Here is a 110000-nt window from a genome sequence, read left to right on the forward strand (position 1 = left end):
AATACTATATTATAATAATACTGCATAATTAAATGACAATATATTTGTAAGATTATATGATAATACAATAATGAAATATTTTGATAATAATACAATACGATGTGACATCATGATGCAATAAAAATATAGTAATAATAGTACCTCTAAGTCAATGTTTCTTAATTAATTAACATTTGGGTACCTATACCCCCATGGGGAACGAAACCACCTGGGGGTACGAGACATGATAGCCAGTGCAATGGTTCTGTATATTTACCATGAGAAAAAATAGAAATATTTGTATCACTAATCTTTTTCGTATGCTCGCATTGTGTTTATATTGGATGGGGGTACGAGAAAATGTTCTGAGATATCAAGGGACACAGACACTGAAAAAGGTAAGAAACACTGTTTAATAGGATAACCGGTAACTCTACCAACAAACTAGTTGACACCGTAATTTTAAACTCTCTCAACACAGTTGAAAATAGTCTCCACCTGTAGAGACTACGGGAGTATCATATATGTATCCTTGCGGAATTTTCAAAACTCATAAACTTAGGAATGCTTTCCGCCCGTCTATATTGCAAATGCCCACTGCAACCCACACACTCTTCGCCTCTCCCATGTGAGAAGTCCCAGTGTGCGCACGTGTTGTATTGTGTATAACAATTCCTTGTCTGCCTTCACTTGATTTTTTCTTTTACTAATTAGTTTTATTTTCTTATATTCAGACGATGTTGTCAAGCACTGTTATTACTACATTTTTTTTATTCAATCCTATTTTTTTCGTTGCTTTTCACATCATCTTTCGAACTAGAATTAGGCTTGGGAAGGCTTATGGCACTATCCACGCCGTCGCTAACGCGAACATAGTTGTACTTAAAATTAAGTAATATGTGAGTTAATGGAATTATGTTTAGCTATACTATTTTATGCTCACAAATGATGTTTCTTTATTTTAGCTTTATACTGCATCAAAAGGATGATTATATTTCACGTGCTGTTTTTGTATTGTACCAAACGTCCCTTTTTCAAATGGAAGTCGTCTGAGTTTTGGCGGGAAGGAGAGTTTGATTGACCTTTCCATCGACTACCCATACACACAGTGATAAGTAGATTTAGAAATAATAACAATCAGGGTGCACGCCTTTCCAGGTGTCGTAGACGATTTGAACATTTTCTTTTTCAAACAAAGCGCTCGTGTGTTGTGATTGCAATTATTTGCTCAGTCGACCCTGGTTAACTTTTTTCTTACACCGTAAGTGATGACAGTTGAGAAAACCAAATTAATTTGATCTAAGAGCTGCAGTCTTTCACGGGTCACAAGATAAAATATCACACGATAACTTAGCCAGACATATAGTTGGAGTTAAAGAAATCACACAACTGCATTGACAAATAAAAATATTATCTCACTTTATAGAAAATATATCAAGAACACATTTTTATACTATTCTATGCCTTTGAAACGAACTTTATGTCCTCGACATTTTTCATCTTGTACTCACTGAACACTTCCCTCCGTGCCTTGCACAGTCGAATTTTCTTTTGTTACGGCAAGGAACTCATCTCAAAACATCACTGTCATCTCGTGGACTATTCATAAACAGGCTCGGGGTTGCTCAGGGGACACTAAAATGGTGTGTTAACTTCTGTTTTCTACTAACCAGTGTTCAAACTTAGTTTTCTGTGTGTAACGGTCTATTTTCTAGGCTGGTATGAACGCAACTACACTGTCTATTGATTGCGTTTGCGCACTGTTCATTTTCAGGAGCGCGACTTCGGCTTCGTAAAACGAACAAAACCATTTGGTAAGCAATAATCTCCTCTTAAATGATGGTGAACAAATTAAAATATTATTTCATTTAAGATTTTACTCATACATGACATGTAGCTTAGTCGCAGGAGTGAGTAAGAATTATTTAGAAAACTTGTACGACGGCCTGTCCTCCATCTCTTCACTTGATTCGGACACAACCCGTTACCATAACATTACCAGAACAACAGTAGGCTATACTTTGGTGCAGTTACTGTTCAGTGTGACTGCGATTCAGGCTGAGCTTTCAGTAAATAAGTAATCCGTATAGATTCAATAATTCTTTAGGTGAATGAAAACAGGGCAAACTTCTCAGAGTGAGAACTCTGCTGAGGTTTTGATTCGGTCATGAGGTCGATACGAATTAAAACTGATCGAGTTTGTGTCGGTTAGTCGGAATCGAGCAGAACGCGAGTAGGAAAAGGCTGCATAATAAATTATCATTACCTGTCTCATTTCTTATGATTTCTGTTATGCAAATTGTATTGACGTAACCCTTCTACATTGCATTTATTTTTGATATGCTATTAATACGATTTTCCGTTATGAGATCACGCAAGTGCTTCTGTGTATGACAGCTCTGATAAAATAACTATCGAAGAAATCCAAACATTTAGAATAAAATCGCATAGGGTTTAGCTATCGTAAAACAAGTTACGTCAACACTGTGAGGGGTAATCAAGATGAATTTAACCTCTTCTCTAACAGAGCTATAGAGCAGCTAAAAAAAGTTATAAACGATGTTAGATAAACAGGTTAATGTCTTTCGTCACGGAAGAAAATCAAGATAAGATTGATTTATGATTTTCAGGAAGTGTAAATATGTACAATGATTAATTTTCCTGGTACGCATGCGTGTATTAAATTTTCATTTAAGTTTTTAGTATAAAGATTTTCTGTGAAGTTTATCTTTATCGAAGACGAATAATAACGGAATTCTATAGTTGTAAAATAAGGGTATTCACCATTCCTCGATCACTTAATTTCCCCGACTTACCTCTGGGTGTATGTTTACTTAACTGACTTTGCCTAATTCATTTACCTAATTGGAATATACTGTACGGGAAAGGAGCTACGCTTGTCATTTTTTTCAATCATCAAAACCAGTTTTTAATTCGATTGATATTTGACATTGGGCTAAAAGGATTGTTTGGATAGGTGGGAGACAGGGAAACACATCCCACTTCTTGGGGGACTGGGGTATAGAGAATATACGCTCCTCCCCTCACACTGCTTTTCTGTGTGACATCTATCATCGTCGTCAAGATAGTAACAATTAATTATCTAGTTTTTAAATATACTGCCCCAGGTAGCTATCAGAATATTGGATGAGTTTATCACGTGATCATTTTAAATGATGTACAAGGAAATTTTGGGGCAACATGTTGGTATCCTTTTAATTTGTTTTTCTCATTTGATTAAACTAGTTTGGGTCGAAGACCGGAGTGGCGAACAGACCCCCCTCCAAGTTACACATGTATACATTAATGTCATACATATTTTGTCCTCTCGAGTTCTATTTATTAATTTGTCTATTTTGTTTATTTTATCTATTTAGACCATCTTCTCTTTGTCCCAATTGCCTTGTGACGACCACCTCCAAAACAACAACAAGAACAAAAATTTTTACTCATGACGTGAATACGATTATCAAGCCGCCTATTTCTCTTGTTTCTTTCAATGATGGCCGTTTTATTTGTAAATAAATTGGCTGGGAATAAAAAGTTGGGAACCAATTTGGTCTATGTTCTCTGCGCTCTCTCGATATTCTTTCCATCTTTTATTTTGTGTGGGGATCATAAAACCACTGCATGTACTAATTCAAAGCTGATTATAGGAACGACCTAACAATATTCTACTCAAATATAAACAATAATATTCCAAAGTACTCCGCAATAATTCCATACAAAATCACATACACACTCAGATCACAAAACAAATATTTCACAATGGACTGCCAAATTTTATACTTCACCAAGCTTCCTCAGAAATCAGCCCAATTGGAAAATCGCCAATGGAATAAATAAATAAATAAATAAATAAATAAATAAATAAATAAATAAATAAATAAATAAATAAATAAATAAATAAATAAATAAATAAATAAATAAATAAATAAATAAATAAATAAATAAATAAATAAATAAATAAATAAATAATTAAATAAATAAATAAATAAAATGTAGGCTATATGTTTGAGTCGCCATCCAGCACTAAACAAGTATCAACACGTACAGGCTTGGAGTGACAATGGACTACAATTTTCCAAGATTCAATCGTGCCACGGAATACACAAACCCCCCTCATACTTCAGACCTAAATTCATCCTTTCACAAAATATCTTTATGGGATGATTTATGTGTACAAACGGTGGCCGTAGCCGGTTTCCTGGGGGTCCCGGGTACCTGACAAGAGAAAACCAGGACAACGGAATGATTGACTACATGTTATAGAAGATAAAAGTGTTGGATTTTTTTTTTAAGAAAAAGACAATATGGTAAGATAACTCCCGAATTAGAATATCTTCATTTGTTTTTGAAGTGCGAAAATCAAATACAAAATATTTCTTATCATTTAGATTATAATATTGGTTAACTTATATATTTGAAAGACAGACTGCATTAATTAGAAATATTAATCAGCATTCAATTTGATAAAATCGGTCATGTCGGTTTAAAACCGGCCCTGCCTCCATCCTCGTGGAACTGTGTGATGGAAGCAGTCAGGATCGTCTCCCCCAGACACAGTTCATTGGCCCCGCTCTGACCAATGATTGTGGTCGACTACCCTTCTATATTTCATACTAAACTTTTAATGAAGCCTAATACAGAAATTCATTTACTCTACTTTATACTACATTCTACTCAAAATCGATGTAATTTATTTGGGTTGATTTAGGGGATGGGGACCTGGTACCTCTCAGACATAAGAGAGCTCATCTTAAGAATGAGAATGACAGTTTACATCTCATCCACGCTATTATGCTGATTTTTTTTTGGTTCTTGTTTCTTTTCTGCCAGACAAACGTAGAAATCCTTTGCCCTTGGACCCATTCCACCTGAGTGAATGAGCACTGATCCACATTCTGTATACCCTCCTCGTACTTTCTGATTTTCTCATTCTCATTTCAGGAGTGGGGCGCCTCAACAGTTAGGTTATTCTGATAGGCGAATCGCTAAATACAGTAGGTATGGTAATACAAACCATAATCGTTTACATGCAGTAACAGAAGAGATATTCTATTGTTGGTAAATGGCTCTTTTATCCTTGGGGACAATATCACTCGCAAGAGGTAGTCATAAAAGTACAAACGGAGAAGTTAGGGAGAGTAGAAATTATGGATACTACGTAGACACAAAAGTGGCGTCTTTTGAGTGGATATTTGTCTCCACCCATAGAGGAATAGTGCGTGATTTTGGTCTATAGGGATGTCACTAAGATTCTTAGAATGTTGCCTATATAAAACTTACAGTCAATTCCCCCATACGCCTTTGTTCAGGTTGTAAACAAACGAGGGACCATTAACATTATAGGACAAACCTAGTCCCTCGTTTCACATCTACATACATACATATACCAAAGGTTTTTTCTCCCTTACACGGGGTGTAGCCAAAAAGACAAAAAGCATAGAAACCACTCACACCCATTCCATCTCCTACATATTCCACTCCCCTCCACCCTCCTCCCTCCCTCTCATATTAGCACCTCCTGAATGACAGGTCATCTCTGTATCCTGTCCACTGCCCTGGGTCAGAAAAGGTGTCGCAAGGCACAGCACATCCACAGCAAGGCAGCTTCATTAATTCGGCGACCCCCCCCCCCTCTCGCCGTCCCCTCATGCAGAGAAGAAGACAGGGAGAAATCCCCTGGGGCTGCGTCAAATTTCTCATACATACTTCCTCATCCCCCATCCCCCACCCACTCCCCCTCATGCATCATAGCATCATCTATACACAACCCTTCTCCATTCACCCCTATCTTCTGTCCTCTCCCGTCCTTCCTCAACAGACATTCCTCTCTTTTGTAATGCCCCTTTTACCCCATCTATCCATCTCAACCTAGGATACCCCCTCATATTCACTCCTTCCACCTCTGCCTTCCACACCTCTTTTACTAATCTTTCTTCACTCATTCTTTCCATGTGTCCAAACCATCCTAATACTCTTTCATTAACCCTATCTCCCAACTCCCTTTCCACCCCTGTTCTCCTCCTCACCTCCTCAATTCTAAAATCTATCCAGCCTAGTAACCCCTATCGTACTTCTCAGACATTTCATCTCAAACGCATTCAAACTCCTTCTCTCTTCCTCTCTTATGTACAGTGCTGCCGGCACAACCACTCCTTCATATAATATCCTCTTAGCATCCATTCCCAGATGTCTATTTCTCATTACACTTTTTAATCCACCAAGGCATTTATTCGCTTCTCTCAATCTACATTCTATCTCCACCCCCACTCCTCCCTTTCATGCCAAATTCGCACCCAAGTATCTAAAACTATCCACTTCCTCCAGTCTCTCTCCCTGGATGCTCACTTCCAGCCTGCTGTCACTCTCTCCCCTTGTATATTTCTCATCGCCTTACTTTTACCCACATTTATCTTCAGCTTCCTTCTTTCACACACCTTCTCAAACTCTGTCACTAACTTCCTCAATCCCTCCTCTGATCCTGCTACAAGCGCAGTGTCGTCAGCAAACAACAACTGGCTTATTTCCCACTTTTCTTCATTTTCTTTAACCATCTCCAACCCCTTACCCACTACCCTTGCATTCACCTCTCGCACCACCCCATCCATGTATAAATTAAATAGCCAAGGTGACATAACACATCCTTGACGAGGTCCCACCTTTACCTCAAACCATTCCTTCTCTCCACTTCTAATCCTGACACAAGCTCTATTACTCTCGTAAAAACTCCAGACTGCTCTTAACAGCTTTCCTCCTATCCCATATATCTGCAATACCTCCCACAGTGCCTTCCTGTCTACCCTGCCATAAGCCTTTTCCAAATCCATAAAGGCCCAAAAAATATCCTTACCTTTTCCTAAAGCTTTCTCACATATCTGTCTTACCACAAAAATCTGATCTACACAACCCCTACCTGTCCTAAACCCACACTGTTCCTCACCAATTACTCCCTCTGTTTCTCTCCTAATCCTCTCAATCAAGACCCTCCCATAAGCCTTCCCAACTACACTCAACAAGCTGATCCCTCTATAGCTACTACACTCAAACTTGTCTCCCTTTCCCTTATAAAGCGGAACGATATAGGCACACCTCCAGTCCTCCGGCACTCTACCCTCTCTTAAACAAACATTAAATAACCTCACCAGCCAGTCCACCATAACTGTACCTCTTTTCTTCAGGTATTCTGCATGGCATCCACCCAACCCAGGTGCCCTACCTGCTCTCATCATCTTAACAGCTGCTTTCACTTCATCTTTCCCTATTTCTCCTCCATTTTTCTCACTCATCACGGTCATTTTCTTAGCACTTCCCACTGCAGCTACCTTTCCCTCCCTATCCTCCTTCACATTTAGCAACTCCCTAAAATACTCTGCCCACCTTCCTCTCACTGCCTTCTCTTCCATTATCATATCTTTATCCGCACCTTTTACTTTTTTTCTCTACTTGATTCGCCTCCTCTTCCTCTCTTAATTTCTTTCCAAAACATCTTTTTATTACTGACAAAATTTTCTGTCATACTCTTACCCCATTTCACACCTGCTCTCCTCTTTGCTTCCTTTATCTTATGCTTAACTTCTTTTCTCTTTACTTTGTACCTCTCATACGATTCTCTCGTCCTAAATTGTAGCCAATCTATGAAAGCGTGCTTCTTCTCTTCTACACCCTTCTTTGCTTCCTCATCCTACCACTCACTACCCTTCCTTTTATTTCCTCCCGTCCTCCTTGTTCCACACACCATCCTTGCACACCGTATGACTCCCTCCTTGAATCATCCCCATTCCTCTTCCACTCCTAGTTCTACTCTATCCTTCACTCCCTCTCACTCCTCTCTCAGCTTCTTATACTCATTCTCCTTTTCTTTCTTATTTAAGCAGTTCACTCTAAGTACCTCCCTACCTTCTGCCTTTTTCCTCTTTTTCCACCTATTTTCCACTCTCAATTTACCTTCCACCAGAAAATGATCTGATATTCCCCCACTTTCTCCCCTTAGAACATGTACATCCTTAACTCTTCCTACCATACTCCTGGTCACCACTATATAGTCCATTAACGCTCTATCTACCGCCCTTCCACCCACCACCCTCTCCCATGTGTATTTATGCTTGACTTTCTTCCTAAACACTGTATTTGCTATTATCAACTCTCTTTCAAGACACATCTCCACCATCAATTCTCCACTACGATTTTTACCTGGAACTCCATACTTCCCAATCACTCCATCTATTGGTTCGTTTCCTACCCTAGCATTAAGGTCTCCCAATACAACTACATTGACATTTCTCCCTAATCCCTCTATGCACTCGTTTAAATCTACCCAAAAAGCCTCCCTTTCCTCTACGCTCTTCTCACTACCAGGCCCATACGCACTTACAAAAACCCACATCTCCCTTCCCAGTTTCACCTTCATCCACATCAACCTTGAGGAAACCTCCTTCCACTCCACTACACGCTTACCTATCTCTTCACTTACAAGTATAACCATCCCTTCTCTCCCTCGTCCCCTCTTCACTCCTGAGTACGTCCCAACTACACTTCCAAACTCACACTCGCCCCTCCCTTTCATTTTAGTTTCACTCATAGCCAGCACATCCATCTTTCTTCTCACAAACATACTGCCTATCTCTTCCCTTTTACTCTCATCTGTACCACATCCACGCACATTAAAAGACCCAGATCTTAGGGTACTGGTTGGAAAACTTCCAGACCCTCTTATGCCTTTACCTTTTTTGGGATGTCCCCTTTAGGGGCTACAAGTTGTAGGACTCCTAATCCCATCCCCCGTCCCGTTTTTTGTCGCCTTTTACGACTCAAGTGGAAAGACTTGGTGGTAGCATTCTTTTCCCCCACCACAGGGTAGGCGAAAAAAAGGGAATGAATATTCAGAGAAATTGTACAGGACAGTAACAAGGGGTAGGGGGCAGCATAACGGAGGGACAGTCGTAGTATAAAAGTGTCATCATTTCTCTATGAACAGAGTTTTCCTCTATCACAGACAAAATGATCTGTGGCTCTGGTCTGTAGGGGCGCCCCATATAGACCCTAAAGTATCAATTACATGCTACTTTGCCACAATAACATGCAGCCAATACCCCAGACGGTTTCACATCTACTTTTCAACTTTAATTTCTGTCTGTAGCCACTATCAACACAGCTATCTATTACATCTGTAGTCGATGCATAGGTGGTTCACTCACAAAACCTTATATTGTTCTATCACGTTGTAATAACAAGGCTGTTGATGTGCTGAAACTTGTGAGTGATTTGAAGGATAGTTATGACAAATTACAAGAAAGAGTGGATCAGATGGAGGACAAATTAGATCATGAGAATATGAGGAGTGTAACTTTTAGAAATGAAACTAGAAAAATGGTGGGGGCTGAGGTACATGAGGCTAGAGAAAAGGAAACTAAGGAATGTAATGTTATCATTAAGGGGATAGAGGAAATTGAAAAGGTTGATGTGAGAAATGATCCCCTGGAAATTGGTCACATGAAAAATTATGAACGGGTAGTGAATCACCTTTTCAAGAATATTCTAGATGTGAAAGAGGTGGATGTTGTGGAGATAATAAGGATTCCATCAAGCTAAGGCAGTGAATATAATAGCCCTAGACCAGGGATGTTGATTGTGAAGACTGGGAGCTGTCAGAAAATGAAAGTGTTGAAAAATACCAAGAGGCTTTAGAATAAGAGAACTTGGAGTAAAATATCTATTAACAGGGATGTGACCAAGTTAGAAAGTAAACAGGACTTCGGAGCTTAAGCACAGAAAAGACCAAGGAAAAAAAAACTTGGTGATAAGGCGAGGAAAGATTGTAGACTGAGAAACAGTGCCGACAGAGCAATTAAGTTCAGAGATCAGGAACGTCAGAACACCAGTTAAGCATGGCTATGGGGAATTCCCAGACCCAGACCTGACTGGTTTAGAACAGACACAGAATGAAAATTGTGTAAATAGTTCGAGGCCATGGCATATGACTAATAGTAGGCTACTATACAGTCTTATAGAAAACACAAAGGGGTGCTAACTTGTAAACTTTTGAATGCTAGAAATGTTGTGAACTAAATGTTGGAGTTAGAAGAAATGGTATACGAAGAGGATCCCGATGTAATATTGATAATAGTCATGGGCAAATAGTGGTATATTTCGTGCAGAAATATACGGGAATATGATATGATAAGGAAGGACATAATGAAGAGGAAAGGAGGTGGATATGTGTCATATTTCAAAAATGAAACGAGAGTAAGTGCTTTAGCGGATTTAATGAGTGATGATACGGAATCATTGTGGTGTAAAATTAAAGCAGAAAATTGGGATATCGTGTTGGGTGCATGCTATCATAGTACGTCAACCATAGAAGATGAGAGAAATCGACATAGTAAGATAGAAGAGGCTTGTGGGAGATTTGGCCAATTAATTGTATGCCAGGACTTTAATCATAGTCTCATCAAATGGAACTTGTTACAGGCAGAAGGAGAAGGCGAAGCCTTCCTAAATCTAGTGATGGACAAATTTCTTACTCAGGATGTGAAGCAACCAACAAGGGGAGGGAATATTCTAGATTTGATGATGAATTCATACCCAACACTGATAAATTGTGTACAAGTAACGGCGCCCCTGTGGTCAAATGATTATAATGTAGTGAGTTTCGATATTTCCACTGACGGGGGAGAAGTAATTTGGAAAGAACAACATTTTGAATATAGGAATGCCAAGTACAAGGGCATGAGAAAAGTATTTGCAAAATACAATGGAAAGAGAAGTTTAAAGACAGAGAAGTTTCAGAAATGTAGAATTTATTTGTCGAAGAATATGACAGAGTAGTAAAGCTATATGTAGGCTATATACAAAGAGATGTGAGAATAAGAAAAGGAAACCCCTATGGTGTAATAGATATGTATTGAAGGCTAGAAAAAATAAATTTCGCTATGAGGACTACTTGAGGTACAAAAAGTTCATGGATAGAGCAATAGAGTTCATTAGATAAACCGAAAGGAGTACTTAAGATTCTACGTAAATTAAATCCAGATAAATCATCGGGTGATGATAATGTATATCCCGCAGTGTTAAAGAAATTGGAAGGACTGGCAGCACAACCACTAGGTTATTTTCTAAGAGAGGTTTGGAGATTGGAAAAGTACCAAATGGTTGGAAGATGGCAAATGTGGCACCTATCTTTAAAAAGGGATCAAAGATACTTGCAACTACAGACCAATAAGCTTGACATCTCAAGTGAGCAAGATTATGGAAACATTGATTAGAGATGCAATAATAAAGCATCTTGAGGAACGTAAACTGATCAAAGGAACTCAGCACGGTTTTTTATCAGGAAGATCTTGTCTGACAAACCTACTGACATTCCTTGAGAGAGTAATATCTTACATAAATTCAGGCTACCCTGTGGACGTCATCTACTTGGACTTCTCTAAGGCTTTCGATAAGGTTCCACACCAGAGGCTGTTAAGGAAGATTATGATACATGGGATTGGAGAGAGCATACAGGAATGTATTATTAACTGGCTAAAGGAAAGGAAACAGAGGGTTGTCATAAGGGGACACAAATAGGAATGGAGGAAGGTTAAGAGCGGTGTATCCCAGGGATTAGTATTGGGGCCTCTGTTGTTCACTGTATTTATAAATGACACTGATAATAATATTGTTTCTCACATCCTCAAGTTTGTTGATGATACGAACATTTTTGATAAAGTAGTAACACAAGGAGATGCCAAATGCCTACAAGATGACTTAAATAGAATGTATAATTGGCCAGGGGCCTGACAGATGTTAATGAATGTGGAAAAGTGAATTTGTCTCCATATTGGCCATGGAAACATCAGTCAAACATACAAACTAGGGGAGCAAGAAATTATGAAAGTAGAACAGGAAAAAGATTTGGGGATGAAAGTAAGTGCATCGCTCAGTCCAAGTGGTTTCAAAGGCCAACCAGGTAATGGGAAACATCAAAAGAACAATGGAGTATAAGAATAAAGACAACATAATAAATTTGTATAAATCCCTTGTAAGACCCCATTTAGAGTACTGTCATCGAGCATGGAGACATTTTATGCACAAAGATATTGACAATGTTGAAAAGGTGCAAAGAAGGATGGCAAGAATGGTGCACAGTATTAAGGATGATCCCTACGAAGAGAGACTGACGGAAACTGGGCTTATGACACTAGAAATGAGGAGAGTTACAGGTGACCTTATTGAAGTATCTAAAATAATGAAGGGACTGGAGGGTTTGAGGATCGAGGACTTCTTCATCATAGATCAGGTAGCAAATAGAGGACATACACTGAAAAAATCTTTAAACAACGACTACGACTTGACATAAAGAAGTACTTTTTTTCAAATAGAATTGTTAATGACTGGAACAATCTGCCAAGAAATGCAGTTGCGGCAAACACAGTGAATGGATTTAAGGCCAAAATTGATCCGTTAATAAGGCCAATGGGACCTTTCGCAGTGAGCGATTTGATACCAGACACCGCCAGATTTTGTAATTCTTGCCGGAAAATAAAGACTTTTTTGGGCAAGTTTTATAAGCTTACAGAGGTGTATCATTGTACATTATTGTGTCTGAAATTTAAGTCAATTAATTTCATGATTGCAAATGGCATATAGCATAGTTTGAGCCTCTATTTATAATTACAGATGATATTCGTAAAACAGCCTATATTTGTATCAAGCCAAGCAATTTGTCATTTTCTATCGACTTCAATGGACGTATACTGATATATACTTTCAATTGAATGCACCAAGCAATAGGCAAATCCATAGAATGTATCGAAAATATAATTTTGCATCGAAGACTTAATTTTTTCGGTACGATTAACATTTGTCTTTCTCTTACTTTTTCTTGAATCTGACGTGCAGTCTGTCACGGCACACGTAAAATTAGTCATATTTGTTTTAAAATAGCTCCCAGCAGATCTAAGAGGCTATTCTTTACACAAACGTCGTTCACTTCGTACGTCCGCCACCACTGTTGTTATTTTTTATCTCACTGATTATCTTCATATACAGGACGTGACAGTGATATCCATTATTTTTCAACACTCAGATAAAATGCACAAACCGAAATCAATATCCTCTTATTTTTACTGCTCATACTTACTTCAGTAAAAATAATTACCTATTTTTAGTTTTACCTTATAATTAAATTAACAAAGCCTTATCACACCAGTAAGTAAAAATTATAACATTAAGAGTCATGTTTTTAATTTTAAATACATTTATGCAGCAATTTATGTCGTATCTTTTTTTAAATATTGGTTTCCAAATTAGCTAAGTCACCCCTTTGCCTCGTGAAATCTGAGACAATTGAAAATTCTAGCGCTAATAGGAATCTACGCGCCTGACTGCGAAAGTTTGGGGGGAGGTGCACAACATGAGCCAGCGAAGCCTTACTGTCCTGATCCTAGGCAGACCACCTAAATAGCAATAGCACTAAGGTATCGCTAGTAAGAAACTATGCTGGTAAGATACTGAGGTATCCCCACCCCCCTGCATAAAATCTCAAAATACATAGATTACACGCACACTCGCCAGCTATCCTCGTCCGCTCACCACATGCGATAGCAGGAAATAAAATCGAAGATCGGAATAGCAGGTTGGATGTATCTAGGCAATTATTTTTCTGTAAAGTTCTCGAAATAAATGATACTGGACACTATTATGTTCAGTGTCGGTACTCGATACGTCAATATTAGAGTGGAAAATACTCGGTATGAAACATCAAACATCGTATCGCAAAAAATCAGTGGTATCGCACACGTCTACCGAACATGCTGAGTAATGCAGACAAATAATTGCGTTGCCACTGTATCTATTTCTAAAAGCGAAAACAAGACATGATGCAAGGAGATATGCAATAATTTCCACTATCACAAAATATCTTTAGTGAACAATTACATCAACCTGTATGTCTCACTGATGCATACTTTTCCGTTTGTGCTGGCTACAGCGAGCCTCAGGTATTTTTATTGATTGGCGACTGTACATTTGTGAATTTTATATTTGCACATTCCGGCAACACAGTCATTGGTCACATTTGTCTTCCATAGATTAGTAGGACCGAAATAAGAATTTATCCAAACGAAATTGTGGAGATAAATTCAGCGAACATCTATGACCAACTATTCTCTTCTCGAAATATATTTCAGTATTTATTTAGATAATGATTAGTTTAGATTTCGTTATCTAATGCGTAGATATATAATTATTTTTGAAATATTTGAAAAATAAGTAATTTTTATTCAACAGATGGCAGCCTCATCGTTTTGTTATTTACAAATGTCAGCTGATGTTTCAGTAAACTGTCAATTGCATAACAGTGGCGGAGCGATAGTGTGAGATCTTTTCATTGTGATTATAGTACTCTACTTGAAATTTCCGGCAATAAATTCAAAATTAATTTGCAATATGGAGGACATTTTTTACGTGGTATGCTTTTATGAGATGAGTTGAATTTGGTGCCAATATTGAGAAGAATAAAATCATAAAAATGTACTCGAAGACCCCATATCCATATTATCATATCATATAGCATATTTGATACAAGTTTGCATGGTTTTGTAGTGGTAAAATGATCAACAATATAGTATCATTAACCTCACGATAGTAAAATTGCAATTTTCAAGTGGACATCTAATTCCTTGACGAGTGTTGTACGTGGAAAGTTTTGACAATAGGGATGAGGTGAAGCGGTCTTCTTTGGCTATCGGGTATGAACGCCCAATATAAAGGATAGGTGCAAAGGTAGAGTACTTTGAGTATTTTTTCGTGGGGAATTACCAGCGCCTCCATCCTTAGGGATAATACTGTGCTGAAAAGGTGTGGTCATAGTTGGTATACTATTACTATAGGAAATAATAGAGATCTGAGGAGGTCAATAGAAAGGCAGTACAGTATGATTATCATGTATTAGTTGAACTTAAAAGTGTTTTTCTTTTTATGGAGATTAGTCTCCAATCACAAGTGCCATGTGATGAGTGTGCTATGTGGAAAGGTAGATAAGAGGGATGGGGTGGAGGCGATTGAGTTAGGTTAACTGGCATGAACACTCATTGTGAGTAGGCAGAAAGATAAAGTGGATTGATTTTTTGTTTTATTTCAAAAGACTAACTTGCCAATTATTCTTATAGATTATTACTCTGCTCTTATTTGATATATGCTGTTTCTGAATGACCCCAGATTTGTTAGAAAGGATATGATAAGAAAGCAATTTGAAATATAGAAACAACAAATTATGACAACCTTCACTTGGTAAATCAAAAGAAGTGCACACCTAAATGATGGTGCAATAGAAAATTGAATATTAATTTTGTAAACTATAGTACATCAATGTAATATAAATTTTTATTGGCAGAAATCAATAAAAGAAAAAATTGTTAAAAGCAATAGAATAATGACAACTCTGATGTTGGCGAGCTCCGAGATGCCATGTTTGTTTATGAATGGTGTAGAAGATGAATTAAGGGAAGTCTAATAAATTGGTCTTTACTAACCTAACCTAAACTAAACTATCCTAACCTAACCTCCTATTGCTATGGGGGTGTGCATTTAGCATCCCTGGAGGTCATCAGGGATGTTGTAGCCAGGGAATTATATGATTGTATAGGACTGGACAGATGACACAAACAAAGCATCTTGAAGTTCGCATTGTAGCTCTGTTTGGTAGTGTGTTGCTTTTAGCATTTTTTTTCTTTTGTTATTGATATTGGCAAGAAAAACATTATGCTGATGTACTTTGATTTATTGAATAGATGATTTGAGGTCATTACTGATAATTATGCCTAGATCTTTTTCACTATTCAACCTTTTGTTAACAAATTTCCTATTAATTTGTAATTGTATTTACTGTTATTTTTACCTATGTGCATAACCTTGCATTTACTTGTGTCAAATTTCATTAGCCACTTTTCAGACTATTGCTGTAGTTTATCTAAATCTTCTTGAATATATAATTAGTTTAAGTGATCATTTGCCATTCCTCACAGTTTTGTATCAACAGCAAATTTGGAGACAATAGATTTCAGTCCGTGGTCTATATCAATTATATATACTATGAATAGAAGTGGCCCAAGAATCCCTGAGGAAGTCCACCCATAACATTTTTCCATCTAGGAATTTTGCTATTTAGAACAGCTCTCTGTTTTCGATCGTTCAACCAATTACTAGTCCAACTTTATAGGCTACCACTTATTCCATGTGAAGCTAATTTAGTAAGTAGTCTTTTGCGGGGAATGGTATTAAAAGCTTTTGCAAAGTCTAGATATATTAAATCTATATTGTTCCTTTTGTCAAATTTCAAGATGATTGTGTTGTAGAATTTGAGTAAGTCATGCAAGAACGTTTCCGTCTAAATCCATGCTGGCTATCATTTATCAAACAGTTACTTTCAAAATGATGTTTGATAGCGTCTGATGATAGTTTCCACCATTTTTCCCTAGTAATACCCTACACTTTTGTATTGTAAAAGATTATCATACTGCACTATAGAATAAGAATAATTCCGTCAATTAATCATATATCAAGACTAAGCCTTGACTGTAAATTGAGAAATGGATAAATGAATGGGCATACTAAAGGGCAGCAGTTTCCCAAATAGGACTAAAAGTAATGAGAATGACATCCTAATGAAACTTCTATTCACTTGATATATACAAAAATTGAAAACAAAATAAGATAGAAAGATCCAATCCATAGAAATTGAGTAGTTGTTAGGACCTTTTCATGTACTGTACCTGTATAATTTTAAAGATATTCTTGTGAGTTCCAAACCATAAAAAAACATATTTTTAGGCTTATGGGAAGTTTTGATTCAGACATAGTGCTTGATGTGTTAAATGATAAATCTTTTGATAATATATAGTAATAGTTTGTATGAAAGAACAGAACTACACATAAAAAGATAGATTTAGTAATGATCATCAACCATTATTATTGCTTTGAATTTTTAACAGTGAACAATGATTCGAAAAAGAATTGGTAGATGGTAGAAAATACCAGGTGAAGTCCATACACCATGACATCGCCAACGGGGCTCATGGAGTTTGGGCCATTGACTCCAGATGAAAAGCCTCAAGGTTACAGCTTTTCCTTTTCCAAGCTGTTTAGGAGAGCTGTCAAAGGTAAGTTCATATTTATTGTTTTATGACAGTGAAGTTAGGTTAGTTTGTGTGTAAAGTAGTAAAATTGAATATATAACTGTAGTCTTTGTTCTTCAAGGAGTCATTCAGGGTGTGGCAAACATGGTTTCAAGCATCCTTTAATTCCCCTCTCCCTATACATAAGATAATATGTACTGTGCATAAACATGGCAAAGGAAACATGGACTGGAAGTGAAGCGTTTATTCCTGACGTTTCGTCTATTGACTTTCAATAGACGAAACATCAGGAATTAACGCTTCATTTCCAGTCCATGTTTCCTTTGCCGTGTTTATGCAACTTGTTCACATGGATTTTCAATATGTACTGTGTCCTATACCAAGTGGAACTAACAATTTGGTACTGGACTAAGTTGGATGATTGGAGAAAGTGAATAAAAGAAGGGGGAGTGCAAAGGGGATGAAGCTGACTAGGCTTATATTGTGTTGATATTGCCTTATATCTGGATGGTGTTGTGAGCACAGGCATGCCAGTGTAGTTCTTGCCAGGTGTAGGGGGTTACCGTATATCTGGAGGTTGTTGGAATATTGAGTTTTATGGTGTTTCTTGGAGAGTTTGTTTTGTAAATTGTAATTTCATACATGTAGACATGGCAGATATCAATGAGCTGTAATTACCTGACCAGAACTTCACTTCACATGTGCCGGAGCAGAGGTGTTCAAATGCCCTACCCACTTTACCCACACTTTTTCAACAGCATATATAACATTATGCTGTTGTTGTACTTCTAAATTATGTTGTAACAACCAAAAATGTGTACAATCTTGTGTGTTCCACTTATTTTTTAATTCATTCTTATCTTATACTCTTTATGTAATGTATTATCCTTCACTCCACATTAATCCACCTATGTCCTGCATTTTGTCTCAGTAGTCACCATGTTATCTAATTACTAAGAATAACAAGAGACCTGAGGCAATAGAGTGATTGATTTAACTTAAGAAGAATTAGTTAATGTTGTCATTGTACCTTTAATTTTGGATATGTAACCCTTCCCCCAGGGTCCTCAGGAAGCCAGAATTCATCTGAAGAAAGACAGACGAGTAATGTGAATAATGATTCTACAAGTGCAGGGAGTTCTTCAGGAACTCCAAACCATCCACTTGGTGAAGAGGAGGAAGATGATGTCTTGTTGTCAGAAAAGGTATGGTAATTACCATTAAACTTTTTATATGATTACTATTGTGTTGTCTAGAGAGTTGATGATAGCAAATACAGTGTTTAGGAAGAAAGTCAAGCATAAGTATACATGGGAGAGGGTGGTGGGTGAAAGGGTGGTAGATAGAGCATTAATGGACTATATAGTGGTAACCAGGAAAATAGTAGGAAGAGTTAAGGATGTATGTTCTAAGGGGAGAGAGTTGGAGAATATCTGATCTCTTTTTGGTGGAAGGTAAGTTGAGAGTGGAGGATAGAGAAAGAAGAAAAGGACAGAAGGTAAGGTGCTTAAAGTGAGCTGCTTAAATGAGAAATAAAAGGAGAAGGAGTACAAGAAGAAGCTGAGAGAGGAGTGGGAGGGAGTGAAGGACAGAGTAGAACTAGGAGTGGAGGAGGAATGGGGATGGTTCAAGGAGGGAGTCACAAGGTGTGCAAAGATGGTGTGTGGAACAATGAGGATGGGAGGAAATAGAAGGAAGGGTAGTGAGTGGTGGGATGAGGAAGCAAGAAGGTTGTAGGAGAGAAGCGAGCATTCACAGATGGGTTACAAGATAGGATGAAGGAATCATATGAGAGGTACAAAGAAAATAAAAGAAAAGTAAAGCATAAGATAAAGGAGGCAAAGAGGAGAGCATATGTAAAATGAGGTAAGTGTATGAGAGAAAATTTTGTCAGTAATAAAAAGATGTTTTGGAAAGAAATTAAGAGTGGAAGACGAGGCGAATCAAGTAGTGAAGAAAAGGTAAGAGGTGCAGATGGAGGAATGATAATGGAAGAAAAAGGTAGTAAGAGGAAGATGGGCAGAGTATTTTAGAGAGTTACTAAATGTGAAGGAGGATAGAGAGTGAAAGATAGTTGGAGTGGGAAGTGCTAAGAAAATGGAGTGATGAGTGAGGAAAATGGAGGAGATATAAGGGAAGATGAGGTGAAAGTCGTTATTAAAATAATGAGAGCAGGTAAGGCACCTGGGTTGGATGGATGTCATGCAGAATGTCTGAAAAAAGGAGGTATAGTGATGGTGGACTGGCTGGTGAGGTTATTTAATGTTTGTTTAAGAGAGGATAGAGTGCTGGAGGACTGGAGGAGTGCCTGTATAGTTCCACTTTACAAGGGAAATGGGGACAAATGTGAGTGTAGTATTTTCAGAGGGATCAGCTTGTTAAGTGTAGTTGGGAAGGCTTATGGGAGGATCTTGATTGAGAGGATTAGGAGAGGAACAGAGGGAATAATTGTGAGGAACGGTGTGGATTTAGGACAGGTAGGGGTTGCATAGATCAGATTTTTGTGGTAAGACAGATATGTGAGAAAGCTATAGGAAAAGGTAAAGATGTTTTTTGGGCCTTTATGGATTTGGAAAAGGCTTATAACAGGGTAGACAGGAAGGTAATGTGGGAGGTATTACAGATGTATGGGATAGGAGGAAAGCTTTTAAGAGCAGTCAAGAGTTTTTACAAGAGTAGTAGAGCTTGTTTTAAAAGTAGAAATGGAGAGAAAGTGATTTGAGGTAAAGGTGGGACTTCACCAGGGATGTGTTATGTCACCTTGGCTGTTCAATTTATACATGGATGGGGTGGTGCAAGAGGTAAACATCAGGGTAATGGGTCAGGGATTGGAGATGGTTAAAGAAAATGGAGAAAAGTGGGAGATAAGTGAGTTGTTGTTTGCTGACGACACTGCGTTTGTGGTGGGATCAGAGGAGGGATTGAGGAAGTTAGTAACAGAGTTTGTGAAGGTGTGCAAAAGAAGTTGAAGATAAATATGGGTGAAAGTAAGGTGATGAGAGGTACAAGGAGAGAAAGTGGGAGCAGACTGGAGTTGAGTATCAAGGGAGAAAGACTGGAGAAAGTGGATACTTTTAGATACTTGGGTGCAAATGTGGCAGGAAAGGGAGTAGTGGATGTTGAGGTAGAATGTAGGTTGAGAGAAGCAAGTAAATGCCTTGGGAAATTAAAATGTGTAATGAGAAATAGATATTTGGGAATGGATGCTAAGAGGAGATTGTATGAAGGAGTGATTGTGCCAACAGCACTGAATGGGGAAGAAACATAAACATAAGAGAGGAAGAGAGAAGGAGTCTGAATGTGTTTGAGTTGAAATGCCTGAGAAGTATGATACGGGATACTAGGCTAGATAGAGTGAGAAGTGAGGAGGTGAACAGGGTTGGAAAGGGAGTTGGGAGATAGGGTTGATGAAAGAGTATTAGGATGGTTTGGACACATGGAAAGAGTGAGTAAAGAAAGATTAGTAAAAGAGGTGTGGAAGGAGTGAACATAAGGGGGCAACTAAGGATGAGATGGATGGATGGGCTTTGGGAAAGAGGGGAATGTCTTTTAAGGAAACATGGGAGAGGACAGAAGATAGGGGTGAATGGAGAATGGTTGTGTATGGATGATGCAGTGATGCATGAAGGGTAGTGGGTGGGGGATGGGGGTGAGAGAGTATGTGTGAAAAATAAATTGACGCAGCCAGAAAGAATTTCTCCCCGTCTTCTCCATTTCTGCATGAGGGGACAGAGAGGAGTGGGTTGTTGATTTAATGAAGTGGCCTTGTTGTGGATGTGGTGTGTCTTGCAACACTGCTTCTGACCCAGGGCAGTGGGTGAGATGCAGGAATGACCCATCATCCAGGAGGATCTAAGATGAGAGGGAGGGAGGGGGGTGGATGGGAGTGGAGTATGTGGGGATGGAATGGGTGGGAGTGGATTTTATGACTTTGTTTTTTTTTTACTACCTTCCTTGTAAGGGGGAAGATCACTATTATGTTAGTGGGGCCAATGATGGGTAACCACCAGTTGTTATCTTGCAAGATAGATTGGAGGGAATTATCTCTTAATCTATCTTCAGAACTTGTTAACACTCTGATATTCATATGTAGGTACATCATACTAAATTTCTGGCCTTGTCTCATGATCTCTTTGTATGAACTTCAACAATCCCCACCCCAGTCTTTTTTTTTCCATAAGGAAAGCCAATAACTGGTAGATACTACACTCCCCCCCCATAGAAATGATTGTCTGGGGGAAATGAAAAGTGTTTATAATATAAAGTTGTTGTAGAAATTATGAATATTTTCATTATTGCCATTGTTCATATATTGCATGTACTATATTTTGTTTCAGTGTTATTTTAGCAGGTGTTAGAGAGGTACACAAATATAATTTTATTTTATATTTCTTCTTTATAATCAGGTGAAACAGAGCACTATCAGTGAGTGCTCAGATGTGTCCTCAACCACCTCCTCCGTGACATCACTTCTCACTAAAATTGGCCCATCCTCTGCTCAGGATCGAAACCTTCCCAATGTTATTACAAGATTGAAAAATATAATTGACAACAGAGGATCGGTATGTAGTAGTAGTGATTTTTAAGTTAGTGTCCATACACTTCTTTAAATGTGCATACTTATTCATACTAGTTACACAAAACACGCCAGTTGTAAACAATTGGATTCCTGTGTAAAGTCAGTACAAAGTTAGATACTTGGAAAAAAAAAATCATATTTATTTGGCTGGATATTCATTTGTCCATGATTCATGTCAGTGTATCATGAAATGTACAGTAGAACTTCTAAGAACCAGAGTCTCCTGTACCTCCCATGAAAAAAAAATTGCACAGTTGTCTGTGTTATGTTAGTGTGAGACTGTTTCTATGTTATCAACTTGTAGTAGTAGGATGAGGGGAGCAGTTCATAGTTATCAGCTCACACTATATGCAAATGAGAAATAGACATTTGGAAATGGATGCTGAGAGGAGATTGTATGAAGGAGTGATTGTACTGACAGCACTGTATTGGGTAGAAACATGGAACATAATAGAGGAAGAGTTTAAATGTGTTTGAGATGAAATGCCTGAAAAGTATGGTAGGGGTTGCTAGGCTGAATAGAGTGAGAAGCAAGGATGAGAACAGGGGTGGAAAGGAAATTGGGAGATAGGATTGATTGATGAAAGAGTATTGGGATGGTTTGGACATATGGAAAGAATGAGTGAAGAAAGATTAGTAAAAGGTGTGGAAGGCAGAGGTGGAAGGAGTGAACATGAGGGGGCGACCAAGGATGAGATGGAGGTATAGGGTAAAAGGAGCATCGGGAAAGAGGGGAATGTCTGTTGAGGAAGGAAAGGAAAAGACAAAAGATAGGGATGAGTGGAGAATGGTTGTGATGCATGGGTGGGGGATGGGGGGTGAGGGAGTATGTGTGAATGATATTTTGATGCAGCCCGAAGGGATTTCTCCCTATCTTCTCTTTTTTCCTGCATGAGGGGATGGAGAGGGAAGGTTGCTGATTAAATGAAACAGCCTTGCTGTGGATGTACTGTGTTTTGCTATATTGCTTCTGACCCAGGGCAGTGGGTGAGATGTAGGGATGACACATCATCCAGGAGGAGCCAAGATAAAAGGGAGGGAGGTGGTTGAATGAGAGTGGAGTATGTGGGGATGGAATGGGTGGGAGTGGATTTTATTCCTTTGTTTTTGGCTGTCTCCCTTGTAAGGGGGTAAAGCCATTGGTATATGTATTTTTAATATATCCAAAGGTGGAGGAAGTACAGTTGGAGTTGATAGAGATCTTGGGCCCTCCCCAAATTGAGGTAAGGATGGTGATGGGTTTTGATAATGGATGGATAGGAGATGATTCACTTTTGCATCTGTCTTACAAGACTACCAATTATTAATTCCAGATAGAAGAAAAGGGTTGTAGAAGTAATAAACACTATCATTTAAAGATTAATTATTGTAAAATACATACATATACCAAAGGCTTTTTTCCCCCTTACACAGGGGGTAGCAAAAAAGAAAAAGGCATAGAAACCACGTAAAATGGTATTGGGAATTAACCTTGAAAATATCTTTTGTTTATTGAAACATAAGAATTTAAGTACAACTTGATAATTCCGCTCAGCATGTTCATTTACATATTGTATGCATACACTTGTACTTAGGGATACAAGATGGAAGTATGAGTGTAATATTGTTGTGAAATTTAATTCAGTCAAATTCAACATGATACTTATACTCAAATTCATATCTTGCAGACACCACAACAGTATAAAGATTCAGATTTCAAGCAATATTGGATGCCAGATAGTGTCAGCAGAGAATGTTATGAATGCGAAGAAAAATTTACCACTTTCCGAAGGAGACACCATTGCCGTGTGTGTGGCCAAATATTCTGCTCACGATGTTGCAATCGGATGATTCCTGGGAAAGTCATTGGATACACAGGTAAAGTATTGGTTTTCATCATGATCACTACATACATACACATACATTGAAACATGGACTGGAATGGACATCTAAAGTGAGCTCCAAAACACAGCACTTTTTCAATAAATTTTGAGGAAACACCTAGCTTGTTTATGCGATAGGGAGCTATGTTTATTGAGTGACTGAAATGGTAAAATAGAGTAAATTCACTCAGTGAATCACATACATACATATACCAAAGGCTTTATCCCCCATATAAGGGAGGTAGCCAAAAAACAAAGGCATAAAAACCACTCCCACCCATTCCATCCCCATCACACTCCACTCCCCTCTACCCTCTTCCCTCCCTCTTATTATGGCACCTCCTGGATGATGGGTCATCCCAGCACAAAATGGAAAACAATGAAGAAGAAAGACATAAATATAGTGAACCAACAAACAGAAGACTGGATGTAAACAGAGTGGAATCACCATTAGGGGTCAAACCAAAAAAGACTATATAATTATTGGATAAAAAATAGAAAGGAGAACAGTGGAGGAGTCATTTTTTGACTAAAAAAGGTTTAGAGGTGTTGCAGTATGGCTGAGGTTGCTGAGAGAAAAAACAGGAACCAAGTTTGCTCTTTATTGAGAGCTCAACAGACAAACGTAAACAAGCAAAGATTGATGTCATAGTATAAGTACCTGAACAAAAACAAAAGACATCTACGTAGGATCCAAACATATAAACAATACCAACAGATGCTATAGAGCATCAAAACATATTTCAGAGTATTAAACATATGAGAATCACACGGTATGTAAGGAACCTACAGCACCAGTATACAGTTCTTATACATCAACACAAAGTCTATTGTAAAATAAGAATAATGCAATAATACAATTAATCTGAATTTACCACATCCCTTTTCCCTTATTGAAAAAGGAGTATCAATAGGAACATAACTGAAACGTTAATCTTCATAATGAAGACATTACAACACCAAAATTAGATTCAATCTATCAGGCGGTTTCACAACTCTGCTAGACCTTTTCACAGGTTGTGGACCTGGTACATTAACAGGACTATCAAAATTATCAACATTTACAGAAGAATTTCCATCAGCCATATCAATTACTTCTGAACTAGAAGGACAGTGTCCTTGACCTGAAGAAGACATAGACACAAAGGGGTTACTGCTACATGAGTTATCTTTAGGTACAGTGTCATCACTGGGAACAGTTGGTGTATATCTAGGCATTAGTTGATCAGAATGTCTTTTCCCAACAATGTTACCAAAATCCTTTAACATAACCTTGTAATTCCTCACACCTAGAACTTCAATTACTTTCCCTTCCAACCATGAATGACCTTTGCCATAATTCTTTACAAAAACAGCATCATCGATCTTATATTCAAACTTCTCAAACTTACACTCTTCTTCCAAAACCCTTTCCTTCTTATTTTGTGGTTTAATTTTCTCAATAATACCTCTGAAGTTTCTGTTAAACATTAGCTCAGCTGGAGCTTTACCTGTGGAACAATGGATTGAACGTCTTTAATTATATAAAAATCTACAGACTCGGGTTCGTATATCACCTTCCTTAAATTTAGTTAATCTTTCCTTGAAAGTTTTTACAGTCCTCTCAGCTAAACCATTAGATGATGGGTTATAAGGGGCAGGAGTCATATGTATAATTCCATTCTTTTTAAAGAAAGTCTCAATTTCCTCAGATACAAAAGATGAAGCATTATCTGAAACCACAATGTCAGGTAACCCAAAATTACAAAAAGTTTTTCTCAACATAGAAATTGTTACTGAAGGTGTTGTAGACTTTGTTACATGAACATCCATAGATTTAGAGTGTGAATCTACAATCACTAAAAAATAATTTTCATTGATTGGACCTGCATAGTCCATATGGAGTCTACACCAAGACTTACCCGTCTCAGGCCAAGATAAGGTAACTTCCTGAGAACCTTGAACATTTTTAAAACAAATTGAACAGGCTTTAGTAACTTCTGATATATCTTGGTCTAACTTAGGCCACCATATCCAATTTCTGGCTTCAGCCTTCATAGCGCTGATACCATTATGGCCTACATGAAGCTGTGAAAGTACACTACCTCTTAACTCAGCCGGTATAACAACTCTATTCCTAAATAGCAACACATCTTCATATATACTTAAATCTGCTTTAACTTCTGCATATTCAGAAATAACAGGATCAGATACCCAACCAAATTTAACACACTGAAACACTTTACTCAAAACAGGGTCACTCTTTGTCATAACCTTAACCCTTTCATAGGAAATATTTTGATCTTCCCAATTTTCAACAAGATTCACATACTCAGCAGGTGTATGTGAGTCTAAAACAGAATCTGACACAGGCAAATGGCTCAGGGCATCTGCCACAACATTTTCTTTGCCAGACTTAAAACATAAATTGTAATCATACTGGGATAATAATAATGCCCAACGCTGTACTCTTGCATTTACATTGACAGGAATCTGTTTGTCTTTACCAAATAAACCAAGTAGAGGTTTGTGATCTGTACGGATCACAAACTTATGGCCAAGTAAAAAATACTTAAACTTAGTTACAGCATACACTAACACTAGAGCTTCTTTGTCCAACTGAGAATAATTTAGCTCAGCAGCAGACAGCTTCTTACTTGCAAAGTAAACTGGTCGTGAACAACCATTAATTTCTTGTATTAACACATCCTACTCCAACTGGTGAAGCATTTACCTCAACAATAACATCAAAATTGGCAAGTAAATCAGATTTGGCTAACTCTTCCTTAACAGTAATAAATGCATTTGCTTCAACAGAAGACCACTTAAATTTTGCATCTTCAGTAAATCATACAGTGGAGCTAATACACTCGAAAAATTTCTCACAAACCTACAATAATAAGTTACTAGACCCAAAAATGATTGAACTTCACCTACAGACCTTGGTATAGGTGCTTCTAAAATAGCAGCAAGTTTCCTTGGTGAAGGTTTTATGCCATCACCTGAAATGACATAGCCTAAGTATTCTAAGGAGCTGGTATTCAGAACAGTTTTCTTTTTGTTAATAGCAACATTATGTTTCTGAAAAACCTTCAACACTATCTAATCTCTTATCATGCTCCTCTTTAGTCTCACCACCAACAAATATATCATCCAAGAAGGCAACTACTCCATCTATATCCATCAATAACTTGGATATCAATCTTTGGAAGATGGCAGGAGTTGATGCAAGACCAAAGGGTAATCTTTTATATTTAAAAAGACCTTTATGAGTATTAATAACAATTCTTGACTTTCATCATCTACTGGCACCTGTAAATAAGCATCCTTTAAATCAATTTTTGAAAATATCTTGCTTTTACCAACAACAGCAAGGATTTCATCAACCTTTGGCAAAGGGTACTGGTCACATGAAATACTTTTTAATTCCTTGAAATCTACACAAAAACGCATTGACTTTTTGTCAGCTTTTAACACTGGTACAATTGGAGCTGCCCAAGTACTAGAATTTACTGGTTCAATGATATTGTTATCAACTAACTCATCTAAAGCAACTTCTACTAATTTTCTGTAGTGGTAGGGCACAGGCCTTGCTTTTTTCCAACTAGGCACAGCACCGCCCTTTAGGTGTACCTTTGCTACAACACATGAAATTGGCAATCTAGAATCAGCTGAAAAATTATCTAATTGTACCTTGGAATCCAAAACATTAACTCCTCCCTCTATACCTGTGAGTGCAATACCAATGTTAGGCATGAAATCTCTTCCACATAAGTTTGAGTTATTAGACTCAACTACATACAAACTTTGAAATACATTGTGACCATTATAAAACACATTTGCATAAACCTTACCCAAAACCTGCAAATCATTATTACCATAAGCCTTTAAAATTTTATCACTAGGCTCCACAGTTAAATTCAATTTCTTAACCCAATGCAAGGTTATGGTAGACACACTGGCTCCACAGTCAATCTCATAAGGCACATTATGACATTCAATAATAATATCAACTTTATTTCTCACTGGCAAAACATTACCTACAACACTGTGTACAGGTTCATGTTAAAAATTAACACCAACCACTTCTGGAAGGCTAGGTCTATCCATTAAATGTAACAACTGATTATCATCACTACCAGTATCTCTTCCTGAGAAATTTCCTCGAAAACCATATTAGTTTTCTTTTTATCAAACCTCTTGTTTTTGTTCAATTTTCCAAAAGATCCTTTCTGGGCACTGTGAGGCTTACCTTGGGAACCTATGTATTTAGCAGAAAAAGTCTTATCAAAACAGCACACTCTTTTGAGGTATCCCTTCGTGTTACATACTGAACATTTTAAATGTGAAAAACGACAGTTCTCACTTTTGTGTGGATACCCACAATGCTTACAACCTTCTTTTTTCTGACTATTGAAAAATTCAGAACTAACCCCCACTTTCTTCACTTTAGTAGTTGGGAGCTTTTCCCCAACAAAAGCTTTTTCAAAATTTAAAATCTTCTCTAAAGTGTCCATGGAAGACATGGTTTGCAAATCTAAATTCTCAGCCACCAAGTTTGGGAAAAACACTTCAGCATCCGCAGCCATAAATAACACAATGTAGCACATGTTTTGTTTATTTGTATTTTTTCATGTTTATATATGTATTACGTGTCACTGAATCCAAATATCACATTATTTTTGACGTAACATCGATATTTCTTTATTTATTCTTGATTTTATATTTTATTGTTATATACGCAACCTTTCTCTACAGTAGTTAATTGATTCAATCTACTTTAGCATTCTAAGGATAATTATACAACATCTAGTATTTTTTTCATAATATGAAGTGTATTTATGAGCTTCAATATTAGTAAGAACAAAATAAACAACACAACTTTGCACTGCAAGTGTTTTGATGACTCTTCTCATGATTAGAAGTGCTTTGACGATCGAGATTTTCTAGAATGCATGCTTTCGTCTTTTCTGACTAGTGACCATATGTAATCTCCCATCATAGCAGTATTCCATCGTCCTTGATATCTTCTTTCCATAGTTGCGATATCCTGATGAAATCTCTCGCCATGCTCCTCACTGACAGCCCCCAAGTTTTCTCCTAGTAGATTCCATTCTTTCATCCTTGATGTAAGAAGCTCAGCTCCTGACTTAGTAAGACCTAAGTCTCTGATTAAGTCATCTAGCTCACTCTGACTTGGAAAGTGAGGCTCCGAAGTCATTCTTGGTGCGAAATCTTCGTCTCCCATTTCATGGCTGCTGCTACCTGCTGACCCTTCAGATGAAATTTCCATTGCATCTTCCATCTGGAAAGAAAGAAATAACTAAATATAGCAACTTCAACAAAGACGAATAGCATTAGTATTCCATATATCTTTAGGAAAGTGAATGTATATTAAGTACTTAATATTGAAGTTAATTAAAAGTAAAGAGAGTATGATAAAAATAAACTTGCATTTTCTGGTGGTTGTGGTACTGGTAAGCTATCATCATGTGGGACAGGTGCTCTAGATGATGGTATGTCTGGATACTGCAGAGCTTGTCTTCCTTTCACTTTCCTGTACTTCGTCACATCAATCATACAAAAGTAGCAGTCGTCGTGATGGTTCTTCGGCTCTCTCCATATTCTAGGAATGGCAAAAGGCATTGCCCTTCCTGTACCTCTCAGCCATCTTTCTAGAGTAGATCGGCAGCTTCCACATATCACATGAGGTGCCCATGGCTTGTCCTGGTCACCCATGGGCATTCCGAAATAGAGTCTGTACGCTATCCACACTTTAGCACCTCTCACGATCTTATGTAGTACTTGTTTTTTCCCAATATAATAACCACACACATAGCAAAATGTATCAGGAGAATTTTCACATCCTCTAGTAGCCATCTTAACAGGTAAATAGTTCAGTCATTGATCTGAAAGAGAAAATTAGATAAACATTTAGTAGCAGACCACATAACAATTCCAAAATATACATGGTAACATTGAAATTATATGTATTTCTATAACGGTCGATGATACAGAAAAAATAATTGCATATTTGAAATCAGCAGGAAAAATGGATTAATAAACTCTAAAAAAAAATACAATAAACAAAACTTTTGAAAAAAAATGTTACGTTGTGTAATTGGTCTCTCACTTGTGCATCAAATAAAGTACCAAAACTACAATCCTTGGCTAGATTTTTTAAGTCAGCATACAAGTCTCTTAAACTTTCATCAGATTTTTTCTTTCTCTTCTGAAATCTGATTAAACTCCGATGATAGCTAGGCTTAACCTTATAATGTGATTCTAAAAGGTTCACTAAATCACTATAGTTCTTTACATGAGGTAAATCAGGCGAACTCAGGGAGGCTAAGGTACTATAAGTTTCACTTCCTAACGAAACTAATAAAGAATTTTTCTTCTTGGCATCATCTGTGATTCCATTATGTGCAAAATGAGCGTGCAACATGCTTAGCCAAATCTCCCATCTAATTTTCTTGGGGTCAAAACAGTCAATCTTACCTGAGTTATTGGCCATGGTAAATGAACTGTAGCAAATCCTGTTTAATCCTTGTGAAACAATTAACTAGTACATACATATACCAAGGCTTTTTAATCCTTACAAGGGAGGTAGCTAAAAAGGAAAAGGCATAGAAACCATTCCCACCCATTCCATCCCTGAATACACTCCACACCCCTCCACCGTCCCTCTCATCTTAGCACCTCCTGGATGACGGGTCATCCCTGCACCTTGTCCACTGCCCTGGGTCAGAAGCAGTGTCGCAAGACACAGCACATCCACAGCAAGGCCACTTCATTAAATCGGCAACCCCCCCCCTCTCCGTCCTCCCATGCATAAAAGGAGAAGACGGGGAGAAATCCCTTCGGGCTGCGTCAATTTTGCTCACACATACTACCTCACCCCCCATCCCCTGGCCATTCCACCTCATGCATCACAACATCATCCATATACAACCATTCTCCATTCACCTCTGTCTTCTATCCTCTTCCGTCCTTCCTCAACAGACATTCCCCTCTTCCCCAAAGCCCCCTTCACCCCATCCATCCACCTCATCCTAGGACATCCCCTCATGTTCACTCCTCCACATCTGCCTTCCATACCTCTTTTACTAGTCTTTCTTCACTCATTCTTTCCATGTGTCCAAACCATCCTAATACTCTCTCATCAACCCTATCTCCCAGCTCCCTTTCCACCCCCATTCTTCTCCTCACCTCCTCATTTCTCACTCTATCTAGCCTAGTAACCCCCATCATACTTCTCAGACACCTCATCTCAAACACATTCAAACTCCTTCTCTCTTCCTCTCTTATGTTCCATGTTTCTGCCCCATACAGTGTTGTTGTTGTTGTTGTTGTTGTTGTCGTCATTCCCTAGACTCTCTCCGAGCAGTCCCGTCTCCCCAAGGAATGCCACAGCCGAAACTGGGTTTTCCCACAAATCCTTTATAGATTGTATGTTGTGTTGTTTGCGTGCATGATTGTGTATAATGCAGTCTTCCATTATGTGTTGTATGGTATGGGGTGAAGTGTTACATCCTGGGCAGCTGTTCACAATGCGGTCATCCAGCCTCTTCTGGCAGCTTAGAAGTGCTGGGTGGTGGCCACACCGCAGTCTGGCCAGGTGGACTCTGTCCTTTCGTGGGAGAGAGGATTCAGAAAGGTGGATATCAGGGGGTCTGGCATGCAGCAGTGTGTTGTCTTTCAGTGTGTTAATGGAATGGTGAGTGATATGATTATGAATATGTTTCCGGAGGCTGGTATTTGGTGGTTGTGGAGGAAGAGAAGAGAGTAACTGTGTGTGATACAGGTCTTTGGGTGTTGTTTTAATGTGCTGTTGGCACAATCACTCCTTCATACAGTCTCCTCTTAGCATCCATTCCCAAATGTCTATTCCTCATTACACTCTTCAATCCACCAAGGCATTTACTCACTTCTCTCAATCTATATTCTACCTCCACCTTCACTCCACCTTTTCCTGCCACATTTGCACCCAAGTATCTAAAACTATCCACTTCCTCCAGTCGCTCTCCCTTAATGCTCACTTCCAGTCTACTGCCCCTTTCACCCCTTGTACATCTCATCACCTTACTTTTACCCACATTTATCTTTAGCTTTCTTCTATCACATACTCTCCCAAACTCTGTCACCAACAATTAACTAGTAGCCTACTAAATCAAGGCTATCTGTAAATCGGTAGTAGTGGCATGGGTGCACATGATAGCAGGCATCAGCGAGAAAAAATATCTTCATCCTTGTATATCTCGTCTATCAGTGGGAAAGGCAGCTATTTCCGTCTTTCAAAATAGTAACCGGTCCATCCACAAACAATTCCTCAAATCCTCGTCGCCACTGTTGCAGTATGGCTGAGGTTGCTGAGAGAAAAGACAGGAACCAAGTTTGCTCTTTATTGAGAGCTCAACAGACAAACGTAAACAAGCAAAGATTGACGTCATAGTATAAGTACCTGAACAAAAACAAAAGACGTCTACATAGGATACAAACATATAAACAATACCAACAGATGCTATAGAGCATCAAAACATATTTCAGAGTATTAAACATATGAGAATCACAAGGTATGTAAGGAACCTACAGCACCAGTATACAGTTCTTATACATCAACACAAAGTCTTGTAAAATAAGAATAATGCAATAATACAATTAATCTCAATTTACCACAAGAGGTGACAAAGATAACAGAAGGAGACAATAATGTGGAATTGATTATGATAAAAGTTGAAAACAGGGACATGAAAAATGGAAAATTTGCACTAATGTATGTGCCCCTAAAAACATATTCTTGGACTGAGAGTGACCACTCCAAAATGCTGGAAGACACAAAGCATGCATTAAATGAATTACTAAAAGAAGGAGGGAACATAGTAATCATGGGTGACTTTAACTCCAAAGAAATGTGTTGGGAAGAGATGACAATGAAAGGTGGAGAGGACCTTTGGGGAAATATACTACTGGATATGACCATTGAATATACAATGACTCAGTGTTTGAAGGGGAATACCAGATATAGAAACAATGAGGAACTGTTGAGACTAGACTTAATATATATAACAGAGCCAGATAAAATGGAATACAAGACACCAATTGGGAAGAGTGACCACATATTAATTGAGTTTGAACTAAAAGAGGAAGTTGATTTGGGAGGAAATGAGAAACACATAAAAGGTAGACTAATGAACAACAAAATGGATTTTGAGAAACTTGGAAAATTCTTTCAAAAAGTGAATTGGGAAAACTTCTTTAATGAAGAAACAAAGATGGGAGAAAAATGGAATATATTTAAAGAAATTTCTAAAGAAAGAATAGATAAATACATACCAAAGCAGAAGCAAAAAAGGGTGTACATTAAGTGCTGGTATAACAAAAAATGTAGTGAGGCGAAAGATAGACAAAGCTTGGAAAAAATGGAAAAAGGAAAAAAATGAGTAAGTGGCAAATATATATCAAACTGAGAAATGAATATGTGAAAATACACAGAGAAGAAAAACGAAACTATGAAAATGACATTATAGATTATTATACAGATATGTGAATGGTAAATTGAAAAATAAACAAAAATAGTAAAACTGCATCAAGGAAATGAAGAATATATACTGTAGAAGATGAAGAAATGGTGGAGGTTATAAAGAAACATTTCAAGTCTGTATTCACAATAGAAAATGCATATAACTGGGAAGAATAAAAAGGTAGAAAGATCCCCCCCCAATGAAAGAAATAAATGTAATACAAAAAGAAATAAGGGACCAAATAATAAACCTTGACGTCAGAAAATCACATAATCCAGATGGAATTGCAAATTGGATATTAAAAGAATGTATAAATGAGCTGGAGGATAAGATATATAAAATAATAGATTGCTCACTCAAGGAAGGAAAGTTACCACAAGATTGGAAAAATTATATTGTACCAATATATAAAGAGGGAGATAAGGAAGACCCAACAAACTATAGACTGATCTCCCTTACAAGCACAGTAGCTAAAGTATGTGAAAAAATTATCAAAAGTAGATGGATTAAATATCTGCAAGAAAATAAGATATTGAATCCAAAACAATTTGGCTTTAGACAAGGAAGATCTTTTGCTACCAACTTAATTTGTTTTTATTCAAAGCTAATAAACATAATACAAGAAAGGGATGGGTGGGCAGATTGTGCTTTTCTAGATTTACAAAAGGCATATGACAAAGTACATACCTTTACCAAAGACATTTTTCCCCCTTACACAGGAGGTAGCCAAAAAGCAAAGGCATAGAAACCACTCCCACCCATTCTATCCCTTACATACTCCGCTCTCCTCTACCCTCTTCCCTCTTTCTTATCTTGGCACCTCCTGGATGACAGGTTATCCCTGCTTCTTGCCCACTGCCCTGGGTCAGAAGCAGTGTTGCAAGACACAGCACAAATGCCCAGGATGTAAAACTTCACCCTATAATATTTAACACACCGTGGAAGACTGCTTATACACAATCATGCACACAAACAACACAACATACACCCCATAAAGTATTTGTAGGAAAACCCTATTTTGGCCGTGGCATTCCTTGGGGAGACAGGACTGCTTGGACAGACAGTCTAGGGAACAACAACAACAATAGTCCCTGTCTACCCTGTATAACCCTTTTCCATAAAGACCCAAAAAACATCCTTACCTTTTCCTATAGCTTTCTCGTATATCTGTCTTACCACAAAAATCTGATCTAAACCCCTACCTGTCCTAAACCCATACTGTTCCTCACCAATTACTCCCTCTCTTCCTCTCCTAATCATCTCAATCAAGACCCTCCCATAAGCCTTCCCAACTTCACTTAACAAACTGATCCCTCTGAAACTACTACACTCACACTTGTCCCCCTTTCCCTTGTAAAGCGGAACTATACAGGCACTCCTCCAGTCCTCCAGCACACTACCCTCTCTTAAACAGACATTAAATAACCTCACCAGCCAGTCCACCATCACTGTACCTCCTTTTTTCAGACATTCTGCATGACACCCATCCAACCCAGGTTCCTTTAACTGCTCTCATAATTTTAACAACTGCCTTTACTTCAGCTTTCCTTATTTCTCCTCCATTTTTCTCACTCATCACAGTCATTTTCTTAGCACTTCCCACTGCAACTACCTTTCCCTTCCTATCCTCCTTCACATTTAGCAACTCCCTAAAATACTCTGCCCATCTTCCTCTTACTGCCTTCTCTTCCATTATCATCTCTCCATCTGCACCTCTTACCTTTTCTTCACCACTTGATTCACCTCCTCTTCCTCTCTTAATTTCATTCCAAAACATCTTTTTATTACTTTCAAGATTTTCTGTCATACTCTTATCCCATTTCACATCTGCTCTCCTCTTTGCCTCCTTTATCTTATGCTTTACTTCTCTTTTCTTTGTACCTCTCATATGATTCCCTCATCCTATTTTGTAACCAATCTGTGAAAGCCCGCTTCTTCTCTCTTACAACCTTGTTTCCTCATCCCACCACTCACTACCCTTTCTTCTATTTCCTCCCGTCCTCCTTGTTCCACACACCATCTTTGCACACCTTATGACTCCCTCCTTGAACCATCCCCATTCCTCCTCCACTCCTAGTTCTATTCTATCCTTCACTCCCTCCCACTCCTCTTTCAGCTTCTTCTTGCACTTCTTCTCATTTTCTTTTTCATTTAAGCAGTTCACTCTAAGCACCTCCCTACCTTCTGTCCTCTCCTTTAGTGTGAGGTGATGACCTGAACATAGTTATACCAGTGCAGTTCTTACTTGTATTGGGAGTGTTTTCTTGGTTGCATTTATTTCTGGTGGAGTTAGATGAAGAATAGAATTTGGAGGTCTGTTGAGTGTTTTGTTGTTGGGTGTGTATATGTTTTTGTATTGATGTATTGTAGGATAGTATAGTCATATGTTCATGAAGAAGAATACCAAGACTGAATACATCAGGGTGTAATAAAATGAACATATAAATGATAGTTTACTTCAATTTTGTTTTTAAGGTGAACTTCGAGTTTGCACCTACTGCTGCAAAGTTGTCCTCTCATATATCCAGTCCAACAACCTTGCTGCAGATCTGACAGAAGATTTACGAGCTTTGCAGGAAGACTTGCAGCATCCCACTGGCTGGGGTAGTGCAAATTCAAGTGGAGAGTCAACTGGCAATGGTGGAGGCAACCACACCCCACTTGCCACTCCCAGGGGAACTCTCAGGAGAAGGCCATCCCTTGGTTTTCAGGAAGAACGATATGCCACAAGGAATAGGTAAATAGAACTTTCACATACTTTATTTCAATGAGGATGTTCCTTACAAGTAAATGAGTGGGATTTAGAAAGATTACTTTATTCTTTTCATTATCAGATAGATTTGTCATTTGTTGATGACTGTCTTAAAGTCAAAGGGTCTGTGGTGTGTGTAATTCTCCATAGTCTTGGATCACATATTGGATCTGTGATTGACAGCTAGTTCTGTTTTGGATAAGATCCCAGAGCTCATGTATGGCCCAATCTAAGGGTAATGCTATGGCCTTACATACACACATACACTCATCTCCTTGCCCAGCAGTGATGGAGTACTTGATTGCAGTGTTGTGCTACTCCTCAGTCTTGGGCAGTAACTTTAACTTGGACTAGCTGGAACACTGAGTTAGTTGTTAAGTGTGGTACCACACAATACTCCCATTGTTGCAGCCAAAAATGTATTAACTTTCAGAATTATAGTAGATATTTTCCTTGGAGGTGTAGTCTGGATGTCATCTGGTTTGGTCACTTCAGAGAAGTCTGATAAATCTGATATATTAACCTCTTCAGTATGAGTCAAATTCTTGTGGGCAGCATTGGCTGCCTGATGTGCAGTGATTCAATGATGCATCACAATACTAGCATTATAAAATATAAAGTTACAGCTGTATTACTCATTCTCTTTCACTCTGAATATTAATAACCACAGAAAACATGATTGAGTCAGTTCACAGAATACAGTGGTCGCTCAGCTACAACTACAAAATAAATATAATTAAGCTACTGATGCTGACATCATTGTATACCCACTTGCACCTTATGATGCCTATATAGATGTCATTGAATGGAAGGGGTTAAACACTTTCATTGTGGCATTCTTTTCATCTACATCATAATCTATTTCTGAGTAGATGAGTAGGGAGGGGATCAAAAAGTGAAGATATGGGGATAAGCCAGCTACCCCTTTTAGGCCCTGATGTAGAAGAGTTGTGCCTTGCTGCATTGCTTTTAACCTGAGCAGTGTGGTGGAGGATGGGGATGGGACTCTTCATCCTCAAGGTGCTAAGGTAGAAGGGTGGGGAGAATGGATTTTTACTTGTTTATATGTGTGTGTGCTTTGACTATGACACCCTCATTATAATGGGGAAGGGCCTTTGATATATATATATATATATATATATATATATATATATATATATATATATATATATATATATATATTGGAGTAGGCACATCCAAGGTACTTCATGCTATGTGGTTATTTTGATGTAGCACCATTATGTCACAATATTTAATGACTTCTGATAGTACAGTCTCTTTAAAATCTTGTCATTTTACTAAATATGATTTAATCTTGAAAGTGTCCTTTTCTTAAAAACCTTGTCATTTGTCAAAGTAATCAGTACAATCCAGTCTTATAATTTACTGGTAAATTGTGCATCAGTGACTAGGGTTGATAAGAATTACTCATTCATACTTCTTTGTGTAAAGGTTTCCGAGTGGAGAATATCCAGTGTATAGTAGTCAGCGTGAGGATGAACAGATGACTGCTGAGAGACAGCTCCTCTTGAGAGATTCGCAGCAGTTGCAAACCCTGTGGTCACAACTCATTGCAGATCCATCGGGTATCCATTTAGGGTCCCACAGGCACAGGCTAAAGTCCTTCAATGACTGTTTTGTAGGACGTGATCTTGTACAGTGGCTCATCGTAAATGACAAAGCTTCCAGCAAGTGAGTTGTAATTATAGTTTTGTCTTCAGTTCTGATTTATTAGTCTTTATAGAATATGGTGATTATTGAACAGATTTTAGTTGTATTTAGGACTTTATATTGAATTTCAATATTCCAGGGCATCAGCTGTTGCCATTGGCCAAGCACTTTTAGAAGTTGGGTATATTGTGTGTATATCACAACCAGAACAAGTGTTTGTTGCTGATTATGTTTTATACCGTCCACTTCGACCATCAGATGGGTCAGAAGAAACAATGATTCCTCAAGCTAACAGTCAGCGCTATGAAGGTGGCCAAGAACCTCTCTGGTTTAAGCAGATTACTGTTTGTGGAAATTCTTCAGGTAATAAATATAACCCTTAGTTTTTGTATATTTAATGCTTTTTTTCCAGCTATGGAATATTTCCTCAAAGAGTTGCTAACTACTCATGCTTTCCATATGTAAGAATTGTTATGGAAGGAGAATATGACAAGGCCATATGAAAGATGAGATACAAAGAGCATTGAAAGCTGGCAAAGCACCTGAGTTAGACAGGTGTTACATGGAGTGTCTGACAAACGGAGGTAGTTATAGTGGATTGGCTAGTGAGGCTATTTAATGTGTGCCATAGGACTGTAGGAGTACTTGTATAGTTCCACTTTACAAAGAAAATGGGAACAAATATGAATGTAGTAGCTTTAGAAGGAGCAGTCTGTTGTAGTTGAAAAGGCAGGTATGAGGATGTTAACCACTTCAGTACGGGACTTAAATCTCGCGGGCAGCAACCAATGCCAGCCGTATGACGTAATGTAATAATATTTGCATAATAAAATATAGTCGCCGCTTATATCGATCGTTCTCTCTTTCACCCGCGAATTTTGAAAACCTCAGAGAATGGGATTCAGGGCGCATTTGGGAGAATGTAAAAACACAGGGGCGACTACAATAAATATAATCAAGACGCCGATATGGCAGCGTCGCGAATCCACTTGCTCCTCATGACGCCTACGTGTGCGGCACCGTATGGAAGGGGTTAATTAAGAGGAAGGGAAGAGAGGGAGTAAGTGGGTGTATGAACTGCATGTTATTGTGCAGTATCATTTGCACAGTAGCATGTAGACAGTGCTTTAGGGATTTTGAGTGCCTCTGTGGACTAGACCCACATTATTTTGTCCATGCTAGAGTAAAATCTGTACTCCTAGTCTAGAGCAGTGGCTTTTAATGTTTTTCCTTGTTCACAGCCCCTTCAAATCACAAACCAGTTCTTGCATTCTCTTCTAGAATGGATTAAAAAAACAACACTGATACTGTGTGTACGTACATATACCAAGGGCTTTTTCCCCTTTACAAAGGGGGTAGCCAAAGTCAAAGGCATAAATCCACATCCCTACCCATACTCCATTACCATTTACCACCCCTCCCTCTTTTCTTGGCTCATCCTGGATGATGGGTCATCCCTGCATCTCACCCACTGCCCTAATGCCTTCCTGTCTACCCTGTCATAATTCTTTTCTAAATCCATAAAGGCTCACAAAACATCCTTACCTTTTCCTAAATCTTTCTCACATATCTGTCTTACCACAAAAATCTGAACCATGCAACCCCTACCTGTCCTAAACCCACACTGTTCCTCACCTATTACTCCCTCTGTTTCTCTCCTAATCCTCTCAATCAAAACCCTCTTATAATCCTTCCCAAATACACTCAACAAATTGATCCCTCTGAAACTACTACACTCACACTTATCCACTTTAGCCTCGTAAAGTGAAGTGGAACTATAGAGGCATTTTTCCAGTCCTCTGGCACTCTACCCTCTTTTAGACAAATATTAAACAACCTCACCAGCTAGTCCACCATCACTGTACCTCTGTTTTTTAGATACTCTGCATGACACCCATCCAACTCACATGCCTTATCTGCTCTCATAATTTTAATAACTGCTTTCACCTCATCTTTCCTTATTTCTCCTCCATTTTCCTCATTCATTAGTATAGATACATATATATACACACATATATGCATGTGTATGTGAATATGATAACAATTTTATGTGTATGATATATATATATATATATTTTTTTTCTTTTCTTTTTCAGAAAATTACCAAGATCCTCAAGAAAGTTTGAGTACCAGTTTACGAAAAGAAGAGTCTAGAGCTAGTGTTGATACAATATCCTCTCTTACGTCATCTTCATCTAATTACTGTCTAGACCTCAACCTTCAGGATAATGTTGTGTCTGTCAAGAAACCACAGGAGTCAAGGTATATGAGGTGGTTGTATTTTATAATTTAGGGTTTGCTTGAATTTCTTGAAATTCTTCAATTTTAGATGTGTTGGTTGATAGAAGGAATTAGGTGTGAGTGGAGAGTGGTTGTGATTAGATGAAAATTGACATTCTGAAAATTCTTAATTGGATGAGGGGAAGTTATTATGTAGTGAAGCAGTAGAAGTAAACCAGCTTTGGCTGTCGGCCCCTTCTGTGGTGGAGGTGTTGTGTCTTATTGAATTGCTTCTGACCTGAGTAGTGGCTGGGGACAGGGATGACTCTTCATATATAAGGAGCTAAGATGGAGGTGGACTACAAATAGGTTTTGGTTGAGTGTGGAATGGATGAAGGGTGAGTGTATGCATTGAGTAGGACACTCTCTGTATAAGGGAGAAAAGGCCTTTTGGTATATGAATTTATATTTAATTTCCAAATAATTTGTGCCTCAAAGTTTTACTGATCAGAAACCTCCAGCTCTACAGTAGCTGGCAATGGTCCCCAGCTCTGTCTGTAGATCTCTCCAAGAAAAAAATATTGTAATGTTGTCTTATTATAGTATATATACCTAATTGTATTGACTTATATATACATACATATACCAAAGGCTTTTTCCCCCTTATAAAGGAGGTAGCCAAAAAATAAAGGCATAAAAACCACTCCCATCCATTCCATCCCCATCACACTCCACTCCCCTCCACCCTATTCCCTCCCTCTTATCTTGGCACCTCCTGGATGACAGGTCATCCCTGCATCTTACCCACTGCCCTGGGTCAGAAGCAGTGTCACAAGACACGGCACATCCACAGCAAGGCCACTTCATTAAATTGGCGAACCCCCCTCTCTCCGTACCCTCATGAAGAAAAGGAGAAGACGGGGAGAAATCCCTTCAGGCTGTGCCAAATTATTTCTCATACATACTCCCTCACCCCCCATCCCCCACCCATTCCACCTCATGCATCACATCATCCATATACAACCATTCTTCATTCACTCGTCTTCTGTCCTCTCCTGTCCTTCCTCAACAAACATTCCCCTCGTCCCCAAAGCCCCTTTTACCCCATCCATCCATCTCATCCTAGGTTGCCCCCTCATGTTCACCCCTTCCACCTATGCTATGCATACCTCTTTTACTAATCTTACTTCACTCATTCTTTCCATGTGTCCAAACCATCCCAATACCCTTTCATCCACCCTATCTCCCAACTCCTTTTCCACCCCTGTTCTCCTCACCTCCTCATTTCTCTATCTTTCCAGCCTAGTAGCCCTTATCATACTTCTCAGACATCTCATCTCACACACATACAAACTCCTTCTCTTTTCCTCTCTTATATTCCATGTTTCTGCTCTGTACAGTGCTGTTGGCACAATCACTCCTTCATACAATCTCCTCTTAGCATCCATTCCCAAATGTCTTTCTCATTACATTTTTTAATCCACCAAGGCATTTACTTGTTTCTCTCAATCTACATTCTACCTCCGCCTTTACTCCCCCTTAATACTCACTTCCAGTCTGCTGCCACTTTCTCTCTAGAGAGAAAAAAGCAGAAAAAGAAATATCAAAAACAATTCTAAAAATACAGGATGATAACCAAAAAGTAGAAAAAGAAATAGAAGTATATAGAATGGTATAATATTCTAAAGAAAGAAACTGACCTCTAAAGATAAAACTAAGATCACAAATGGTAACAGAAGACATGCTAGTAAAATCAGGTAAATTAGCAAAGAGTGAACATTACAACAGTATATGGATAAAAAAGAGAAATGAATGTTGAGGAAAGAGAAAGAGAGAAAACACAAGAGATGATCTAAAGAAAAAATGTAAAGAGAATGGAGACCGAAAGCAATGAGTACTATTGGAAAGTCTTAGATATGAGCCAAAAAAAAAAAAGCATAACAACATCCTTTAGAATCACATTCAATTATGCTTCTACAGCATGGTTCTCAACAATAAGGAGAACAACATAGACATCTTACAAACCATACAAAATTAATAATTTAAAGTAATAACTGGGTGCACCAAAACCACTCAAATAGAACACTTACACAAAAACTAAAATTCAGCCCATAGAACATCAAATGAAGATGATAGAAACACACTTCTATGCAAGAACCCTCAACCTTGCCATTTGTTTCCGTCTCCTCTTAGCTCCTTGTGGATGAAAGGTCATCTATATCTCCCACAAACTGCCCATGGGTTGTCAGGATGAGCTGACAACTCCACTAAAGCTCTTGATTTGATCTACCCACGTTTCACTTATATTCATGTTGATATATTGTTACCTGGGACCAACAACAGATACCTATAAGTGTTGTCCTATGAGATGGATGTCAAAGGGAATCATTCCCTTTCTGCTTCATTTTCAAAACCTATCAGTGCCCTCATCCTCATCTAGAGGTGCAGTCTTAAGGGACTGACTCGCAGTTTTTGGACCAGGCCCAAGATCACTTTCTGTCAACTTTGTATTTCCCTAACATTTTAACAAGGAAAACTGACAACCAGTGAGTGTTACATCCCTCTGTTTACTGTAAGCCTGTCAGGGCCCCAACAAGGGGAGGGGCAGGGGGGGGGCAATGCCCCGGGGTGGCACATTTTGGGGTGGCGGCACTTTTGGTGAAAAGAAGGTAAAGCAAATTCCCCCTAATGTACTTTTGATGCATGATTTATTTATCATAAGTTGTGTGTATGAATGATGTGTGTATAAACATTGTTTTGTGGATGAATGTTACATGTGAATCGTGCTAGTGACCATCAGATGTGGAAGGTGGTGGTAGTGGTTGTGTGTAGGGGGCGGCACTTTCGACTAGCCCTGGGGCAGCACTTTTCGACTCACCCTGGGGCGGCACTTACCCATGTCGGGGCCCTGAAGCCTGTGACATAGAAACAGTCCCATTTTGATACAACACATACAACAGTCCAGAGATTTTTCCTAGAGAGGTCTGTGGGAGAACCTGAATGGCTGTTTTCATTCACTGTGGGATTATGGGTTTCTTGTCACTGAAAAATGAGTCAACAGGTTTTTGTTGCTACCCTTTTTTTCTGCTAAGTAGAGTAGATAGCATGTAGATATTAGTATCTCACTTTCATGCATCTTTATCAATAAATTCTCTTAATAGTACTTAGGTTGTTAGTACCACTTTGGGTGTATATACCGTTTGTATAGTAAGTGCATTGTGTACATATATGCAATTTCTATTATGTCTCCCTGTTGTGCTTAGGTTTATTTTTAAGTGGGGTTGCTATATGATGAAGTGGTGGTGGTAGATTAGCTTTAGCTTGTGGGCCCTGCTGTGGAAGAACTGTACCTCACTGCATTGCCAGTGATCCTAGCAGTGTGATGGCAGACAGGGCAACTGTTATTCCTGGAGTTGGGAGAGGTGGTTGAATGTGTTTTATATGTGTAGACTTTGGCTTAGCCACTCCCTTCATATGGGAAAAAGGAATTTAGTGTGTATATATACCTGGAGGTATGTATGTATATGACATTATATATATATATATATATATATACAGGTAAACGTCGACTTACGATGGCCGCGACTTACGATTGTTCGACTTTACGATGACGACGACGACGATATGATAATTTAACCCCTTCCATACGGTGCCGCACACGTAGGCGTCATGAGGAGCAAGTGGATTCGCGACGCTGCCATATCGGCGTCTTGATTATATTTATTGTAGTCGCCCCTGTGTTTTTACATTCTCTCAAATGATTCATTCTCTGTGGTTTTCAAAATTCGCGGGTGAAAGAGAGAACGATCGATATAAGCGGTGACTATATTTTATGATGCGAGTATTATTACGTCACGTCGTACGGCTGGCATTGGCTGCTGCCCGCGAGATTTAAGTCCGTACTGAAAATACATATTATAGTGTTTGAATATGGTAAAAAGGATAAAAATAATTAAATAAACTACTGTACATGTTTAATAGGCTATATTCAGTATCTCTGGTGGTTAATATACAGGTAGGCTAGGTACAGTGACCACGGAACAGAGTGGGGATCGACTTACGATGAGATCGTCTTACGATGGCTCTATCGAAACCTAATGCCATCGTAAGTCGACGTTTACCTGTATATATATATATATATATATATATATATATATATATATATATATATACATATATATATATGTGTATGTATATATATACATATATATATATAAAGTGGTCGCAGAAAATCTGGGCACAAATCGACAAGAGATGAATGTAGACATTTAAAGGCATTTAAACAGCTCCTGACATACCTTATTTGCCATGTGGTTTTCCTTTAAGCTTGATGATCTCCAAAAGTGCTGGGATGCATCTTGTAAATTTTTCTACTTGTTGGGAATAATGTTATCTCAAATATCCTGTATTTCTATTTTTAACTTCAAAATGTCATGATCCTGAAGTTGTTTTTTAATGATATGCCACATGTGCTCTATTTAGGTCTGGTGAATTCCCAGGCCACTTTTTGAAGTAATCTACACCACAGCCCTCTAACCTCTGGACAATAGACTGAACTGTGTGAGCATGAGCTCCATCCTGCATAAACCAGCAAGCATTACACTTTTCAAAACTTTCAGGCAGGTTATCACACAAAAACGAAATAACTGTGCTGATTTACACTCATTTTGTTCAAGAAACACTAAATTCCCAACTCCACTAAACGCAAAGCACCTCCACACCATAACACTTGGTGCATGTTTCACCACTTCAGCTGTTTAGTGTGGGTCATTAGGGTCCAACCCCCTAGGGCGCCTTACACACTTCGACCCACAGCTCAATGACACCACAGATGTTGACTTGTTACTCCACAATACTTGTTCCCAGTCTCCTAGGGTCTAATACTTATATTTCTTGCAAAAAGCTATGCAATCAAATATGTTTTTTGTACTTAAGAGGGGAAGAACTTTAGCACAACCACTACAATATTGTAAATCTTTGGCTAAATGATCAGAAATACATGTTACAGACATGTCCTACAGCAGTGCAGGGTTATTTGCCTTCAGTTTTTGAGCTGTGAGTGTTGGATCTTTATCCAACTGCCTCCTAATAACCTTAGAAGTACAATTTGATATCTTTCTTGGCTGACCAGATCGAGGCTTGGGGTTAGGAATGGCGTCACCTCCTCCGTCTCAAAATTTCTTGGTCCACTTTTGCACTTGCTACACTCCAATTCCCACATGAGGGGTTATAATGGCAACTGTTGTGTCTCTTCCCAGCTCTTTACCAGTGATATTGGGGCACAAAAACAGAGACCACCACAAAAAATTGAAAAGTCCATGTGAGAGATGTTTACAAACTGACACCATGTGGTCCCAGGAATGACTAATCAGAGTTGCCAAGTGGTGCAGATGCTAACATTTAAAAATAGTAAAAAGTTTGACTGGAAATGGGTATTTTTTGTATGTTTTGAGTTTAGCAAAAAAGTTGGGCACCTGTAATTTTGCACCCAAACTTTCTGCTACCACTGTATATATATATATACATGTATGTATATATATATGTATGTATGTATGTATGTATGTATGTATGTATACAAAATTATGCCAGTAGAATAGACAACAAAACAACATTCAAACATGTCACCATTTCCGAGGCTGCAACTGCCCCATCAACTAAAGTAACACCCTTCTTCAGAACATCTTTATCAGTGTCCAATCCCACCATTCTATCCAACCCAGCCTTGTGAAGACCACCAACAGTCTTGAGCAAGGCTTCTATCCCTTGGTTCATTCCCCCAAGTCCCACAACCCTAGGATCACCCAGGTCTGACCTCTCCCAAATCTGTGACCCCTGAGTGTAGCAACCCCTTGAATACTTTTGCTCAGCTTTATTTTCTGCTGAAAATAGTTGCTATCATTTAAGTTATTAAATATTGCATGTACTGTATGTATACAGTGCATGTTCTATTAAAAAAAAGTATTTTCAAATATATGGTGGTTTCTTTTGTACCATTTTGAACAGTCAAATATATTTCTGTATAAATGATACAAAAATAGTCACATCTGCATTTTTGTTTAGCTGAATTTCTGTACATGTTGTATCTCCTCAAGCCCTTTCACCTTTTTAGGGGTATATATATATATATATATATATATATATATATATATATATATATATATATATATATATATATATATATATATATATATATATATATATATATATATATATATATATATATATATATATAATATATATTTGTAGAGCTTAATTTGATTTTGATACAAGTTGTTTTCATCCTTAGATCATGTACTGAAATTGCTTCCTATGGCTGTTTTTGTTTGCTGGTGCTAAATGATTTAGTCTTGCAGTTTTTATAACCAAAATTTTCTCTGCCTGTAAGTTTTTAGTTGATCTGTTCACTGGCATATTTTATTTTATTTTATTCATTATTGATTGATTGATTTGTTATTATTTTTTTTGCTTGACTGGTAAGGATTTGCATCTATTTTTCTTTTTCTTGCATAGTGAAATTGGTGGAGAAGAACCATAGTTTGATATCTGTGTTTGTTTTAATGCCACACAGGTGGAGGATTAATATAATGATGTTCTATTTGCATTTCAACTCTTCTGTCACTCTCTTTATCTTTTCAGTGTCTTGTTCACTCCTTGTTGCTTCCTCCTGGTTGGGGCAAGTTGCCGGTAATGAATTCACAATTTCTTCATTATCTATCATGTCTCTCATGGTGAAAGTACTGTATATCCATGGTGTCCTCCAGTTCGTTTCATAAAAGACTGGATGCTTGATGTACATTATATTTGTGTGTGTGTGTGTGTTTTTTTTTATAGCAATAGCTAGTCTACTGCATTTTCTACTCTTGCATCTCATTGCATGATTTACAGTGGCATGCATTATCATATTTCATGTAGCTTCTCAATTTCTCTATTTTGTTCAGGATCTTTTATGCTAATAATGTAGCTTTACAGGTATTGGTCATTGACCTGCTACCTTTTATTTTTTCATAGTTGAAGTAATTATTCTATGACATTTGATACAGAAGAAAATTGCATATGTCTTTTCTCAGTTTAGTTGTTTTGCCTGACTTTATTGTTATTGTCAATGCAGCACCATGCATGCATACATAGAATGAGTAATGTGTCATACTATGCTTTACCAGATGTTTTTATTAGATTCACAAGAACTGCAAATATGAAAATGAGAAGTAGCCAGAGGAAGTAATCCTTTGTCATAGCATACTCAGAAGTTGCATCAATGAGGCAATTCTATTTTCTTTTATCTTGTTAAACCAAAATGTAAAAATGTTCTTATACAAAGTTAATGAACAAAATTTGATCACATTAATAGAAAATGTTGAAGTTTCACATATATTGCCTTTGCTGTCTTTGATTTTAGACCCAAACAAGGTAATATGATGTCACTCATAACCTGTGTCTTCCTATGTGTGGATAGACTCTATCTACACTTAGATGTTAGTTATCACATCACATAGTGTTTTTGATAAACTATATGATTTCTATTTTTGAGTCTTCAATCTTATAGATGTGAGTTAGAATGTACATTTATCTCAGTTTTTATACTGTGGCTCTATACATACATACAAAGACAGGTTAATACGAGCATAGCTCCCTTCCGTATAATACAACTAGGTAAATACATATAATGAGACTGAAAATAGTAAAAAAAAATTCGAGAGTGTTTGAAAGGCACTGTGGGAGGTTTTGCGGATATATGGGATAGGAGGAAAGCTTTTAGGTGCTGTCAAGAGTTTTTATGAGAGTAGTAGAGCTTGTGTTAGGATTAGAAATGGAGAGAGTGAGTGGTTCGAGGTAAAGGTGGGACTTCATCAAGGATGCATTATATCGCCCTGGCTGTTCAACTTATACATGGATTGGGTAGTGCGAGAGGTAAATGCAAGGGTAGTGGGTCAGGGATTGGAGATGGTTAAAGAAAATGGAGAAAAGTGGGAGGTGAGCCAGCTGTTGTTTGTTGATGACACTGCGCTTGTGGCAGGATCGGAGGAGGGATTGAGGAAGTTGGTGACAGAGTTTGGGAGAGTGTGTGATAGAAGAAAGCTGAAGATAAATGTGGGTAAAAGAAAGGTGATGAGATGTACAAGGGGTGAAAGTGGCAGTAGACTGGAAGTGAGCATTAAGGGAGAATGACTGGAGGAAGTGGATAGTTTTAGATACTTGGGTGCAAATGTGGCAGGAAAAGGTGGAGTGAAGGTAGAGGTAGAATGTAGATTGAGAGAAGCGAGTAAATGCCTTGGTGGATTAAAAAGTGTAATGAGGAATAGACATTTGGGAATGGATGCTAAGAGGAGACTATATGAAGGAGTGATTGTGCCAACAGCACTGTATGGGGTAGAAACATGGAACATAAGAGAGGAAGAGAGAAGGAGTTTGAATGTGTTTGAGATGAGGTGTCTGAGAAGTATGATGGGGGTTACTAGGCTAGATAGAGTGAGAAATGAGGAGGTGAGAAGGAGAACGGGAGTGGAATGGAGTGGGAGATAGGGTGGATGAAAGAGTACTGAGATGATTTGGACACATGGAAAGAATGAGTGAAGAAAGACTAGTAAAAGAGGTGTGGAAGGCAGATGTGGAGAGAGTGAACATGAGGGGGCGACCTAGGATGAGATGGATGGATGAGGTGAAGGGGGCTTTGGGGAAGAGGGTAATGTCTGTTGAGAAAGGACAGGAGAGGACAGAAGACAGGGGTGGATGGAGAATGGTTGTGTATGGATGATGTTGTGATGCATGAGGTGGAATGGGCGGGGGAATGGGGGGTGAGGTAGTATGTGTGAGCAAAATTTGACGCAGCTCAAAGGGATTTCTCCCCGTCTTCTCCTTTTATGCATGGGGGGACGGAGAGGGTGCCGCCGATTTAATGAAGCGTCCTTACTGTGGATGTGCTGTGTCTTATGACACTGCTTCTGACCCAGGGCAGTGGACAAGGTGCAGGGATGACCCGTCATCCAGGAGGTGCTCAGATAAGAGGGAGGGTGGAGGGGTGTGGAGTGTGTTTAGGGATGGAATGGGTGGGAATGATTTTATGCCTTTTCCTTTTTGGCTACCTCCCTTGTAAGGGGGAAAAAAGCCTTGGTATATGTATGTATGTATGCTTGACCTGAGGCTGAGAAAATGGTTTATAAAAATAAAAAAAAAACATAGTAGACAGAAAAGGACAAGAAAGAAAAGGAAAAAATAGCTTATATCAACATAGATGGCATGATTTCAGGACTGAATGAATTAAATGACTATCTGGCATTAGAAAAAACATACATAATAGGAATTGTAGAAACGAAATTAAAAAGTCCTCTACCACCAAACATTGTGGGACAAGGTCTATACAACAATTGAATGAAAAATAGAAAGGAGAAACAGGATGAGTAATATTTTTGACTAAGAAATTCTTAAATATGACCAAGATAACAGAAGGAAAAAACATTGTGAAATTAATTGTGATGAAAGTTGAAAACAGTGACATGAAAAGTAGAAAATATGTAGTAATATATGTACCCCCCAAAACAGTCTTGGACTGATAGTAATCATTACAAACTGTTGGAAGACACAAAGAATGTACTAACTGATTTACCGAAAGAGGGAGGAAATATAGTAATTCTGGGTGACTTTAACTCAAAAGAGATATGTTGGGAAGAAATGACAGTGAAGGGTGGAGAAGACCTCTTGGGAAACATACATCTGGATATGACCATTGAATACACAATGACTCAATGGGTAAAGGAAAATACCAGATATATAAACAATGAAGAATTATTGAGACTAGATTTATTACTTATGTCAGAGCCTGAAATTGTAAACAGAATTGATTACAAAACCCCAATTGGTAAGAGTGACCACTTACTAATAGAATTTGAACTAAAAGAACAAATGGATTTGAGAAGAAATGAGAAACATAGAAAAGAAAGACTAATGTACAATAAAACAGATTTTGTGAAACTCAGAAAATTCTTTCAAAATGCAAATTGGGAAAACCTCTTAAAGAAACAAAGAAGAGAAATGGAACATACTGAAAGAAATTTACAATGAAGGAATAAACAAATATGTACCAAAACAGAAGCAAGAAAGGGTATACATTAAGTGCTGGTACAACAAAAAATGTAGTGAGGCTAAAGATAGAAGAGACAAAGCTTGGAAAAGATGGAAAAAAGATAAAAAGTGGCAAACATATATCAAACTAAGAAATGATTATGTAAAAATACACAGAGATGAAAAGGACATAATAGAAAAATGCAAGGAACAACCTAAACTATTTTACAGGTATGTAAATGGTAAACTAAAAGACAAACAAGAAATAGTAAGACTGCACCAAGGGAATTATGAATATAAAGATGTAGAAATGGCTGAAATTATGAACAAACATTTCAAATCAGTATTCACAATTGAAAGTTCACAAAACTGTGAGGAAATACAGAGAGAAAGATACCCCCCAATGAAAGAAATAACTGTGACACAGAAGGAAATCAGAGACCAAATAAAAAACCTTGATGTCAGAAAATCACATGGTCCAGATGGAATTGCGAAGAAACAAAAAACAAAATGGAGAAGGAGAAAAAAATGAAAAGTGGCTTATACTAACATGGACGGATTGATCTAAGGATTAAGTGAACTAAATTATTACATGTCAGAAGAAAAACCAGACATAATGGGAATTGCAAAGACGAAATTAAAGGGTCCATTACCACCAGATAGTGTTGGACATGGATTATATAATCATTGAATTAAAAATAGAGATGAGAAACAGGGCAGAGGAGTTGTTTCTGGCCAAGAAAAACTCAAATGTGACAAAGGTCACAGAGGATATAAACAAGTGTGAAAATGATCATGATAAAAGTTGAAGATAGTGACATGAAAAGTAGAAAGTTTATAGTGATTTATATGCCCCCAAAAATGGGCTCTTGGAAAGAGGGCAAATATTAAAAAATGTTAAAAGATACAAGGCATTTATTAAACAAGATACTGAAGGATGGAGGTAACCTGATACTTATGGGAGATTTTAACTGCAAAGAAATCTGTTGGGAAGAGATGACAGTGAAAGGTGGAGAGGATCTATGGGGAAATGTATTACTTGACATGACTATAGAACATGCAATGACACAATGGGTAAAAGAAAATACCAGATATAGAAGTAATAAAGAACCATCTAGACTAGACTTATTATTTACTACAGAATGTGAAATTGTGGCTAAAATTGAATACTAGACACCATTTGGGAAGAGTGATTACATATTAATAGAAAGACACAACACATCTACAGCAAGGCTGCTTTATTAATTGGCAACCCCCTGTCCCCTCATGCAGAAAAAGAGAAGACAGGGGGAGAAATCCCTTCAGACTGCATCAAAACATTATTCACACATACTCTCTCACCCTCCCCATCCCTCACCCACTCCCATGCATCACAGCATCATTCATACACAACTATTCTCCACTTACCCTATCTTCTGTCTTCTCCCTTCCTTCCTCAACAAACATTCCCCTCTTTCCCAATGCTCCTTTTACCCTATCCATCCATCTCATTCTTGGTTGCCCTCTCATGTTCACTCCTCTGTCTTCCACACTTCTTTTACTAATCTTTCTTCACTCATTCTTTCCATGTGTCCAAACCATCTCAATACTCATTCATCAAACCTATCTCCCAACTCCCTTTCCACCCCTGCTCTCTTCCTTACCTCCTGATTTCTCACTCTATTCAGCCTAGTAACCCCTACCATACTTCTTAGGCATTTCATCTCAAACACATTTAAAATCTTCCTCTCTTTATGTTCCATGATTCTGTCCCATACAGTGCTGTCGGCACAATCACCCCTTCGTACAATCTCTTCTTAGCATCCATTCTCAAATATCTATTTCTCATTACACTTTTTAATCCCCCAAGGCATTTACTTGCTTCTCTCAATCAACATTCTACCTCCACTCCTCCCTTTCCTACCACATTTGCCCCAAGTATCTAAAGCTATCTACTTTCTCCAGTCTCCCTTGATACTCACTTCTAATTTGTTGCCATATTCTCCCTTTGTACATCTCCTTACCTTTTACCCACATTTATCTTTAACTTTCTTCTTTTGCACACATTCCCAAACTCTGTCACTAACTTCCTTAATCCCTCATCTGATCCTCCCATTTTTCTCCATTTTCTTTAACCATCTCCAATCCCTGACCCAATTCTCTTGCATTTACCTCTCACACCACCCCATCCATGTATAAATTGAACAGCCAAAAGGTCTCCTGTCGACATGCTCCACCTTTGTAATCCTTTGTAATGACATCCCTGGTGAAGTCCCACCTTTACCTCAAACCACTTGCTTTTTCCATTTCTAATTCTAACACAAGCTCTACTACTCCCTTAAGAACTCTTGACTGTTCTTAACCACTTCAGTACGAGTCAAATTCTCATATGCAGCATCAGCTGCCAAATGTACGATACAACACACTACTCACATTATAGAGTATAAAGTCACTGCTGTATTATTCATTCTCTTTTACTCTGAGTGATAATAAACACAAAATGTGATCAAACCAGTTCACAGAGTCTGGGGTAACTCATGTACAACTACAATAAATATATATACTGGTAATGAAGATGCTGATGCCGGCATCCTCGTGTACTTGTGCCACATAACGCTTACGTAGGCGTCATCGTACTGAAGTGGTCCATATTAGGTCCATATTAGTACTGTTATATAAGTATTGAATATGGGGATTGTATACTATCCATAGGACTATACTTTTAAAACAGTAGAAATATGACTCTTTTCATTCTCCCTTTTTCTCATATGTTTTTCTCCTTCAAGAGGTGTGGGAAAGGATAGGTCTAATTGCATAAGGATCAAGTCTTTTTAAGTTAATGTATGAATTTGGTCACAGGACTTCTGTATAATAATAAATGTTGCCTTGAGTTTCACTAGCTACAATCCTTGGGCCAGAAACATAGGATTGTTGTCAATGTTGTATTAGTGTGGGACTGTTTCTGTGTCATTAACTTAGAGTAGTAGGAGAAAGGGAACAGTCATTGGTTGTAAGCTGTCTTTGTGTGAAACAGTGGAAGGAATATAGGTCTTGGACTCAATCCAGAGATCAAGTGTTAGATCCTTGGTGGCCCTCTTGGTGGAGACAAGGATGTTGATGGTTTCTGAAAATGGGCAGCAAAGAGGATTTTCCATAATGTCCATCTTGCAAGACTATACTTGCAAGTACCTGTCAGTGGACCCCATCACAGGGCTTACAGAATTTTTGTGGGAGAAAACAAAGTACATACATACATATACCAAGAGCTTTTTCCCCCTTACAAGGGAGGTAGCCAAAGTCAAAGGCATAAATCCACTCCCACCCATTTCATCCCCACATACTCCACTTCCATTCACCACCCCTCCCTCCCTCTTTTCTTGGCTTCTGGATGATGGGTCATTCCTGTATCTTGCCCACTGCCCTGGGTCAGAAGCAATGCAAAAAGACACAGCACATCCACAGCAAGGCTATTTCATTTAATCAGCAACCCCCCCTCTCCATCCCCTCGTACAGAAAAAGAGACAATGGGGAGAAATTCCTTCAGGCTGTGTCAAAATATCATTCACACATACTCCCTCATCCCCACATATCCCACCCACTCTCTTCTATGCTTCACAGCATCATCCATACACATCCATTCTCCATTCACCCCTATCTTCTTCCTTCTTTCCTCAACAGACATTCCCCTCTTTCCCAATGCCCCCTTTACCCCATCCGTTCATCTCATCTTTGGTTGCCCCCTCATGTTCACTCCCTCCACCTCTGCCTTTCATACCTCTTTTACTAATCTTTCTTCACTCATTCTTTCCATGTGTCCAAACCATCCCAATACTCTTTCATCAACCCTATCTCCCAACTCCCTTTCCACCCCCACGCTCTTCCTCACCTCCTTGTTTCTCACCATCCAGCCTAGTAACCCCTACAATACTTCTCAGCACCTCATCTCAAACACATTTAAATGCTTCCTCTCTTATGTTCCATAATTCTGTCCCATACAATGCTCTTGACAGAACCACTCCTTCAGGTAATCTCCTCTTCACATTCATTCCCAAATATCTATTTCTCATTACACTTTTTAATCCCCCAAGGCATTTACTTGCTTCTCCCAATCTACATTCTACCTCCACCTCCACTCCTCCCTTTCCTGATTTATTTACATCTAAAGCTATCCACTTTCCCCAATCTCTCTCCCTTAACCTCTTCACTCCAGGGCACATCACACGTCTGGCAGCATTAGCTGCCTGACGTGCAATGTTACGTCATAATAATCGCATTATAAAAATAAAGTCAGTGCTCAATCGTTCATTCTCATTCACCCGTGAATTTTGATAACCATAGAAAATATGATGAAGCCAGTTTAGAGAGAATGGAGGTTACTTAGGTATGACTACAATAAATATAATCAAGACGCCGACGTCGGCATCATCGCGTACCCACTTGCTCCTCATGACGCCTACGTAGGCGTCACCGTATGGAAGTGGTTAATACTTCCAATTTGCTGCCATATTCCCCCCTTGTACATCTCATCACCTTTCTTTTACCCACATTTATATTCCGCTTTCTTCTTTTGCACATGTTCCTAAACTCCGTCACTAACTTCTTTAATCCCTCCTCTAATCCTGCTACAAGCACAGTGTTGTCAGCAAATGACTGGCTTATCTTCCATTTTTCTCCATTTTCTTTAACCATCTCCAATCCCTGACCTTGCATTTACCTCTCACACCACTCCACCCATGTATAAATTGAACAGCCAAGATGATGTAACATTAAGAAGTGTAGCATAATGGAGTTTGGAAAAATTAAAAATGGAAAATCAGGACAATATAAAATTGGAACTAAGGAGGTAAAGAAATTGGGATCTGAAAAAGATCTAGGAGTAATCATCTCAGATGACTTGTCCTCTGATAAACAAAAAAAAAAATTCTCAGAGAATCCTATAATTTGCTTAGATCAATAAGAGTGGCATTTACCTATTTTGATGAAGAAATTACCGGTATTAAAAAAATATTAGTCATACTAATAAGGCCTAGACTGGAATATGCAGTGCCATTATGGTCACCCAGTACCAAAAAGAATATAAAGAAAATTGAAAGAATCCAGAGAGCAACCACAAAAATGGCTCCAGCACTTTCAAACTTGTCATATGAAGAGAGACTGGCTAAATTGGAGTAAAGAAGAGATAGAGGTAACCTACTGACCATCTATAGAATCATGAAGGGCATGGAAATACTCGACAGAAAGGACTTGTTAAATTGGGACAAGAGAAACATAAGAGGACATGGAAAGAAACTCAAAAAAGATAGTTATAGAAGAGATCTGAAGAAGAACAGTTTTCCACACAGAGTGGTGGACACTTGGAACAAACTGGTCAAAATAAAAGTGTGTGCAAAAACCATACACAAATTTAAGAGCAAACTAGACAATGTGAGATACAAAGGCGGGACACCACGAGTGTAGCTCCCCTTCCCATAAGATACAACTAGGTAAATACATCCCTGGTGAAGTCCCACCTTTACCTCAAACCACTCACTCTCTCCATTTCTAATTCTAACACAGGCTCTACTACACAAAGTCACTGACATTTATTTACCTATTAATATATAGCTAGGGAGTGGTTACATACTACATACATACACCAAGGGCTTTTTCCCCTTTACAAGGGAGGTTGCCAAAATCAAAGGCATAAATCCATTCCCACCCATGCTGTGATGCATGGAAGGGAGTGGGGGGTGGATGAGGGAGTGTGTGAATGATATTTTGATGCAGCCCAAAGGGATTTACCTCCGTCTTCTCCTTTTCTGCATGAGGGGACAGGGGGGTTGCCGATTAAATGAAGTGGCCTTGCTGTGGATGTGCTGTGTCTTTCTGTATTGCTTCTGACCCAGGGTTACATAGTAATAACACAAAATTCAGTGGTATCCAATTTCTTTTGAATTTCTTAGATCAAAATTATATCAGCCATTGAAGTGTTGAGAACAAGAAACATTTTTTTTATAACTATGTATGTATGAATCCTCTTTTAAAGTGTTAACACCAATGTGGAGATAAAGAAATTTTGGAAATTTAGAGAACACTGCTTCATGACAGTATTACCTCACTACTCTCTGGTCCTTCTTCTCCTTAGTGGTTATTGCTTAGATAAATAACATGAAAACTAGAAGGTTATACTGTTTGTTATTTTACTTTTTTTTTTATCAAATTTTCATTACTTCTCTTAGCTATTTTCTGTTTTAGTGAGTCTGATAAAAGTTGATTCTGTTTAATGCCATGAAACTACCTCCCTTGAAGAGGGCTTGGTTGGTGCCTTCTTACAAAGGCATTTTTGAAGCTTGGAAACTTAATGTAATATGTCCTTGTTATGAATGTTGTACTCATTTTATAGCAACAGTTCTGGTGTTGTTAGCTCAAAGTTAGTTTATTTTTTCTCTGACCCATTGGAAAAAACAAAGTATAATGGCTGGATTACCGTATATTCTTCTTGATTGTTTAATTGTAGAAATATAAAGCATCTGAAATGTAATCTTTTTGTTTTCAGGCCAAAGAATACTGTGGATTCCAAAACCCGAAATACCGATTGGTCCCGAGAAAGTCCTCCTAGTGGTGATAATTTCTCTACTACAGTATCAGCTGCCTTGAGTGCTACAGCTCAGCTTACACAAGGGACTACAGTAGATGGTACTTCATCTGCCTGGACAGGCCCTCTCATGACTGAAGAAGTCTTAAAGGTACATATGTATACCAATGGCAATTTCCCTATTACAAGAACGATACCAAAAAAACAAAGGCATAAAACCCACTTCCACCCATTCCATCCCCACGTACTCCATTTCCATTCACCCCATCCCTCTTATCTTGGCTCCTCCTGGATGACGGGTCATCCCTGTATCTTGCCCACTGCCCTGGGTCAGAAGCAGTGTAACAAGACACAGCACATCCACAGCAAGGCTGATTCATTTAATCAGCAACCCACCCACCCCTCTCCATCCCCTCATGCAGAAAAAGAGATGGGGAGAAATACCTTCAGGTTGCATCAAAATATTTTTCACACATACTCCCTCACCCCATCCCCACCCCACTCTCTTCCATGCATCACAGTATTATCCATATGCAACCATTTTCCATTCGCCCATATCTTCTGTGTTCTCCCTTCCTCAACAGACATTCCCCTCTTTCCCAATGCCCCTTTTACCCCATCCACCCATCTCATCCTTGGCTGCCTCCTCATGTTCACTCCTTCCACCTCTGCCTTCCAAACCTTTTTCACTAATCTTTCTTCACTCATTCTTTCCATGTGTCCAAACCATCCCAATACTCTTTCATCAACCCTATCTCCCAACTCCCTTTCCACCCCTGCTCTCTTCCTTACCTCCTTGTTTCTCACTGTATTCAGCCTAGTAACCCTTATCATACTTCTCAGGTACCTCATCTCGCACACATTCAAACTCTTCCTCTCTCTTCCTCTCTTATGTTCCATATTTCTGCCCCATACAGTACTTTTGGCACAGTCACTTCTTCCTACAATCTCTTCTTAGCATCCATTCTTAAATGTCTATTTCTCATTACACTTTTTTTTTTATCCCCCAAGGCATTTACAGTGAGACCTTTCATGAACGGACATTAATTAGCTGTGTTTGCGGTGTTTTCGCTGTGTTTTCGGTGTTTTGGTGTGGTTCTTGGGTGGCATAGTAATTGCACACACTAAACATCAGCACCAAAAACACAGCAAAAACATTGCAAACACAGCTGATTAATGTCCGTTAATGATAGGTCTCACTGTACTTGCTTCTCTCAATCTACATTCTACCTCCACCTCCACTCCTCCCTTTCCTGCCACATTTGCTCCCAAGTATCTAAAACTGTCCACTTCCTCCAGTCACTCTCCCTTAATACTGACCTCCAGTTTGCTGCCAGATTCTTTCCTTGTATATCTCCTCACCTTACTTTTGCCCACATTTATCTTTAACTTTCTTCTTTTGCACATCTTCCAAAACTCTGTCGCTAACTTCTTTAATCCCTCCTCTTATCCTGCCACAAGCACAGTGTTGTCAGCAAACAACAACTAGCTTATCTCCTACTTTCCTCCATTTTCCTTAACCATCTCCAATCCTCAACCCATTACCCTGGTGTTTACCTCTCACACCATCCCATCCATGTATAAATTGAATAACCAGGGTGACATAACACATCCCTGGTGAAGTTCCACCTTTCCCTCAAACTACTCACTCTTTCCATTTCTTATTCTAACACAGGCTCTTTTACTCTTGTAAAAACTTTTGATTGCTCTTTACAGCTTTCCTCCTGTCTCATATATCTGTAGTACCTCCCACAGTGCCTTCCTGTCTACCCTGTCATAAAAATTTTTACAAATCCATAAAGGCCCCAAAAAATCTTTACCTTTTCCTATAGCTTTCTCACATATCTGCCTTACCACCAAAATCTGATCCATGCAACCCCTACCTGTCCTAAACCCACAATGTTCCTCACCAATTACTCCCTCTCTTCCTCTCCTAATCCTCTCAATTAAAACCCTCCCAATAGCCTTCCCAACTTCACTCAACAAACTGATCCTTCTGAAACTACTACACTCACACTTATCCCCTGTTCCCCTGTAAAGTGGAACCATACAGGCACTCCTCCAGTCCTCTGGTACTCTACCCACTTTTAAACAAACATTGAATAACCTCACCAGCCAGTCCACCATCACTGTACCTCCCTTTTTTTGACACTGCTCTCATCATTTTAACAACACTGCTTTCACCTCATCTTCTTTATTTCACCTCCATTTTTCTCACTCATCATTGTCATTTTCTTAGTGCTTCCCACAGTAAATACCTTTCTCTCCCTATCCTCCTTCACATTTAGTAACTCTCTAAAATACTCTGCCCATCTTCTTACTGCTGTTTCTTCCATTATCATCTCTCCATCTCCACCTTTTACCTTTTTTTCTCTACTTGGTTTGCCTCCTCTTCCACTCTTAATTTCTTTCCAAAACCTGTTTTTATTACTTTCAAAAATTTCTGTCATACTCTTACCCCATTTCACATCTGCTCTCCTCTTTGTCTCCTTTATCTTATGCTTTACTTCTCTTCTTATTTCTTTGTATCTCTCATATGATTCTCTCATCCTATTTTGTAACCAATCTGTGAATGCTCACTTCTTCTCTTCCACAACCTTCTTCATTTTCTCATCCCACTGCTTACTACCCTTCCTTCTATTTCCTCCCATCCTTCTTGTTCCACACACCAACTTTACACACCTTGTGACTCCCTCCTTGAACCATCCCCATTCTTCCTCCACTCCTAGTAGAGCTAGGAGTGGAGGAAGAATGGGGATGGTTTACTCCCTCCCACTCCTCTCTCAGCATCTTCTTGTACTCCTACTTTTTCCTCATTGAAGCAGTTCACTCTAAGCACCTCCCTACCTTCTGTCCTTTCCTCTTTCTCCATCTATCCTCCACTCTCATCTTATTTTCCACCAAAAAATTATCTCATATTCCTCCACTGTCTCCCCTTAGAACATATACATCCAAAACTCTTCCTACTATTCTCCTGGTTACCACTATATAGTCCATTAACACTCTATCTGCCACCCTTCCATCCACCACCCTCTTCCATGTGTACTTATGGTTGACTTTCTTCCTAAACACTCTATTTGCTATCCTCAACTCTCTTTTGAGACACATCTCCAGCATCAACTCTCCACTACAATTTTTTCCTTGAACTCCACACTTCCCTACCATGCCATGTATTGGTTCATCTCCTACCCTAGCATTAAGATCTCCCAATAACACTACATTGACATTTCTCCCAAATCCCTCTGTGCACTCATTTAAATCTATCCAAAAAGCCTCCCTTTCCACTACATTCTTTTCATTACCAGGCCCATATGCACTTACAAGACCCACATCTCCCTTCCCAGTTTCACCTTCATCCACATTAACCTTGAAGAAACCTCCTTCCACTCCACCACTTGTTTACCTATCTCTTCACTTACTAGAATAGCCAACCCTTCTCTCCCTCATCCTCTCTTCACTCCTGACAGCCTCCCAACTACATTCCCAAACTCAAATTTGCCCCTCCCTTTCAACTTAGTTTCACTCAGTGGCAACACATCCATCTTTCTTCTCACAAACATACTGCCTATCTCTTCCCATTTACTCTCATCTATATGACATCCATGTACATTAACCCCTTCCATACGGTGCCGCACACGTAGGCGTCATGGACTTAGATCTCGGTGGCAGCAGCCAATGCCAGCCGTACGACGTGTCGTAATAATACTCGCATCATAAAATATAGTCACCGCTTATATCGATCGTTCTCTCTTCACCCGTGAATTTTGATAACCATAGAAAATGCGATTACAAAAGAATTAGAAAGAATGTCATTATGGAGGGGCGACTACAATAAATATAATCAAGACGCCGATATGGCAGCCTCGCGAATACACTCGCTCCCCATGCCGCCTACGTGTGCGGCACCGTATGGAAGGGGTTAAAAGACCCAAACCTTAGGGTTCTGGTTGGAAAACTCCTTAAACTCTTAAAGGTAATTAAAGCATAAGCCTTTTCCAATTTTGACAAATTTTCTGAGTGGAATATATAAAGAGAAAAAGTTTTATATGAAGATTTTTCCCCTTATAAGGTGGGTAGCCAAGTCAAAACATACATCCATCCTACACCAATTTCACAACCATCCAAATGACATTTGTTGTCTCTCCTATCTTTGCTTCTTGTGGATGAAGGTTTATCCCTGTCTCCCACCACACTGTATGGGTTAAAGGCAGTGCAGCAAGATGCAGCATTTCCACAGTAGGACCCAACAGCTAGAGCTGGTTTATCCCCACTGATTCATTGCATGGTGTCCCCAAAGACCCTCTACCTCTTGTAAAGGGGAGGTTGGCATCATACTTGTTTCATACACAATTTAAAACCATTTATCACCCATTTAAGGAAGATAATGTGATAAAAGTAGAATTTCCTTTCCAAGGCACTTCGAGGCCATGAGGGAAATTTACATGATCCACCATCTTCTGGGTGGCAACAGGAAAGCCAGCTGTCCGCAGATGATCAAGAGGTGTTGATGCGACAAAGGCTCAAGTATGTGTTCTAAGGTTTTTTGCATTACCATAGTACTTGCTTTTGAGGAAGAGCAATTGTCAATTTTTTTTTCTTGAATTTGATCTCAATATCACTCCATTTATTCTAAGTGTCAAAGATTAGTTTTGCAGTCTTCTGTAGTGTATTGTTGTTATAAAACAAAATTAAAGTAATCCTGAAATATTGCTTAAATAAAAAAATATATATATATTCATGATTTTGGTTCTTGACAGTGCTCTGTGGTCCTCCCATGAGGGTACTCTCCTACGACAGCTGTTGGACTCTGCTGGCCTATCCCCTTCTTGGGCTGATGTCATACAGCCTATCATCCATACTGTTACAGAAATTATTCGACCAGATGTACGCAATGATGATGATGACATGGATATAAGGCAGTAAGTTTCTTTGGTTAGAGGTTTCAAGGTTTTGAGGGGATCAGCAATAGTGCTTATTGTAGTGTTGCAAAATGGATATCAGAGAGAATAATTTTCCTACTGCCTGCCTTCAAAATTCATCAATATCCTCACAATGGTGCAGCTGTGAGGGACTGATGCTCTGTCTTGACAGGGCCTGAAGATATTTCACCATCAGTTTTGACTGGATATACTTCACATTTTCACATCTGTAGAGCTGAGAACTGGCAACTGCTCCCCTCCTAAAACTACAATAAGCTAGTATCAAAGAAACAGTTACTGTTGCACACTAATGCAATTTGGCAGTCCAGTGTTTCCTCTCAGAGAAATCTATAGGAGGGCTTAAGGATTGTTGTCAGCTACTGTGGAGCTGTGGGTTTCCAGTCAGTGAAACTTAAGGCAACAATTATGATTAATAAATGTGTTCTTATATTTCAATGAGTTGTTGAAAGTAGAGAATAGGGAGGCTTTGATTGTGGCAATGGGAGATGCCAAGAAAATGATTTTGGTGGGAGAGGAGAATGAAAAGACTATAGGAAGAGGATATACAAAGAGTAATGAAAGAGATGAAAGCTGGTAAAATACTTGAGTTAGATGGTTGTTGTAGAGAATGTGTAATATAGTAGTTACAGTGGAATGGCTGGTGAGATAGTTTAATGTGTGCTGAAGGGAAGGTGGACTGGAGGAGTGCATTTATAGTACCTCTACACAGTGGAAAAGGTGGTAAGTATAAATGCAGTAATTTTAAAGAGATGGTAATGGAGGTTTAGAGCTGAATTTATATGATAAAAGACTGGTGCAGAGCTCTTAAGTGTTTGGGGCTGCATGTGGCTGGGAATGGAGGAATGGATGTGGAGGTGAATTATGAAACTAAAAGAAGCAAGTAGTTGCATGAGAGAATGAAAACTGCTATGAGATATAAGTGTCTGGGTATGAATACTGATGGTTATATGAGTGATTGCCCTAAACACTGTATGTAGAGGAAACATGGAACTAGAAGGAGGCAGAAAGGAAGAGCCTAAACATGTTTGGGATGAAGTGTTTAAGAAAAATGGTAGGTGTAGCAAGGATGGATAGAATAAAGAAATGTGGAGGTGAGGCTGAGAGCGGGGGTGGAAGAGCTAGGAGTGGGTACATGTATTTTGACTTGGCTACCTCCCTTATAAGGGGGAAGAGCTTTTGGTATATATACAGATAGATAGGGAGTGCTGAAATGGTTTGGACATACCGAAAGAATGAGTGAAGAAAAAAAAAGGGGATGAATGAAGTGAAGGGGCAGGGGCTTTGGATGCAAAAGTGTAGTTTATTGAGCAAGGAATAGAGATTTGAAAAAAAAGGGGGGGGGGTGAATGAAGAGTGGTTATGAATGGATGAGGAAATGGTGTAGCCCAAAGGAATAGTATTCTTTCCTGCTTTGTACATTTTTTGAGTGAATGAAATAGGGTTGCCATAAAATGAAACAGTGGGGGTAAACCAGCTTTGAGGAAGTGCTGTGTCTTGTTGCAATGACTCTGATGCAAGCAGTGTGTTGGGGGACAGTGATGACCCTTCATCCACAATGTGCTAAGAGGGGAGGGACAACAAACATCTTTTGGATGGGTGTGGAGTGGGTATACGCTTTGACTTAACTACCTGCTTGTAAGGGAGAAAAACCTTTTGGTTTATGTATATGTATATATAAACATGACAATCCATGTGGAATACAGAAAGTTTATTATTTTAGCAGGTAGTCTATATAAAAATTGTTGGTTCCTTTCATACAGCATTAGTTGGGGTATGGTTTCACAAATAATATTAATTATGTTTGTATTTACAGGTATATACAGGTGAAGAAAGTTCCAGGTGGTAGTCGAACTGAGTCAGAGATTGTAAATGGAGCTGTTTGCACCAAAAATGTAACAGATAAACAAATGGCTGTGCCCCTTACAAATCCTCAGATTCTTTGCATAGCATCAACTATTGACTACCAACGAGGGAATGATACAAAACTCTTGTCATTTGACAACTTATTACTACAGGTACTGTCAATTCATTTATTTTTTTCATATGTGGATGGAGTTGTAACTAATAGTTCATCCAATTTCTTCCGTAATGTTATTTCAATTTACTCATAGATGTGCAAACTCTTCATTGAATTAGGAATTGAGTTGGTATATATTATATATAGAGCCATTCAGACTGAAGGAGGTGATATGTAGTGTAGAATGTGTATTAAAAAAGTGCAATATAAAGAAAATTGGTTAGATTTGACCTGATGAATTTCTATGTATGCCAATGAATGATAAGCAGTTTTACCATTAAAAATGGAAAAAAAATTATATATGAATATATATGTATATATCCCCATCTGGCATGTTATTGTGGCAAAGTAGCTTGCAGTTGATACTTTAGGGTCTATATGGGGCATCCCTATGGACCAGAGCCACACATCATTTTGTCTGTGATAGAGGAAATCTGTTCATAGAGAAATGATGACACTTTTATTATACTGCGATTGTCCTTCTGTTATGCTGTCCCCCCACACCTTGTTACTGTCCTGTACCATTTCTCTGAATATTCATTTCCATTTTTTGCTTAACCCTGTGGTGGGGGAAAAGAATTCTGCCACCAATTCTTCTCACTTGAGTTCTATGAGGCAACAAAAAAACAGGATGGGGATAGGACTAGGAATCCTGCTATCTGTAGCCCCAAATAGGACATTCCTAAAAAAAGTAAAGGCATAAGAGGGTCTAGGAATTTTCCAACCAGTACCCTAAGGTTTGGGTTATTTAATGTGCATGGATGTGATACAGATGAGAGTAAAAGGGAATAGATAGGCAGTATGTTTATGAGAAGAAAGATGGATGTGTTGGCATTGAGTGAAACTAAGTTGAAAGGGAGGGGCAAGTGTGAGTTTGAGAGTGTAGTTGGGAGGTTCTCAGGAGTGAAGAGAGGATGAGTGAGAGAAGGGGTGGCAATACTAGTAAGTGAAAAGATAGGTAAGCATGTAGTGGAGTGGAAGATGTTGATGGCTTAGAATTAAAATGTGTTGTGGTTGATAAAAATGTATATAATCTGTTCACTGGGACCCAATCAGTGTTGTACAAATACTCTCCTGCGTTCATATACTTACCAATTGTACTATCATAGTGGAGATGGGTTGAATGCAAAATTTCGTGTATGTGTATGTAACTCGAGCATACAGATATATAAGAAAAGTTGCACTCAACTTATATTTCTCTTGATGGTGCAATTGGTAAGTCACTACAACATTTGTCATATGCTAGCCCTGGTTCGATTCCTTGGCCATACCACGTTTCAATTTCTGCATGTTGGCCTCCACGGGTCTCCTGATTTTGATGGCTTAGAATTAAAATGTGCTGTGGTTGCTAAATATGTATATCTGTTCACTGGGACCCATTCAGTGTTGTACAAATACTTTCCCACATTAGTATACTTACCAATTGTACTATCATAGTGGGGATGGGTTGAACGCAAAATTTCGTGTATGTGTATGTAACTCGAGCATACAGATATAAGAAAAGCTGTGCTCAACTTATATCACTCTTGATGATGCAGTTGGTAAGTCACTACAAGACTTGACATGTGCTAGCCCTGGTTCGAGTCCTTGGCTGTACCATGTTTCAATTTCTGCATGTTAGCCTCCACAGGTCTCCCGATGTTGATGGCTTAGAATTAAAGTGTGTTGTGGTTGATAAAAATGTATATCTGTTCACTCTGTTCACTGGGATCCATTCAGTGTTGTACATATATATATGTATATATATATATACATACAGTCGTACCTCGGTACTCGACCATAATCCGTTCTGAGGTGGTGGTCGAGCACCGATTTGTTCGAACACCGAAACCAATTTTCCCCTTATCACTGTCTTTCTTTGGACCCATTATTAAGGGCTAGAGCAACACGAAAAAGTTTAAATCTGGGAAGAAATACTCGAACAAACTGCGTACGTCTTACTCCGCTGGCGGTCTGAGTCGAACTGACGCTTACCTGCTGTTCGAGCTAGTCGAGTACCGAAAATCTGTTCGAGGTCCGATGCATTTTCTACTCGAATTTTTTGGTCGAGCACCGATTTGGTCGAGTATAGAGGCGGTCGAGTACCGAGGTACGACTGTATATATATATATATATATATATATATATATATATATATATATATATATATATATATATATATATATATATATATATATATATATAATATATATATTTATATGTACATATATATATATGTATATGTACGTATATATGTATGTGTATATATATATATATATATATATATATATATATATATATATATATATATATATATATATATATATATATATATATATATATTGCATTCTATATTCCTTATAAAAGTGGTACCTGAATGAATACACACTTCACTTCATAAATGTTAATTTCCACTTAATGCCTCTTATATCTCAGCACCTATATGAACGGTCATCTTGTTCTCCAGCATACTGGATGGGTTGAAGGCAATGTAATAAGGCACAGGGCTTCTAGAGCAGTGCCCAGTGCTTCAATATATGGTGAACCCTCACCCCCACCACCACCACCCTACTCCTCATCCACCAAAGAAAACTTGAAGATGAGAACCTTTTATTATTTCTTAATCAGATTTATTGTTATATTTCAGGAAGCAGACTACCTCAAGAATGTTGTAGCTAAAATAGTGTCCTATAATCCAAGTATCATTCTGGTAGAGAAAAGTATAGCATTCTTAGCAAGGGAATTTCTCCAGGTATGAAGAATACTGTATTTTTAATTTTAAATTCTATTTAGTGTGTACCAGTGTGAAATTATCTTTTAGAGAGAGGCAAGGAAGCTAGTCCCATATGGATTTTGAAGCTTGGGTTTTTGACATTCTTTATGGTAAAACTATATCCACCAAAAGGTCTTTTCCCCTTGCAAAATGGAAGAAAAATGGATGATTCTGATGAAAATCTATAAAGAAGGAGTGGATAAATATGTCCCAAAATAAACACACTTCATCTTAAAGAAACACTCTTTCTCTTCCTCTCTGCTATTCCATACAACACCATAGGTACAATCTCTTCCTTGCTTTCATCCCCAAATACCTATTTCTCATAAAAATTTTCATTCCATCCTGACATTTTCTTACTTTACTGAGTAATTCATTTCCATGTCCACTCCATTCATATACCAATGGCCTTTTTTCCCTTGTAAGGCAGGTGGCCTAGTCAGAGCATTCCTTGTTATTTGTAGAGAAAAATACAGAAAAGGTCCCTACACTCTACTTTATTTAGTTGCTTTTTATAACATGTATGAGAATATAGTAACCTAAATTCAGTCACTAACAAGTGTAGAAAAAATGCAATTCTAATTAGTTATAATTTTGATGTATATACATGTGCATGAAATTATATATATTTTTCTTTTCCAGGCTCATAACATTGTGCTGGTCATGAACATGAAACCAGCAGTAATGGAACGAGTGGCCAGATGTACTCAAGCAGAGATTGTTTCCTCAATTGATGCCCAGTTGACAAGACCAGTACTGGGAATGTGTCACAATTTTTACCTCAAGACTTATCAAGTGGAATCAAAGAGCAAAACACTAATGTTTTTTGATGGATGTGCCACACACTTAGGGTGTACAATCATATTGCGTGGAGCCAGCAATGCTGAACTAAAGCGAGTAAAAAGGATAATGTATTTTATGATCTATGCTGTGTACAATTGGAGATTGGAGAGGTCATATATTATGGATGAATTTGCCTTGATTCCTCCTTTGCCATCAGAAAGTTTTGAGTTGGATGACCAAGTATTTGAAGAACGTACCTGTAATGATGGAACTGGTGTTGATACCGAGGAGCAGATTGAAACTGAAAGTGAAGAAATGAAAGAAGTTGACTCTGCTGATTCTTCTGTTCTGAATGCCAAAGAAAACAATGGTGATGTGAATCCTAACCAGAGTGTAAAAATGTACCAGAACATGGAATTTTTGCTTCCTCCAGATGGAAAATATGAGAAAAACAAAATAGTTGAAACAATAAGTGACTTTAGTGATCCTTTGCATTCTTATTTAAATGCAGGAACCTCACCAAGTGACTGTTACCCAATGAATTCTCCTCCAAAAGCTTTGGCAGTTGCTGAGTTACCATTTTCTAATACATTCAGAAAAGCTCTTGATGACAATATTCTCTCTTGCACACCTTATATGAGATTTAATGTACCTTACTTGGAGACAGAAGTAGGGCGTAATTGTCATCTTCGAAGTTATTTTTCAGAGAAGATTTACTTTTCGTCTTGTCTTGAAAAAGAAAAAGCAGTTCGAAGGCCAAGATTTTCAGAGAAAGAAGGCAAAGAAGTAAGAGATGAAAATGAAAATGTGGAAATCAGACCAGTTCATGAATTCATTGTTATGAAGATTACCAAAGATGCTAGAGATAAAGACTTCAGGGCAAAACTAGCCGACTTCAGAGCAAGGGGTGGACAATATAGAAATATTTGCCAGTGTGAAAAGGAAATCTGCTGTGAAGATAGATCTAAGGAAGACATGGAGGTACAACTGGATGGACAAGATGATTGGTCTCAAGGTAATTCTTTTTTATTCAGTTATTCTATAAATTGTTGTCATATATTAATTGAAAAAAATTAGTTTAACAGAGCTTGGTTTCTGAAATCTATACTGATTGGCATTCATCCTCCTTTTATGGACTACATAAAGACATTTATGAGGAGTTTTAAAATTGTGGAAAAATACAGTCTATGATATAGGTATGTACTTTTGTTACTTCTGTGTCCACATGAGTAGATTCTGTGGATAGGAATGAAATAGCCATGTGGCAGCTGGAGTAAAAAGAATAGTGTCATCCAATGTGGAAGGGGTTAATCAGGATAGCCAGCTTTGACGAGTTAAACACCATATGAGGACGGAGCCTTTATTTGTACGATGTTTCGCTTATTACAAACAAAACGTCATACAAATAAAGGCTCCATCCTCATATGGTGTTTAACTTGTCAGTCTTGTCGGCAACTGCTACTTTCGTAAAAAAGTAACCCTTTATTACAAAAGATGTGCCTTTAAGATGAATAAAATTGTTTTTCAGCAACCAGAATGAAAAAAAAGACAAGTGCCTGCCATCTAGGGAAGAGATTCTTGCTTTATATTTTGAAGTTCATAGTTTGATTAATAATTTGAAATTTATGATTTGTCTTGAATAAGCCACCCCCCTTATAAAGGGGAAAGGGCCTTTTTGTATATGTATGTATGTATAATCTCTGCCTACCTAGCTCTCATTACGTGACATGGGTGTTATAGGTTATATAGGTTGTTAGTAGGTTACTGTAAGCAAAGCCATTAGTCTCGCTATTCTATGCATTAGGGTTAGTTTATATATGTGGGTTAGTCCTATAGTTGGTGGATGTTGTTAAGTATATTATATTCATATTAGTTTATGTGTAATATACTAGGGCAGTTATAATAAAAGGACTTTTAATAGGTTAGTCTGGTGCCATTGGGTATCTATATCTTAGTCTTGAAATGTGCTGCGTTAGGTGTATGTTGTGGGAAATGCAAGGTAAGCAAGAGGGGGAGTCTCGCTATGTTGCAAGCATGTGGATCACGTGCGTGGTGGGTGATGGTTAGTAATGGTTACAATAATTTGGTTCCATTGATGGTATATGTCATGCAGAATGTGACTGTACAACCCATTATTAAGACCCAGTGATATGCAAGTTCAAAATTACATAGTACACTCTTATAGTGTATTATAAGTGTACTATATAGTGTACACTATATAGTGTGCTATAAGTTTTCTTGGCTCCAGGAGGAGTCAAGAAAAGAGGGAGGGAGTGGTGGTAAATGGGAGTGGAGTATGCTACTGTGCAAATTATACTGCATGATAACATACAGTCAATACCCCAGACAGTGTAATTACAAGTATTTTAATGCTAATCTATGTAATTATTATTATAATTATTATTTTTTTTGCAGTAGTTCCAAATGACAATCCAAGAAGTGAAAACTTGTATTACATATTTACCATTTAATATATTGTAAAGGGTATGGTCAGAAATCCAATAATGGGAGGCACATCTTAATAAGTATAATTTCCTTGTACAGGAAGTTCCACTGACAACTTGATGAACAACAGTAATACTGCTGGCTTAATCTTGTTGCGGGATGGAAATGTTGATGCCCTGCACCCATTTAACCATCAACACCTCTCCATTCTGTTTTCGAGTTATTCACAGGCTCCCCAGTCACCCCCTCACTTCTGTGTTAATCCTTGGTTAGTGACATTTACTGCTATTTTTTGTTAAAAATTATTTCAAACACTTCCTGGTATGCTACCATATATAAAGGGATGGTAAACTGTAATACAGTAGTTATTTTGTTTGAAGGCAATTACTCAATGAAAATAGACAATGGAAAAGTAGACTGGCAGGAAATCAATTGATCCGTTACAAGGATGCCTGTAAAAAGAAAAAGAAGAAGAAAAAAATATAGTGTTTATGAATGAAATGGAGCAACCTTTTTTGTGATTCATTTACAATACAAAATGCTTTTGTAATTTCTTTGTGCCTTGCATTTGTCTTAAAGAAAATGCCTTTGAAAGTGGAAGTCTATTGTAAAGATGAAGGGTAGAAGTAAAAATTGTATATATGTGTATAGATAAGTTTTTATACATTGAAGGTGGGTTTGAAGTTAGAATCCTAAAATAATTATCCTTTCTTCTTGTGATTATTGCTGTTGTTGTTGTTCTTGACCCCCCCCCCCACTAGCTGTACTGTACTACACTGCCATTAAACAAATATTGGTGTAACTCTTATGCCAACAGGGTGCTGACTATGGACTTCTATGGCAGGAATGATATTCCTCTTGGAGCATTTCTGGAGCGATACTGTTTCAGTCCAACATACACATGCCCATCAAGTGATTGTTCTGTTGCTATGGTGGACCATGTACGGAAATTTGCCCATGAGAGTGGTTGTGTTGAAGTGCTCTTAAGAAAATTGGAAACTGTACTAGATGAGGCCAGTGTTTCAACCATCCTCATGTGGAGCTGGTGCAGAGTGTGCAGAGAAGTGAGTATGCAGATGGCTCTCCACTTGTTACTTTAATCCATCTACTTAGAATTTTAACATTTGTTCTGGCTATTGCAAGGTGATTTTATTTTGCTTACAGAAACCATTGCAATAGCCATAAATGTTTAAGTTTTCATTGGCTGTGAAAAAAGTTAATGTTGTTGATAATTTCATACATTTTGTCATTGGATAGGTATGCCATTTCTGTCTGCATCATAGGGAAGTATAATAAAGTTTCCATCTTCTAAGACCATAGGCATTTGACTTTTATGGTTTGTTACTGAGATATGAAGAAATGAATAACACAAACACTTTGATTATGATTTGATGTAGTGTTACTATTTCCTGTTTATTTTTTAGTTTACCATTTACATATCTATGAAATGATTTAGGTTGATCTTTACATTTGTATTATGTTATTTTATATTTTCTTTTTTCTTCCCTGCATATTTTTACATATTCATTTCTTAGTTTGATATATATTTGCCACTTTCCCATTTTTTTCTATCTTTTCCAAGCTGTCTCTTTTATCTTCTACCTCACTACATTTTTTCTTATACCAGCACTTAATGTTGACCTTTTCCTGTTTTTGTTTTGGTATGTATTTATCCACTCCTTCATTGTAGATTTCTTTTAATATCATCCATTTCTCTTCCACCTGTATTTCTTCATTAAAGAAGTTTTCTCAACTTGGTTTTTGAAAGAAATTTCTGAGTTTACTAAAATCTATTTTGTTGTGCATCAAAACACACACATATGTTTTACAATTAGTGCACGTAAAGAAAAAATGTGTGCACACAAGGTTTTCAAATGATATTAAAATTCGTTCAATAAAGAAGCTCCACCCAAATATCAACTTATAAATTCTCTAAAAATATGGTAACTTGCCAACTGTCAAACCAATAATTGCTTTGTTTTTTTTCCTTTTCCAACTCTAGTGCTTCCATTGCAAATGAAATTGCTTTGCCACCTGGCTGGAGTGTAGAAATCGTTTGAAAACATGTATAAACTTACAAATTGTGCATATTTGCTTAAATGATCAGATGGTGACTTGCCTGGGTGTGCACATACTTTTCAGAGAAGGCAAAATTTGCACACAAGCAAATTCAAAAGCAAACTGGATGTGGAGAGATACAAAAACAGGTCAAAACGAGCATAGCTCTAGTCCCGTAAAACACAACTAGGTAAATGCTTACAGCAAACAATTAGAGGAAACATTGGTCATGCTAAACAACTATGGCAAATTCATGCAATCATGATGTAGCCTCACATCCACCTCATACCATTCACTTCCTCAATTGGAAACCCCCACTTACTCTGCTACTTATGTAAAAACTTTTCAATGTCTTCAAGTGCCTTCCTCCCCTACTCTAGATACTACTAACACACTCCATAAAGCTTCTCTGTCAATCCTATTATATGCCTTCTCCAAGACTATGAAAGGCCAAAAAATACCTTTATCGTGCTAAATTATATTTCACACTCCTGTCTTATCACAAACACTTTATGCATTCTCTTACTCTCAAGTTACTGTATTACATGCCAATTTCTATCCACAGGTGTCTCCTGTCGTACCAATGTCACATGACACGTGGTCATTATCCTTTGCAAAGTACTTAGAGCTACGTTTCCATGGCTTCTCATTGTGCAGACGAGGAGCTCCATCCTGCAACCATTCTCTCCATCATGATCACTTCCAGTATTTTGGATTCAAGAATCTGGTGGCAATATTTAAGTATGTTTATTTGCATGACTACTGCATTTATAGTAACTTTCAGTTCTTTCAAAACATTCCCAGATAACTGTATTAAGTTCATTTGAATTCTATGTGTGATATTCTTTTATTATCTTGTATTGCTAATGATTATTTGATAGTGTTTTTGTAGAATTGAGAAGCATATTTCTGAAAGAGAAGTGCAAATAGTTTACACTATATTTAATCCGTATTGAGTACACCATGTAAGTTAATTGATAACATATGAAGAAATTGAAATGGTTAAGTATATTCTTTATTTAGCAATGTTTCAGTCTTTTAGAAATAGTTGATATTATTGCCTATCATGCATGAAATATCAAGGACCAATTAGGTCACTTAAGATTAAAACTAATTGTATTTACCCAGTTGTAACATATGGAAAGGAAGCTATGCTCCTATATTTACCACTGCTGAACTTTTGAGATATTTGTAATAATATCATATAGATTGAATGTTGATAGATTTATATTTTCTTTGTAAAGGTACAATAGTGTTACATTACGTGAGATTGCCTTACCTCCTCCTGCCATTGTGCTGGAAATGACCCCTATCTCACAGTCTGCTGTAGTAGAAGAAATAAAACAAGTTGCAGTCCAGGTAAGATTTTCACTATTTATAGTCATGTGATTTTCCATAATTGATGTTTGCTATATTTGCAGCCAATGTTGTTTACATTTTTTGCCTCTGCAGGGGTACTCTGTGTTTTCAACAATATTAGAACGTATAGCCTCTCTGTCAGCCGAGTGTGGGAGTCGATGGAAACCCTTCATTACAGAATTATCAGAACATCAAAAAGAACAAAGAGTCAAGTTTAGAGAAATGATTGAAAATATACAGGTAATGTTAATAGCAGTTTGTTGCATTATGAAAATTAATTTCACTATCTGTATACCAAGGTTTTTTTTCCTCTTTACAAGGGAAAAACAAGTCAAAGGCATGCACTCATTCCCACTCATTCCACTCCTGTCCACCACCCTTGTTTCCCTCTCATCTTAGCTCCTTGTAGGTGAAGGGTCATCCCTGCCTCCTGTTCACTGCCTGGGTCATAAGTGATGCAGCAAGACACAGCACATCCACAGCAAAGCTGCTTCAGTTAATGGTGACCCCATCACTCCATGCTCTCATGTGGAAAATATAGAAGATGGGGAGAAATTCTCTTGGGCTGCATCAAAATATCATCCACACACAACCCTCATCCCCCACCCTCTCCCTTCCTTGCTTGACAGACATAGAAATGTGAGATGGTGAGAAATCCCTTCAGGTTGCATCAAAATATCATCTATATGCAGCCATTCCCCACTCACTCCTTGCCTTCTCCCTTCCTTGCTCAACAGACATTCCCTGGTTTTCTAAAATCCCCAAAGTTAAAAAAAATATATAAAAGTTGGTATAATTTAAGTACAATGCTTGACATAGGATTGGATAGAAAAACACACCAACATTGTCAAATAAATATTACATATACCAATGGCTTTTTCTCCCTTTTCCCCCTGTGGTGGGAGGAAAGAATACTGCCACCAAGTCTTCTCACTTGAGTTGTAACAAGCGACAAAAATGAGACTGGGATTAGGATTATACATCCTTCTCCCTGTAGCCCCAAAGGGGACATACCTAAAAAAAGTAAAGGCATAAGAGGGTCTAGGAGTTTTCCAACCAGTACCAGGAGAACAGGGGTGGAAAGGGAACTGGGAGATAGGGTTGATGAAAGGATATTAGGATGGTTTGGACACATGGAAAGAATGAGTGAAGAAAGATTAGTAAAAGAAATATGGAAGGCAGAGGTGGAAGGAGTGAATATGAGGGGGCGTCCTAGGATGAGATGGATGGATGGGGTGAAAGGGGCATTACAAAAGAGAGGAATGTCTGTGGAGGAAGGACGGGAGAGGACAGAAGATAGGGGTGAATGGAGAGGGGTTGTGTATGGATGATGCTATGATGCATGAGGGGGAGTGGGGGGGTGAGGAAGTATGTATGAAAAAAAATTGATGCAGCCCAAAGGGATTTCTCCCCGTCTTCTCCTTTTCTGCATGAGGGGACGGAGAGGGGGGTCGCCGAATTTATGAAGCGGCCTTGCTGTGGATGTGCTGTGTCTTGCGACACTGCTTCTGACCCAGGGCAGTGGACAGGATGCAGGGATGACCCTTCATCCAGGAGGTGCCAAGATAAGAGGGAGGGAGGAGGGTGGAGGGGAGTGGAATATATAGGAAATGGAATGGGTGGGAGTGGTTTCTATGCCTTTTTCTTTGTGGCTACCCCCCATGTAGGGGGAAAAAGCCTTTGGTATATGTATGTATGTATATATAATTGACTCAACTGTTTTGTGAATCAAGAGTATCAATTTCATAGCTGTCATTTATTGACATGTACTATATACATACACTCTCCTCATGGACTTCTTTACTAGATATCTGCACTTTACTGTGGTTATCAGTCTATCACAGAAATCTTATATTTGATCATTTTCAGCTCCAGTTGACTTCTCCCACCCTTGAATCTCGCCGTTTACATCCTCCAACTCCAGGAACTGTCAGTGAGGTGATGACAGCAATGACATCCATTGCTGATCAAGTTATTCTCATCAGGAGACTCATCGTGCAAGTAGTTAACGAGTGGAATGAAAAAGTAAGCATACCTTGAATATGTATTGGTTTCTTGTATTGTCTTATTATCTATTTCTCGATTGTATGAGCTCTTGTGGTGTTGTTAAATTCCATATATATATATATATATATATATATATATATATATGTATATAAATATATATATATATATATATATGTATATTGTATATATATATATATATATATATATATATATAATATATATATATATATATATATATATATAAATATATATATATGTATGTATGTTTAGACAAATTGGGTGATTTGTGTGCAGATCATGCCATTATTTGGTTTGTTAGCAAGTTGAGAGGATGGGATATAGCCTTGGGGCTGATGTGGTGGATGGTATGTAAATATTTGTGATGTTAATTGTTTTCATTACAACATCAGTTTAACATCACAAATCCCCTTTCTTATAGAGAAATATACTTTTTGTGGAAGTAAACTTTTATATATGCATATTCTTTATTTTGTATTTGATATTGTATTTTAGCTTACCCTTATTTTTATTCATCCTTTACATAGGTTCAGAGTTTGCTGCAGCTTAGAAAGAAAGAAGAAAAGCTGGAGAAGGCCAAATTAACTAGTACTCCAAGCAGCAGTAACAGCAACAAGCACAGTTCCTCCTCCTTCCTTACATCCTCTATTGTGTCTGGCACTATATCAGCCATGTCTCCAGCATCATCTACCACATCAGATGCAGTGACTGCAAAGACAACTTTGGACACATTGTCTTCTTCATCATCAATCAGCACCATCAACAAAACCAGTGATGGAGATAGTATTAGTTGTACATCAGTAAACAGCACCAATGATCTTGGAGAACAAATCTCAAAGTAAGTGAATCAGGTAGTCATTCTGAAAATATACAGATCTTTTGCTGATAATCAACTACATCAAGATAAATGAATAGACCATAAGTAGAGATTGCAAATTTTCAATAGTATCTGGTAAGACAAAGAAATTAAACAAGCTGTTATTGTCTTGAGATATTCCTCACCAGAAAACATAATACTCATATGTACACTAAAGTTAGAATATTTTGCCTGATCAAACACTGTAATGTAAGACTTGGAATAATTTTCTGTGTAGTGTTGATTTTTGTCACATGATATGCAATATGTTCAGATCATCCAGATAAATGCATTGTAATATTATTATTATATATTGTCCTTTATTAATTTCTTTGTATTTTAGTTGTCACCATAAAATTCTTTGATATCTGAAGTCTATATTTATCTCTCTATATACCAAGAGCTGATACTTCATCCAGGAGGTGCCAAGATAGGAGGGTGGGAGGAGGGTGGAGGAGAGTGGAATATATAGGAAATTAAATGGGTGGGAGTGATTTCTATGCCTTTTTCTTTTTGGCTACCCCTCGTGTAATGGGGAAAAAGCCTTTGGTATATGTATGTATGCATGTATATACCATGAGCTTTTCCCCCATTATAAGGGAGGTAGCTAAATTACAGGCATGTAACTACTCCCACCCATTCCACTTCCATCCACCACCCTTTCCCCTCTCTCATCTTAGCTCCTCATGGATGACGGGTGGTCATCCCTGTATCCCGCCCACTGCCCTGGGTCAGAAGCAATGTAGCAAGGCACAGTACATCCACAGCAAGGCCGCTTCACAATCTGTCCATCCCCTAATGTAGAAAAAAAGAGTAAACGGGGAGAAATCACTTTGGGCTGCGTCAAAATATCATTCATACATAAACACCTCCTACCCCTCATCTCCCACCCCTCTTTTCCTTGCATAACAGTGTCATTTATACACAATTACTCCCCACTAATTTCTGTTTCCTGCCATCTCCTTCCTTGCTGAACAGACATTCCTTTCTTGGTCAACACTCCCTTCACCCTATCCGTCCATCTCATCCTTGGTTGTCCCCTCAAGTTCATTCCCTCCATCTCTGCCTTCCATACCTCTAATATTTTACTAATCTTTCATCGCTCATTCTTTCCATGTGTCCAAATCATCCCAACAATCTTTCATCAGCCCTGTTTGTCATCTCCTTTTCCACTCCCACTCTCCTCCTCACCTCCTTGTTTCTCACTCAATCCAACCTAGTAACCCTTACCATACTTCCCAGACTTTTCATCTCAAACACATGTAAACTTTTCCTATCTGCCCCTCTTAAATTCCAAGTCTCTGCCCCACACAAGGGCATTGGCACAATCACCCCTTCATATAGTCTCCTCTTTGCATCCATTCCCAGTTACCTATTTCTCATGACACTTTATAATCTCCTAAGGCATTAACTTGCTTCTCTAAATCTACAATTTACCTCCACCACCACTCCTCCCTTTCCTGCCACATGCGGTCCCAAATACCAAAAGCTATATCATTCTTCAGCCTCTCTCCTCCTAGAATTACTTCCAACTCAGTACCATCTTCTACCTTTGTACATCTCATCACCTTGCTTTTTCCCATATTTGCCTTCAACTTTCTCCTGTCACATACCTTCCCAAACTCTGTCACTAACTCCCATAATCCTCCCTCTGACCCTGACACAAGCACAGTGCCATCATCAGAGAACAACTGGCTCACTGTCTACTTTTCTCCATTTTCTTTAAACATCTCAAGTCCCCTGCCCATTACAATGTCTTTACCTCCCACACCACCCCAACTATGTACACATTGAACAGCCATGTACAGAATGAGTGAAGAAAGACTAGTTAAAGAGGTGTGGAAGGCAGATGTGAAAGGAGTGAATATGAGGGGTTAACCTAGAATGAGATGGATGGATGGGGTAAAAGGGGCATTGGGAAAGAGGGGAATGTCTGTTGAGGAAGGAAGGAAGAGGACAGAAGACAGCGGTGAATGGAGAATAGTTGTATATGGATGATGCTGTGATGCATGAGGTGGAATGGGTGGGGAATGGGGGTGAGGGAGTATGTATGAGAAATAATTTGACGCAGCCCGAAGGGATTTCTCCCTGTCTTCTCCTGTTTTGCATAAGGGGACAGAGATTTGGGGTCGCCAATTTAATGAAGCAGCCATGTTGTGGATGTGCTGTGTCTTTTGACAGTGCTTCTGACCCAGGGCAGTGGGAGAGATGCAGGGATGACCCAGCATCCAGGAGGTGCCAAGATAAGAGGGAGGGAAGAGGGTGGAGGGGAGTGGAGTATGATAGGGATTGAATGGGTAGTAGTGGTTTTTATGCCTTTGTTTTTTTGCTACCTCCCTTATTAGGGGGAAGAAAGCCTTTGGTATATGTATATTTTGTATTCTGTATATAGATGTTTTACATTTGCCAGCTCCCTTATTAAGGTGAGAAGGCCATAGGTACATACATATGTGTTTTCATTATGGTATCTTGCCTTTAACAGATTGCAAGCAAATGAATCTGGGAGTGACATTGTTGATGGAACCATAGTCATGGGACAAGACAAAGGTGAGCCTTCTTTGATGGGAGTGAGGGTTATTCTAAGGTTTGGACTTTGATGTCAAAGGAAACTTGGAGATATAGGCCTTTGATTTCCTAATGTTTGGCATAGGAATTAAACAAAATAAATAGAGTTGATCAGAACAGGACTGGGATGAACCTTCATCAACGAAAAGCTGAGATGGGAAGAAAATGGGAATGGTGGATGGGAGTGGGTATATAGCTTTGACTTGGGTACATCCCTCTCAAGGGGGAAAAAGTCTGGTATATAGATAGAAATAGAGCTGGCTTTGGTCCCCAGACTAAACTCAGGATCTGCAGGAAAAATGACTCATTTTTACTGAATTGGTAATTGACTGCAATAATAGATATATAAGTAACAGTACCCTCCCCTAAGCATTTTATTGTTTCAAATTATTATAGATCAATCATTTGCCTCAGTCTTGATTGATTAATTGGTTGATTGAAATTATCATAGATATTGGTACATGTCCATGTACTGTGCATAAAACACCAAGAATAGGTTTTCTTAAAGATCAGACATAATCAGGGGTCAGATTTTAGACAAAACCAGGTCCTAGTCATGCTTACAGCTTAATTGCATCATATATGTTAGTGATTACTGTATTGATTTTTAATTTAGTATTTCATTGTATCAGTTATACTGTATGTATGTTAAATAAATTCATGATTATTGAATGTTTATTCAATATCAATATTCACTTGATGATTGCATGACTCATCAAAGGCAGTTCTTCAGGGGAAAATCATTGTCTGGCAACCATTAAGAATCCTATTATCACAGTTCCCTATAATGTGAAGATTTATTGGCACAAATTACCATGATAACTGGGGGATAGTATTTCAAATGTGGACAGACTACCATGTATAGTTTGTTTATAATGTTAAAAAATCTTGTTTGCTCTCTGAAGAATTTTACTTGTTTAAGTCAAATTATGTAACTTAAACCAAAATGTATCTTATTATATAAGTTGAGCTCATAAAATGAATTTAATCAGGATGTTTTCATAAGCAGGTTGTGATTCAGAGAGCAACAGCCTTAAACAGTCAGACAGCAAAAAGAATGAAAAAGAAGATCAGGGTGAGTATTCTTGACATAATGACTTTTCTTCACTTTTGGAATAAGCATTGGATATTGAATAAGCTAGTCATCCTTTTATTGCCATAGTTTGAAGCACTGTCACATGGGTGCTTTACTGCAAGGGGAGCAAGAGCATGATGGATGCACTAGTTTTCTCCTGTCAAGGGTTTTTATCTGCAGAAAAGTGAACTCTAGATATGTAACTGTTCGACTATTTAATGTAGTTGTATTTTATTATTTTATTATAAAATCTGATTAGTATACCTATTTGTTCATACTTTTATTGTATGTTTTAGTACCTTTTAGAATTAGTTGTGTTAAGAACCTTGTTTTCTGTAGGTTTACAATATTTGGAGTTCACTACATTTTTTGACTGGTCATAGCATTTGCAGAATATGCTTTAGAACTCCAAGCAATCATTTGAATATATGAGTTTATCCTTTCATTTGATTTATCTTTCATTCATTTCAGTTTTTGCTTGTTTAGCTATTATTTAGTGTTGTTAAGCTCTCATTTAATGTTGATCTCTGCTCCTCTTATGTGTTTGTTTTGGCTGAGGTGTGGCTAAGGTGTGTATGTGTGTGTTTGTGCTGTAGACGGTGCAGTGGTTGCTGCCCTCCCTTCCCTCCTCCTGGGGCTACAGGCGGAGAAAGATGGCATACTGACGGCCCTTGGTTCTATTATCACCTCCACCACCACCACCATACCCACACCCTCACCATCTCTTCATCCCTCTCTGGCTGCACATCACACAGGTACACAAGTTCTGCTTCATAGGTATCCTTTAATCAAAGCTTTTGTGCACTATAAGCTTTCCATTTTTTCCAATGGGCTCATGTGAAAATATCTGAGTTATAATTAAAGCTTTGCTTTTGAACATCTTAAAAAAATTACAGCATCTTAACTTTAGTGTAAGGCTGACTTGTATGTATATTGGATATAACAAGATAATGTAAGTTGCTTGTATTTCTCTAAATATTGTTGACTTATTTTTATATATGATTTATATTTTGCTTTATCTGTTTACAAAAGTTCTTAAATTTTATTGATTACACCTTAAGCTCACTTGGTAGTTTATATTATCTCCATTTATTGTGACAGTCAGTTTGTATTTATATATATGTAATATAAGACAAATGTATATGTGTGTTTGTATATATGTATATAAAAATACATATATACAGTATATATATATATATATATATATATATATATATATATATATATATATATATATATATATATATATATATATACATATATATATATATATAAACAGAAATGTAGTGGCACATTTGTAAATAACACACAAGAAACCCACAGTCGGATAAAATAAACTTCGAATGAAAGAAAGATTCTATATTTCGGCTACCAACTGTAGCCCTCTTCAGGAGAGTACATAAGACAGAGGACAAATGGAACTTATAAGCTACAGATACAAAGAAAAGAGAGGGAATGTGGACTGATGGCATTACCCAGACATGGGGTAAGATGGGGTGGTGGGGGAGGGTGAGAGTAAGGTGGAGGGGGTTGTAAGCTTCGAACAAGCCTCCTAACCGCCACTTGGGAAATAATGTCTGGAGTCCACTGCCCTTTAGAAATATTAATTTTGGGGCATTCCTCAATTAATGCTGATTTAACTATTTTTCTCCTGAAACCACAGTGGGACTTGAACACTAATCTGGCCTTACCCAAGTCGAAAGAATGATTCTTATTTTTAGCATGAAAAAATACTGCCGAATTTTCTTGCCCATACCTAATTGATCTTTTATGTTCTGCCAATCTAGTTGTTCAAGTATCCCCTGGTGTGACCCAAATACACCAAATCACAGTCTTGGCAGGGCAAACAATAAACACTGGGGGACTCTACTTCCTTCAGTTTTTGTTGAATGTTCACAATTTGCATAGGATAAGGGAGGCAAAGAGGAGAGCAGATGTCAAATGGGGTAAGAGTATGACAGAAATTTTTGAAAGTAATAAAAAGATGTTTTGGAAAGAAATTAAGAGAGGAAGAGGAGGTGAGTTAAGTAGAGAAGAAAAGGTAAAAGGTGCAGATGGAGAGATGATAATGTAAGAGAAGGCAGTAAGAGGAAGATGGGGAGAGTATTTTAGGGAGTTGCTAAATGTGAAGGAGGATAGGAAGGGAAAGGTAGATGCAGTGGGAAGTGCTAAGAAAATGACCGTGATGAGTGAGGAAAATGGAGGAGAAATAAGGAAAGATGAAGTGAAGGCAGTTGTTAAGATGATGAGAGCAGGTAAGGCACCTGGTCTGGATGGATGTCATGCAGAATGTCTAAAAAAGGGAGGTACAGTGATAGTGGACTGGCTGGTGAGGGTATTTAATGTTTGCTGGAGAGAGGGTAGAGTGGTGGAGGACTGGAGAAGTGCCTGTATAGTTCCACTTTACAAGGGAAAAGGAAATAAATGTGAGTGTAGTAGTTTCAGAGGGATGAGCTTGTTAAGTGTAGTTGGGAAGGCTTATGGGAGGTTGTTGATTGAGAGGATTAGGAGAGGAACAGAGGGAGTAATTGGTGAGGAACAGTGTGGGTTTAGGACAGGTAGGGGTTGCATAGATCAGATTTTTGTGGTAAGACAGATATGTGAGAAAGCTATAGGAAAAGGTAAGGATTTTTTTTTTTTTTTTTTTTTTTTTTTTTTTTTTTTTTTTTTTTTTTTTTTATTTTTTTTTTTTTTTTTTTTTTTTTTTTTTTTTTTTTTTTTTTTATCTGGAAAAGGCTTATGACAGGGTAGACAGGAAGGCACTGTGGGAAGTATTGCAGATATATGGGATAGGAGGAAAACTTCTAGGAGCTGTCAAGAGTTTTTACGAGAGTAGTAGAGCATGTGTCAGGATTAGAAATGGAGAGAGTGAGTGGTTTGAGGTAAAGGTGGGACTTTGTCAGGGATGTGTTATGTCACCCTGGCTGTTCAATTTATACATGGATTGGGTGGTGCAAGAAGTAAATGCAAGGGTGTTGGGTCAGGGATTGGAGATGGTTAAAGAAAATGGAGAAAAGTGGGAGATATGCCAGCTGTTGTTTATGGATGACTCTGCGCTTGTAGCAGGATCAGAGGAGGGATTGAGGAAGTTAGTGACAGATTTGGGAAAGTGTGTGAAAGAAGGAAGTTCAAGATAAATGTGAGTAAAAGTAAGGTGATGGAGATGTACAAGGGATGAAAGGGACAGCAGACTGGAAGTGAGTATTAAGGGAGAGAGACTGAAGGAAGTGGATAGTTTTACATAGTTGGATAGAGTGAGAAATGAGGAGGTGAGGAGGAGAGCGGGGGTGGAAAGGGAATTGGGAGTTGAGATAGAGTTGATGGAAGAGTATTGGGATGGTTTGGACACATGGGAAGAATGAGTGAAGAAAGATTAGTAAAAGAGGTGTGGAAGGCAGAGGTGGAAGGAGTGAACATGAGGGGTCAACCTAGGATGAGGTGGATGGATGGGGTAAAAGGGACATTGGGAACGAGAGGAATGTCTGTTGAGGAAGAAAGGGAGAAGACAGAAAATAGGGGTGAATGGAGAATGTATATGGATGATGGTGTGATGCATGGGAATGGATGGGGGATAGGGGGTGTGAGGGAGTATGTGTGAATAATATTTTGATGCAGCCCAAAGGGATTTCTCCCCATCTTCTCTTTTTCTGCATGAGGGGATGGAGAGGGAGGTTCACTGATTAAATGAAGCAGCCTTGCTGTGGATGTACTGTCTTGCTACATTGCTTCTGACTCATGGCATTGGGTGAGATCCAGGGATGACCTGTCATCCAGTAATAGCCAAGAAAAGAGGGAGGGAGGGATGGTAAATTGGAGTGGATATGTGGGTATGAAATAGATGGGAGTGGATTTATGCCTTTGAATTTGGCTACCTCCCGTGTAAGGGGAAAAAAACCCATTGGTATATGTATATATGTATTGGGTATATGTATGTAACTCATGAGGTGCTCATTAAAATGATACATTTAAATGTCCACACACACATTTAATGAAGGAGAAAGTGGGTGATGGGGAGGAGAGAGAGAGAGAGATATGGTGGGTGAGGAAACACAAGAGGGTTGGGGAAAAATATGGCTGGGGGGAAGACAATGGAAAGGAGAGAGAGATAGAGAGAGAAAGATTAGTAAAAGAGGTGTGGAAGGCAGAGGTGGAAGGAGTGAATATGAGGGGGTGACCAAGGGTTATATGGATGGATAGGGTAAAAGGGGCATTGGAAAAGAGGAGAATGTCTATTTAGGAAGGAAGGGAGAGGACAAAAGGTAAGGGTTAGTGGAGAATGCTTGTGTATGGATGATGCTGTGATGTATGGAAGGGAGTGGGTGGGGGATGGGGGGATGAGGGAATATGAGTGAATGGTATTTCAATGCAGCCTGAAGAGATTTCTCCCTGTCTTCTCTTTTTCTGCATGAGGGGATGGAGGGGGGTCACTGATTAAATTTTGCTATAAGTACATTGCTTCTGACCCAGGACAGTGGGCGAGATGCAGGGATGACCCGTCATCCAAGAGGAGCCAAGAAAAGAGGGAGGGAGGGATGGTGAATGGGTGTGGAGTATGTGGGGATGAAATGGGTGGGAGTGGATTTATGCCTTTGAATTTGGCTACTTCCCTTGTAAGGGGGAAATAGCCATTGGTATATGTACTTTATTTCAACTTGTCTTAGTTTACTTTTGAAGTTTAGAGCTAACAAAGTACTTGTGATCTATGTGAAAGCCAGATTATTGAAGTCCGTTATTTTTTCTTTAGATTTACAAATATCAGAAGCTCAAAATAAAATCATCACAGACATGGGGTACTCACCACCTTCACTCTAACTTCTTAATTATATTAAGTTTCTGAACAACATTTAAATTCACTCATTTTCTCTTTACACCAACATTTTTCATGGATACCATGATTACAGTTATTGTATACTGCAAAATTATGGTACTGTTATAGTAAAATGGTGGAGGGTGGGTGCATGCATTGGCTGGCTACCTCCCTTATAAGGAAGGTAGCTTTTTGGTATATATATTGATAGTATAGCAAAAGATTCACAAAAATTCAAATGAAGGCTGAGACAACATCAATGCAAGTATACAAAATGCACCACCATGCTACCATACACTACCAATCGGTTTTGGAATTGGCACATATTGTCCATTTAAGATAAGAATTTTAAAGATATGGACATACATTTGGACCACATTTTTTTTTTCATCATCATTATTTTTATTGTTATTATTATTATTATTATTATTATTATTATTAGCATTATTATATATATATATATATATATATATATATATATATATATATATATATATATATATATATATATATTATTGTTATTTTTATTTTTGTTTTTATTGATTTATTTTCATTATTTTTTTAATCCAAAATCTATTGAATGGAGGTCCATTTAATGAAGAGTGCAAGGCACTATTAATTTTATCTATTAAATGAAACTGCCATATGTGAGCTAGATTATAATTATTATTATTATTATTATTATTATTTTTTTTTTTTTCTTAGTGAGGGATTTGGTCTTGTATGAACTTATATTTTATTGTTCATTTTATTCTTTTTTACAATTTCTTTAACTCCATTTATTAACAGAGCTTGAATGTACTTTAGACATAATTGCTGTATTAAGAAAACTTGTGTTTGCATCAAATATGTGTTACATCAGAGATGTAGATGTATCTTGTACTATATTTTCTATGTTCTTTTTATACCTTTGCCTAAGTTTGCCCTGTAGAGACCTGTTGATGTTGTATAAATAACAGAACTTGATTATGTGCAAGATTGAAATTAGTTTGTGTACTAAAATTTTTCTCAAAAAAAGTAATGCTTCATATTTTTTCTTTCTGTTTTTCTTAAAAAGATTTGTTGTTTTGCATACTTTTAATACTTTTTGCTATAAGAGATCCTGTAGTACAATTTTTGAACATAAATTAATCAGGATTTCTCATGTACAGATGGGAGTACAGAACCAACCACTCCCAGTAGCGAGTCAAATCGTGACAATGAAAGTGATGTTACAGGTGGCTTACAGGCGGCCTTTGTAAATCAAGCTGCTGAAAGCCACACAATTCTTCACAGACGACAAGGTAAGGTTTTGGAATGAAAACCGAAGTAGAGAATGACCTAATAGTTGTTTCATACATGCTCTTATCGTGAAATAATTGTCTTAGATATTTTATGACAGTTGTAGTATTATGTTTGTTATTTTTGTCAGTTGAAGGATTGATTTGAGATGAAAATTGTGACTCAGTTAAGGCCTTATTTTATCCCAAACCATAGGTTATATAATCATACTGAAGGGTTTAATGTAGACAGTTATATGAACCACTGATTTAGCAAGTGTGCTGTTATACAGTTTTTTGAAAAACTTCTATATGATTTTTTTTTTTTTTCTTTTTCTACCTGTTCAGTCTCAGATTCAGGAGATGCCCTGACTTGTGGAGGCTGCACTGTCTCAGGTTCTCCAGGCAGAGGCCATGAACGCTCACTGTCAGATGGAGGGCAGGTTGGAATGGGCAAAGAGGCAGTTGTCCACACACCAGACAAACGTTATGGAGCAAATACTGTCAAAAACATTATTTCAACGTTTTGGTCATCTTCTGCAAATTTGTTAGTTGAGGTAGGATTCATTTTAAACATATTTTGCATTCTTTTTTTTTAAGTGAGTTTAATTTTCAAAGAGGGTAAACACTTGTATTTTTTTTTCAAATTTTGTTAAAGATTTTATTTCATTTTACAGTCCCCCTTTGGATCCAGTGAACATCATATTTTGTTACCTGAAGTCAGAGTTCCAGTTGTCGTTTATGGTGATGAGCCATCCTCCATTATTGCTCATGCATTGGCATCACAACTGTATGATGAGCACTTGATCAACCTCAAGAAAAATTTGAAGGAGAATCAGAAAGAATCTGTTAATGCTAGGTAGGTTGGTGTATAACATATCACAATTTTGTATTAGAAAGTGAGTTGAATATGAAGGTGCTGACAAAGTTTTGCATGGTAAATATTCACATTGAGATGTGTGGATCATATTTTTATTACATCCATAAAACAATAAAGAGTTGAAATAAATAAATTGCATTTTAGGTGAGAAACATTTGAGTCACATTGTTTGTTGTGAAGTTCTTAAGCATCTGTCACTCTCATATACAATGGTTTTTCTATCCAGTGAAATTTGATTCTTGTGTAATATAAAGAAAAACCCAATTTACTTGACCTTCAGCCCTGTAAACAAACGTGCCCCTAAGAGGGTTGGGGAGAGGGACAAGGAATCATCTATAACAATGCCCATGGAACTTAGTTCGGGCATTGACCTCAAGAAGATGACAGAAAGGCTGTCATTCCTAAGGTTTGCATAGCTTTGAGTCAATGTCTCTGAATGTTGCTTTTGTTCCAAAGCATGATGATAGTTATCATGACATAACATTATCATGACAACTTGAAGTGATTCATTTATGTTCATCCTTTCCCCATTTGAATCATTGTCTATTGATTCCATTCACTGTAATTTGTGTAGAAGTGATTAGTACTCTGGATGTAGGTGCCACTGTGATGTATCTTTGTTTTGTTACAGTATTGTAATTACATGATTACATTGGTTTCATTCATGATTTATTCTCCAGCCTAGTTGATTGATAGCTTATAGTGTGAAAACAGCATATTGATTTTGGTATAGGTTTGAGAACAGTATATTGCACAGTTTTATGAATTTTTGTAGATAAAAACTAAGATTACTGATGAAAACATTGATGGGTACCTGCATGTGGTGGCTATTGTCAGTTACCTGGGAGCTGTGGGTCTCCTACAAGAGAAACCTGGAACAATTGATTGAATTATTAATTGATTTAGAATTATAAAATAGGATGAATAGATTATTACTTGTATGAAAATTATATCCATTTATATGAGGTAAGTAAACAATGTTTTGGGCCCTTTTTTGTATGATCTTCAGTGAAGGCTTCATTACACAAAATATATTTATGTTTCTGAGTAGAATGTTTATTTTCTTGCATGGTAAGGGTAGATAAAGAAGTTTAGATCTATAAATAAAGACTCAGAGAATGACGAGAATGAATTTGCAGCTAGTATTGGCAGTACCTAGTCCTACTTTATTTTTTGAGTGTAAAGTATGTAGCTTTATGAGAAAGCATGGTTAAGTGCATATAGAAATCATATGATACTGTAGTTATCATGTCTGCAATAGAAATGTTACATTTGAATCTTCCAGTTAGATTATCTTTTTTTCTTTTTATTGTAATATCGCCCATTTAGTAGTTGAGAAGTATGGTGTAGAGATGTCGAGTACTTGTTTTCATATATTCAGGTTGGTTTTGGACTTTCGTCATGTAGTGGTTTTTACAGATCAGTGTCTGGTGAAAAGGAAGGGAGTCACCAAGGATACCAGGACACTAGTTTGAGTGACCAAGAAAGTTGGGATGAGCCTGACTTTGCTCTGAATACTAGTGGTGATGCAGAAAAAAGCAAGTCAACTGTGGGTGATCCACACATTGAATTGCAGTGGAGGGATCAACATGCGAAATTTTACTGTAAGGTTGGTCTTTTCCACTGTTTATTTTGTGTAATATTGTTTAAGGGCACCCAGTTCTACACATTAAAGGTGATTTAGGTTAAGAAAAAAAAGTACATGGTCAAGAAATTAATTCATAGGATTATCTTTGTAAAAGTATAAAATGTCTTATTACTTTTGGAATTACTGTTTCAGATATTCTTTGCTGAGCAGTTTCGCAGGTTGAGGAAGATGGTGTTTCCATTAGGAGAAGATCATTTCATCAGATCACTGTCAAGATGTGTCCTTTGGGAAGCAAGAGGAGGAAAATCTGGATCTGTCTTTTGTAAATCTCATGGTAAGATGTACCTTTCTTATTGTAATGATGATGGTGATGATATAGTTTAATGTCACAAATTACCCCCTATTGGGAGGCTAGGAAGGTGCCTCTTACAAAGGACTTTGTAGTGTGGAATTTAATGAACCTCAACCTTCGGCACAAGTAACAACACCCAAATCAGCTCAGCCAGTGAGCTTCCTCTCATTGTAACACCAAGTATTATCTTATTTTCTCTCCTCCTAATGGACTAAAAAAAAAAAAGAACAGTGAAAACAAAAGAGAAACTAAACATAAGAGCAGTAGCAAGCATAGGATTTGGTCAACAAAAGGGGGCACTAATTTGTGTGGACAAACAGCTCATATGAACCACACTTGACTGTGCTTTTGCATTATGATACCCAACAGTCAAGAAAACAAAGACCTCCTGCAAATAACACAAAGTAGAGCAGTAAGAATGATAGCTGGTTGCATTAAAAGAAATCTAATGGATGATCTACACTCAGAAACAAAATTCCTTCCCATAAAGCAACACATGAAAATAGACATTCATTTCTATGCAAGAAACTTCAAATCTTTAAATCCCTCACACAGTATCACATAAGTACAGCCAGCTGAATGCAATGTAGAAGTAGGCCCCAGCAGCATACTTCTCAATAATCTGCCACCTATACCTCAGAATATATACACATTTAGACCACAAAGCAAGCTTTCCTAGACCAACCCCTAAATTCCATACTCCACCAGACCCCATATACCTATTGACCTAGTCAAGAAAGAAACCTCTCCCAAGAAAAGTAAGAATAATACTAGCACAACTTTAAGGACTGTTTTGGAATGCCCCAGTGGACCACAGCCATGCATTATTTCTCATAAAGGAATGATGATACTTTTGTAATGCTGCTGTCTCTCCTTTATGGTGTTCCCATGAACCTGTCCTTTATCACTTCTGTGAGTCTACATCATCCTGATCCCACTGTGATGAGAGGAAAAGAATTCTGGTACCATGTTTCTCATGTGTGTTGTAAAAGGTGGCTAATTAGGACAGAGTGAGGGGATGAAGGATCCTCTATTTTGTATTTTCTTCCCATAAAAAATCAAGGCATAGGAGTGTCCATCTTGCAAGACCACCACAAGCAGGTACCCATTATTGGTCCCATATATGTATGTATGTAGATGCATTTGGGCTATCTTACATAAGTTTCTCATCCCAGCTGTAATGTTTGACTAATATTGTTCTTTCGAATGCTTTGAGAAGGATTGGGTCTGTCATTCTTTGTTGCAAACTTCCGTGGTCTATGTTTATGGTCCATTTTATTAAGCCAATCCTCAGATGAAGAATAGGAAAGGAATCATATGTAGAAATATTTTTTTAGAATAGGATGAATAGACATACTATACCTTTTGTTGTTGCAATATTTTTCTGTTTTGTAGTCTTAATAGTTATATGCAGTAATTACAAATGTTGCATTTTACTTTTTCCAGATGACCGTTTTATACTTAAGGAAATGTCTCGTTTTGAAATGACCTCTTTCCTTGACTTTGGCCCTGCATACATACAGCACATTGTTAACTGTGAACGGGAGCGAAGAGCCACAGTTCTCACCAGAATTGTGGGTAAGTGGAAAATACTCTATTTGTTTGTGAATATATGTATATATCCGGTGTGTATACATGTGCATATATATTTATATATGTATACACATACATATATATATATATATATACCAAAGGGTTTTTCCCCTTTCCAAGGGAGGTAGCCAAAAAATAAAGGCATAAAAACCACTTCCACCCATTCCATCCCTACATACTCCACTCCCATCCACCTCGTTCCTGCCCTCTTATCTTGGCTCCTCCTGGATGACGGGTCATCCCTGCATCTCACCCACTACCTTCGATCAGAACCAGTGTTGTAAGACACAATACATCCACAGCAAGACTGCTTCATTAAATCGGCAACACCCCCCTCTCCATCCCCTCATGCAGAAAAAGAGATGGGGAGAAATCCCTTCAGGTTGCATCAATTTCTTTTTCACATATATTTCCTCAACTCCCATCCCCTACCCTCTACCCTTCATGCATCACAGTATCATCCATGCACAACCATTCTCCATTCACCCCTATCTTCTGTCTTCTACCTTCCTTCCTCAACAGATATTCCCCTCTTTCCCAATGTTCCTTTTACCCCATCCAGCCATCTCATCCATTATTGCCCCCCTCATGTTCATTCCTTCCACCTCTGCCTTCCACACCTCTTTTACTAATCTTTCTTCACTCATTCTTTCCATGTATCCAAACCATCCCAATACTCTTTCATCAACCCTATCTCCCAACTCCCTTTCCATCCCCATTCTCCTACTCGCCTCATTTCTCACTCCAGTAACCCCTATCATACTTCTCAGGCACCTCATCTCAAACACATTCAAACTCCTCTTCTCTTCCTGTCTTATGTTCCATGTTTCTAACCCATACAGTGCTGTTGGCACACTCACTGGACAAACATATAAATAAAATAGTTGGAGAAACCTTCAACCTGTTAAAATCAGTGAAAGTGGCATTTGACTATTTGGATGAGGAAATGATAAAAAAATATTAGTTACACTAATAAGACCAAAACTGGAGTATGCTGCAAGACTATGGACACCCAGTACAAATAAGAATATAAAGAAATTAGAATACAAAGAGCAACAACAAAGATGACACCTACACTCTCCAAATTAACATACGAACAAAGATTGTCCAAACTGGAACTACCAATTCTGGAACAAAGAAGAGAAAGAGGAGATCTACTGACTATTTATAGAATCTTGAAAGGAATGGAAATTTAGATAGAGATAATTTATTAAAGTGGGACAACGGAAAAACAAGAGGACATGAAAAGAAACTCAAAAAGGATAATTATAGAAGAGATCTGAAAAAGAATAGCTTCCCACACAGAGTGGTGGATACCTGGAATAAATTAGATAAGGAAACAGTGTGTGCAAACACTATTCAAGATTTTAAGAAAAAACTTGATGCTGAAAGATACAAAGATGGGTCACCATGAGCATAGCTCCCTTCCCGTATAATACAACTAGGTAAATGCATTCTCCTCTTAGCATCCATTCCCAAATGTCTATTCCTTATCACACTTTTTAATCCCCCAAGGCTTTACTTGCTTCTCTCAATCTACATTCTTCCTCCACCTGAACTCCTCCCTTTCCCGCCACATTCACACCCAAATATCTAAAACTATCCACTTCCTCCAATCTCTCTCCCTTAATACTCACTTCCAGTCTGCACTTTCTCCCCTTGTACATCTCATCACCTTACTTTTACCCACATTTATCTCCAACTTCCTTCTTTTGCACATCCTCCCAAACTCTGTCACTAACTTCCTCAATCCCTCCTCAGTTCCTGCTATAAGCACAGTGTTGTCAGCAAACAACAGCTGGCTTATCTCCCACTTTTCTCCATTTTCTTTAACCATCTCCAATGCCCAACCCACTATCTATGCATTTACCTCTTGCACCACCCCATCCATGTTTAAATTGAACAGCCAAGGAGACAACACATCCCTGATGAAGTCCTACCTTTACCTCAAACCACTCACTCTCTCCATTTCTGATTCTAACACAGGCTGTACTATTGTAAAAATCTCCAATTTCCTCTTCTTTGCTGATGAGGTGTGAGGTGAAGGTGAATGCTGTGGCATGGGTGGAGGTGGTGTAAGATGGGTGTGGCTAGTAAATGCTTGTGGAGTGCTGGGTGCAGCTGTGCTGCTCTTCTCCTCTTTCTTTTTCCTTCTTGTTTTTATTTCAGGCACTCATGGGCCCTCTCTATATTCTGCTGCTTCACTCTCTTGTTTCTTGTTAATTTTTCCATGATTACAGCAACAATACAGGGCGAGGAATCAAAGTTGTTGCGTATGGTAAGAGCACCAGGAGCGACATCATCTTTGACCTTTTCAAGAGTACTGGTGCCCTGTCCACTGTCTTTGTGGGGTATGCTGGTGGGAGGAGTTGCCAAATATCTCCATAAACATAATTCTGTAGCAAAAAATGAAATAGCTTTAGAAATGTTGACGCTATTTCAATATACAGAATGTTTTTTTATGCAATGGGGCTGCCAGAGGTTGCCAATATTTGATCTATTTTATGCTGCATAAAAAAATAGAAACTAAGTACAGTTTTATAGCTTTTTATGAGTGTTGCCACCATCATAGAGATTCTTTTGAAATGCTTACCTAAAATTTGCTCATATACCAGAATTTTTCGAATGATCGCTGTGAAGCTCCCTTAAATTCCATGTCTCTGCCCCATACAGTGTAGTTGGCACAATTACTCATTCATATAGTCTCTTTGCATCCATTCCCAGCTACCTATTTCTGATGTTTGTAATATGTAAAAAAAAAAGACATATATATATATATATATATATATATATATATATATATATATATATATATATATATATATATATATATATATATATTATGCACATATACATACACACAACAAAATATTTAGATAAAATGATGTAAACAAATGTCCACCATTACTTAATTGAAACCCATTAAAAACATGCTTATATCAAGGTGGCCAAGTCAAAGCCTATATCCATCCTACACCCATCTGACATCCATCCAACACTCATTTGATGCCTCTCCCATCGTAGTAATTTTTGGTTGGAATTGTATCTCTGTCCCCTGCCTCATTGTATAGGTTAGAGGCAATGCAACATGACATAGCACTTTCACAGCAGGTCCCAAGAGCCAGACCTGGATTACCCACACTGCTTCATTATATGGCAATCCTTATCTCCCACACCTACTCAAGAAAATATGGAATGGACAAAGGATTATTGTACTGATGTCTCATACCTACCTAAGATAAATGAAATCTCAGGAAGAATGTACTTGAGAATGTATTATCCTGTTGTTCACTGTACTCAACAGTTTTTTGATTGCAGGTGTTTACAGAATTGGATACAAGAACACAACTATCAATAAAGCTCAAAGAATGGATGTATTGGTCATGGAGAACCTCTTTTACAAGCGTAACATCACTCATAAATTTGATCTGAAAGGTTCCATCCGTAATAGGCTTGTCAGTACATCTGGAAAAGAGGTGAGTTGATTATGCATGCTCTGTTTAAAGGATTATTATTTAATCTTAAGATAATTTTTTTGTTAATCCTTTATGCCTGTTCACAAGAGACCAACAACAGATAACTGTGAGTGGTGGTCCTGCAAGATGGACAACAGAGGGAATTCTCTTTCTCATGCTCATCTTGAAAACCTATCAAAATCCTCACCTCCATCAAGAGAGGCTGACACTTGATCTCTGGACTGGGTTCAAGACTCCTGTTAACTTAGGCTATTTTCTCCACCCTTTCATACAAGGAGAGCTGGTATATATGTGTGTATAAACACTTTACAATGGAAAAGGGGACAAATGTGAGTGTAGTAGTTTCAGAGGGATCAGCTTCTTAAGTGTAGTTTGGAAGGCTTATGGGAGGGTCTTTATTGAGAGGATTAGGAGAGGAACAGAGGGAGTAATTGGTGAGGAACAGTGTGGGTTTAGGACAGGTAGGGGTTGCGTAGATCAGATTTTTGTGGTAAGACATATGTGAGAAAGTTATAGGAAAGGTAAGGATGTTTTTTGGCTTTTATGGATCTGGAAAAGGCTTATGACAGGGTAGACAGGAAGGCACTGTGGGAGGTATTACAAATATATAGGATAGGAGGAAAATTGTTAAGAGCAGTCAAGAGTTTTTGTGCAAGTAGTAGAGTGTGTGTTAGGAATAGAAATGGAGAGAGTGAGTGGTTTGAGGTAAAGGTGGGACTTCGTCAGGGATGTGTTATGTTGCCCTGGCTGTTCAATTTATACATGGATGGGGTGGTGTGAGAAGTAAATGGGGATAGTGGAATTGGAGAGGTTAAAGAAAATAGAGAAAAATGGTAGATAAGCCAGTTGTTTGCTGATGACACTGCGCTTGTAGCAAGATCAGAGGAGGGATTGAGGAAGTTAGTGACAGTTTGGAAAGGTGTATGAAAGAAGGAAGTTGAAGATAAATGTGAGTAAAAGTAAGGTGATGAGATGTACAAGGGTAGAAAGTGGCAGCAGATTGGAAGAGAGTATTAAAGGAGAGAGACTGGAGGAAGTGGATACTTTTAGATACTTGGGTGCAAATGTGGCAGGAAAGGGAGGAATGGAGGTGGAGGTAGAATGTCATTGAGAGAAGCAAGTAAATGCCTTGGGGGATAAAAAAAATGCAATAAGAAATAGACATTTGGGAATGGATGCTAAGAAGAGATTGTATGAAGAAGTGATTGTGCCAACAGCACTGTATAGCGCAGAAACATGGAACATAAGAGATGAAGAGAGGAGGAGTTTGAATGTGTTTGATTACATATATTACAATTTGTTTTTCCTAAGGGCATGGATAATACATACATACATATACCAATGGCTTTTTCCCCCTTACAAGGGAGGTACCAAAAAAAACAAAGGCATAAAAACCACTCCCACCTATTCCATCTCCACATACTCCACTCCCACCTATTCCATCCCCATATACTCCACTTCCAGTCACCCATTTTCCTCCCTCTTATCTAGGCTCCTCTTGGATGACAGATCATCCCTGCATCTCACCCACTGCCCTGGGCCAGAAGCAATGTAGCAAGACACAGCACATCCACAGCAAGCCTGCTTCATTTAATTGGCGAACCCCCCCTCACCATCCCCTCATGCAGAAAAAGAGGAGACAGAGAAATCCCTTCAGGCTGCATCTAAATATCATTCACACATACTCCCTCACACCCCCATCCTCCACCCACTCCCTTCCATGCATCACAGCATCATCCATACAAAACCATTCTCCACTAACCCCTGTCTTCTGTCTTATCCCTTCCTTCCTCAACCGACATTCCCCTCTTTCCCAATGCCCCTTTTACCCTATCCATCTCATCCTTGGTCACCCCCTCATGTTTACTTCCTCCACCTCTGCCTTCCACGCCTCTTTTTACTAATCTTTCATCACTCATTCTTTCCATGTGTCTAAACCATCCCAATACTCTTTCATCAACCCTATCATTCAATTCCCTTTCCATTGCCACTCTCCTCCTCACCTCCTTGTTTCTTACTCTATCCAGCCCAGTAACCCCTACCATACTTGTTAGGCACTTCATCTCAAACACATTTAAAATCTTCCTCTCTTATGTTCCATGTTTCTGCCCTATACAGTGCTGTCAGCACAATCACTCCTTCATACAAGCTCCTGTTAGCATCCATTCTCAAATGTCTATTTCTTATTACACTTTTTAATCCCCCAAGGCATTTACTTGCTTCTCTCAGTTTGCATACTAACTCCACCTCCACTCCTCCCTTTTACACCACAAGTATCTAAAGCGTTCCCACACCCAAGTATCTAAAGCTATCCACTTCCTCCAGTCACTCTTCCTTAATATTCACTTCCAATTTGCTACCATGTTCTCCTCTTGTACATCTCATCACCTTATTTTTACCCACATTTACCTTCAACCTCCTTCTTTCACACACCTTCCCAAACTCCGTCACTAACTTCCTTAATCCCTCCTCTGATCCTGCCACAAGCGCAGTGTCGTCAGTAAGCAACAACTGGCTTATCTCCCATTTTTCTCCATTTTCTTTAACCATCTTCAATCTCGAACCCATTACTCTTGCATTTACTTCTCACACCACTCCATCCATATATAAATTGAACAGCCAAGATGACATAACACATCCCTGATGAAGTCCCACCTTTACCTCAAACCATTCACTCTCTCCATTTCTAATTCTAACACAGGCTCTACTACTCTCGTAAAAACTCTTGACTGCTCTTAACAGCTTTCCTCCTATCCCATATATCTGTAATACCTCCCACAATGCCTTCCTGTCTACCCTGTTATAAGCCTTTTCCAAATCCATAAAAGCCCAAAAAAACACCCTTACCTTTTCCTAAAGCTTTCTCACATATCTGTCTTACCACAAAAATCTGATCCATGCAACCACTACCTGTCCTAAACCCACACTGTTTCTCACCAATTACTCCCTCTGTTCCTCTCCTAATCCTCTCAATCAAAACCCTCCCATAAGCTTTCCCAACTACACTCAACAAACTGATCCCTCTGAAACTACTACACTCACACTTGTCCCCTTTTCCCTTGTAAAGTGGAACTATACAGGCACTCCTCCAGTCCTTTGGCACTCTTCACTCTTTTAGACAGACATTAAATCTCACCAGCCAGTCCACCATCACTGTACCTCCCTTTTTTAGACATTCTGCATGACATCCATCCAACCCAGGTGTCTTACCTGCTCTCATCATTTTAATAACTGCTTTTATTGTCTTTCCTTATCTCTCCTCCATTTTCCTTACTCATCACTGTCATTTTCTTATCACTTTCCACTGCAGCTATCTTTCCTTCACTGTCCTCTTTCACATTTAGCAACTCCCTAAAATACTCTGCCCATCTATGGTTAATGCATCGGGTAAAATCATATATAGTATAAGAATGCATTTGTTTACATTTATTTTTTCTTCTGTCAAAAATATATATATTTTTTACTTGTTTTCTTATAATGACTCATTACCACAGGGTTCAGAGATAGTTCTTTTGGATGAGAATCTTCTACGTAGGGCTTGCTCGTCCCCTTTGTATGTTCGTCCCCACAGCAAAACAATCATAACCCAAGCCATCAACAGTGACACTTCGTTTCTTTCACAACAACTTATAATGGATTACTCACTTTTAGTTGGTATTGATGAAGAGGCTGAAGAACTTGTGGTTGGAATTATTGGTATGTATTAATTCTATGTTTCATTACTTTTTTTTTTACCTGATTCTAGAAATAGTACATGGATTTTTTTTCATTGCTTGAAAAATATGTGCCTTTATTTATTGCATATATAGGTGTGCATCAGTAGCTTTATATTATACTGTTATTTATCTCATCATCAACAGATTACATCCGCACATTCACATGGGACAAGAAATTGGAGACAATAATTAAAGGTAGTGTGCTTGGAGGTGGTGCAGGCAAACTCCCAACAGTGGTCTCTCCTGAGTTATATCGTACACGTTTTTGCCATGCCATGGAGCGCTACTTTCTTCTTGTTCCAGACAGGTGGAGTGGCTTAGGGGTTGGCATTGATGGGTAGTACAAGCACCACGAGCAAGACATTAGGAAGAATAATTAAAGGTTGCTTGTGCACATGCAAAATATTGAAACAAATATATTCAATATTGAGTAATACAGTGTTATACAACTGAAATTCACCTTTATTAATCCAGGGATAGTTTTCTAGTGTATGATGCTTTTCTTAATCTTCAGAAAGAATTAAAAAGCATAGTAAAGCTTGTTATGGAGAAAACAATTCTCAGCACTAGTTCAGAGCAACAGTCTGAATATCATTTATACAATTCTCTTGGAAATAATTTATGGACAGTTGGCAAGATTTCTGTGGTATCCACCTGTTCACACAGTATGGACAATGTGGCAAAAGTGCATGTGTGTTTACATAAAGTTGAAATAAGCAGTTTATACTGTTAATTTTCAATAACCTACACATACCCTGTTCTATGAACACATTAAAAATATTGCCATATAAGCTGGATCTCATAATTTAGTGAACCAGCCAGAAATCTTGCCAACTGTATATCTGGATATGATGCAGTATTCTTTACAACTTCAAGGACTAGGATATGGTGGTATGCTTTAATTGTACCAAATAATAAGATATGAGAGTAAACTCATTGTGCATCTGCCATTCTAAGAAAAAGGTACATATCAACATATTTTTTAACTTAATATTTTGTCCAGCAAATTATTTATTGTCCATTAATATCCATGGACATGACAGTTGATGTGAACATGTACAAGGACAATGGACCTTCTATGTAGTAAAAGGGTGATATCAAAGAACAATTGATTTTTGCAGTCTAGTTGCTTATGATAGCAAAATTTACAGTACAAAGAGCAAGTCCAAGACTTGTTCTATAAGTGAATCATAATGATAATTGTAATAATAACTGCTTCCTCATTCTGTTTGTGAATGATAATGGTAATTGTAATAATTTCATCCTCAAATTTCACTGTCTGGAAATAGATCTCACTAGGGAAAAATGCTGTCTTGTTATGTTATGTGGGTCTTTTTTATGTCACTGGTTAGTCATATGAGGAAGAGGAGAGTAGTCATTGGATGCCAGTTCTCCTTACTGAAAAAAGAGAAGGAAAAGAATTTGAATTAGAAAGAGAGATTTTGGGTCTTATATGGAGACCTGGGCTGCACCACCTGATAGAGGTAAGTGTTGATTGGTTATGAAGCCATGTAGAAGGGAGATGATTATCTATGATATCCATCTCACAGGATCACAACTTATATGTATTCATAATTGGTTCCTGGTTTGTTATTCACATTACTAAGTAATGTGGACATAAATGCTGCAATGTTCTAATTGGTTGAGATTGTTTGATGTTAGTGCCTTTGAATTATAGGAAAGAGAATGTCTCTCCAGAATTAAAAGCCATATGCCACTGGAATGGTGGATGCTAAATGAGTATCCTAATCCTCAAAGCATTTTATACCAAAGGAGTGTGGTATAGTCAGAAACAAAATATGTTGATATTTATGAATGTTTCATGTAGAAAGTCTAAGTTATATTCACATACAAAAGATGTTTTTATATCTTGTCCACCTATTTTAAAAGACGAGAATGCTGCTTGTTCTGAAGTGAAAGAGATAAAACATTAGAGATATTTAGAAGCCTAGTTAGAATTATTCTTAACTTGAAGCTCTGGAATCAACCAAGTCATGTGCTGTCTTTAATTCTCGTACCATAGTTCAACTGTAAATATTATCAAGCATTTATCAGTGCATGTAAAGGTTTATATTACATTTGCAACTGCATGGTTGTCTCAGAGCAGATTTGTATGAAAAAAAGTTCACAACATTCCTATTGCTGATAAGAGCTTTCATTTTTGCTATTTCATGGAAGTACTGTACCAAAAAGTTACTCTTAGTGGTATGTTTTACCCATTAAGAAATATTTATTTTTGATTATAGTCCCCAAGATATTTTTATTGTCAGTGAAGAAAAAATATAAATGTTAGTTTTCAATGTTAGGTATCTTCTTATATCTTTTATTATGTAATATACTTTACCTTGGAATTATGTAACTGTATCACATTTAACATATTATGTCATCCATCCATCTTATGGTGTACTATAATACTTATGAAAAGGTAGGTATGAGTAAAATGTTAGATTGACTTTTGTACAATATTAAAAATAGCTGAAGAATGTACCTAAGTGATCTGATGCTGTGATAGCCAGGCCAAAGTGAGGCAAGTTATATACATCTCCCTTTGACTTCTTAATTGAGCTAACCTGCCCTTTACATTTTTAATTAAGGTATTAACACCTATATTGTGATGGTACACCTTCACCTGCATAAAATCCTTTGGGAGTAACCAGAAGACCAGAAGAAATTCCATTGATATTGTCAACACTTATCATAGCGATGCCCTCATAATTGAACAAACATGTGACACTAGCCAGAATAAAACATTGTGAAAGAGTAATTTGCTTCTGACATCATCATCTCTTTGCCATGAGATCTCTTCTCAGGTGAGTAAAGTTATCTAACATTAAATGGAACAAAATCCATGTGGGACATTAATTTGAAAGGGATGAATTGAGTTAGTCTTGTCTCCTTCAGTCCAAAGTCTTACCCTTAGCTGGATAGAATTGTCAGGTATTCACCAGAACGAATTCCATAAAGGACATCATCAAGTCAGAGGAGTTTGTATCTCATTATAATTTTGCCTCCTCAGACTAACATAACTTTAGAGATATTGTTTTCAGTCTGCTAAAGCCAACATGTAAATAATGATTTGTCTTAATTTATTTCAACATAACTAATTGCATGTTACTCTGTCATTACACATTCTCTATGAATATCAGAAAGAATCATCTCATGGCCACCCATCTTCAGAATCCATCAACACCATCAAGAGTTGTAACTCGAAGGAGACTCGGTTTCTGATCTTTGCCCAAGATCTATCTCTATCAACTTCAACTGTATTTCCTCCATCTTTTCACATGAGGAAAGATGATAACTGGCAACTGTTCCTCTCCTCCTACTATGATAAGCCAGTGGCATAGAAATAGTCTCACACGAACATAATGGAGACAAGTGTTCAATGTTTTTTCCAAGAGAGCTCTATGGGAAGGCCTGAGAACTGTTGCCAGCCTCTGTGGGCTGTGAATATCCAGTCTATAATTCTGCTGCCTTCTCTTGCATTCTCTTTATCTCTTCATCTCTTCATGGTAACAACAGTTATTGTTCCTGCCCATTGTAAAGCTATATATAAGGAGTACTTTAACTTTTCCTTTATATAAGGGGATTAGGCTCACCTTCCCTCCTGGAGAAGAAGCTAATTACATTCTCACCATGTCCCTTGATATTGACTCTCACTAGGGGTGCTAGTGTGGTGTAGTAACTGAATGACTGGCAGTGTATCAATCTTCTGTTTTACCTTTTCCTCCTCCTATACTAAAAGTATCTTCATTCTTCTCTTTACTTGTTCTTCTTTATATATAGTCCTCCTGACATGGTTGGGGTTAGACTTTATGTAAACTTCCTCTAGCTTGCTCAATCCATTGCTAAATCTTCCTTTATTTTAGACACTTCCATGTCCTTCTGCACTTTTCCTCTCCCTGTTCTCCTTGGTCCTCCAGCTGGCCTCCTTCCTGGTATCTGAATTTCTTCTACCAACCTTGACACTCTTCCCTCTGTCTCCCTTCTTTCATATCCAAACCATTGTAGCCTTCTCTGTCTCATTATTACATGTGCATACATACATATACCAAAAGGTACTTTTGAGTAGTCAGCCAAGGCTTGCACCCACCCTTCACCATCTGACACCCATTTATTGTCCCATCTGTCTCCTTGTGAATGAAGGGGCATCCCTGTCCTCCACTCACTGCTTGGGTCATAAGCAGTGCAACAAGACATAGCACCTCCACATCAGGGCCCAACTTTAGCCATAGCTGGTTTACCCATACTGCTTCATTACATGGCGACCCTCTCCCTTCATCCACTCAATAACACAGAGCAGACAGGAAAAAATCTCTTTCATGTATCTCCTTGAAACCACCTTCCTCCTGGACACTTCATCCTGCCTCCACGCTCCAGTCATGTACTCCCCCCCCCCAGTGAATGAAATAATTGTGACACAGAAAGAAATAAGGGACCAAATAATGAACCTTGATGTCAGAAAATCACACAGCCTGGACGGAATTGCAAACTGGATACTAAAAGAATGTATGGTTGAACTAACAGACAAAATATATAAGATTGCTCACTCAAATAAGGAAAGGTACCGCAAGATGAAAAATTCCAATATTGTGCCAATATATAAAGGGGGAGACAAGGAAGACCCAACAAACTACAGACTGGTCTACCTTACAAGTACAATAGCTAAAATTTGTGAAAAAGTCATCAAAAGTAGATGGACTAAACATCTGGAGGAGAACAATATACTAAATCCGAAACAATTTGGTTTTAGACAGGGAAGATCATGTGCCACAAATTTGATTTGTTTCTATTCAAGGTTAATAGATATAATGCAAGAAAGGGATGGATGGGCAGACTGTGCTTTCCTGGACTTACAAAAGGTGTTTGATAAAGTACCACACAAAAAACTATTAAGAAAACTTGAAACAACAGGTGTACATGGAAAATTATTGAAATGGATGGAATATTTCTTACATGAGAGAAAAAAGAGAGTGGTGCTCAGAGATAAAAATTCTACCTGTGAAGAAATGATAAGTGGAATTCCATAGGGTTCAGTATTGGCTCCAATAATGTTTGCTATATGTGTAAATGACATGGAAGAAGGTGTAGAATATTACATGAACTTTGCAGATGATGTAAAACTACTAAAGAAAGTAAGTACAGAAAAAGACTGTGAATCGCCTCAGAGAGACCTGGATAAGGTCTGGAGATGGAATCAAAAGTGGAAAGTGAACTTCATCATTAAGAATTGTATAATGGAATTTGGAAAAGTAAAAAAAGAATATCAGGATAATATAAAATCAGTGCAAAGGAAGTAAAAGTTAGTTCCAGAAAGGACCTTGGAGTAATTATCACCAAAGCCTTGTCCCCAGACAAGCAGATAAACAAAATAGTTGGAGAAACCTACTATTTACTAAGATCAATAAAGGTGGCTTTTAATTACTTGGATGAGGTTATGGTAAAAGAAATATTAGTCACACTGATAAGACCAAGATTGGAATACGCTGCAACACTATGGACACCCAGTACAAAAAAGAATATAAAGAAAATAGAAAGAATCCAAAGAACAACGACAAAGGTGGCCCCAACACTTTCAGTATTGACATATGAGCAAAGTTGTATAAACTAGAACTACCAACCCTGGAACAAAGAAGAGAAAGAGGCAATCTATTGGCCATTTACAGAATCATGAAAGGCATGGGAGTCCTTGACAGAGAAGACTTATTAAAGTGGGATAGAAGAAAAACAAGGGGACATGAAAAGAAACTCATACATCTTGTAACACCCAACATAACTGCTAATTAGAGAAAGCATACTATATTCAACTCTGCTAGATAACTCACACTGGTGCTCCTTAACCCCATTGTGATCTTTTATATTGGTACAATATTATTCTCAAGGATGGGAGTGCTGACATATTGGTGAATTATTGGTGACAAAATATAATGCAATACAATTTTCCTTGTGTCCATGATTAATTCTTTCACCATGTAGTAATAGCTGGTCAGGTTTGACACCTATTTTTTGGTAATCTTCATCTTATTTCATTGTTTGATTATTTACTTTTTGTTTACAACATCCAGTCATGATTTTTTTAAATCTGATCTGATCTTCATCTTTTTGAAATTCTAACTATTTATCTTTCACCTTCTATGTTATTATCACTGTATTTTTTTGCTATGTATTTACCTAATTGTGATATGATGGAATTGTTGATTTGTCTTTGGTGTTTTTGAGTTAGAATACCAGAGCAGTGGTGATAGAGTAACAGAATAAAGTTAGACATGCACATTGCTGAATGGCTAAGGTAAATTTGGCTTTAGTTTATTCAATTTACATTTATGTATTATGAATTGGCCCTAAGTTACCTTTACAGCTGTGAATAGTAACTTAAGTCCCAACAAGCCTGTAATGCATTTGGGCTTTAAGCTATATCAAGAATATGTTTTATTCAAAATCTAGTATATACTTTATGGCTGAAAGCTGTACATGGATTTGAATTAGCATTTAATTCTTTAATTTTCAGTGGCATTAGATTACAATAGGACTTTTATTACATTTGGCTGTACAAATTTATTATGCTCAGTACTGTATTTAAGCTTCAAGGTAAATTAGGACCTGTTTATTTTGATATTTGGATGCACAGGTACTAGGTTCTTTATTTAACTTGAGGCTTGTAGTTTGGGCTGCTATTATCTTGTACTGTACTTAGATGTCATTTGGTATTGGATTCATCAGTAATCATATACTTCAGGTTGCAACAAACCTTATATTACACATGGATAGTGTTTTTATTGACATTTCATATGAGCCACATATTTTATGTGTGTTTCAACTTACTCTGGGCTTGTTATTGATCCTGATGTAAGGTTAGAGAAGGCTTCTGGTGCACATAGACCTGAAATGTAGTTAACCTATTAATTTCTTAACACTTGCTCTCAAAGGCTTGGTTGGGTACAGCAGTGTTATAAGTTTTATTGAGGCTGCATTACTGGATCTGAAAATAAATATTGCAATTATCTGAACCAGTTTTATTGTCCCTTTATTTCTTTGAGCTTACAAACATATACAAGAGCCTCACTCCCTTTATAAAGGACCAGGAGATCTGAATAAATGAAAAATGGTATTTCAAGTCCCTTTGTTTTATCCCTTTTAGTTACTTTTCACAGGAACATGAGGTTGAAACCATTAACTATTTTTAGTTACAATTATTTCATAATCATACATACATACATACATATACCAAAGGCTTTTTCCCCCTTACATGGGGGGTAACCAAAAAGAAAAAGGCATAGAAATCACTCCCACCCATTTCATTTCCCATATATTCCACTCCCCTCCCTCCCTCCTATCTTGGCACCTCCTGGATGACGGGTCATCCCTGCATCCTGTCCACTGCCCTGGGTCAGAAGCAGTGTTGCAAGACACAGCACATCCACAGCAAGGCCACTTCATAAATTAGGCGACCCCCCTCTCCGTCCCCTCATGCAGAAAAGGAGAAGACGGGGAGAAATCCCTTCGGGCTGCGTCAAATTTTTTCTCATACATACTTCCTCCCCCACCCACTCCCCCTCATGCATCACAGCCTCATCTATACACAACCCTTCTCCATTCATCCCCATCTTCTGTCCTCTCCCGTCTTTCCTCTACAGACATTTCTCTCTTTTGTAAAGCCACTTCACCCCATCCATCCATCTCATCCTAGGATGCCCTCATATTCACTCCTTCCACCACTGCCTTCCACACTTCTTTTACTAATCTTTCTTCACTCATTCTTTCCATGTGTCCAAACCATCCCAATACTCTTTCATCAACCCTATCTCCCAGTTCCCTTTCCACCCCTGTTCTCCTCCTCACCTCCTCATTTCTTACTCTATCTAGCCTAGTAACCCCTATCATACTTCTCAGACATTTCATCTCAAACACATTCAAACTCCTCTCTTCCTCTCTCATGTTTCTGCCCCGTACATTGCTGTTGGCACAATCACTCCTTCATGTAACCTCCTCCTAACATCCATTCCTAGATGTTTATTTCTCATTACACTTTCTAATCCACCAAGGCATTTACTTGCTAATCTCAATCTACATTCTACCTCCACCCCCACTCCTCCCTTTTCTGTCACATTCGCACCCAAGTATCTGAAACTATCCACTTCCTCCAGTTTCTCACCCTTAATGCTCACTTCCAGCCTACTGTCACTCTCTCCCCTTGTACATCTCATCACCAAACTTTTGCTCACATTTATCTTCAGCTTCCTTCTTTTACACATCTCAAACTCTGTCACTAACTTCCTCAATCCCTCCTCTGATCCTGCTACAAGTGCAGTGTCGTCAGCAAACAACAGCTGGCTCACCTCACACAGAGTGATCGATGTCTGGAACAAACTGAACAGAGAAACAGTAAATGCCAGAACTATACATGATTTCAAGAATGAACTGGATGTGGAGAGATACCAAAACGGGTCATTACGAGCATAGCTCCCGTCCCGTAAAATACAACTAGGTATATACACACGATCGGGAGAGAGACGGCGACATTTGGAACTCCTGAAAAAAACGAGATTTTCGTAGATTTCAACGAGGGAGTACCTCTGTTGTATTAATAGGGAAGGGGAAGCTTGTGGTGTAGTGGGCAGGTGAAGAAAAAGGAGAAGGGGAGGGATTATTGAGGAAAATGGAAGAAAATGACGGAGACAAACGGGCTTCCCCGGACGTCAGAAGGAATGTAAACAAAAGGTCTGCAGACGACGCAGGTGAAGTCAAAAATATCAGTAAAGGCATTGAAATTAGAAATATAGATAAGAACAACACAATAGAAAGTGGGGATAATTAATTTTATGGATTTAATGAGGGAGGGGATGGCAACCTCTATGAAAGAGATAGAAGTAACAAGGAAAGAAATAATGAATCACTTGAGTAATCTCGATGTCAGAAAATCGCATGGACCAGATGAAATGGCAAACTAGATTTTGAGAAAATGCAGGAATGAACTAACAGACAAAATACATAGTCTAATAAGCAGTTCATTGAAAGAAGGAATAGTTCCAGAAGATTGGAAAAGAGCAAATATACCAATATATAAAGGGGAAACAAGGAAGACCTTACTAACTATAGACCGGTTTCTCTTACAAGTACGATAGCTAAAATTTGTGAAAGAATTATCAAAATTAGATGGGTAAGTCATTTGAAAAAAAAAATCATGCGTCACAAACTTAATGTTTTTCTATTCAAGGCTATATGTAATACAAGAAAGAGATTGATGGACTGATTGTGCATTTCTAGACCTAGAAAAAGGTTTTGATAAGGTGCCACATAAGAAATTGCTAATGAAATTAAAATCTGCAGGAGGAATACAGGGCAAACTGCTGAAGTGGATGGAAGACTTCTTGCATGAAAGAAAAATGAGTGATGAGAGACAAACATTAATTGGGATGAAGTGATTAGTGGAGTTTCACAAGGAACAGTTCTGCCCCCAATAATGTTTGCTATATATATTAATGATATGGATAAAGGAATTGAAAGTTATATGAGCTTCTTTGCGGACGATGCAAAATTGTTGAAAAAAAAATGAACACTGTTGAAGATTGTGAGTCGCTGCAGAGTGATCTCAATAAAGTATGGGAATGGAGTAGGAAGTGGGAGATGGAATTCAATATTAAGAAGTGTAGTATAATGGAATTTGGAAGAAGCAAAAAAAGAAAAGCAGGATTATATAAATTGGGAGAGGAAATTAAAAAAGAAGAAAATGAGAAGGACCTGGGAGTCATTATTATGAATAATATGTCCCCTGAGAAACATATAAACAAAGTTTTTGGAGAAACTTATAATCTAATAAGAACAATCAAAGTGGCATTTACATACCTGGATGAAGAAATGGTGAAGAAAATACTAGTCACTTTGATAAGACCAAGATTGGAATATGCAGCGACGACGTGGTCACCAAGTACAAAAAAATGTATAACAAAACTTGAGAGAATACAAAGAGCAATTACGAAATTGGCACCAACACTCTCAGAACTATCATAGAGAGACTAGCAAAACTTGAGCTACAGACATTAGAGCAAAGAAGAGAGAGAGGAGACTTGATAACTATTTATAGAATCATGAAAGGCATAGGAACTATTGATAGAGAGGATCTAATAAAATGGGATAGTAGAGATACAAGAGGACATGGAAAAAATCAAGAAAGACAGTTATAGAAGAGACCTGTGCAAAAACGATACACGAATTTAAAAACAGTCTAGATAAAATGAGATATGAAGACGGGACCTTACGAGCATAGCTCCCCTTCCCGTAAAATACAACTAAGTAAATACACTTCGTGGCGCTGTGGTTAGAGTTCTCGCCTGCTACTACGGCGGTCCGGGTTCGACCGCGTTGCGGGGTGTTGCTCCAGCTCTCGTGGGCGGGGAGTTGGGTGTGTGTGTGCGTGTAAGGTCACAGTATTACCCATAGATCGGTCATACGAGCTCTGAACTCTCATCCGGGAGGTTAATAACTGTCGATCACGAGTCCAACACGTGATCCAAGACCATGGTGAATCACATACCCCTATGTATGTATATATATATATATATATATATATATATATATATATATATATATACAAATATATATATATTATATATATATTATATATATTTATATATATATATATATATATATATATATTATAATTAAGGCCAGACATGTTTTTTTTATTCATTGGGTTGCGAGCACCATGGATCTTCCTAATAGGTCGGGAGAGAGAAATCCCCCAACACATTTATTTATATAAAGCTTTTAGGAGGCCATGTTGTCAGGTCGGAGGATTTTTCTTTTTAATTTTGTTTCAACTATACGTCACTGGTCATGCTGATGAGCACACAAGTACTGTACGGTATATACATACCGTACAGTACTTGTGTGCACGTTTTGTACAAACAGTAGGCTCAGTTTTTTTTTTATCGTTATTCCAGCGGTAGTCAGTTCGGAGAGAAAAAAAGTGGAATTTTGCCGGTTTTTAATTTGTTTTGATTTTGGGTGTTCCAACGTCGGTGGGCCTGTAATCACATGAATAAAGAAATCTGGCCCAAGGATTGACTTTTGAGACCTCACGAGAGCAAGCGTTATCAACATCTTGAGCACAGTGACATGGATTTTTCTTCTCAGCTCAAAACAAGATTGTTATATTCAGCTGAGGATGTAGTCAAAACCAAAGACCCCAGACTTACCGCTAAGCTGAATAAAATCGTTTGGGGGTATTGGCGTGAGCTAGAGCGAGAAGGTACGGAACTGTGTTGAATGGGTTAATGGTAGCCCTGGGGACTCTTTCCTTTCTTCCATTTCACATCACCCTACCCATTAAGATAAAGTAATAAAAAACGAAAAAAGAGAGAAAAATATGAAAGTGGAAATGAGTATTTTGTCTCCTCCCATCAACTGAAGGGAAAAAAGAAAAAAAAAAAAGAGGAGGGGAATAAGCCTACCCTGTCAGGAGGGGTGAAAGAAGACATTACCCCAGGTCGGTGGGTGACAATGAAGTTTCCGTGTCTCGTTTTCTGCCTAATGCTCCTCCTCCTCCTCCCCCCAACCACACACACCCACCCCCGAAGGCGCCAAATGCCTCCCGCGGGAAAAATGACGTCACGCCCTAATCATCCTCGTATTACGCCATTTTGACCTCCCCTGATTTGCTGCTGCTGCTGCCCTTCGGCGGATACTCCCCCCTTCCTCCCCACTCCCTCCCCCTTTCTCTCTGTAGACTCCCCTTCTGTACCTAGTGGTACTTCTCTTGTCCCGGCTGCCGCCAGGCTATCCTATTGAGCTGTGCGTAGCCCCCTTGGGAGGAGATTAATGTAAATGCTCTCAACCTGCCTTTCATCTCGTATCCCATACTTATGCATTGCTTCTCTATAGCCCCTAGAGAAGACCAATTCAATTTCAAATAAAATCGTCACGCATCTACCAACTACCATTAGTTATCGGTTTGTGGCCCTACCAGCAAAGCTCTTTGGACCCCCAAGCAGGGGGACCCAGGGCGATTATCTCTTTTGGGGCCCTCAACATATTGATGTTTAATATGGATGACATGAAAACAAATTGTCTTGCAATACATTTGTGTAATCTGGTATGTCTGATATTGTTTCAAATAAAACAATACAAACTACGAAACACTAATACAGAATACTTATATATGACGAGAAGAAATAACTGTTTTTGTCATGTGGAAAAATTTACACTTCTTTGGGGTTCCTCTCCAAGGGGGGGACCGGGGTAACTTTTAAATTTGTGTCCCCTCTGACCCCCCTTTAGTTACGCCACTGCCCCCAGGGGTTTTAGTGATGTAGCCTTACAAACACACACGCACACACACACACAAACACACACACATACACGCACACACACACACATGCACAGACACACACACACACACACACATACACACACACACACACACACACACACACACACACACACACACACACACACACACACACACACAAAGAATTCAAAGAGCAATGAAAAAGATGGCACCAACACTCTCCAATTTGACAAACGAACAAAGATTGGATAAACTAAATCTACCAACCCTGGAACAAAGAAGAGAAAGAGGTGATTTGCAAACCATATGCAGAATTATGAAAGGGATAGAAATTCTTGATAGAGATGAGTTACTAAAGTGGGATAGAATAAAAACAAGAGGACATGAGAAGAAACTTAAGAAGGACAGTTACAGAAGAGATCTGAAAAAGAATAGCTTTCCACACAGAGTCATAGATGCCTGGAACAGGCTGAATGAGGAAACAGTGAGTGCTAAAACTATACATGACTTTAAGAACAAATTGGATGCGGAAAGATACAAAAGCGGGTCACTGCGAGCATAGCTCTCCTCCCGTAAAATATTAGGTAAAATACACACACACACACACACACACACACGCACGCACGCACACTGCAGGACTGAAATAATTTCAGTATCGCTGCGCTGCAAGTCGTTACTCCAACTCTCGTGGGCGCGGTGAGTTGTGTGTGTGTGTGCGTGTAAGGCCATAGCATTACCCATAGATCGGTCATATATGAGCTCTGAGCTCTCTTCCGGGAGAGAAATAGGTGTTGATCACGAGTCCAACACGTGATCCAAGACCATGGTGAATCACACATACACGCCAGATTTGAGACATATGATCCTCCATTT

At 38.2% G+C, this 110000-nt stretch overlaps 1 protein-coding gene across 8 annotated transcripts; it reads left to right on the forward strand.

The window, feature by feature from the left end:
- Positions 1-14307: 14307 nt before the first annotated feature.
- fab1 (1-phosphatidylinositol 3-phosphate 5-kinase fab1) lies at positions 14308-103844 on the forward strand. Of its 8 annotated transcripts, XM_076186315.1 has the most exons (37): positions 14316-14433; positions 14631-14748; positions 16956-17123; positions 18162-18304; positions 21506-21661; positions 23346-23535; positions 26649-26759; positions 35519-35780; positions 37248-37487; positions 37606-37829; positions 39563-39728; positions 56257-56446; positions 60710-60819; positions 61053-61214; positions 63049-63250; positions 65879-65983; positions 66647-67802; positions 69332-69500; positions 70050-70296; positions 71856-72031; positions 72535-72649; positions 72743-72889; positions 74519-74674; positions 75202-75512; positions 78013-78077; positions 79102-79170; positions 79767-79925; positions 85129-85260; positions 85585-85793; positions 85914-86095; positions 86397-86522; positions 87536-87725; positions 87897-88038; positions 89503-89634; positions 92968-93125; positions 96620-96821; positions 96986-103844. In XM_076186315.1, the coding sequence occupies exons 3-37, from the start codon at positions 17018-17020 to the stop codon at positions 97180-97182; spliced, it is 6807 nt and encodes a 2268-aa protein (XP_076042430.1). In that variant the 5' UTR covers positions 14316-14433; positions 14631-14748; positions 16956-17017; the 3' UTR covers positions 97183-103844. The 8 variants fall into 8 exon arrangements, with proteins under 8 accessions (XP_076042432.1, XP_076042431.1, XP_076042434.1 ...); XM_076186317.1 differs by having other exon boundaries at positions 14308-14748; positions 79105-79170; XM_076186316.1 differs by lacking the exon at positions 14631-14748 and having other exon boundaries at positions 14308-14433.
- The last annotated feature ends 6156 nt before the right edge of the window (positions 103845-110000 follow it).

This window comes from Oratosquilla oratoria, chromosome 6 (assembly GCF_046742065.1).
Source record: "Oratosquilla oratoria isolate Oo_2021 chromosome 6, ASM4674206v1, whole genome shotgun sequence".
Lineage (NCBI taxonomy): Eukaryota > Metazoa > Arthropoda > Malacostraca > Stomatopoda > Squillidae > Oratosquilla > Oratosquilla oratoria.

What these genes read in the sequence shown, in the direction of transcription:
- fab1 (XM_076186316.1), top strand. Translation starts at nt 17,018, where the DNA reads ATGACATCGCCAACGGGGCTCATGGAGTTTGGGCCATTGACTCCAGAT. An exon ending in TTAACGAGTGGAATGAAAAA is followed by an intron (nt 74,675 to 75,201) that starts GTAAGCATACCT and finishes TCCTTTACATAG; the next exon opens with GTTCAGAGTTTGCTGCAGCT. An exon ending in ACTTGTGGTTGGAATTATTG is followed by an intron (nt 96,822 to 96,985) that starts GTATGTATTAAT and finishes CATCATCAACAG; the next exon opens with ATTACATCCGCACATTCACA.